This window comes from Cryptomeria japonica, chromosome 4, assembly GCF_030272615.1.
Source record: "Cryptomeria japonica chromosome 4, Sugi_1.0, whole genome shotgun sequence".
Taxonomy (NCBI): Eukaryota; Viridiplantae; Streptophyta; class Pinopsida; order Cupressales; family Cupressaceae; genus Cryptomeria; species Cryptomeria japonica.
In genome coordinates, this window is record NC_081408.1 from 244,453,410 (window position 1) to 244,597,588 (window position 144,179).

General features: G+C 36.9%; 5 protein-coding genes across 9 annotated transcripts; 2 read left to right on the forward strand and 3 right to left on the reverse strand.

Annotated features, from left to right (window-relative positions):
* The first annotated feature begins 9,625 nt into the window (after window positions 1–9,625).
* Window positions 9,626–11,812, forward strand: LOC131065488 (LRR receptor-like serine/threonine-protein kinase FLS2). The gene has a single exon (XM_057999986.2). The coding sequence runs from the start codon at window positions 9,626–9,628 to the stop codon at window positions 11,810–11,812; it is 2,187 nt and encodes a 728-aa protein (XP_057855969.2).
* Window positions 11,813–12,118: 306 nt separating this feature from the next.
* On the forward strand, window positions 12,119–12,977 carry LOC131065487 (putative leucine-rich repeat receptor-like serine/threonine-protein kinase At2g24130). The gene is made up of 2 exons (XM_057999985.2): window positions 12,119–12,416; window positions 12,526–12,977. The coding sequence occupies exons 1-2, from the start codon at window positions 12,119–12,121 to the stop codon at window positions 12,975–12,977; spliced, it is 750 nt and encodes a 249-aa protein (XP_057855968.2).
* Window positions 12,978–33,950: 20,973 nt separating this feature from the next.
* LOC131065462 (uncharacterized) lies at window positions 33,951–48,736 on the reverse strand. 2 transcript variants are annotated; one of them, XR_009111409.2, is made up of 2 exons: window positions 48,628–48,712; window positions 33,951–34,133 (listed from the first exon to the last, which is right to left on the reverse strand). XR_009111409.2 is itself a non-coding variant. In XM_057999962.2 (2 exons), exons 1-2 carry the CDS (start codon window positions 48,722–48,724, stop codon window positions 46,024–46,026), a joined length of 303 nt encoding a protein of 100 aa, XP_057855945.1. In that variant the 5' UTR covers window positions 48,725–48,736; the 3' UTR covers window positions 45,746–46,023. The 2 variants fall into 2 exon arrangements, 1 of the variants encoding a protein (XP_057855945.1); XM_057999962.2 differs by lacking the exon at window positions 33,951–34,133 and adding an exon at window positions 45,746–46,229 and having other exon boundaries at window positions 48,628–48,736.
* A 5,993-nt stretch (window positions 48,737–54,729) lies between these two features.
* LOC131065525 (sirohydrochlorin ferrochelatase, chloroplastic) lies at window positions 54,730–107,180 on the reverse strand. 4 transcript variants are annotated; one of them, XM_059219761.1, is made up of 7 exons: window positions 107,163–107,180; window positions 106,658–106,762; window positions 106,344–106,552; window positions 106,185–106,246; window positions 105,331–105,441; window positions 105,002–105,094; window positions 57,089–57,355 (listed from the first exon to the last, which is right to left on the reverse strand). In XM_059219761.1, the coding sequence occupies exons 2-7, from the start codon at window positions 106,747–106,749 to the stop codon at window positions 57,248–57,250; spliced, it is 675 nt and encodes a 224-aa protein (XP_059075744.1). In that variant the 5' UTR covers window positions 106,750–106,762; window positions 107,163–107,180; the 3' UTR covers window positions 57,089–57,247. The 4 variants fall into 4 exon arrangements, with proteins under 4 accessions (XP_057856028.1, XP_059075744.1, XP_057856024.1 ...); XM_058000041.2 differs by lacking the exon at window positions 107,163–107,180 and adding an exon at window positions 106,866–107,035 and having other exon boundaries at window positions 106,641–106,762; XM_058000044.2 differs by lacking the exon at window positions 107,163–107,180 and adding an exon at window positions 106,866–107,014.
* LOC131065524 (uncharacterized) lies at window positions 94,286–97,349 on the reverse strand. The gene is made up of 2 exons (XM_058000040.2): window positions 95,027–97,349; window positions 94,286–94,926 (listed from the first exon to the last, which is right to left on the reverse strand). The coding sequence occupies exon 1, from the start codon at window positions 96,707–96,709 to the stop codon at window positions 95,417–95,419; it is 1,293 nt and encodes a 430-aa protein (XP_057856023.2). The 5' UTR covers window positions 96,710–97,349; the 3' UTR covers window positions 94,286–94,926; window positions 95,027–95,416.
* Window positions 107,181–144,179: the final 36,999 nt, after the last annotated feature.

Below are 144,179 nucleotides of genomic sequence, written 5' to 3' on the forward strand. Positions count from 1 at the left end.
ACAACCGATCAAACTTAAAACTTGTTAATGTATACACACATTCCTTAAACTTAGACAATAATATAGGGCTGTCTATGATAGTTATAATAGTAACTATATTTGTATTATGTAGGCAACTACAAATAGCAGTGAGAACCTGTTTGGTAGATCGCCCAATGTTGTTGTGAAGAAGCAATCAATATCTGTAAGATGTGATCCTCTTGAAGCCCAAATCGAGTCCTTTTAAAAATCGCCCCTATTATGAAATTCTCAAAAAATGACTATTGAATGGCAGCCTTAACTTACACTTTCACACCTCAAGAATCTTCAGCTACACCTTGTAAGTTGAGCGCTCCAGCTAGGGGAAGGAAATGATGCAAGTGTGAACCAAAATGAACCAAATCGTGGCTCTTCTTAGCTGTGGTAGGTCTGAAACCAAGTCTAAAAAAACTTAGGGATAGGGTTGGGTAGATGCAATCAACTCCTTGTGATAAATTAATGAAGTCCTCTAGCATTCAAAAAATGTCTCCATTTGACTCCTCCAAAATATCGAACCTTAGCAAGTTGGCCTTTGGCTACAAATTAGGCACTAATGAGATGACTAAAGTATCACCTCCACAAATGCAACCCTTCAAGAGATCTTTCACTCCCTCGGTTATGTTATCAATGGGATTTATCATTCTCAATGACTGAAATGATCTGCATAAACCCTGGGCTCCACAAACTCAATCAACACAAATATCAATTCATGGCTGCTTAGAAGCTTGGCAAGATCCTCTTTTATACTTTTTTTTAGTCCATCTCCAAAAGCTTCTAGAAATAATATTAAAATTATTTCACTTAAGTGACTTTATGATATAGTATTAATTTAAGTCACTTTATTAAATTAATTAAATATAAAGTCATGTTTTAATTTTTATTTATTTGATAACTTTATAAATAATTAACTTGATACTTTTAATTAAAATAATTAATTAATCTATCTTTAAGAAATATAATCAATTGGGACAACTTAATTAATTAATTAAATTAATTATTCCTCCACAAAAAATGTGGACATTACAATTAAATATTAAACCACAAAACTCAATAATATTAAATCAACAATAATTAAACAATAATAAATAAATAAATAATAAATCCAATAAATCAAAAGCTCAGATAATAAATATTCAAATAAGCATTAAACCATAAAATAATAATAATATTAAATCATCAATTAAATATAAATCCATGAAATAAATATTAATAAATAATAAATTCCCAATAATAATAATAATCACACATTAATATTGAATATTAATGCCATCCATTAATTTAATTTTAATAAAGTATATGAATCAATTAATAAATAATCACAACTCACAAGGCAACCCAACTTATGGTTGAACAACATACCACATGACGCTAACCAGACGACTCACGCCAAGACACTAAACTGACAAGGGTATCAACTTAAGCTTAGTGTAGAAGGAACTCATGTCACCTCCGGTCAACTTGCCATTGGGATAAAGACACACTCAAACCTATGAGACCAGGTGGAGTCGATGTCTAGTACTTGCAATCTTGCTTCCACCAATACCCACAAGACAACATATACAATCGCATATATCATAAAATAAATCAGACAAGTGAAAGAGACTTGCGACATTATATCATGCTCATAACAAGTGGTACGACATCGTCTCTATCACAAATACATCTAAGCAGGACAATCATGGCAATCATAACATCATCTCATCCCATATAATCATGAAGTGGGGTTAGTACCAACTAGATACCATCATGTTATCTTAAGCAATATAAATCACACATACAGAAAGAGAGCATATAGACCACAAAATATAAGTCCATTCATCATAATAATCCAAGATATATCATCATCCACATAAATCATCATATATCAAATGTCCATATAAAATGTCTAGCATCATTAATAAGCATCCAAGATATAAATTGAAGTCATAAGTATCAATCAAAACATCATCAAAGGGTCTAAGCAAGTCTAAGAAGTATATATATAAGAAGTAAAAATTTACAATAAATAGAAGTTCATATCAATCATCATTGGCCACCATCAACCCTCATAGTCTTCTATAATTCGAGGACATGAACATGGCCTAGGAACTTTTCCACTCAACCATGAAGAGCCTAGCTACCTGGAAACAATGGTAGGGTGGAAACTTTGGTGCAATTTGATACATCTATATGCATATCTAAATATATGATGATGCAATACCTTATTATCAAGACATGGCTGAGAAACATATTAAGAAATTTCACTAGGATAATTCATCTATTTTAATGAGTAAGGCTTTGGCCAAAGAATTCAAAATTAATCGTTTGATTTTCCCAAAAAGAGGATCATCCTTCTCTGTTTAACTATATTTGACACCCTTTGCTAGAATTCATAGCCCAAACACACATAAGGAGAAGAAACTATAGACTATAAAGTAGGTAATCATAGATATGCCTAATAAGTTTATCTATCTCTTAACGTGCATATGAACACCATTATGAATCTAATGCATTATTCTCCTAATCCTTGAAATGATAATGCAAGTGAACAATATTTTCAATGTAAATTGAATCTATATGACTCTTGGAGCTTAACAATCATGAGTACTCATATGTTGATCTTATAATGTAAATGCAACAGCCTTCATATCCAAATGAGCAAGTATATTTATAATAGAATAAAAAGAGATTTTGGCCATAAACAAGATTATGCAGATATTTAATAAAAAAGTATATATATATATATATATAATTGAGTGTACAAATATATGTGTATACATTTTTACAGAATTTTTGTTAATGATAAGTAAAACAAGAATAAGTCAACATCATGGTTCAAGTAGTCTATAAAATGTCAAAACTATTGACCATATTACAATGCTTTAATGGTAATATTGACCATATCTTAAATCAAGTCAACCAAAACCAAACTCTCTACAAAGAATACTCTACATAGTATAGGATCTTTTAAATAGCATATCAAATGAAAGTTGCAATTTTTCTCGTAATACATACCTATACAAGAGATCGACAATCTTTGTCAATGATGTTTGATCAGATTCCTCTCATTACCTGGTATAAGAATATTTATTTCTGTAATGATACCCCTTTTATAGTCCTCCTATGCTTATCGAATCACCTTTGAACTCAAAAGTCGTGATGAACTCATGCAAGTCTAGTAAAAACAATCTGTCTAATAAACAAAATGCGTTGTTGTTATGTTTTTAGTTGTGTGTGTTTTTTAAATGAAACGGCCTCCTTTTCTTATGCATTTAACCTCAATAAGTAATGTTTTTCAGTTTGAATTTTGCCAATTGGCAATATGTTCAGTTGAGTGGGAAAATATTTCCCATGGCTTACTATTTAGAAGTAAGTTTTTAGCAGAAAAATAAGCTGCCTTATGCAAGTCATTACTATTCCCAACCAATATTAGTAACATACACTTATGATAATTTGTTTTTACCAAGACTAAGTTGCAATTCGGACTCATTGGTTCGTTGTCAATCATGCCTATATTAGTATATCTATATTTTAAAAATATACGTAAATTATGTCGAGAGATATCTTATAATAGAAGGGAATCTGACGATTCCAATAGTATTAGTAGTATACAAGAGTTTCAAAAATATGGATAATAATAGAGTTGATTGTTGCCTTTTAAATATTATGGCACTCTTCCACTGTCATTTGAATGTAACAGTTTCATATAGTTGGAGACAAGTGGCGAGGATTCTATTTTATTTGGAGTAATAAAATAACACCTCCACAAAAACCAAAAGATGGCATATTTCATGCATTTACCCGTCATTTGCATGTCAAATTGTTTCAAAATTGAATTTTTGTTTATGAACATTTTGATGTCATTGTCGATGCCTCTCAGCATAATAACGACTATTATGGAATCTTCAATAGCATATGAAGGTGGCTAAATACATACGCCAACTTCAATGCATATAAATCAGTGTCATTTTGGTGCTAAAGGATAATACAATGTTTTAGTTTGAAAGCACATCACTTATGTCATAACGTGAAATTTTGTTTGAAAACAAATCAGCCTCTAAAGTTTAAATTGAGGGTTGGTAAAATATATAAAGCATTGACATGCTTATATATAAATATGGCTCTATGAAAGAAAAGATATTATATCAATATCTCTATTTTTCTTCAAGTATGTACAAGAACGAAACATTAACATATTAGCGAAAACTAAGTTTTCATTTTTCTTATCATATCGTTTAACATGTGGCCGATATTAGTCACTCTATTATGTGAATTTGTTTCACGGTTGATGATTTATTGTGTCTAGTGATGAATTGTTTCATGTGTTGTATGGGCTAGCAATAAATTTTTGAGCTTTCATATGCTTGGACTGGTCACCAAACTCCTCTCTCTATTAATTTTGTGACCCTTGTCAAACTTAATTTATTGTTGAAATTGTTGACATTTTATGATTTAATGTTGCACTTAATCATTCCCCTACTTGGGTTTTCTCTTTTCAAATCTTATGGTGGCTATTTTGAATGTTTTATACTACTATCCATGTTATGTGTTATGTGGTGTTTCTATCATGTTCATTAGGAACCTCTCATAGTATGTACAAGGGAGAACATTAGGAAGAATGTACCATATGTGATTGTTGATTACTTAGAATTATAGTAAATAGAAGAATTAAGGATGTCTTCCTTGATACTATGTGATTGAAATTTCTTGACTTTTATGAAATTATTCAGAGATGTGTGACTGAGAAAATATGAATTGCATAGTATTCCATTAGTGAAAATCATAACAAATCGAAAGTACCTTGTTTATAGTGAATTTTAATTTATGGCTTGTATGATATTGGTTAAACATAGATGCCTATGAGGGATTATGAATTAAGTGTAATTGGACTATCTTATTGTGTTTTTTGTATTCTTGCATAAGCTTTCGTTGATGATAGTATAATCATGTGTATTCTTTGTGTTTGATCCTAATTGATAATGGATGTAGTCCACTTGCAATTCTTCACGTGGCACTCATGGAGTGATTTGGAGAGGTTCTTAATGCCCCATTAATCCTTCTTTTTTTGTTGCTTGAGGGTATACTTCGTGTCAATTTAGTATGGATTCCCTAACTACATGTATGATTGTGTTGCCCCATTTTTGGCATGCCTAATATTTGAACTTCAAATCGGTCTCAATGTTAAGTGAAGATCCAATAGGTGTTTATGCTTAAGCAGTGAGCATGTGACTCAATGTCATTGCTAGTCAGAATTTGAAAAATGCATGTGTTTTTAAAATTACCAAGAATTGAGGGAAATAATTTGATAGGCAGGTTCTAAGCATCATTTTGTGTCATATAGCTAATTTTCGCCTGAACCCAGTTCATAGTTTATCATATATTAAACTTTCAAATTTTGGTGTCCCTCGCCCAAAAATGATTAAAATTTCTCATTTTAGGTTTTGTCATGAGGAATAAATAATGATGTTGACCCATTTCCCTACTATCAACCCGTTTTTCAAATTTCGGAACCTAACTCCCTACCGTTTGGAAGATATGATCGTCTTTTCTAAGTTTGGGCATTAAAGTTAAAATATTAAAATTATTTTTCAAAAATCATTTAATATTTTAATTTGTTTTAATATTGTGGTCATTTGAGGGAAAAAGTTGTCTAAAAACGTCTTTATTTTCATGTTCCCTTTATTCTCCTTTGTAGTCAATGGTTTCTGAAGGTCAAGATCATAGTCTTTGAAAGAAATGGTTAAGGATGCTCCGTTTTCGAGCATTTTTAACTAATATTCATAACCTCAAAAAGAAAAAGGTTAAGAATTCTCCAAAATGGACTATCTCTAACCTTATTTCCTAACCTTGTGTGGACCCACTTTGCATAAAAAGGTTAGAAATGCTCTGTTTTGGAGCATTCTTAACCTTTTTCATAAGAGTTAAAAAGAAAATGCACAAATGAAATGCAGGCTCCTAGATTTTTGTAAGCGAAGACAATATGATCAATAATGTCAATCTGCAATGCAAGTTTTTCTACCTTCCATTCCATCCATACAAAGTCAAGAGCTTATGAACAGGTTATGAGCATTCATCAATGCATTAAAGATAAAGTGTTTTCGCCAGATGTTGTAGTTGTAGCTGCTATGGAGACATGACTGCAAATCGTAGAGGCAAGACTATGCTATTAGAACTTCTCTGATAGACATGAAAGCAAATCGTGGGAGCCTCAGAAAGAGATTTCATCTCACGGATGCAATAATTGCAGAACACACATAATGTATTTGTTGAATAGACTTTAGAAACTTTCAAGTGATTGCAGTTGGCAGGTGTAATGAAAGCCTCAGCAACCTTTGGCCGCATCATCCCAACCTATACAAAATGAGAACTTTGGAACATGACATTGGCATTCGTCACAGCATAAAGGATAGTAAAATTTTATCATATCTTTTACTTCTTTTAGTATCTAAGGAATGACATTGTTTAGAAATAAATTAATAGGGCTATTACTATGTCACAATAGGACATTTTCTCCTAAGTCAATCTACAAAATTGTGTGTAAAAAAATGTTGACAACATTCTTTAGTCATGTACACACTCCAAGAAATGCTCATGCAAATCTAGATTCCTTTTAGTTGCTTCAATTGAAAGTGTAATGTACATGATATATAAATATAGCTCTCAAATCATATATGCCTAAAATGAATGCATTGAATATTCTTAAATTTAAGGACATAAAAATATATCACATAAATTTGTGTTTAGTTGATGCTAGGTAATCGTTGATCAATATTTAAATTTTAAATTTCAAATTTGGAATGACAAATATACGCAAGCAAGGATCTCCCCATGAGCAAACTTATCTTGGAACATGAAAATGACAAATCAATGTGCAACATGTGTGCATAGGTGTAATAAATAAGGAAGTAGGGTGAATGTATAGGGATATGTAAGTAGACTCACTGAGATAAATAATAAGTACATGGGACTACATATGATTGATAGATGCATGGCATAAGATATGAGATTGACTTTACACAAAATTATATCAAATCTCAATACATAAAGATGCTCTCCTCAAAATAAACATCAAATGAGAAAAAACAATATGTCAATTTCGTCTTTATAATTGCATATTGTAATAAAATACTTTAGTTCCTTTCATTTTTTAGATTTTTTATTTTTTACATAAAACTAAATTTAATTGTATAGATTTTTTCAAATGTTGCGTTCAACAAGACTTGATTTCTAATGGATTTATTTATAACCATTCAACTTCAACTTGATCATATAGGGGAGAGGACCCAGTAGTTGAGCACCCTAACTTCACACTTCTCAAAATCTTATGTGAAAATTTCAAATCACTCCCAATTTTTTTACGCGGCTTGGCAAGTCCCCTGCTTATAACTAAGGTTTCAGACCACACCATCAAATATGATGTCATATCATTATGCTTTTTTCAAAGTGTCCAAAAGAGCACAAAAAAAAAGTGAGACCAATACTCGTGCAAGTGAGACTGATACTTGTGTGCTGATGTGACATCACATAATTTGTTGCTTTTTAGTGCTTAGGGATACATTTCATTCAAATATGGGTAGTCCTTATTTGAATGACAACTTTAAAGTTGCAACTGTTAGTTCAATGTGTCAAAAATATTGGACATTAAACCAACAAGCGTGAGCATTAAATCAACAAATGCTATCACAATCATTCAAACACCCTCAACTATTAAATCTTTTCTCCTAATCTTTATGATGAAACTTAGTAGCTTCGGTAAGATAAATGATTGAATGAGAGTCTTCATTTATCTCTCATTCAATTATCTACCTTATAGATATAACTACAATATAAGTATAGACCTCATGATTGAATAAATGAACTTGTTATAATCATCTTATATGCATAATCGATAATATTACTCATGTTGTGATCAGACCAAAATTATAACTACCATAGCTATCATATGATAGCATCGATTGATGCTATCATATAATAACTATAATAGTTATCATTCTAAAACACATGTTAATACCGAATCATTTAATTCATTGATTATGTTTGATTTATCCCGATCACTTATCGGGTAACTATACGTTGCCCCGATTATTAATAACTATCAGCATAAACATGTTAATTGGCGTGACCAATAGTTATCGGTGTAACACGCGATAAACAAAAAAGACGTGACTGATGGTTATCAGCACAACACATGGTAATGTGTTTACATTAAACTGAAGTGGTGTCTATGCACCGATCAAGTCTTGATCGGGCATGTCTAAAAGACATGTCCGATCAAAACATGCCTTGATCGGTGAAGCATAGACTATAAGTATATGCAAATGAAGTGCTGAAGTGACATCGAAATTATTAATGGTATCTTCAGCAACCTGTGACATAAGAAACAGAAAATATCAGCAAAAAAATAATAATATATATAATTTCTAACTTGAACATAAATTTGAATATCATTTACACTTTATTACCAACGCAATCAAATTTAGACGACCAAATTCAAAAAGAAAACTACTGACTAATAAACATTATAATTGCTAATTATTCGCCCATAACAGTAAAACCGACCTATCCAACAATGTAAAAAGTTTGACCGCATTGTCCACAACGTGGGGTTGTTTCTGTGCTTGCAAATTTTTGTGTGAAAAGAATTATTTTTGCTCTAATAACGGAATTCCTTTCCATATCCTTGGAATTTGCAGGCTCTGAAGTTACAAATTGAAATGTCTTACAGAAGTACACATCTTCCGTTTTTGTGGGGACTGCAATTTTCTAGAAGCCGAGAAAAACTTTTAATTTTTTGTGGAACACAATATACTCGTGTCTTGGAAATAGACGAAGTCAAGATTGACTAGTATTAGAATTGGTGAAAGAAGTGACAGATGAAGATGAGGTGCACCTCTTTCTGTCAATTCTTGGGGTCTTCAAGTGTGCCTCTTTCTGTCAATTCTTGGTCTTAGTATTTCTGAATTTTTTTCAGTCTTGAATGAAGGTTTTTAATAATGTTTATGAAATTAAATAGTTTATTCTGTTTATTTTTGAAATCAAAGTATTTGTCATTATTGTAATTTTTTCTAGCGTATTTCAGAAGTTTGAATAAATAAATAAAAATTATCAATTCACAAATCAAAACAAATCTATGAAACCATCAAAAGATTGAACACACAGCACAAATCTATGAAACCATCAAAAGATTGAACACACAGCTAAGTAGAAAGATTGAAACAAATAAATCTTGATTAAACAATCTACAATTTTGTTATCCTTTCTTCTTCAAATAAATCAATCAAATCGATCCGATCCATCAAAGAAGGCACAATACACTTACTTGGAAGAACCTTGCCATGACTTATCATTGTTGAACATGACTTGGCAGCTTTCAAATAAGAATTCGGTAAGCCTGCTGACTACACACAAGCTTCGAAAGATTTACATATCTCACCTAGATTTTTTGTCAGTTGTATACCATTTTCCCAACTTTTCTTCAACGTACGAGAACACTCATTACCTTCCTGACCAGCCTAGACTTTGCTGTGACTTTTCACCCTTGGCAGCTTATAAAGAAGACTTAGGTGACCCTCCAGACAACACAGAGGCTTAGAGAGTTTGTTTGTTTGTCAGATTAAAAAAGATGAAAATGAAGACTGCTTTAGTTTGTTTCCTTCTCTTGTTTTTCTCTGCCACCTCCCAGCCATCTTCTCATTCTGATGAAGAAGCTCTTATGTCTTTTAAGAGTTCCCTCTCCCTCGACCCCCACAATTCTTTGTTCGATTGGTCTCCTCATCATTCCTTCTGCAATTTGACTGGCGTTATCTGCTCTTCTCATCATCAGCGTGTGGTTTCTTTGAATCTTACTGGTATGTCTTTACTTGGTCCAATCTCTCCTTTCATTGGCAATCTTTCTTTTCTTAGAGTACTCGATCTCAGGACTAACAGCTTCCAAGGCCAGATTCCCCCTCAGCTGGGGAGGCTTTATCGCCTTACAATACTTGGTATGGGTAGAAATGAATTGGAAGGTTCCATTCCATCCACTTTAGGAGATTGTAGTTCTTTGCAAAATCTTTCTCTGGCTTATAACAATCTGATGGGTAGCATCCCCTCCCAGCTTGGCCTTCTTCTGAATTTAAAGACCCTTTTCTTAGGGAAGAATCAATTGTCAGGTGCAATCCCATCTTTTTTAGGAAACATGTCCTCTTTAATTGACTTGGAGTTGGGAAAGAACAAATTTCATGGTGGTATTCCTGTTGAATTGGGTATGCTTTCCCAACTTAGTGTGCTTTATCTTCAAGATAACAACTTGACGGGCACAATCCCATCTTTCTTAGGAAACATGTCCTCTTTAACTGACTTGGACTTGTTTCAGAACAAACTCCATGGCAATATCCCTATTGAACTAGGTATGCTTACTCAGCTCAAAATAATTAATCTTGGGTTCAACAAATTGATAGGAGAAATTCCCATTGCCCTTTTCAACTGCACCCTTCTCCAAAATTTGGCATTGTCTAACAACCAATTAACTGGCCACATTTCTTCAGAGTTTGCCAAACTATCAAAGTTGCAACAACTACTATTGTGGGGAAACCAACTCAGTGGAAAAATTCCAATCTCCCTCTCTAATTGCACTCAACTTCAAAAACTAGAATTAGCCATGAACCAATTCAGTGGCAATGTGCCCCTAGAGTTTGGTAATTTGCACCAACTTCGAGAGCTTCATTTAGCCAGTAATCATCTTGTGAGTGGAAGAAAGGATTTGTCTATTCTAATGGCCTTAACTAATTGCTCATCTATGAATACTCTAGATTTGTCTCTAAATAATCTTGCTGGTGTTTTGCCCTCTTCTCTTGGCCAATTATCAAGCCAACTTTCTCTTTTAAAATTATTCTCAAACAACATCGAGGGAAACATACCAAGCAGCATTAGCAACCTAACAATGTTGGCATACTTAGACTTATCTTACAATCTTTTCAATGGAACTATTCCATCTTCACTTGGTCAATTTTCACATCTTGAAAGACTGTATCTTCAAGGAAACAATTTACATGGAAGTATTCCAAAATTGTTAGGGCAAGCAAAAAGTCTTGGGAAGTTAGAATTGAGTGAAAACATGCTTTCAAGTATAATTCCAAATAGTCTGGGTGATCTCCCACAATTAAGACGTCTTTATCTACATCACAATCAACTATCGGGGAGAATACCTAGTAGTTTAGGGGGATGCCAAACTTTGGAGTTGATAGACTTGTCTCACAACAAACTAAGAGGAAATATTCCCCCAGAGTTCTTGAGTCTTAAAAATCTCCAATTTTATTTCAACATTTCTAGCAATTTATTACAAGGTTCTCTTTTGGAGATGAGCAAGATGGCAATGGTCCAAGCAATAGATGTGTATGTCAACAACTTCTCAGGTGAAATTCCAATTGCACTATCAAGTTGCACAAATTTACAATATTTGAATCTTTCATGGAATTCATTCAATGGTACAATTCCAACAGCATTAGCAAATCTCAAAAACCTTGTGGACATTGATCTCTCTAGCAATAATTTGTCAGGTGTAATTCCAATGGCTTTCCAAGAGATGAAAACACTTCAACATATCAATCTTTCTTCAAATAGGTTAATAAGAGAGGTTCCAAAGGGAGGAGCCTTTGCAACACTTAATCAGTCAGCAATTGTAGGAAATCTTGGCCTTTGTGGCACATGGATAAAATTGTCACCATGCTCCAAAGATAAATTTTCATCTATCACTAAGAAGGCGATAATTCCTATTGTGGTTGGAATTACAATTTTCATCATGTCTTTGCTATTGTTTGCAATTTCCTATAGATAAAGAAATAGAAAGATACCCACTCTAAATGTGTGGCCCCCACAAATCTCATATGAAGAGCTTGTAGGTGCAACTAATGGATTCAATGAGGACAATCTTATAGGAATTGGTACTTTTGGATCCATTTACAAAGGGATTCTAAACAATGGTATAAATATTGTTGTTAAAGTTCTCAATTTGAAAGATGAAAATACTCTCCAAACTTTTAATAGAGAATGTAATGTGCTAAAAAGAGTTAGGCATCGCAATGTGATCAAAATCATTTCAGTTTGTTCCAACCTTGATTTTAAAGCATTGATTCTTCCATTCATGTCAAATGGAAGTTTGAGGAGATGGCTATATCCTGGAAGAGGAGATGAATGCCAATTAATTTTGGCTGACCGATTAAGAATAGCAAAAGAGATAGCACAAGGAATGGAATATCTACATCATCGTTGCTTTGTTCAAGTCATTCATTGTGACTTAAAGCCTGATAATGTATTGCTCGGGGATGATATGACTCCATATATATCAGACTTTGGCATTACTAAACTCTTGTTTGGGGCTTCAATGAACTCCTTGACTTCTACAAATGCACTAATGGGATCTACTGGCTATATTGCACCAGGTATAAATTTTGCATTATTCCAATATAATTTTTTATTTTTCATTTATTTTTAAATTGTATAAATATTTTATATGGTTTGAGAAATACTAATTGATGTATCATACTATAGAGTATGGAGTGGGTGGAAAGATTTCAACAAAAGGAGATTTATACAGCTATGGAATTCTACTTTTAGAGTTGTTGACCAGAAAGAGACCTACAGATGGCTTATTTATAGAAGGAACAAATCTACCAAAATGGGTAGATATGAACTTTCCAAATAATATCATAGAAGTTGTGGACACCAACCTACTTAGAGATGTTAAAGAATCAGAATCATCAATGATATTGTCATGCCTTACTCAATTTATGCAAGTAGGGTTGGCTTGCACAAGGGAGCTACCACAACAACGACCAAATATGATGGAGATAGTCAAAAGATTAGAAAAGATAAGAGTGGCATTTATTGGTGCACAATCATTGCAATTGCCCATAGATATTTTGTCTTTACTTGAGAGTACAAGTGATCTAAAAAACACTAGTTCTAAGAGGGATGAAAATTGGTCTACATCTACATTTTAGGACTAGACAATCAACTTGATAGCAACTACTTATTAAATTTTGGCTTGTTTATAATATTTTCATGTAAAAGAGATATTTTAAACTCACTATAAATAGATTTACAATATTGTGAGGTTATGAATTTAAGAAAGGTGTAGTACTTGAAAAAATCAAAATATTTAGAATGGCATGTAATTTTTGGTCATTTATAAGTCAAATAGTTATTATTTGACTATATGTTTAAAGAAATAGAAATAAATCCAAATAAAAAGAGTGATTTTTTTATACTTGGTGGTGTCTTCAATTTTTTTACAAAGGATTTATCTAACATTCTATTTGACAAGTGACATTACATGATGATATATTTATGTGATTATCCATGTGATTCTAATGATCATGGTTAGTACTCTTCATTGCATGTTGCACTAGCATGATTTTTTCTTGCAATGGTCAGAAGATCTTTTATGATTACCATGCTTAAATTCTATGCTTTTATGCTAACCTTGTTTGTGTTTATCCTAACAATGTGTAACTTATGTTAATAATGTATTCATCTTATTCTAATATGCTCTATAATTATTCTACATTTTCTCAATGCTTATCATCATGTTGTTACACATTTGTTTTTGCTATGAAATCCTTTATCTAGCATTCATGGCTACTTTCACTTGCTTTGTAGCCCTCATTGGAGGCAATGCTAGGGGGATAACATCAATTTCTACCATTTTATGTGCTTTTGCCATCATATCTTGCTATCTTCTTGTGTTGTCACATGAGAATATCCTTACATTCAAATATGGTTACTAAGTTTTCTAAGGTTTAAATCATTTTACATATATTGTATACTCTCATCCAAATTAATTGCATTATTTTAAGGCAATAAATTGGAGGGTAGGGTAGTCAAGGTTAATAATAGTCATTTTTATAGTGACTACCTCATGATTGATTCTATGCCATTTTCCAATGGTATCACATACTTTTTCTACTCTAAAACAATACCTATTTATGTTGTAGCCCCTGGGAAATATCTTTGTTCCATCCAAATTAGAATCTCTCTCCATTTTATTTTTTCGTTTTCTTTTTTTTCATAAACAACACATTTTCCTTAAATACCTATTGTTGGGAATATTGTCATTGAAGTCAAGAACACTCGTATGATATGTTGTCATTGATGTCAAAGATAATCAGTTAAGATTGTTAGAAGGTAATCACTGAAGTAATAGGTGTGCTCCATGCAAACACTCGAAGCTGTTATAGAAAATAAATAGAGAAATATTATGTTAGAAAACAACTCAAAATCAAGCAAACCAACAAAGACAGAAATCATGGTATCAATGCATTTCTTTTGAGAGACATTTTTAATAATGAGATTGATGATACTTTGGTTGAAGTAGATTAAATACACATCATTTAACTACATAAAAGATATAGTTATGTCTATATGTTGAACCTCATACATGTTTATCATACCAAGACAAAGTTCAAAGAACATTAAGGAGAGGCAATTATGGTAGCAACTATGGTAGAATTCATATTTATGAAGGCGGTAAGTATAATAGTCAACTTTCTAGACAGTTACAGTTATTTTGTGAACAAGTTATAAGTCTGAAGTATGCAGCGATTGCCAAGGGCTCAAGATTAACAAAGACGACAGTGGTTTTATGACCTGAAAATTCAAGTGACTATTGAATGTCAGGATAAACAAAGATATATCATATACATGGCATATATATGAAAATGAATATGCAGATATAAGGGATATCTTGCAGAAATAAAGAAAAATATTTGTGTGAAAGATAAAGCAGAATTTGTGGAGAAAGAGTATGTCTGTTAAGGAAGGTAATAGGAAAATTCATGAAGCATATGTGAGCAAATTTGTTGTAATTATTATAACAGTTTTATGAAGAACATAATTGTATATTTGAAAAGGAGACTTAGAGCTCTTGTGAAGACATTTTAAAGAAAAGCACAATAGTGTAAGTTGTGAAGAACAAGACCATTCATCATCCGTTGAGATAGCAAGATTGTTAAGATTGAAAATCAGATTTAAGTGAAGTGGGTTGGTGCTCACGATTTGAAGTGGGAGTTGGTGCTTCCAGTGGGTTGGTACTCACAAAATCAGATTTGAGAGTTGGTGTCTCTAGTGGCTTGGTGCTCACAAACAAACTTAGGGGTTGGTGTCTCTAGTAAGTTGGTGCCTACGAACATTGTAAAAGAAGATATTCATATAAAAGCATTGATTTGCCATGATTTTCTCCCATAAGAGTTTCCACGTATATATCTCGTGTTCTACTTGTGTTCATATTAGTTAGATCACATATGAATGTTGGTATGCAATGAATATGTTAATGAGATAAGTTATATACTTGTGATTGAAGTTAAAAAAGTTTAAATTGGTAAAATTTGTTAATATACTTGTTAAATCCCCCACTCTCAGTATATTATTGTTCTCTTCACTTATAAGATGATATTCATTGAATTTTTGTATTTTATTGCAAGCTTTAAGGCTTAGCACTCATTATATGGAAGCATGTACTGAAAAGCAACATCTTTATCCTTATTCATATAATTTTCAAGAATGTATGTATATTCAATTTTAAGGTGACTAAATTTGGTTTTAATTTTACATTCATTCTTATGGTAGTTCTCATGCAAGTCAAAGTGGGGACAAAATGTAGTGATTATTGGTGTGAACAAGGTGCTTTACCTAGCTAGTTCAACTAGTAGGTCATATTCACGCACATCTTTCTGGAAGTCTTAGTTGTCATGCGATCTTATCTTATCTTTGTTAAACTTTTTTGAATATTGTCATTGTTGTCATTGATGTCAAACCTAGTTCCCTGGTTGGACCGGAAGAGGCTTGTTGAGCAATAATAGAAGATAGGTATGTATGTGATATGTTGTAGTGAAGTATATATGATCTACTAGAGTCATTTCTGGAAGATTCTCTTCTCTGGAATCGTGTGTTTTGCTTATCATGGTTTGTATCTAGTTCTGGAATTAGCTGTGTGAATTCTGGTATCAGTTATATCAGTCATATTAATTGTATTTGTTTTTTATTAAAAAAATAGCGTTAACTAGGGCACTGACCCTTAACATTGTTAGAGACTATCAAAAAGACAAAACAAACCAAGGGAGCAAGCCCCTTTACAACAAATAGATCAAAAAACAAACTAGACCCAATTCAAGGAGGGGAAGAGACACCCAAGTCTTGAGAGGGAGAGGTTAGGACAAGGGGGGAAGACCTCCCCTTCCGCCTTCTACGAACCACAGTCCAAGAGATACAATCATTAGGACCAAGAGAGAGATCGGGTGGAAGTGATTCAGTAGAGTTGTGATCAGAAGTAGCAGCAGAGTGTTGTTGTAGAACCGCAACAGGAAGCTGAAAAATAATAGCAGATTGCAAGGTAGGTTGTCGAAGCAAAGCAGCACCAGAAGCAGGCTCAACAATAGTAGAACAAAGTTGTTGAATAGCAGTGAGAGGATCAGTGGAAGGTTCAACAGTAGTGAGAGGATCAGTAGAAGGTTCAACAACAGTGAGAAGCTCTTCATCATAGGAGGAAACATCATCCTCATGAGAGGAACAAGTAGTATCCAACGCATTGACATTCAGTTGTATCAGTTGTATTTGTTGTGTTGTTGAACATTCATGGAAATCTGTGGCATCTATATCTTAGAGTTGGGCGTTGTTGTGCTTATGGATTTGTATCTATGGATCCAATAGACCCTTGCGTTGTTCCAGAAATCAAGGTATATGTTTCAGTAAGTAAAATGTGTAAAGGAATCATGTAAAGGATCAAGTGAAGGCCAAATTTGTTATCATGTTTTTTGGTCGAGGCTTTATTAGATAACGTGTTGATCTGAGCATTGTGTAATTGTGTAAATCATTATGCTTGGCCGACATATTATCTTGGTATATGTGCTTACCGGTATATATATATAGAAGCTGTGTGAAATGAAGTAACAAGGGTGTGAAGGGTATGAGATTGAAGAAAGCAAAGTGTGTGCGGTATAGAAGAGTAAGAGGTGTGTGAGTGACGGAGTTGTGGACAACAGACTAGTTGTAGTAAGAGAAGAAGTGTATGAGCGAAGGAGTGTATAGCAAAGTTAGAGTGGACAGAATTGCGGTAATCCTTTACCGGATCTACTGCAAGTAGTTGGCTCGGTAGAGCAGTGTAGTAATCCCTTACCGAACTTGTTGTAGGTGATTGTAGACAATGGTATAGTGATCCCTTACCAAATCAATTGTGAATTATGTGAGTTGTTATTTCAGCTTAACTTGCAACTGAATTCATGCATTAGGAGATGCAATTTTTCCTAGTTCACTTACTTTCTATTGCAGTGAGCATTCCGATAGTGAGCCGCTTTTGTAGCTGGCAGTGAGCCACTTTTGTATATGTCAGTGATCCATCCGGTAGTGAGCCACCCCATTTTGTGAATACCATATAACTAGTTATATTATCTTGAGAGCTAACCCTCTTCGTGGTTTTTCTCATTTGATTTTTCCACATATAAAATCTAATGTTCATTTTGTGGTTGTGTTATTTGCTTATTTTGTATTTTTTGTTGATGAAATTGTTAAAGTTAAGTGACAAAAGTTTTATAAGTTTGGAAATAATGATTCACCCCCCCTCTCAGTATTTCGGTCCTTTCAACCAATTCAACAATCTTGTCATTACTTTTTGTGTCTCATGTCATAGGATTAATACACTTGTCATAGTCTTATTTAATCCTATCTCTCACCTTGTCTCTATAAAGCAAGACATTATGTGCATTGTTGTATCCATAATCAAGCAAACCATTCCCTTGTTGTATTTGCTTGTAGAAGGTTATTTTTGTTTTGTAGATGATCCTAGGGTGTGTGATCTCCCTATTAGCTCCTACATTGTATCATAGCTCTTGATCTGTAAACTCCATATCAAATATAATAGTGATTTAAGCATGAGATTTTTTGGATGCATTTTGACAAAAAATGGATCTCACCATTGAGTCTATAAGGCCAAAAAAACCTTTATTTTCATATATAACACTTTGATTCTGGAGATTGGAAAAATTTTGCCCATTTTTAGCAAAGGTTTATAGATTTGAAAAAAAAATCATACATCATATGAAATATGTACAATCATACAAATTTATAATGTATATCTTGATCATATAGGTTTACAAGCATCATCCAACAATCAATAGGTGCAAAAGGTATATTCGAGTGCATATTCTTCATTTGATAAAATATTATATTGTCTATACAGACAACACATTAAGCCTACATCACCTACGAACTACTTTGTCAACAATTTTTTAAATTATTTTTATTATTTTGCACTTGTTTAGGTGACCTCGATTATCTCTCAGTTACTGACTTAGGTCCTCTAAGTAGTCCTTAGTGCTAAACCCCAACCCAGATAACCGACAACACGACCCTTAGTAGCCACCTTCGCCCATTCAACCCGCTCCAACACTCCACTATGCCCCTCATCATGTAACCAACAAGCACCCAAGCTCAAGGGAGGCTATTTTTTTTTTCTTTTTAGAAACTTTTTTTTTTAATCAAGTTCTGCCTAGGGGGCAGTACCCATTATATTTCCTTCAAAAAAACCTTACAAAGGGTGAAGGAGATGAACTCCTTTGGCTACATCCCACATGGATCAATTATACAAATACTTAATCTCATTGCCCATAGCCACCAACCTATCCCCTACTCCATCAGGAAAGAGATCAACATTTTTCTGGAGGAAAGCTTCCAACCTTTCCATGTTATTCTCCTTAACAATGTCTGCCTTGAAAATGGACCAGGCCTTCTGCATCTTCTTCTTCTTCCCTTCCGCCTGCAAGCCAAAATACCCCAGCATACAACCATCTGCCGGGCTAGAGACTATCTCGTCCAAGGCTCCCATTACGTCAAGATATATACCTTCCTCCACTGTCCTGCACAGGATACCATTGGCTGAGATGGGGTGGCCCAGCACCTGAATAATTCGCTGAAACAGATCTTCCATCAGATGACCATCGTGAACATGACACCCAACCCAATAGTCAGGGCCCAAAATGTCTACCACCGTGTCTTTCTCCTGCTCGTTGGCCTTTTTAAACAAACGCTCCACCTGTTCCTCGAGCGTTTCCTCCAACCCAACGATCTTGCTGCATTTGCAGACAATTCCTAGATGATTCACCATTCTTCCGAGTGTAGTTCTTTTTAGAAACTTTACCAACACTAGACTATAACTTTTGGTCCAAGAGTTAGATTTTTGCAATCAATATATTGTTGGAAAGATGCTTCTATGTGGTGTGAGTCTCAAGCTCTATTTCTTCTAATGATACATTTTTTGTTGTTTGAAGTCAAATATCCCATTTGGACCTCTATGCTCATAATTTTGTGTCAACTTATCCACTTTTTGTGATTCTTGCGACATTGAAAAGGTATTGAGGATCTTCTTCACTTTATTTGTGCACTTTTTCCAAAGTTAACCTTATGTATCTTTTACTCAATTTTTTGCAGTATATTGTCTAACTGTCTCTCTTAGTGCATATTTCCCTCATAGTAGAATCAAGTCCGTTTGAGCTCATTAGGAATTCATCACAATTATCACACATGAAAAGTCAAAATGCAAAGGTTGCTCATATCCAAGAGTTTGCCGTCTACTTTAGGTGATCATCAACCTGAATGCACTAGGCATGAGATATTTTCTCACAAGAACAAATGTGATGAGGCCATGTGCTTGATTGCATTGCATGTTTCTAATTTGTTATTCCACAATAAGGAGTGCACTATACCAAAGCAAGTATGGAATAAGTACAAAGATTTTTTGGTACAATTAGTGAATTTTGTGCTTCATAAATAGAGGAAGAATTGACATCTCTTTCTCTTGATACATTTCCTACCATTGAGGATAATTTGGTGAAGTTTAAATCTTTTAGATCTCAATTGCCTAGTTGTTGGAAAGATAAATAAGGAATGTATATTCTTGATTTTGTCTAAGTTAGAAGGGTCGCTAGGAGCCTTTTCTTCTACCTTTTATTCCATCATGGATACCTAAGTTGAATCATTTATCATGCCTTTTTTTGAGATATTTTGTGAACTTTTGACTAGATAGCAAGCTAAGCTAATCCAATTATATGGGTAAAAACACAAACCTATGTTACACTTCTACAAAGGAAGTGGCCAACACAGCTAAAATTATTTAACTTCAACCACATAAAAGTGACATTTCTAAATTGAATTTCAAAACAATGAAACCGATGAAATCTTGAAATATTAATGACATTTATGTTTGTTAATTTTAAAAAAAGGTTCAAATATAGATTTTTTATTGCTGAAAAATTAGGGGTTGTAGTCGGTGTCACAAAAAAAAATGAAAAACATACATATTTTTTCCTAATTTTAATTTTCCAAATTGATGACATATATATGCAATAATAAAAAAAATTTAAAAAAATCGATGTATGTTTTTCTCGTAATAAAATTTTTAAGTCCAACATAGCTGAATTTGGTAGTTTTCATTTGACGTCATCTTTTGTCTATTAAATTTATCATTATCAAAAAAAAAATTAAACCCTTTTGGAAAACATTCTCTCATTTAGTGAAAAATATATTTTGTAAAAAAATTTAATATTTTAATTTTTTTTTTAATTTCAAATCAGCCTCTTCTCGAACTTAAAAAACCTACTTGCAATGTTTAAAAAATAAAAAATATTAAAATTAATCAAAACATTAAAAAAAAAAAAAAAGTCCATATTCCTAATTTAAGCTCTACAAAAGGGTATTTTTTCAATTTTTGTAAAAATATTATACAGCAAAAGTGGAAAGTTTTAGAAATGCAAAAAAAATGGTGATTTGGTTGCCACATCACATGACGCATAGACATGTTCAATTGAAATAGGTTCGGGCGAACTAATTCCAACCGAACTTATTGTGTAGAAAATAGACTATATCAGTCAAACTTATTTAGTTGGCCTCAAGTGTAACACAACAGTGCGCTTTAGCCCATATGCACTTCCCAGATTGTGGGCATCATTAGCACAAACACCTAAATAAAAAGGAAAGAAGATACCCAAAACTAAGATCAAATCTAGTGAGCCTCCCACCTCTTCCAAAAGGGATAAATTTAAGGAGAGACGTATATGTGCACATTGCAAAAGCCAAGAGCATGATGAACACAATTATTATAAAAAATAATTAGAAGAATTGAAGCACCCCCTTCAAGAGCATAATATTGCATTGCCTTCAATATCCTCTAGTTCACCTTATTCTTCTAAACCATCATCACCCACAAAGCTAGGGGCATTAGGATTTGCTAATGGAGTTGAAAAGATTAAAGGTAAATCAATTTTTGCATTTGCAAACTCTAAGTCTAGTAGATGGATTCTTAACTATGAAGCTTATCATCAAATGGATTCTCGACTGGATCTATTCTCATAATTAGTGAAAGATTATGAAAATAATACAGGCTGAAATATAATAAAAAACACAATATATTCATAACTGAAAATATAACAATCAATATTGTGAAAACTGAAAGATATATTGAAAACTTGAACTCATGAACCTAAACTACATTACAATAGCATTGTTTTATACACCTTGATCTCCTGCATCAATCAAAGCAGAAAAACAATAAAACAAAACTTAAAAACCAAAAAACAGTAACAAGACTGTTTTTAAAAACTAAAATTAAAACTTGTCTACGTAGCAGTTTTATGAACTGTTGTTTCACACTAAAGCATGAAGAATAAATAAAAATCTAAAGTTGGTTTTGCATTCTCATCTCCAGCTCAGCAATCATATCTTCAATCTCCCCTGAATGATGAATGGAGGTGAGAACTAAGTGATTTCTGAATGCAACAAAAGTCGATACTAGAAGAGCTTTGGTGAAGATATCAGCAACTTGTTCAGATGAAGGACAAAACTGCAACTCCACTTGTCCATCTTGAACCAAGTCGCGAATGTAATAATGACGGATCTCTATGTGTTTCGTTCTAGCATGAAATACAGGATTCTTTGTCATGGCAATAGTGCTGTTGTTATCCCAATAGATGGTGGTTGGATGCTCAGGAACAAAATATAGATCTGTCAATATCCTTCTTATCCATACCGCTTGAGAACTTGCCAATGAAGTTGCCATGTATTCCACTTCTGCTGAAGAAAGAGTCATTGTTGCTTGTTTCTTACTACTCCAAGATACAACTCCAGAGCCAATTGAATACACATAACCAGATGTTGATTTCCTATCATCCACTGAGCCGGCCCAATCTGAATTTTTATAACCAACTAGTTCAAACTTGTCAGTGGGAAAATACTGAATGCCAAATTATGTGTGCCATTCACATACCTCAAAATTCTTTTAGCGACCCACCAATGTGACTCATGTGGATCCTGCATGAATCGAGAGACGACGCTCACAACATACATAATATCAGGTCTCGTGGTTGTGAGGTACATGAGGCTACCAACTAAACTCCTATACTGAGTTGCATCAACCTTGGGACTAGTATCTTCTTTGGTTAGTTTTTCACCAAGGACTATGGGGGTTGCAAATTCTTTGCATGCCACCATGTTAAACTTCTTCAATAAATCAGTTATATACTTGGATTGAGAAATAAATATACCTTCTGATGTTTGTTGTACTTCCACACCAAGAAAATAGTGCATAAGTCCCAGATCTGACATTTCAAACTCTTGTTTCATTTCTACTTGAAACTTCTCCATGAGAGCTTTGTTATTACCTGTATAAATCAAATCATCAACATAGAGACAAACTATGAGAATATCATTACCAATACGTTGGACATACAAGGTAGGCTCTGAGTGGCTTTTGTTGAATCCTTTCTTCATGAAATAACAAATTCTAGCATACCAGGCACGAGGAGCTTGCTTCAACCCATAAAAGGATTTCTTCAACTTGTAGACTAAGTGTTATTTTTCTGGAACTTCATAACCCATAGGTTGTTCTACATAAACTTCCTCATCTATGTAACCATTAAGGAATGTTGATTTCACATCCATCTGAAATATTGGCCACTTGTATTGTGTTGCAATAGCCAATATAATCTTGACTGTGTCAAGTCGAGCCACAGGAGGAAAAGTTTCTGCATAATCCACTCCAGGAGTTTGTGCAAACCCTTTGGCAACTAGTCTTGCGTTATGGCGTTCTATTGAACCATTTGCATGATATTTGACTTTGTAAATCCATTTCACACCAATCACCTGCTTACCTTTGGGAAGTGGAACTAATTCCCAAGTATTATTCTTATGAATGGAATTCATTTTATCATTCATAGCATTAACCCATACGGGTTCTTTCACTGCTCCTTCATACATAGAGGGTTCAACTTTAATTGTACTAAACAAAGCAAAATTAGCAACTGGATTTATATTGGTACTCCTCTGATAAACATCAACTAAACTTCGTACCTTTCGTGGAACAGATGTCAAAGGTGACGGTGGAGGTGAATCTTCACCTGAGTTTGTGCTACTTGAAGAACTAGGTGAGCTTGGAGGACTGGAACTAGAGCTTGAACTTCCACTTGAGCTTGTGGGGAGAGGAGGAGGAACATTGTTATCTTCCATGTTGATGTTTATTGATGGATTTTTCTGCACATCATCTTTCCACTGCCATACTCCCCCTTCATCAAAAATCACATCCCGGCTAACTATCCATTGCTTTGTCTCGGGATTATACATTCTATAGCCTTTAGTTGCAGTAGAGTAGCCCACAAAGATACATAGTTGGGATTTGGCATCCAACTTCTGTTTTTGATCTGGAATATGCACATATGCCAAGCATCCAAAGATGAGAAGATGAGCCACTGAAGGCTTGTGACCACTCCGGGCTTCCTTTGGAGTCAAATTTTGAACTGCTTTTGTGGGACTAAGGTTGAGAATATATACTATAGTAGCAACTGCTTCTCCCCAAAAACTATTTGGAAGATTTTTTGTCTGCAACATGCTTCGTGTCATTTCCATAATGGTACAGTTCTTTCTTTCAGCAATACCATTTTGCTGAGGTGTATATGCAGGAGTAAGTTGTCTCTGGATGTCATTCTTAGCACAAAAATCAGCAAACTCATTAGAAGTAAACTCTCCCCCTCTATCCATTCTAAGTATCTTGACAGGATACCCGCTTTGTTTTTTAGCCAGTGCTTTAAAATTCTTGAACATGCAAAGGCTTCAGATTTTTGCTTCAAAAAATAAACCCAAGTGTGGTGAGAGTAATCATCAATGAATGTCAAAAAATAAAGGTTCTTACCCAATGATGTCTCTTGCATATCACCACAGATGTCAGTATGCACAAGCTCTAGAGGAGATTTGGCTCTCCAAGATTTGCCCACTGGAAAAATGTCTCAGTGATGCTTGCCAAGTGCACACCCTAAACAAACTTCTTATTTTGCCTTGGAGGAAGACCTCTCACCATATTCTTCTTATTCAACAAAGCTAGCCCTTGAAAATTCAGATGACCATATCATTGATGCCATAACCATAAGTCATCTATGGTTGATTTTAGTGCATGCAACTTACTAGAAACCAATTTGAGAGGAAATAATCTATTCTCTACCATATAAATATTTTCTACAAGATGATGATTATTAGATTTATCAAAAATCTTGCAACAGCTATTTGCAAATACAACTTTATAGTTCTTTTTTAGAAGTTGTCCTATACTCAAAAGACTATGTTGTAATTCAAGCACAAAGAAAGTATTATGGATATTTGTAGTGTCTCCTTGCTTAGTCTTGACTACAAAGGTACCTTTTCCCATTACATCAACCTCCTTATCATCTCCAAATTTAACTTTACTCTGCATTGAATCATCTAATTAGACAAAGAAATCAGATTTACTTGTCGTGATTTGACCAACCGTTGTCCAAGAACCAAACATCCTCTTGGGGTTCTTTTGCCAAATTGCATGCAAAGAATGTAGAATTCTTTGTGTCAGAAGACTCTTCTGCATAACTAGCTCTTGACTTATTCAAGTTAGATTTCTTCTTCCTGCACTCAGATTCATAGTGCCCATATCTTTCACAATATCTGCACTGTATACTCCTATCAACATAACTTCATCCTCTTCCTCTGTTATTTCCTCTTCCTCTTCCTCTACCTTTTCCTCTGTAATTACCAGAAGATTCACCTTGAAATTTAGCAGTATGAGAGGGAGGAGATTTGGATTTTTCCTTAATATTAATAGAAGATTGGAAAGCTTCAACAAAACTTTCCATAGAACGTTGCATGCACTCTTCATGAGACTGCAAAGAACCAATTAGTTCTGCAACTTTGAAAGTAGTTAGATCTTTACTTTCTTCAATAGCAATTACTACTGGATCAAATTTAAGAGGAAGAGACCTCATAAAAAAATCTACAATTTTCTTATCTGATATAGTTTCACCTTGAGTCCTAAGATGATTCACAATGCCTTGAGTCCTTGTAATAAATTCATGAATAGACTCAGATTCTTTCATCCTCAAATTCTCAAATTCTCTTCGGAAAGTTTGAAGTCTTACCAATTTGATTTTATCTGTACCTTGGTATGCAGTTTGTAGAGCCTCCCATGCATCCTTTGATTTTGTCAGACTGACAATTCAAGGAAAAATTGAGACATCCAAGACAGATTGAATGGTGAAAAGAGCTTTGTTATCCTTCTTTTTATCTTCTTTCAGCTGATTTTTCTGTTGTGGTGTCCATGTATTGAATGTATTCTAATCAACAAGTTTTGTGTATCCACCTTCCACAAATTCCCAAAGATCTTGGGATAAAAGTAGGGTCTTCATCTTGATACTCTGATAATCATACTTTTCTCCAGTAAACAATGGAAGCTGAAATGCTAAATCTTTTACATTAGCCATCTGGAAATAACTGTTGTTCTAACCTGCAACCTACATAATCAAAACTCTTGCAACCTGGTCTGATACCAAATGAAGATTATGAAAATAATACAGGCTGAAAGATAATAAAAAACATAATATATTCATAAATGAAAATAGAACAATCAGTATTGTGAAACTGAAAGATATATTGAAAACTTGAATTCATGAACCTAAACTACATTACAATAGCATTGTTTTATACATTTTGATCTCCTGCATCGATCAAAGTAGATAAACAATAAAACAAAACTTAAAAACCAAAAAACAGTAACAAGACTGTTTTTAAAAACTAAAATTAAAACTTGTCTACGTAGCACTTTTATGAAATGTTGTTTCACACTAAAGCATAAAGCATAAATAAAAAATAAATAAAAATCTAAAGCTGGTTTTGCGTTCTCATCTCTAGCTCAACAATCATATCTTCAATTAGGACTTATAGGTACATCTAAAATTATGATGGTTGCAATATAATTGTAATGCCCCGCCAGGAAACCCCGAAGGGATAAAGCTAAAACACACAAATGCAGTGCAAATATTTTTTTTTAAAATAAGACACGACCTAAAGATACAATGAGTTATCTAAAGCTCATATAACACAGCGGAAGACTAAACAAAACCTAAGGAGTTCCCAACGCGATTACGTAACTTACCATCTAACTCAACTCACAACATCTGACCTAGACAAACAGGTTAACTTAATTTCGTGTTGTTACTTTAAACAAGGATATAATTTGTTCAGTAATTTAAAATTATAGATAATAGGACACGTTCATCCATTATGGTTGAAGATGAGTCTAACATGAAGAAATTTACCCATTAAAGTTAAAACATAGATAACATATGAATTCATCCATTAAGGTTAAAATATGGTTAACTTGATGAGTTCATCCAAAATACAACTAATATGATGAAGTTCATTTATTAAGATTAAAATGTAAATAACCAAATGAGGTTCATCCATTAGAATTACAATATAGGTAACATGACGAGTTTATCCAATAATTTTTAACCATCCATTATATTCAATTTTACATTAAACATATGTCGTGCATCTTGTTCCAAAACACACTATAATTTCATCATAACTAATGAGAACTTTTCATGCATACTTATTTTTATTAACAATAATAGAATTCATTCTGCTAATCAAACTACGCTCTTTCATGAACCACTTTACTACATTAAGAGATGACTACATACATGCATTTACAATAAATCTCATCTAATCCACTTATACATTCTATCAAAAAACCTTCCATACATGCTAACACTAAAAAACATGAAACATAAGAACAAAAGCATCACATAACACCAAATTGATATCGGAGTTCACCCCTAAAGGGCTACATCTTCGGGTTTGCTCAACTGCAAGACCCCTCTGATCATTTAAATAAATTAAGAGTACATAAGTTCCACATCATTTACATTCCCACCATCAAGGCGAATCATACCAATAAACAACCGACCACATCGGTCCATAATTACATAAATGATCCCCACATAGAAACGGATCCAACTGAATATATTAAAACTAATACAAGGTCCATTGTCTGATGATACTCTAACTAGAGACCTGACCAACTATGGTCAACCACAAATCAACACTCAATACCCGCATAAGGAAAAGACTAGTTATAACACCATCACAAGACAACAACCAAACTAGAGACCAAAGACATAACCAAGTACCCCAAATCAACCAAACGACAGGGTCCAAACAAACATATCAAGGCCTTGCCATTACTTTAAACAAAAGCGAATACAGAAATTAAACTGGCATAGGCAATAACCGGTTGAGACAATCCTTTCCCATATTGATTTAAACATTAAAGGTCGATCAATTTTTCTAAATAATCTAAGTTGATTTCAGTTATCTACCTCATCTAGGTACAGGTCATTCTTGGTTTTCTAACTCACTAAGTTCATATGCATCAAGACATAACATAAATACATCATTACGAGTTTTTAAACCAAGTTCACATGAATGTAAAGCATTAATCATCTAAATATGATATTTAATCTTTAGATAAACATCATTGTCATACTGGTTTGGAACAATAATCTAGTCTCATCTCTAGCAACACAAATTTACACTTTCCAAAAATGGAAATATACATTAAAAGAAAATATCGAAATGGATAAACGTTTCCCAATGAAATATAATTCTCTTGCATATATTTAAAGCAAATACACCATCTGAAAATATTAATTAGCATATATATATACCTAACTTAATAAAATTAACGACTGAACAATAATTGTTATTCATTGAAAATATATGCTAAAAGGGCTCCAACAATTAATATATTAATATATAAATTATCTAAATTAACATATATTTAAAATATACATTAATCAATAATTAATAATTAATATATAATAATAAAATATATTAATTAAAATTTAATATATTTATATTTTTTTTAAAACTAAAAATAAATTAAAAAAAAAAAGAAGAAGAAGGGCGACCAACCCTAGGGAAGCCGCGGGCCCACCTCCCATCCACGGGAGTGGGGCGATCGTGCCCTAGTCGTCAAGCCTGCGGCCACCACGCTGGACACAGAACCTCGGCCTCCACACAGTGGAGTTGGGGTCTCTGCGGCCACCGTGGTGGTCGCAGACCCTTCGGTCTCCACCTTGTGGAGTAGGGGTTTCTGCGGCCACTTACGTGGACGCAGTCCCTTTGCCTCCACAAGGTGGACGCAGGGGACTCTGCGGCCATCGTGGTGGGCGTAGAGATTTCGACTGTGGATTTGCAGAGAGGCAAAAAGGTAGGGGCGAGGGTTGAGCTTTGGCTCCCCCCCTCCAAAACCCAAAATTTCTGCCTTTAACAAAATTAAATTTCGATTTTAAATTTAATTTAATAAAATAAAACAAATTTCAAAAACATAAACCTCAGAGATGATTAAAAAAAAACACAGTCTCACACGGAGACTATATTATTATTTTTTTTTAAAGTCACAGGTTATTGAATACTCAAAATTTGATGAATAACCAGACCCACAAGCAATTTTCATCAAACAAAGCCCATATCTAGGCAAAATGAAACATTTCTCGCCCATGAATTAACCAACTTTGCAAGAACACAAGCTATTATGCATGGTTTTGAAACCCCAATCCCAAATTCAATCCAGAAATTAATCTGGGAGATCTTTCCACAACAAACACATATATTTCAAAACCAAACTGTAAATTCTTTTGCAACTAAGGGACCATTAAGAATCCTACCTCATTAAGCAATCCTGGATGAGATTTGTCACAGAACCCAACCTCCAAGCTCTCGATCAATTCTTCTCTTCGAGAAATATTTTTCTAAAAAATTCCTCCAGAGCTTTTTCCAAAATGTCTCTCCGAGAATTATTTTTCCAAAAATCATCCCCCCAAAATATTTCCAAACCTAGGGTTAAATAGAAGAATCCCTTGACCTAATCCCTTTATTTAGAATTTAAACAACTTTTGAATAAAAAGAATAAAATAAAATAAAATAAAAGAAAAATCATTCTTTTTCAACTATTCCATTAATCTAAAATTGTTTTTCTACTAAAAAAAATCAACATGCTTCTCTCCCTCATTTAATTTAATTTTCTAAATATTAACAAGCTAATATTTGTATTTCACAATATTAATGAGGGTAAAATATTTTTAATTAAATTAAATTCTCAAAATCAATCTTTCACACTATATAAAATATATATGAATAAAACTTACTTTTCTAATCAAAATTGATTTTTTTAAATAATTAAAATTATCCTTTCTATTCCAAAAAGCAAAAGAGACTAAATTATTTCTATTTCGAATAAATTTAAATCTTCCCTTTCAAAATGCATAAACTGAATAACTTTTTTATTTAAAATTAACCATTAAATTAAACTTGCTACAAACATGAATAGAGCAATTGTTTTTATTAATGATTAGTTATATGAAAGAAACTTATTTACTTTAGTTTCTTAATTACTAATGCGTAAATGAACACATTAAATCAAAATAACTACTTAGGATTAAATACTCAGTTTAACCACACGCCAAGCACGCAACCCAAGAAAGACAACCAAATACCCGACCCACAAACCCAAATGAAAAGGGAACTGACGGACCACAGGCGACGCTCACTTGAGCATGACTAGGGTAAACTGAGGGTTTTACGACCACCTAACCCAAATTCTAAGGACGAAAGAGGTATGCTCAACCCTACAAATCCAAGTGAAGACGAACCTCGCACCTAGGCGGTACTGTACCTGCAATCTCTTGCAACCAAGAGTCACACAAGCATATATATATATATATGAATAACAAGAATCAGGAGGCCAATTAAACTTACATAAGAATCAATGCGAAAGCACATTAACAGGTACACACAATAATTATAATATATGAATACAACATTACCTCATGGTAATTCAACCATTCAAGAATGCCACATAAAAAGTCAACCAAGGTCAAAACCGGTTTTACAAAACTGACTAGGGTAGGGGCACTACATTCTCCCCCCTAGGCTCTGACTTACTCTCAGAAGTCGTAAGGCTAAGCGGAAATCATGCAACACGTATTAGCCCTGAAACTCATTTAACAATTATTAATTTGCACATATAAATATTTTCTCAACAATTGAAACATTATTGCTAAATCCTCTACGGATGTCATTATCCATTGGCAAGATATATCTAAAACCATACACTTCTTAAAATATTCTAGGAATTATCCACAATCATAGCAAAGAAACAAGAATTGTCTTCCTTTCATTACACCAAATTAAAGCATTAAAGAGGTAAGAAACAATTACTATACTCATCTATCAAACATGACAAGAAAACATGCCATCATGATCAATTTCTTTTACCAATACATCTTTTTCATTAAACTTTATCGCATAGAACTAGCTTCAAAATTCAATTTCTACAACCAAGTTAACTTTAAATAAATAAGAGCAACATAAATAACTCAATTGTTTACACTTGCCAAGCATATTAAAAAAAACATTTTCAAAGACTATGTCCCATAACATAGTGACAAGTCAGCACAATTTACTCCATGATTACTCATGATAATCATCCACATAACTAGAATTGTACAACTCAAAAGGCCACATGTGAGCATGTCTAATGCTCGGTCAAAGATAACATGCACGATCAGCATCTCTATGCCTGATCTCAGAATAATAATATGATTGTATATATCCAATATCTCACTCAAGGGCTTGATGGTGCTAGGGCACACCATAGCGCTGCTACCTTCCATACAAGACCCTCGTGAACATCCCTTGTTTCATAAGGTGGTTAGCCTCCAAGAGATAGTCACCACACTTAGGTAGGTAGTGGATCTTAGCTACATCACAGCCTCACATACCCCCATCCTCAAGGTTCCTTACGTCTACTTCCTCATACACACTCATCCAAGACCGCCTCCTACATTCTTGGAGAGAAATTCATAGTACAACACAAGACCAGCATACAAAAACAATAAGGATAAACTAGTTTAGCCACCAAAGTATAGATGAATACTGATAATAAATCACCAATTCCAACAGTAAGGCAAGAAAATAATCTAGAATTTGCAACACCAAATCAAGTATGTAAAAGATCACAAGATCGTGGCTAAACCTTCAAAGTCAAAATAAATAAATTGTTGGTCCCCAAAGAAATAAATAAGAATATTACAATTGCACATAACATCACTATGTGACTAGAATCTAGCCACCAACGAGGAAGGAAGGAACAATCGTCTAGCTATCGCAGTAGCTCATCATGTGGTGTGGTCTAGTCACACATCCGCATGGCATGGCAGTGTGCACCTCAACATCACCCTGCATCACGTCGTCACGCGGCATGGCTCTACCCTAAACCTGTCAGTAGGTCGCATGGCAATGTCTACTACATCCTGCATCGTGTCTCAGCACGGCATGGCAATACTCCAAGCAGAAAGGGCACGCAATGGACATATCCCGCATGACAGTGTACCTCGCGGAAAAGGGCACGCGCATGTCACACCCCGCATAGCGACATACCTCTCGGGATACTCGTCGTAAGCCAGAGGTATACATGGCTAAGGTCCACCCACATGTCTACCAACGCTGGACAATTGGCAGCTCATGTGAAAAATAACATACCTTTCATGAAGACAAGGCAAAATATCCTCCAATAAAACCATCATTCTACTCAAGAACTGACATCAATATGCTCAAATAAAGGATAGGAATAGGCTAGCACACATGAATCTTATAAATCGGTTCATCACAGGGGAAAGTATTGAGTACACCTATAATATAATTTCATTACATAACTATATTTTTCCTCGAAATAGAGAAGCTAAAGTCGCTTCATGTCGACATTACTCGTACGATGTTCCATACTATTCAAAGAATGGTGACTTCTAATACTACCCCTTCACATACTGACTTATCAACAACCCATGGGTTGGCACTCAGTAAGGAAACAAATAAGCAACATCACATAAACAGTATGGTTTCCCATACTCATAAGCAAACATATCTTCCAGGGTTGATTACTTCACCATCCCATGGGCACACATAGCAAGCACGGGTTTCTTACAATACACAAGGAATAGCACCATTACTGGTTTAGTCCCATTTACGGGGAGTACTTTTCAATATGCTATCATCTACTCAAGAAAGGTTTTACCTATGCTTTCCACATGAATCACTGAATAAAGTTTACCCTAGATACCAGCATTCGTATTCACATTACTAACTATGCAATTTTCTTTCTGAAGCATAAGACTTTCATCTTTCCATAAGAAGCCCAAAAGCAAACATACAATTTCATATGCGTAATAAAAAAAAATCTTTTTAAATCAATGCATTCTTAGTATCATTTCTAAAAATCTTATGGTTTAGGAAAAGAAAAGGGAAAGAGAGTTTGATAATCAAACTATTTCCTACAAAGGCACAAGATTAACAAGATCACACTACAAGCTGAAACTTCTCACTATAAGTCTATCATTTTAATTGCACCGTTTTCATTTCACTATCGTTTTAGGAGGATGCCAAACAGCCTAACGTGACATTTCAAGTCATTATGGTTGCAACAAAATGTTTTAGTTTTTCGAACAAGAAATCCAGATAGACAATCCTTCAATAATACAAGACCTCTTGAGAACACTCACTACTTTAATGCAATACAACCGCATATCATAATTTGCAACCTATAATTGAAATTTCAAGGTACAGTAAGAAGATAAGTGAGGAGCTATCAACTAAATAATACATATTAATGCATTCACATCAAACAAATCTTTCATTTTGCACTTTCTAGTCAAGCTAAGCCATTTTTATATATCCAAAAGCAAGTTCAATTTAGCAATGTTAAAATAGGTCCTCAATCAAATCGGTATAATGAAACACATAAAACAAACTTTCATGGAACACATTAATACACTCTTAGCCACTATAACATGTTCCCTTTTTATACCTCTTTTACCCACAAGGCAGTTTCACATAATTCAACTATTTGCATCTTAATGCACATTACTTAAGATAGAATTTAATTATATTACTCCTATGAAACACATGGAGAATTCTTTAATGTAAACATACAATTTTTCTCAATATCCAATATGAACTTTCAAACCAAAGCCCTTTTATGATCTAAAAACACATAAGCGTTATAAGGCTCACACAAGGGCTCAAGAAATCGCAACCTTTCTCTTGCAATAAGAAAACTCACATAAGAGATAAATACACAAATAACAAAAACATTTAATTTCTAGAGAGAGAGAGGAGGAAGGATGATAATCATTCATTTTACTACAAAATAAGCATTCAATATTTACCATACTAGTCCTTCAAGTGGACAACACTAAACTAGATCATACTCTTAAACATGCACATTTCGTACTTTTAGATTCAAGACAACACTAACCAACCCAAATGGATTAGTCAAAAGACTACAACAATCAATAAGAAAGGTACATACGACTCTCCTGCAACCAAGAGTCACACAAGCATATATATATATATATATATATTTCATGAAGATGTTAGCTCAAGATTAATAACAAGAATCAGGAGGCCAATTAAACTTACATAAGAATCGATGCGAAAGCACATTAACAGGTACACACAATAATTATAATATTTGAATACAACATTACCTCATGGTAATTCAACCATTCAAGAATGCCACATAAAAAGTCAACCAAGGTCAAAACCAGTTTTACAAAGCTGAGTAGGGTAGGGGCACTACAATAATCATATGAGTGTTTGTGGGAAAGTAACTATTGACATGGGCGAAGGATGTTTCACAAATCTCCTTTTCATCCCAAAATTGTCCCCCAGTCTCATTTCTATCTATTAGATTTGTCATGACCCTGTCACAGAGAAGACAATCTAAATCAAAAAATGTCTTATGAAATAAGAATTCAGAATTTTCTAAAGTAAACTACGGACTCCCTTCTAAATGTACATCGTTTCCATTATCCACATACATGGTCTCTATGTTCAATTATATGGAAGGTGGTGTTTATTAAGGCACGAATATTCCTAAGTACTAGGATTAATGAAGAGGCACATTAGCAATCAAAGTGAGGAAGACTATTCTCATGGAGATGTCACATTTAGAGGAGACGTGACTCTAGAAGGGACACATCCCTTCCATCCCAAGTGAAGGGATAATCATGTGTTGCAAATCAAAACTCCGGGGATCATCACAGAAGAAGAGAAAAGGATATCCGTGGAAGGAAAAAAGGAAAAAGACTAAGATCGGTGGTGATGTCAGTAAGTGAATACATCTTGGTGCTATAAGCGGTATACTGAGTCAATAACAGATTATATAATAGGAAGAACTCTTAAAGTAGTAAACATTAAGAAGAATATATTTATGATTCCATTTTTGTTAATATTGTCAATATCTAAGAAGGGACTGAATTGTTTCCAAAGAGGGGCAATCTAAATACAGCCATTAGAATGATTCCCAAGATAGGGTAAGGATCAGCATCCCATAAACTTTGAGGGTATGGTCCCAAGATACAGTAAGGGCCTACATCTATAAATTTTGAGCGAGCCTATTGTGTTTTGGTATCTAAGCGCTTTGGCAACATAATCATCTCCTTCTTCCTTAGGACTGGGTAGTAACAAGTGTTGAACATTGCATTAGAAATTATGGATTATGAATAATAGAATTAATTATTAATTATGATAAATTGGTAACTTATTTAGTAATGATTGATAAATTATTGAAACTATGGCAGCTTCAAATAAGAGAATTACATAGTAACTAAGTTATATCATAATATAGAGGGTTAAGATTTATAATATGAAGGAATAGTAGTAATAAGCATAATAACATTTGGTAATGAATTCAATGTTGTATGACAATTGTTGATAACATGACAGCTTCCAAGTAGGGGACATTACAATTGGTATCAGAGCCTAATCATGCCATCTTGCAAGACAAAACTACGTAATCGTCATACAATTAGGGTTAATTATAAATAAGCCAGCATTGCTCTTATAAGTGTATGCTTCCTACCTTGTGAATAGTTGTGATTCCTAAACTTAAACTTCATACCTTGCATATATTCACACCTTACATGTATTTACGCTTCATTGGCTTCATGCCTTACATACCTTAATGTGCATATTCAATGTCTTACGTGCATTTATGATTCATGTTGTGCATCTATTCAGTGGGTATACATTTTCAAGCTTTATATAAGTTCACATGTTTCAAATGTATTGGTATGCCTTGAATGCATTTGAGTATGCTCATATATTTGTACATATGCTCTATGCCCTATGTGTATACTTTATGTTTTACGTGCAAGCTTCTTGCCTTAAGTGTATTCACATGCCTTATGTGTATTTCTCTTAAATGTATGTTTCATGTATATATACCTCAAAATTTGTGGATATTCATGTGTTTGTTGTGTCTTTAGCATGATTGCTCCATTGTATGTTCTATGCATGTACTTTTCTCATGTGTGCTTGTATTGTATGTATGCTTATGTGATTGCTCCATGTTTGTCATATTTTCAGCATGTTTATGTCACACACCTTCCTAATGTATGCTTCACATTATCATTGATGTGTTTTCAACTTGTCTATTACATACGCATTTTATGTATGCCTTTCTCAAAAGCTTCATATCTTAAGCATATTTACTTCATGACTGATGTGTTTGCATAGTGTTTCCTCCATCTGCATTCTTTGAGTGTCTTTCTTATATATGCTTGTACCTTATGTGAATTTGTGTATTACTACATATTTTTGCATGTATTCATATGTATGATTTGTGCTTTGCATAGCCTTATGTGCATTACTTCATGCCTTATGTATTCTCATGTGTGTTGTTTCTTGCCTTACACTTGTCCATTATTTCATGCCTTATGTGTACGCTTCATGTCTTATGGTGTTTATGTGTCATCTGTATATTTTGTGTTGCATGTATTCACATGTATACTTCATGCCTTAAGTGAATTCATGTGTATGCTTCATGCTTTATGCATTGCATTTATTCATGTGTACACTTCATGCTTTACCTATATTCATACCTTATGAGTATTCTCCACATTTTACGTAGATGTTTCTAGCCTTATGTGCTTCATCTTTACACCTTATGCATATTCATGTGTACGACTCATGTCTTATGTATTCATGTGTATGTTTCATACTCGATTCATGCATAAAGTGTTTACTTTGTATGTATTTCATATGTATGCTTTGTGCCTCTATATGACGTGTACATAACTTATTTGTATTTATGGGGATTGCTTAATGCATTACTTATGTTTATGCTCCAAGACTTGCATGTATTCATGTAATTGCTTTATGCTTTCCATGTGTTTGTGGCCATGCTTTGTATCTTATACAATTATTTCATGTATTTTCAGCATGAATGCTTTTTGTCTTGAATGGATACTTTGTATCTTACATGTTTCAACGTGATTACTTCATGTATGTGTGTGCCTTCCTTGAATATGTTTAATTAGTATGCCTTATGAGGACTTATAAATGTTTAAGGATTATACTCTAAATGGTGTGCTTGTTTTTAATCACCCTAGGCCTATCCTTTACAAACATAAGTCTCTACTCATAATAACAGGGGAAGAACAACATAGGGACTATTGAAACCTAGAGGAAGGAAGAATGTCTGAGAGAAAAATTTCTCAAACCATACAGTGATAGTATATAAGAACTTGATGAGTACATGAATTGTCATTAAAGAGGAAAAGAAATATGGTAGCCATCCAATATATTCATGATACATTTAATCTCAATCTAACACCTAAGTCTATCGATTCGTCAATATCCAACCATAGCAATCTATATGCATACAAACTATATGGCAAAAAAGGAATGATGCCAAATTTTCGCAATTAAGAAATTGAAACCTTATTTATTACTCACCTAGATGGTAACTACGGTGCTAGTGACATTCACATTACCCACTAAATTTTTTCATTGACTAATCAGTCTCCAATATTGAGGGTTCAAGATACATACTCTAATTATTGATGTCAAGTATGGTTATTATTATTATCTTTTCACGTTCTCATCTAGATCAAACATCTTTCACAATTCTCTAATTAATACAACTGTTATACGTTTTGTGAAATTCATCTCACTAATTGTTTTACCTATTGACTAATTCACCCACAAAGCAAGAAATTTAGACATATTTGTATGTAATGATAGAGTAAAATTGTCAATTGGGGTTTCCTCAAAATCACTTATGCAATCATAAGTGATAATCAATAATCCTTGTACCAAAAGCTCTTCTATTCTCTAAACAGTACTTATCATTTCACAAGTTGCTTATCACACACTATCATATTCAAAAATTTGTACAAAGCCTGACTGAGCATAGTCATTCATCATGATATCAAACTTCTTTACAAATGTTATAGTAATTTATCCTCTCTCAAACAATTGTGTTGGGGGTACATCTATCATACAAACAATAAGATGCAACGAACAAATTCCTAAAGGTCTCCATTCTATAAGGCATAGTCAACATGATCATCCCACAATAAAGTTCATAGATGTGTGTCATGCTTCTAATCATCATCTTAATATATAAAAAGCTCATCCCTTGCTTTGTCTTGAAGAGATATCCATAGGACTAACCAAAGTTGTTCTTAAGATCATAATTGATGAGAGAGAAAACTTGTCTTAAGATTAAATCTTCAAGGGTTAGTTAAGGATTCTCACATTGAGAAGATTCAGTCAAAACGATCATTGCTTGAAGACAAGCAATTGTGAGAAGGGCGGACTATCATGACCCTTCCACAGAGAAGACAATCTAAATCAGAAAATCATCTTATGAAATAAGACTTCACGATTTTCTAAAGTCAAATGCAAACTCCCTTATAAATGTACGTTGTTTCCCTTATCCAAATACACGTTGGTCTCTATGTTCGATTATGTTGAAGATGGTGTTTACTAAGGCATGATTATTCCTAACTACTAGGATCAATGAAGAGGCACATTAGCAATCAAAGTGAGAAAGACTATTCTCGTGGAGACACCACACTTAGAGGAGAAGTGACTCTAGAAGAAACACATCCCTTCCATCGCAAGTGAAGGGATATACATATGTCGCAAATTGGAACTCCAGGGATCATCACAGAAGAAGAGAAAAGGATACACGTGGGAGGAAAAAAGGTAAAGGCTTGAGATCGGTGGCGATGTCAATAAGTGAATACATCTTGATGCTATAAACGATATGTTGAATCGATATTTATTACAGCATTGAAAACTCTTTCTAATACTGTTTTGCAGTAAATTTATAATTATTTCTAAAATATAAATGAAAGAATGTATATAATGTCTTAAGTAATTAACCAGTCAAATAACAAAATCAATAATCGATTATATAACAGAAAGAACTCTTAAAGTAGTAAACATTAAGAATAATATATATATGATTCCAATCTTGTTACTAATGTCAATATCTAAGAAGAAGGGACTGAATTGTTTTCAGAGAGGGGCAGTCTAAATCCAGCCACTAAGATGATTCCCAAGATAGGGTAAGGATCAATGTCCTGTAAAATTTGAGGGCATGGTCCCAAGATAGGGTAAGGACATGCATTCGTAAACTTTGAGGGATCCTATTGTGTTTTGGTATCTAAGCACTTTGGCAACATAATCATCTCCTTCTTCATTAGGACTGGGTAGTAACAAGGGTTGAACATTGCATTAGAAATTATGGATTATGATCAACGAAATAAATTATTAAGTATGATAAATTCGTAATTTGTTCAGTAATGATTGATAAATCATTGAAACTATGGCAACTTCAAATGGGGGACATTACATAGTAACCAAGTTAGCCCATAATATAGAGGGTTAAGATTTATAATATGCAGGAATAGTAGTAATAAGAATGATAACATTTGGTAATGCAATTAATGTTGTATGACAATTGTTGATAACATGACAACTTCCAAATAGGGGACATTACAAGATTACACATGGTAGGACAAGGAACACTATTGACTTTACACCAAATTTTGTAATTATTTGAGATTTGCAATGTAGAGAAATTGTTGCAATTGGCAAGGTTGATAATTTCTCTCATGTCTACACCTCTCACTTTGTTCCCAATGATTTCTCCTCTATGGTTAACACTCCTACATCTAGTGTGGATAGCTAATCAAAGGCTTCGAATGTCCATTTGAACCTTGGAGTACTTAAATCTAGTGTTGATCTATCATCTCCTTCACCTCTTGCTTCCTCAAATTTCAATGTTTTCATGGCTTCCAATACTTCAATTCTATAAGATGATCATTACCTTTCAAATTCAAGTTTGTGGGATGAGTACTTGATAAGTATATTAGATTTATTTTGTGATTCTTATATTTCATATTTGGAAGACACATTTGAGGGGTTACCTCTCTTTTTTTATGACAATTACAACACAGCTATTGTCACACCATTATTATCTTTGAAGATTGTTCAAGAGTTTTCACATAGTCTTGATTTGTCATCTTCTTCAATTGAGATTGTGCCCAATTTTGTTTTGGCATACTCTAGCATGGAGGTACTTAATTAGTTCTTAGAGACACATCATAAAGCTACTTCTCTCATCTCTCACCTTGCCTATATAAAACAAGGTTATATGTACATTTGTGTATCCATGTGGGTAAGTGCACCAAGATGGTGAACAGAAAAGTGGCCACATGCCAAAAAAAACAAAAATTTTCATAACCCGTGCGGGTTCTAAAATTTCAAAAACGTGTTAGGCTTGGTAACACCAATCCTAGAGAAAAAACAATTAAAAAAACTAAAAGTTCCTCAAAACCCGTACGGGTTTTGAGGAACATTTTTTTAAAATAAAAAAATTTAAAGTTTCTCAAAACCCGTACGGGTTTTGAGAAACATATTTCTTTTGTTTAGGCCATGGGTTTTGGCCATTTTCAACGCCAAAACCCGTGGAACAACAGCAAGGAGAAGCCAAAAAAAGCATCGAACCTGCACGAGTTTGCAACAATTTTTTATTTTCCCATCATCAAAAGCAATTTTCAACAATGGCACCCCGTCGAACAGGTAAGATTTGATTTGTTTGATTATTTTTCTTTGCATTTTAATTAAATTAGGGTTTTTTAATTGATTTAAGTTTTGTTTTTATTAATTTAATGTCAGATTCTTCAAGCAATCCCCAAAAATGAAATAGACAACAAAGACCTCCTCCTCCACAAGTAACACAAGAAAACCCTATTAACATTGCACAAGAGCAACAAGAAAACCCTCAAAACCCTAAAAATGATGCTCCTCAACAACCACCACCACCCCGAAACCCTCCACGTCCTCCATTAGATCATGTAGATGCCACACAAGAGGATCTCATCAATCGCCTTACACAAAATAGTGCCCAAATTTCTATATTGGTGAATAGGTTGAGGACCTCTAAGCTTGAGCACCACTCAACCCTTGCCAGAACACTAGAAACAATGGCTAATAGTGCAAATGAGGTATCTAGGGAGGTTACGAAATGGGGTTCATGGAGGGATAGATGTCGAACATTTTATGCGGATGGGTTGTCATATGATCAAGTGAAGAAAAAGGGCATAGTTAAAGCTGACATATGTGCTCTTTTCACCGATCCTATTACCAGTAACAACCTAGAACTAAATACGACTCGGTTTCCTATACATTGGTGTGTTCATGCTAGGTTAAAAGATACTTTTTGGGATAGGTGGTATATGGTCTTTGACCAACCACCTTGTAATAATTGGGAGGTGCCTCTATATTTTTTTAGAAAGTTGTATTGTGAGTTTATCCTCGGCGAGAAGCCGAATTACTTTGACGTCTGATAATTTCAGCGTAGAGGGAGAGGCTCTGTGTAGGATAGACTTGGGGCCCATAGGGTGTTAGATCCACAACATAGGAGGCGTACAACTCCTAAACCCATGGTTCATGTCACTGTCCCTATATCCTTGAAGGAGTCTATGGAATTACAGACTCTTCAGGCAGCTGCATCATTGACTGATGTCATTGTTCAGCATGGGACACAGCTGGTCGGAGCAAAGGATGTACCAGCACCTGCAGCACCTCCTTCATCAATGACACCTCCTTCATCAGCAGCACCTCCTTCCTCAGTGGCACCTCCTTCATCAGCAGCACCTCATGCATCATTTGGCACGAGCCAACCAATTCAGCATATGTGTCCCACCTGTCAGGGTGTATGTTCTGGTGTAGACACTGACGCGGACAAACATCTCATTCGTGTACATGTTGTGGGAGTAGATGTCATGCTTCCACTGCAGAGGATGTGGCCCTCACCGACGAACTGCTCAATATGTTGTACCCTCTCTATTAGACACAGGTGCGTTTAATTTTGTTTATGACATGTTATCAATTAAGTGACTAAATCTTATAAAAAGAAACGAATTTTTATTCTTAGAACAATTTAAAGTGACATATAAATAAAATGCATTGCAGGGTGCAACAAGTGGTGGGAGTACACCACATACTGTTTAGTCGACTCCACGGTCACGAGTAGTTTCGCCACCAGAGGTAAAGATTTGTAAATTTGTTAAAAATATAATAATACATTGGATTCAAAATATATTTTGTTAATTATATGTATCATTACTTGATATTTTGTAGGGCTTATCAGTGGTTGAGATGTCCCAACTTGATGATATCACACTTTCAGCCATTGACTTTGGCCAAGATAGTTATGCGATACCATTTAGATTTATATATTTTTTACTTAAGTGATATATTAAATACATACTCTTTTCCCTTATGTTAATTTTTTTCCATTAGTTTACCCCACCTGCCTCGAGGACATCTCGTGTGAGAAAGCCATCCTCTAGCACTCCGAGGCAAAAAAAGACATCCTCTCGGACACCCAAACGACAGAAGGTAATTCACTACAATTTAAATTCAATTGTTGAAATGTATTATGATTAAACATGTATATGTAGATATTGATAAATGCACTTAATTTATTTGTTCTATATACAGAAACATATGGGGTTTACGGAATTAATGAATGCACCTGATGTCGATGAGGTTTAGCAGAGGGAAGAGGTGATATCTTCATATTCACTTTGGATTGCATCCTTGCTTGTTCAAAATAACTAAACCTTTTATGTCTATATCATATGTTACTATTTTTCATACAGGAAATGGTAGTAGTTGCATCAGATTCGACTAGACCTCCTAAGGTTACAGGAGAACTATACGAGGCTTCGGTGTGCATTTTTTCTACATATGTTAAAAATATTTGTTTTATCTAGTTTGTCAACAACTTTGGGTTATTAACTTGTATGATTGTCTTTAAACTATTATAGGCCCTTGCAAACTTCCTACTGTTATTCTACCATTCCATTTCAGTAGAAGTCCTACACGTATATTATGGGATCCAACACGACCAAGGAAAAAGGTATGTCTGTCTTAGATCAACTCCTTTTCACCAAGTGCACAACGGAGTTGAAACCGTCTAGTTAACTCCTTTTGGATCACTTACCATGGATATAGGAAATGGTCGTAACTAATTCATCTATGACTTTGCCTTCTACGACCACAACACATCCATCTGAGGCTCCGGTATGCTTTAGTTTTTTACTCTATTCATTTTTAGTTATTATGTGTTATTTGACATATATGTCATTAACATGTATTAATGTTGTTTTACCAGTTACAACCTCTTGCAGAACATCCCACGGATCCTTAGCCTCACCGAATTGCAGAAGACAGAGATGAGGTAATCAACATTTCAACTTCAAACAATTTAGAGTTCAGTATTTAGTTATTTTGATGTTATATTGAGAAAATATATCTGATTAGACATTTGAATTGTCCTTGTGTAGCCACCTGCAGAGCCACATACTACTTTGAAGAGGCTCAATTTTGATGATCCACCACAATCATAGATAGGGATAGAGACATATAGTTATAGTTGTGGTCATTAAAGGGCCAATTTTTTATATATTCGACATTTGTATATGTATATATCGACTTTGATAGACATGACACATGGCACATGCCACATTTTTGTAACTATTATTGATTTGGCATCTATGCCATTTTTTGATATATGTACATGATTATTGTTCATTTTGATATATATGAAACTTGATATTCGATCCAATTTGTTCATTGATATATATGAAACATGATATTCCTGAAACTTAGTTATTTGCTATTGAAATGTGATCAAATTTGTTAGTTGTGTATATGTCTTGAAATGTGATCCAATTTGTTCATTACTTGTAACTCATATGGCGTATACTTTTAAACTATCTATTGCTCATATTGTGCATACCCAAGTACTAATACCGGTAATGTTGATAATCTATATTTTGATTGAGTGAATTTGCTTTGAGTCCTTCGTGCATGAAGAGATTGGAGTGAAGTTATTATTTCATAAACTCGTGCTTATGGAGTGAAGTTCATCATTTCAAGAACCAATTAAGACATTTCATGCTTAAGTTCATCATTTCATCACCTATAAAAGAAGAGTTGAAGCACTTATGGACAATCTGTTTGAACCTATGGGGTCATGTTGTCGCTGCCTAAAAAATCCTATCCCAGTTTCGGGCAACTCAATTCCGTTTTCTTGTGGTGAGATTTTTTCTGTCGCATCAAAAACCATCAAAAGTTGTCAGTGAGAGGTGGCAAAATAGTGCATCTTCCGTTCTGCTTGTTGTGGGAAGGAACCGTCAACGCGAGCGCGTCCGGGTGGCCAGGTTTACGCTAGGTGTACCCTTGTCTCGCTCCCCAAGGCATCTGATCGTTACGAGCCACCTCGTAGTGACATTTTCCTTTGAGCGCTCAAAGCAGAAAAACTGGTCAAACTTTGACGTAGCCTAACTCGGAGACCGTGGCACTTATGGACGATCCGTTTGAACCTATGGGGTTGTGTTGTCGCTGCCTAAAAAATCCTATCTCGGTTTTGGGCAACTCGATTCCGTTTTTTTGTGGTGATATTTTTTCTGTCCCATCAAAAATCGTCAAAAGTTGTCAGTGAGAGGTGGCAAAATAGTGCATCTTTCGTTTTGCTTGTCATGGGAACGAACCGTCAGCGCGAGCGCGTCCGGGTGGTCGGGTTTACGCTAGGTGTGCCCTTGTCTCTCTCCCCAAGGCGTCCGATCGTTATGAGCCACCTCGTAGTGACGTTTTTCCTTGAGCGCTCAAAGCGGAAAAAAGGGTCAAACTTTGACATAGCGTAACTCAGAGACCGTGGCACTTATGGACGATCCGTTTGAACCTATGGGGTCGTGTAGTCGCTACCTAAAAATTCCTATCTCGGTTTTAGGCAACTCGATTCCGTTTTCTTGTGGTGAGATTTTTTCTGCCGCTTCAAAAACCATCAAAAGTTGTCAATGAGAGGTGACAAAATAGTGCATCTTTCGTTCTACTTGTCGTGGGAACGAACCGTCAGCACGAGCATGTCTGGGTGGTCGGGTTTACTCTAGGTGTGCCCTTGTCTCGCTCCCCAAGGCGTCTGATTGTTACGAGCCACCTCGTAGTGACGTTTTCCCTAGAGCGCTCAAAGCGCAAAAAACGATCAAAATTTGACGTAGCCTAACTCGGAGACCGTGGCACTTATCGACGATCCATTTGAACCTATGGGGTCGTGTTATTGCTGCCTACAAAATCCTATCTCAATTTTGGGCAACTCGATTTTGTTTTCTTGTGGTGAGATTTTTTCTGTCGCATCAAAAACCGTCAGTGAGAGGTGGCAAAATAGTGCATCTTTCGTTCTGCTTGTCATGGGAACGAACCGTCAGCGCGAGCGCGTCCAGGTGGCCGGGTTTACGCTAGGTGTGCCCTTGTCTCACTCCCCAAGACGTCCAATCGTTACGAGCCACCTCGTAGCGACATTTTCCCTTGAGCGCTCAAAGCGGAAAAAACAGTCAAACTTTGACGTAGCCTAACTCGGAGACCGTGGCACTTATGGACGATTTGTTTGAACCTATGGGGTCGTGTTGTCACTGCCTACCAAAATCTTATCTCGGATTCGGACTATTCCTACTAGCCCTTCAAATCGGTTAATTCAATAATAACTCAAAACTTTCCCAAAACACTTGGAAAAAAAAATTGCATATTCATATTCAAAATTTGCAAATCAGCCCCATGGACACTTTCATATATAAAATTTGGCATCTTATATAAACTATCAAGCTCATTGTTGTTTATATTTACAAGATTTTGCATCTAAATATGCAAATTACAACTCCTCATTTTTTTATACAAAACTTAGCATCTAGATATGCACATTACAACTCATTGTTGTTTTTTAATACAAAATTTAGCATCTAGATATGCACATTACAACTCATTGATGTTTTTATAAACAAAATTTGGCATCTACATATGCACATTATAGCTCATATGCATATTACAACTCATATGCATATAGAGCACATCCAAAAAAGCGAAGTTACAACATTTCGCAAAAGATATATACAAAATTGTCAAAATTATTCTACCATATTGTAGAATTATTCTTCTAGATGGCCCAAAATCAATCAAGTGAACCTTTTGGATCAGCTCTAACCCTTAGTGTCTCAAGTATTGCCTCGTGGTCTGATTCACGAACTTTCCACAAATCCTTGTTAAGAGGTCTACCACGATATTTAATCAAATGAATATTTGTTGCAACAAGAAGGTTTGAGTAATGAAGAATATGTCTATGTGTCTCAAAGTCCTCAAACAACCAGGCATTAGAATTTTTGATAGGGTACCTTCATTTTATAGAAGAATAATGCCAAAATCAATACAATGACTGCTAAATAAATGAGTTTAAGAGGTCTCAATACAACTCGACACAACAACGTGGTACCTTCTCAGCCATGTCCCTGACACAACAACAGATTCTATTGGGTACTCAATACCCTCTCCATCAACCACTATAGAAGTCAATTTCTTTTTGGCCTCAATACAACGACACAAAAAGTAATTTGTTCCTTCTTCGTTGTTCTCATCCGCAATAACTGCATATACATGACCTGCATTTAATAGAAGGATATAAGTTAATACTAATAAATTAAGCTTAAAATTGTAGCAAATTACAACCCTTTACTTGGTTCAACTATGTTTGATACATGGTCAAAATCCACTGATGCTTCAATCCAGTTCATTTGTAGTGCTCTAGGAAGTTGATATGTATCTAGGGTTTGCAAAGGTCTACAAGACCATTGGTCAACCCACTCTTTTGATTCACATTCATCCCACAAAAAATGCATACACGAAGTGCAAAAGCATGCAATATATCTAGTATAAATAACTAGTGATGTTGCATTTGAACTTCTAAATAAATGCATGTCACTTGATCCAGTAACTGTACAACAATCTAGATAGTTTTCAATGTTAGATTCACTTATTAACCAAAAATATCTAGAAACCATAGACTTATTTGCATTACCTGGTCCCATCGTAAAGCTACACCATTGCACAATTGTTTTTGCATCTATTAACATTGCACCACCTTCATACTTCAATTCCTCTCTGGTAAGAGCTCTTTTCACACATGCTCCCGCACCATCATGCTCTCCCTTTCCATGCCCTGCCTCAATGAAATTCCAAAAATGTTGCACACCACTTGTCACATGCATCCTAGTCAACCAGTAGAACATCCTTGCATTCTTGAATTGTGCGGTGTAATTGTCCGACCATATTAAGTGTTGGTTGTATCTTATATCTCTTTCCCTTAAACTATCATAGAAGACTATAAAGCATCCTTGCACAAACTCTGAGGAATGTGTACGATCATCACTGATATAGAAGTGATATTCTCTTATAACCCTTCTGTCCTCCTCGGTGCTATCATGTGCATGCATGAATGCTATGAGTACAAAAATTGTAACTTGTGTAGAGTGGTAATACATAGATTGTACTTCATTTTGCGGCTTTAGTGTATAATTCTCAACAAAATCAACGACAAAGACAATAGTGTCGAGGGGGAAAGTGTCCTTACACAACTTGAATCGCTCATCTAACCATCTAGCTTTATGTGTGTGACCTATGTACTCATATACTAGTTTCTCTTGAAACATTTTCATAAAATCGGCTACGCATATATCCCTTTTCACTAACTCACGCCTCTTTAATTCTTTTCCATCTTTAACACCATATGTTACTGACTTATATTTTCCAATAGAAACTAGTTCCTTACCAATTTCATGTGTGCTATCCAGATGTAGGCATCTATGCAACTGTTGCAAACCACCACATGTAGGACAAGAACCTCTCAAACACATCATCTTATAATAAATGCACCCATCATCTCGTCTACATCGTACACTTGAAATAAATTCTCTCAGTGACTTAGGAGGTGCTTGTAGACCACATTCCTGCAAAACATCGTTAGTGTGCAAAGTACAACAGATATAGCGATAAATATCATAATACATGGAAAATTCAACATGGACCCTACAACATGTAGTACGTGCATGATTAATCTTAACATAAAATGGTTTGAGTTGTATCTAAATGGTGTTTTGGATGTGGCTCACGATTACTAATTCCAATTCGCCTTCTAACAACATCTTCTTTGGTTGGGTGAAACCCTTGTGTTGTCATGCCAAAATCTCTCAATTAACGTTCTTAGTGCATCAACAACAACCTTGTCCTTGCGTGGGAGTCTACCGGAGAATACCCAAAAAGAATTATTGTTAGGATCCTCAATTTTCTCTTGCCTCTCTAAGGCATAGTGTAATGTGGTTCTACTTATCCTTAATGACTTGCTTGTTTTGCTTATTAAACGAGATTTTTTCATTTCCTTTCCCATTATGGTTGATGTGAGAACATGACGAGTAACATTAGCATCTTTAGCACGTGATTTTGAACCAATGGCTTGGTATGCATCAAAAAGATTTCTCACAATGGTTCTTTCACTATTATTTTCGAATGTTCTTAACCCCAAAATTTTCATTGTCTCTCTAAATTTCAGATTTTTAATCATTTCAACAACTAATTAGCATCTTCCACTTTGATTTAAGTTTTCAAAATAGTTATTCCAAATTCTTCTAACCGTTCTTCTACATGTTCTTTCAAAAAATTTATCATGCATTGGCTTCACAATATTTTCATCAATATCTATTAGGAACTTTGGTTTTCTACGAATTATTCTAAGAGGTGTTAAGATTGGTTCATGCTCTTCGTTTTCATTAGGTGTATTATGTTCATTGATCACATCAAATTCAAATGGTAAATCTTCTTCAACTTCATTAACATGTGCATTCACCGAATCATTTTCAAATGGCCTATGTTCATTGCATTCATTAGGTGCATTCATCATATGTATTTGAATTGGTGTATGTTGATCATTTTGATTTGGTGCATTAATCATATCAATTTCAATTGTTGAATGTTCATCACTTTCATTAGGTGCATTAGATGGCGTACCTTCACGTAATCTCTTCATACGCTCCCTTTGTCTTTCCTTTGTTTCCTCTCTTTGTTCATTTGTTCCTCTCTTATTCTTTCCCATTGTCCTACACATAACATCATGATGACAATCCACAATCAAATAGCAAAAAAAACAACAAATGATCATCATTTTGTTATAATCTAAAGTAACAATAATAAAATAACTTCAAAAAAAACCAAAATACAAGACAAATAAATCATAATCAAAGCAAAAAAAGAACAAATGATCATGATTTTGTTATTATCTAAAGTAACAATTATAAAATAACTTAAAAATCAATCATTCCAAAGCAAAAGTGACAAAAGAATATGAAAACCTGACTGTTACTGTCCCAGAAAATCATGTGCAAAAGCAGTGGGGCCTTCAAACAACTTGCAATGCTATTTTTTAGGCCGTTGGGACTAAAATATATAAAGATTTTCCCATAACCTGTACGGGTTATGGAAACCTTATATGTCAATGTTCACAATTTCTCATAACCCGTACGAGTTATGTAGAACTAGAAGTTTTGGCCTTAGTTCTACCCGTACGGGCTATGTAGAACTAGGAAAAGGAGAGGAGGAGAGGGAGAGAGGGAGAGAAGGAGAGGGGGGGAGAGGGAGATTGGGGAAAGGAGAGGGGGAGAGGGAGAGAAAGCGAGATTGGGAAAAGGAGAGGAGGAGATGAAGAGAGGGAGGGAGAGGGAGGGAAAAGGAGAGGGAGATAGGGAGAGAGGAAGGGAGACGGAGAGGGAGAGAGAGGGAGATTGGGAAAAGGAGAGGGAGAGAAGGAGAGTGGGAGGGAGAGAGGGAGATTGGGGAAAGGAGAGGGGGAGAGGGAGAGAGAGGGAGATTGGGAAAAGGAGAGGGGGAGAGGGAGAGGGGGAGAGGGAGAGAGAGGGAGATTGGGAAAAGGAGAGAAGGAGAGGGGGAGGGAGAGATTGGGAAAAGGAGAAGGGGAGGGAGAGGGAGAGAGAGGGAGATTGGGAAAAGGAGAGGTGGAGAGGGAGAGATGGAGAGGGGTAGGGGGAGGGAGAGAGCAAGATTGGGGAAAGGAGAGGGAGAGGGAGAGAGCGAGATTGGGAAAAGGAGAAGGGGAGAGGGAGAGGGAGAGGGAGAGAAGGAGAGGGGGAGGGAGAGAGGGAGATTGGGGAAAGGAGAGGGGGAGAGGGAGAGAGAGGGAGGGAAGGAGGGGGGGAGGGAGAGAGGGAGATTGGGGAAGGAAGAGGGAGAGAGGGAGAGAGGGAGAGTGAGATTAGGAAAAGGAGAGGGGGTGGGAGAGAGGGAGATTGGAGAAAGGAGAGGGGGAGAGGGAGAGAGGGAGAGAGGGAAGGAGAGAGGGAGATTGGGGAAAGGAGAGGGGGAGAGGGAGAGAGGGAGAGAAGGAGAGGGGGCGGGAGAGATGGAGATGGAGAGAGCGAGACTGGGAAAAGGAGAGGGGGAGGGAGAGGGAGAGAGAGGGAGATTGGGAAAAGGAGAGATTGGGGAAATGAGAGGGGGAGAGGGAGAGGGGGAGATTGGGGAAAGGAGAGGGGGAGAGGGAGAGGGGGAGAGGGAGAGGGGGAGGGAGAGAGGGAGATTGGGGAAAGGAGAGGGGGGGAGGGAGAGAGAGGGAGATTGGGAAAAGCGAGAGGGGGAGGGAGAGAGGGAGAGGGAGACAATGAGATTGTGAAAAGGAGAGGGGGAGGGAGAGGGAGAGAGAGGGAGATTGGGAAAAGGGGAGATTGGGGAAAGGAGAGCGGGAGAGGGAGAGAGAGAGATTGGGAAAAGGAGAGGGGGAGAGGGAGAGGGAGAGAGAGGGAGATTGGGGAAAGGAGAGAGGGAGAGAAAGCAAGATTGGGAAAAGGAGAGGGGGAGATGAAGAGAGGGAGGGAGAGGGGGATAGGGAGAGAGGAAGGGAGAGGGAGAGGGAGAGAGGGAGATTGGGAAAAGGAGAGGGAGAGAGGGAGATAAGGAGAGGGGGAGGGAGAGAGGGAGATTGGGGAAAGGAGAGGGAGAGAGGGAGAGAAGGAGAGGCGGAGGGAGAGAGGGAGATTGGGGAAAGGAGAGGGGGAGAGGGAGAGAGAAGGAGATTGGGAAAAGGAGAGGGGGAGAGGGAGAGAAGGAGAGGGAGAGGGAGAGAGGGAGAGGGAGAGAGAGAGATTGGGAAAAGGAGAGGGGGAGGGAGAGGGGGAGAGAGGGAGATTGGGAAAAGGAGAGATTGGGGAAAGGAGAGGGAGAGAGGGGGAGAGGGAGAGGAGAGGAGGAGGGAGAGAGGGAGATTGGGGAAAGGAGAGGGGGAGAGGGAGAGGGAGAGAGAGGGAGATTGGGGAAAGGAGAGTGGGAGAGGGAGAGAAAACAAGATTGGGAAAAGGAGAGGGGGAGATGAAGAGAGGGAGGGAGAGGGAGGGAGAGAAGGAGAGGGGAAGGGGGAGAGGAAGGGAGAGGGAGAGGGAGAGAGAGGGAGATTGGGAAAAGGAGAGGGAGAGAGGGAGAGAAGGAGAGGGGGAGGGAGAGAGGGAGATTGGGGAAAGGAGAGGGGGAGAGGGAGAGAGAGGGAGATTGGGAAAAGGAGAGAGGGAGAGGGAGAGAGGGAGAGAAGGAGAGGGGGAGGGAGAGAGGGAGATCGAGGAAAGGAGAGGGGGAGAGGGAGAGAGAGGGAGATTGGGAAAAGGAGAGGGAGAGAGGGAGAGAAGGAGAGGGGGAGGGAGAGAGCGAGATTGGGAAAAGGAGAGGGGGAGGGAGAGGGAGAGAGAGAGAGAGGGACATTGGGAAAAAGAGAGATTTGATAAAGGAGAGAGAGAGAGAGAGAGAGAGAGAGAGAGAGAGAGAGAGATTGGGAAAAAGAGAGGGAGAGAGGGAGAGAAGGAGAGGGGGAGGGAGAGAGAGGGAGATTGGGAAAAGGAGATGGAGAGAGGGAGAGAGGGAGGGAGAGGGAGGGAGAGGGAGAGAGGGAGATTGGGAAAAGGAGAGGGGGAGAGAGAGAGGGAGAGAGAGGGAGATTGGGAAAAGGAGAGGGAGAGAGGGAGAGAAGGAGAGGGGGAGGGAGAGAGGGAGATTGGGGAAAGGAGAGGGGGAGAGGGAGAGAGAGGGAGATTGGGAAAAGGAGAGGGGGAGAGGGAGAGAGGAAGGGAGAGGGAGGGTAGAGATGGGGAGAATAGGTAGGAGAGAGAGAGAGAGAGAGAGAGAGAGAGAGAGAGAGAGAGAGAGAGAGATTTAAGATAACGAGAGAGAGAGAGAGAGATTTAAGATAATGAAAGGGGGAGGGAGAGGGAGGGGGAGAGAAAGAGAGAGAAGGGGGAGAGGATGAGAATAGGATAGGATAATGTGTGTGTGTGTGTGTGTGTGTGTGTGTGTGTGTGTGTGTGTGTGTGAGAGAGAGAGAGAGAGAGAGAGGAGGAGAGGGTGAGAGACATGAGGTAGGAATCAAAAAATAGAGAAGTGTGAGGGGGAGAGAGATGAGATAGAACTCAAGGAAGATAATTAGGGCTCAAAATAGACAAAGACAATGATGGGGGCAATAAGACAAGAGAGAGAGAGAGGAAAAGAAGAGGTACATGCATGTATACAAACATATATACATATATCTATATAAATATATGTATATATAACTATAGATATGCATATATACATACATAAACACACATTATCTAGGTATGTCTAAAACATGTGTAGTAAATGCTAAGTTTACAAGCGTACATTATTATGTCTTCATAACCTGTACGAGTTTTGTGAAACCAAAAAAAATGTTTTTAGTTCTTCATAACCCGTACGGGTTTTGTGAAACAAAAAAATATATTTCTAGTTCTTCATAACCCGTATGGGTTATGAAGAACTATGAATAGTACTTTTGGTTCTTCAAAACCCGTGCGGGTTTTGGCTTGGTAAGAGGGTTGGAAAACAACCCTAAGGCTTGCAAGCCCATTTTCCCCCCTTTTTTATTCCTTTACACGTTTTTCATCCTCCACCATGATTTCTTGACTTCATCGTCATCAGGTTTACAAATGATGAAGTGGGTATCTCTAAAATTACCACCATAATCTCACACATCTTAGTTTTCTGACCATATAAGTTTTTTAATTTTTTAAAAACATTAGCATAGTAAACTTTAATTTTCTTTATCAGTGCCTTGACAATCCTCACAGACATATGTCTACCATTTTTTTAATAATTTTTGATATACTTGACCAAATTCAAAATATATTATATATTATTGTTCTACACTAGATTCTATACACTTTAAAAAAAAAATTGCATTTTTGATTTTTTTGATGCAAGTTATGCCTAGCGCACGAATAGGTACCAAATTTTCAGGATGCGGTCACTTCCAAAAATCATAAAAAAAAAAGTGGCCACTTATACCCCCTTTTTGTTCACCATCTTGGTGCACTTACCCATGTCAAGAAAGCTATTATCTTGATATACTCTCTTGTGGAAAGTTATTTCTATTTTGCAAGTTATCTTGGCATGTGCGAGCTCACTATCAAATATTACAACAATGAAAATTTCATACCTTGTATTTTTTCTCTTTATATCAAGCTCACTTTGACCCAATAACTTTATGCAATGATAAATATACAAGGGACAATTTTTAGCACATAGCTTGAGCTTCACCTAGCCCCATCTACATGTATTCATGTGGCCTTACCAAGCCTTGTGCAATTTGTGAAAATGAACCCAAAACATTTAAAATTCAAATTCAACATTCTTAGGCTACCCTAATTCTTCAAATTAGTTATTATGCATCAACTTGAAACATGAAAGGTTACACTTACCACCTTTTGAGTTGAATGTAAGAACTAAATGTAATCTATTTAAATCTTATAGCATCTAAACATCTTGAATCTTTAGTATTAAGCCTTCAAAGAGAAAAAAATTGAGCATCTATTCTAGAACTATATGACAACATTTGAGCATTGTGCATGATTATTTGTTATTTTCATTTTTTTCTAGAAGTCATTGCATTGTTATCCTATGGTTATGCCTAAAGGAGAATTAAACCTTGCCTATCAAGCTCTGAAATAGTGCTCCTAAACACTCCTTATTTGCAAATATAGATTTTACAAATGTAGTGAATAAGATCTAAATAGCAAAAAGAAACAATTCAAATGGACATATTCAAATCCATGCACCACGTACTAATTGATTCTACACGTAAAAACTAACCCAAAATGACATAATAATTTTTTAGATTCTCAAGCATTCATCTACTTACCCATATTTTCTAAAATCCTAACAAATCAAGTACAAACACCTTGTACTATACTTTTCATCAATTGAATTGTAAAATTCAAATTCAGCATTTTTAGGCTAGCCTAATCCTTCAAATTAGTCATTATGCATCAACCTAAAGAATGGAGTTTACACTTACACCTTTTGAGTTGTATTTAAGAACTAAATGTAATCTATTTAAATGTCTAGATCTAGCATATAAACATCTTGAATCTTTAGTATTTAGCCTTCAAAGAGCGAAAATTGAGCATCTATTCTAGAACTATATGACTACATTTAAGCATTGTGCATGATTATTTGTTATTTTCATTTTTTCTAGAAGTCATTACATTGTTATCCTATGTTGTTGACTAAAGGAGTATTAAACTTTGCCTCACAAGCTCCAAAATAGTGTCCCTAAACACTCCTTATTTGCAAATATAGATTTTGCAAATGTAATGGACAAGACTTAAATAGCAAAAAGCAACATAGTTCAAATGGACATAAATTCAAATCTACACGTGAAAACTAACCCAAAATGACAATAGATTTTTTTATTCTTAAACATTCATCTACTTAACCATATTTTCTAAAATCCTAACAAATCAATTACAAACACCTTGTACTATACTTTTCATCAATTGAATTCCACCTAAATACAATTTATTTATTTTAATCCCACATTTCTTTCAGTGTATTGCTCCAAATTACTTTATCCTGGCATAATTATTTGATTATCATTGTTCAATTATTGGTGAGATGTAATTTTATTCTCTTAAAAAATAATAATTAAAAATCAAAATAAGAGAAATCATGGGACAATGGCAGAAGCAAATTGATAGCTTTTATTCTTGAATTAAGGTAATAAAAAGGCAAATCACACACATTTGCAACCATTAAAGCAAGATGCAAAAGTACAGTCATCCATTTATAATACTTTCATGACCTGCTCATACAATATAAGCACTGTTCCACGTCAAGGTGATGTCCCCAACATATTGGGGACTTGCAGGGGCATCCCCTTTTGCAGGACTAGACAGCCTGCTTCATTTGGTGCACTAGAAAAATGAGGAAAAAAAGTTAAAATCTCCTAAACACTTTAAAATATTGTCATTGCAAATGCAGCACATTGTATTTACTTTTTAAAAATTTAAATGCTTTTAATTTAGATTATTTTAATAGTGATCCCCCTGCGGTCACCTTGCCATGCCCAAAATTTCGAAAAATTTACGCCATCCCTGGATGCCCCTACCCCAGGAACTCAGAGAAACGTTGCATATAATGTTTAATACTTTATTGACCCCATCTGATTATAATGCATAAACAAATTTCAATTTTGACCTAACATCAGGCATTGGTGTTTATTAATCATTTACTGCAAAAGTACTACATAAGTCAAATATCAACCCAGCACATATTTGAATAACCACAAAATGTTCTCAGATGAATCAAACAGAAAAACGTGTGATCTTGGTGTGCTTGACTAATTTTTCTTTCTCGCTGCAAATCCTTCCAGCTGTGTAATGTCCCCATTTTGAAATAGGATTTAATAATAAATACTAACAATAAAATTAAAATATAAAAGAACAAAAATAAAATTAGAAATAAAATATAAAGAATAAAATTAAAATAATTAAAATTTAGATAAGTTTAATGAATGGTCAAAAGGCATGAAATGAAAAGTTGTGACTCCCTCAAACATGAGGTATAAAAGGGAGAAGAGAACTTGATTTGAAGGGGACCTTTTAAATCAACAATCAGAAGTGCAGATCTGATTTGAATGTGTTGATCTGATCTGAATAAGTGCAGATCTGATTTGAATAATAAGACAACAATAATGAGAGATGAGTTGATGACTCTTTAAATGGATGGTGAACATAGGAATTAAGGAAGGATTAATGGAAGAAGAAAAGAATGAGAGGAAAATAAGGAAGTGACTCATTCAAAGGGGAGACGTGTTGAAGGGTTGTGACTCTTTCAAAGGATGGTAATTGTGAAAGGTTCTGACTATTGCAAAGGGCAGACATGGTGAAGAGGTGTGACTCTTCCTCACATTGGGAGATATAATAAGGGGAAGGTTTCATTTGAGGAGGGCATCCAAGGGAGATCAATTTGGAGAATAATTTATTATTCTCAAAGGCAACAATGAAAAATGGTGACTCAAATCTTATTAAAGGTTATGACCCTTTCACCTAGAAAGTATAAAGGGGAGATCACTCCTAGCAAAGCTCAATACATCATCACTCATCAATGCATCAAGAATCAAGCAATATATGAAAATCAAGCAATATATGAGTCAGCAAAGGTCAAATCAAACAATCTATCAATTAGCAAAGATCAATCCAAAAAAGTGGATAAAAAAGCAATCAAAACATCATCAATCATAAATTCACATCATGAAATCAGAAATCAATCATCAAATGTGTTTTAAGGAGTCAATCAATCTATCAAGATTCAAATCAATCAATTCATCATTCAAACATCACTCTATCAAATCAACATTCATAGAATCAATCATTCAACAACAATCCCTCAATCAAGGAAAGCAATTGAATTAGTATTGGTGCTCGTAAAGTGCAGATCAATCCATAATATATCAGCAATCAGGCCATAGATCAGATTAGAATTATATATGTTTAAATATGTATACCTGATGAATACAGCAATATGCTAATATAATATATATGCATTTAACACTCTGTATATTAGGCATGAGTAGCAATATGATTTCCAAATAAGCAACAAGCGATCAAGGCAAGGTGAGTGAGGAAATACAAGGGGAAACAGTTATGAGGTCCTCTCCTAAGCACACCACCTCATGGTGGTGACAGGTAGTCCCATGAGGCCAACAGGGTGCAAGGAGTGCCCCGCCCTTGGGCTTAGAAGGGAAGGATGTTCTGGACACCCTATTGTAGTTACCCCAAACATCTACCATGGTTGACCATTAGATTAAGTTACTCCAATCATAAAGAGGAGAATAAGGGTGACAATAAGAGGGGAAAGGCTATGGGATGCCTCACTAGGCACACCCCCTCATATGGATGGCAAAGGGCCACATGATGGCCAAGAGGGATGGTATCATGGTATATCCGCTCTTGGGCGTAGGGTAGAGGATCATTTATGGCACACTAACATGTCTCCTTATCCTAACTCTCTCCTATGGTTGAATTCCCTTAATGAATTAGATATGTCATATGACTAAAATACAATTTGAATGAGCTTGGAATTGTGATTTTAGGGCAAAAACTAGGGCATTTACAAAAGGGAGGATTACAAACTGTAACTATTGTACGATTGAATCAATTTATAAAGTACAATCACCATCAGAAAATGTTTAACCACTTTGAAGCTTGTCAAAAGTGAATAGCAAGATTTCAGAATTAGCAATAAATATGTTGGTTCAAGCGTCAATTTTCTTGTGTAATTTCTACGCTGACCGTTGTTGGCATTGTCCACTTCCGGAACACATTTCACACTCACTTGAATCCCCAGCAACTTGACTTAAACAATACTTGATTCGATCTTCAACCACATTCTGCAAAGAAGTAACTTAATGAGAACTAGTGACTGAGTAAAATAAGCATAAGTATACAAAGTCACAAAGAACTACGCGTAGCCTCAAAGAATTTGAAGCAGCAAACACATATAATCCTCAATTACATTATTTTTAATTCCTCCAAAGTTTTAAATTCTACATGCAGATATTCTTGGCTTACATGGTGAAGCATAATTACAAGGTAATGATATCTAAGGCCTTCACTAACGACCTCAAGGTTGTATCCTTACATGCATCTGCATAATCTGTGAATTATTTCTATTATTCTATCCAATTTAAAAAAATGGAAAAAGTTCTAACTTGTAATATACCGCATTTCAATAACAGAGGCCTAAATGTTTGATAGATCTCATTTAGGGTAAAGGTGCCAGTGTTAAATGTAATTAACGGGCATAATTAATTGGAACATTTAACCCAAAAAACTTGTTTCAACCTTGTTTAGATTTTTTAATGTTACAGAATATGTCTGGAGATATGATAAATGTGGCTTATCGGCAGAAGTGCTTATTCTAAATGGTGCAGCAATGACCAGCCCTGTTTGTTTATGTTTTGTTGGGAGAATGGAATTGGAGAAACATTATGAATCTACATGAGATTTTAATAAATTTCTAGGGTGCAACTGACAAGTGATTGCAAGTTTGATGCAGAAACAAGCATTAATGGGTGCACCCAATAATAAATATAACTCCCTCAATAAAAGTTGCTCATTGAAAATTAAGCTTCCAAAGAGTAGGGTGTGGTTTTTTTTTATTCATTACTAGCAGAGTTGATCTTTCAACTTACAAGTCAAAAGTGAGGATGCCTTGATATGGTTTAGTTTTTGATGGTCCATGGATCATGTCAATCATGAGCACACACTAGAAAGCATGGCATGAAGAATAGTGGATGTGGATGCCAATTGCACAGATGTTAACCTGGCAATAGTGATGTGATAAGGCCAGTGGTGGATGACATGGCAGATGTCTTCCAACCTGGAATGATTAGTTCAGATGTAATTTTAACAGCTAAACATGACTACAGGAAGGGCAACCATTATGTGGATTAAACCTACTTTGAAATGATCTAGAACGATGTGTCATGTGACTTGCCAAACTGAAAAGATTCTTGGAAAATTGGAGAGTCAAAGAACACTAAAGAAGATATCAGAGAAAGAGGGGGCATCATACGATAAGGAAGGACAAATGTGTAAGAATAATTTAGTGGGGACTGAACCATACTACATACCATTAAGTTACAAGACCTTGAGCTAACCGGTTAAAATATACATCACTAGCAAATACCTACAGACAATGCACGAACTGAGGGAATGAGATACTGCCATTGGGTTCCTAGATGGACAACTACAACCATGACAAAGATTTTGTCCACAAAAGAAAGGAACAAGACTGTCCCTTATCTCTAGCATGACCTAAGATGGGATACGTTTAGATTTGGGAAAGACACTGAAGCAATAGAAGACAGAAATTGGACTGCAATGCTATTCTTTAGAAGGTTGAAGTTCAGCGAGCTATGAGGCTTTCTCTCCATGTGTGTATTATAACTCTGGGTTGTGTGTACATGACGATATTTTGTGTTGGGTGAGTTTCTGATTTAGTGACCTATCAAGTAGGGTGCATATTCGTTGTTGTGTGTATTCTAATTGTCGAAACCTAGTTCAGACTCTAGGGAGATGGTAAATGGTAGTCATTTCTTATTTGTAATTTTGTAGAAATGTAATATGGTCTTCAAGTTGATATTTCCTTGGTAGCATTCTCTACCTTCAACTGATAGCTCCTGGATGATTTTTTATTATTATTATAATGTTGCCCCTACAAATTTAGTATGACTAGATAGTATAGACCTAAAGGCATCATATTCAAACAGAAGTTACCTTCTAGCGTTGAGCCTAGCATAGAACTGATGTTAAGAGAGTGTCAGATGGAGAGGTCCCACAGTCTCTCTGATTTTGCTTCTAGTAGGGTGTCTGTTATAGATGCTTGTAAGAGCGAGGTCATGCAACGAAGCTCAGATTGAATCTTGCAGTATTAAAGAATTTTAAGTCTCTTGATTTCATGGACAAACCAAGTGTGCAAAGGCAAAATATTTAGTATAATAATCGGTTTTGTAATTACTTTTTTTAGTAAAATAATTGGTAGTGTAATTACTTTTGTTCTCATAATCATAAATAAATTGTTAGTATAATAATTGGTAGTGTAATTACTTTTGTTCCCAAGAGATTGTTGGCAGTTGCTGACAGTTGGTAGTCTTAACCAACCACCAGGTTACTATATATACTTTGATTGTTGTATCAGGAAACATTCATGATTGTATACACATTACACTTTGATAATAATAAACAAATCTTTCTATCACGTTATTGTGTTGATTACTATTATCTAGTGTTATTGTATGGTATGGTTTTGTATCTTGTTTACTTTGTGTATGGGGAGGAAGAAGAGAGGGATACAAGTAGACATCGTACCCTAGCAATTAATGCCCCTGTGACCAAACAAGGAAAGAAAATGTATTGCAAACACTCGAGAGGAGAGAAAGATCAATGAGAAGATCTCTCTGGATCAAGGAACAAAGTGACAGACGGCAGTGATTACGGAGAATAGTTGAGTCCCAGAGTCCAACAACTATCGAGCACTATATATACTTTGATTGTTGTATCGGGAAACATTTATGATTACACACATTATACTTTGGTAATAAAGAACACCTTTTTTTGCCATGTTATGGTGTTGATTACTGTTATCTGGAATTATTGTATGGTATGATTTTGTATCTTGTTTACTTTGTGTAATCAATTAAGTTCCTTTCGGGAGTAAACATTTTGGCATCGTTGTCAATTCGAACTTGGAGATCTAAGTGACTAAGAATGACGATAGACAGGATAGCAGAGTAATGGGTCAACCAATTGAACGACCAGATTCAATTAAGGAAGAGGAAGACCCAAGGCAAGACAAGTTGACACAGAATTTGGTATACTTGTGAGAAGCATCCATCAGCCAGTACGTTTGATGGGAAGTTCGTGAAAACGAGGTCCCTAGGAGCAATGTATAGGACAGCCTGACAGTGAATGGCGTCGTCGATCATCTCCTTTTTAGATTGACAAGGTTGTTGGCACATAACCTCATTGCTCTCGAAGACTAGCGCGAGGACAAAAACCAAAAGCAGCATCAGCAACAGATACTACAACAGTATGAGGAGAGAAACCATAGGGAGGAAGACAAGAGGGATAAGTGCAGACGTCGTACTCCTAGCAATTAATGCCCCTATGACCAAACATGGAAAGAAACACTTGAGAGGAGAGAGAGGGATCAATGAGAAGATCTCTTTGGATCATGGAACAAAGTGATAGATGGCAGCGATTATGGAGAATAGTTGTTGAGGAGTCCCAGAGTCCAACAAAGAGTAAGAGCAAAGCGTTAGCCGAAGCTATAGCTAGGAGAGGCAGAGACCATGTACGTAGAGTGAGTGGGCGGAAGTTACTAGGAACCTACCACTCCCGTACAAAGTAAACGAGGATCTTGCTGACCAAGCAAATAATCAATTTGTACACTCAATGTCGGACGAAGGGACTGACTCCACGGAGAGTAGCCCATCTGTACGGTCTATACGTGACAAAAAAGACAACGAAGGTAGGGACTTCCAGAGTGAGGCTGCTGAAATTTTTGAACACAATTTGCACCGCATTGAGAGCCTATCCATAAGAGAAGAACTAAGAATAGGGGAGCCTGAACCAAAGACCTTAGGGAGGAGGGAATCCAAAAATGAGGAAGGTAGCCAAGGTATCGAGGACGCTGACAGTAGACATGTAGAGGGCTCCCGCATGGCCGAGAGCATAGTTGAACAACTCAGCAACTTAAAAAATTGCTTAAATTTAATAGAAGTGCATTTTTTTTGCAAAATTCAATGAGGAGATGCATCCAATGAGTATACAAAAGAAAAAATCTGAGTCTAGATCTATTTTATTGATTTAAAAGAAAATTGGGTACAAAATGGCATCCCCTTGTGGAATGTTGATGGCTGATAGACTGAAACAAAATGGAATAGAAAATTATTCTTGTAAAACTAAAAGTAAATACTACAAAAAATTTACATCTTCCTCTTCCTAGCTCTAGTGAAAACCAAGGGAGAGATAGAACTAGAGGATCTAGTCCTAGGAGTTTGATGTAGCTTCTCCACCTCGCCAAAATTAGGTTGAGGGTAGCACCCCTCACGGGGGTCTGAGGGTGAGAGAGGGGTAGAGAGATAGATCTAGATCTTGGGGGAGAGAGGAGAGAGTGAGATAGAGAGTGGAAGAGAGAGGGGATAGAGGAAAAGTGATAGGGAGATAGATACGTCTAAAATTTGGGGTAGATAAAGTGAGTTAGATAGAGAGAGCAAGAGAATGTTGATAGGAGCCTACTGAAAACTGAAATTTGACTGTCTGAAAATTTAAAAGATCTAAAACCTAGAATTTGCATTATAACTCCTAGAGATTTGAAACCACTCTCAAACATCCTGTCAATATATACATGAAATATAACTTAAAATATAAAAAAGGAATAAAACATATACTTAAATGTTATATTAATTGTATACTTAAATGTTATATTAATTGTATGTATTTTGATGAAGAAAATGAGATTGACTTAAAAAAAATTTAGATAATTTTTTTACGTGTTTGGGCCTCTCTTTTTTATGCAGCTGAGTTTTTGCTGAAAACTCACCAAGTTTTTCCCAAAACTCTGCGAGTTAATGGCATAAATACTCGACGACCAAAAAAAACACGCTTCAAAACTCCCCGAGTATTCCATCTATCGAAAGTGCAAGCGAAGCACTATAACATGGGCGAGAGCGAAACAATCCTATTATATGGTACATACTGACATAGAATGATGGTCCCCCGATGAGTCTAAGTGTGGAAATGCATAAGCTCCCTAAGTTCATAGGGAACGGATCAGAGGATCCAATATGACACTATAAGACATATGAGACCATATGGTTGGCTAGCAATCAAGAGGATAAAGATCATTGGCTAAGGTCATTCCCTGCCACATTGCGGGGAATAGCCATTGATTGGTTCACAGACTTGGATGACAAACATACACGATCCTGAGAACAATTGAAGAAGGCATTCCAAGAGGAGTTTAAATTGTTGAGGGATAATGAAATTGTGGTGAAAATTTACAACACTAAGCAAGGGAAAAATGAAAATGTACGAGCTTACAATCGTAGACTCGAGGAGCTATTGGGTAAAATGGAGAACTAGCCAACCGATGGGCTGAACAAACGGTGGTTCATCGAGGGGTTGATCCCCTTGCTGAGGAAGAAAATGAAGGTGGTACCCCCATCGTTGTACACCGATGCCTACAATCGAGCAATGGACATTGAAAGTGAAAACAAAACATCATGAGTAAAGAGGAAAGGCAGTGATGATGATAGTATAGAGGAGAGTAGCAGCAGCAATGAAACTAAAACAGTACAAGCCCTCCGATAGGATACGCTGAGAATGATGAAGGAATTGGAGGCCGAAAAGGAAAGCTCAAAGGAGAGTAAGGAAATGTGGTGTGCTAACTATAAAGTAGGTCAAACAAAAACCACTTGTCCAAAAAAATTATTTTGCGGCATCTACCAATAATTGGGACATTCCATTAAGGAATACCCGTACAACTTACAAATGAGGAGCACACAAGTGCTCTTTGCCCAAGCGGAACAAGCAACCCAATGATCACACCACCAAAACCACCTACCAATCCTAATGCATCACTTGGCAGGTACCATAATAATAGGCAAGGGAATAATGACAAATTGCTACAATAATAACAGTACCCACGAAGAAGAATACAATAAGACGCGAAGAGAAGCATGATCCAGTGCCAAAAATGTAATGAATGGGGTCACTTTGTGCAAGACTGTTAGACGGTCAAAATAACAACACATGTTTTCTATGCAAATGGTATGGACCTGGAAATCACGAAGAGGTCGACTACTCGAAGTAGAAGGGGGTAAATATGATGGCCATGGAAGAGCCAAAGGAGGAAGGATTGGCGATCACCAAGCCACAAACAAAGAAAGCAATATATCTAGATCCCCGTACGAAGAAAGAAAGACTTCAGGTAGCCAAAGCTGACGTAGAACAGGCAATGGCAAATGAAAGCAGAGTCTCAAACGAAGCCGCCAATACTCCATTACAGTCAGAGTCAGAGAAAAACATTGTAAGATAGGTGCTGCAAACCACAATACCCGTAAAGGTAATTGACCTTCTACAAACCATGCCACAACTAAAAATGGCGATTACAAATATAATTAGTGTCGGTGATGACAACTACAGTCATCGGAAACAGTACAAGCCACGAGAGAAACTGATGAAGAAACTGCCATATGAAGGGGATAGGGTGAGTGACTAAATGTTGTTGACGATGAGCATTGGTAGGAAAACACTGTCATGGAGATGGAAATTAAGGGAATGAAATTAAAAAACACCATCATCGATGGAGGCTCGAGAGTCAATGTACTACAAGAGGAAACTTGGAAGAGCCTTGGAAAACCTACACTCTGGCCGCCAACCTTCAACTTGGTGGGTGCCAACCAACATGGCATTAAGCCATTGGTGAATTTGATGGCACAGAAGGTAACAATTGGCACATAGTCCTTCCTGGATTTTGTTGTCATCCCATTACAAAAAAAGGCATACGAGGCTCTCCTCGAGAGAGGGTGGTTAATCACTACCATGATAGATCACAACTAGAAGCGGAACACATTCTCAATTGAGAGTAAGGGAAGGAAGTACATCATCAACCTAAGGAATCAGGCGGTGAGTGAAGAACTATCCTCTTCTGACTCAGAGTCTGAAGACAAAGAGTGGAGTATCAAGGAAGGAAAGAAGAGGATGGAACCAAATGATGAAAGGAACTGGAGCTGGAAGATTGCTCGAAGGATGAAACAAGTTCTCTGAGCGGGCTATTTCACTGATAGATGGAGGATTACGAAGTCTTCCACCCAGAGTACGACATGCTACAAATCGTGGAGATCGAAGAAATCAGTGAAGGTACAGAGAGTGCTACCTTCCATCCGGAGTATGAAGAATATAAGGAGTGGCATGAGTGGATGAAACGCCTACCCATTGTATTGAAAGGGATAAAGTAATGAAGTATGAAGAGTTGAATGTGTACAAGGTAAACTTGGGTGATGAGGGCAAGCCGAAGGTGATTCTCATCAATGACGATTGGAACTTGGTACTAAAGGCAATGACATTCAAAATATTCATGGAGTACAAGGACACCTTCGTGTGGACATACAAGGACCTTAAGGGGATACCACCGAAACTATGCATACACAGAATTCCCCTCGAACTAGGTGCACAACCCGTATAAAACCAGCCCTACCGGATGAATAAAAACTACGTTGCCAAGGTACACAAGGAGATTGAAAAAATGTTGGAAGCCAACATAATATTTAAGGTGGAAACAAGTGAATGGGTCTCCTCAATTGTTATATCTCTGAAAAAGGAAGCAAACCAAATACTAATCTGTGTGGACTTCAAGTGTCTCAATCCAGTAACAATCAAAAACCCGTTCCCAATCCCATTCACTGACACCATATTGGAGGAAGTAGCAAGCCATGAGATGTACTCCTTCATGGACGGATTCTCCAGATAAAATTAAATAAGCATTTTATCGAGGAAGATAAACTCAAGAGTACCTTCATGGTGGACGACAGGATGTATGCATACAACAAGATGTCGTTCAGCTTGTGCAACGCCCCCGTCACCTTTTAGCGTATCATTCTACATATCTTTGACAAGATGTCCATGGAGAATTTCAAAGCATTTCGAGATAATTGGCCAATATACAACGGGCAGGAGACTCATCTCACTGCACTTCGAGAATGCATGGAAAGGTGTTGAAGGGCACATTTGGCATTGAACCTGAAAAAGTGTAGATTCATGGTACCCCAAGGGAAGCTACTTGGCCACATAGTTTGTAAGGCAGGACTAAAGAAAGACCCAAACAAAGTAGGGGTCACTGTACAGATAGAGGCATTGGAAAATGTAACAAGAGCCAAATCCTTTCTGGGTCACATTGGTTACTCTTGTGACGTACTCACACATCGCCCCATTGCAAATGGGAACCCCCACTTTTTTCTGCTTTCTAGGATAGTGGTAGAGTCTTTTTCTATTAGCCTTTGCGTTGAAGAAGTGTAATTGGTCAAGAGATAATCAAGTCCAAGTCTCCCTCTCTAGAATAAGTGAGGTCAGTCAGTTGTCAAGGCTTAGGAAACGAATGATCATCTTTTGCTTGCAAAACTAGAGATGAAATGCTAAATTTGGCTAATGTATGAAAATTTCCTTTGATCGCTTGGATCAGCAACCAAGGCATTGACAGCACTTCCTTTGCCCAGCCAGGGCATAATCCCTTCCACTTCTCCCAGCACTGCCAGTGGGTTCCCAAACCCAATCACTCCCATTTCCATTCCTCACCTTCGCCATCACCATTTCACCCTTCCATTCTTTCCATCTCTCTCCCTCTTCATCTCACAGCCCTTCCATCTTCTCTACTTTCCACTTCCACCCCTCTATGCCTTCACCACATCCCTCACATCTCCCTTTCCACTTCCATTTATTTCCATTCACCCTCACCTTTCCTTCCACCCTTCCATCCCATTCACTTCCTTCCCTCTAACCTCTATCCACCTACCTTCCTACCTACCATCCTACCTTCCCACTCCCCTTCCTACCTTTACCTTTACCTCCACTACTACTTCCATCTCCCTTACCTTCCATCTCCTTCCACTTCCTCTATCCCCTCCCTTCCTACATCCCTTATCCCTCCATCTTCTTTCATCACTTACCCTTCTACCTCACCCTCACCTTCACCTACCTTCACCTATACCTTCACCTACACTTACACCTACCTACATCTACCTTTGCCTACATCCTAACCTCATCTCATATTCTTTACCCCCTAACATAACCCCCACTAACCTCTTACTCCCTTATCCTAATCATTCACTATCTTATTCCCCTACCCACTTCCTACCCTTATCCTATCCTAACCACCGTGAACCCCTTGCTATCCTCTCATAAACCGGTCCCATCCTAGTTTACATCCTACCCCCTACACCCAGCCCCTGACTATTTCCTTATAACTCCTCATCACCCGTCACCTCCCTTATCACCTTCCCCAAACTCCCTTTTCCTAATTCCTAAGTCCTAACCCACCGCAGCTCCTAACCTTCTACCCCTTACCGCCTTCCTTACCTCTTTATTCCCTTTCCTAACCCCTTATGTCTCCCTTTTCCCAACATCCTCTACTTCCCTTTCACCCGTGGCCTTTCTTTACCACATTTCTTCATCCCTCCTGGCCAAGCATGCTTGGGCCCCACCGAAACTTTGGAGAGAAGAAAAGTTTTAAGGCATTTAGAAACCAAAAAAAGAGCATCCACCTCACCATTATGACACATGCTCAAGCCCCTTAAATCCACGATGAAACATAAGGCAATAGGTAGCAGTATTGAATAAGGAAGCTGGCCTTTGAAGTAAAAGATGTGTCACTTAAACAAAACCATTTGGGATTTCAATTCCAAATCAGATCATAGAGAGAGCAGATTGCAAATTCCAGTTACAGCAGTAAAGGGAAGGTCCAAACAATTATTCACAGTATGATGCAAATCAAGACAGATGCAAATACTAGCAGTAGAGGTGAATGTGAAGCAAGGCACTCTGGTTTTTCTACTCCATATTACATGAATCTCCTCAAATTTCCATCATTCTATACACAGCCTCTCCAAAATCTGAAAATGCATTCAGAAGTGAATCAGAGAAGCAGGTTACAGCAAAGATACAAATAAATCATGGCAGATTCTGAGACAAGGATATCAAGTTGCAGAACAAATTAGATTCAATAACAGAGCAGCAGATGTGAATTTTTGCCAGGTTTCAATAAAAGGAGGGGTTTATGAAGAAGTTTCTTAGTAATGATTTTGGGTAGACAATGATGGTCATGAATGTTGTTAAGCTATGAACTAACATTTCTCTTGTCTCAGTTACTTGTATCTTATTTTTATTCTCAAGTTTTGATTCGGGATGTTCTCTTTTGTGTGATACAATGAATACAAGATAATGACAAACTAAGAATGGGAACTCCTCAACACAAGGGAAAAGATCTACATACTCAAGAGGAATTGATTGGTGAATAAAAGAGGAAGGCTATTGCCACATACGGGATTTTCTCAATAAGACAACATGAAGGAAGGACCTCACTAACTTAGTGATACAATCACAACAAGGATTAATCAACAATGCACTAAGGAAGTTGGGATTCACAAGCAAAGAGAGGTTTGTTAAAAACAAAGGTGAAAGATGCCACTTTGTGCAAATAAAGCACAGAACACCGATTTGCCTGAGTGTAATAAGGTGAGCAATATTGGATCAAATAGACTTGCTTCTGCAAATGAAACCCAAAGTACCACCAGCATATAGTGCAAATAAGAGAAGAGCTGATTGTGTTTGCAAAAACAAGTGTGACAATAAAAATTCGGATAAGTGTTGGATCATTTCCTTTGCTCCTTGTAAAGTCTGAAATGACTTCCTTTGCCCTTGGAAAAGTCCGAAACGACTTCCTTTGCCCATGAAAAAGTCCAAAATGACTTCCATTGCTACCCAAAAAGTCCGATTGCACTTCTAGTGGCAAGTCCGAAATTGTCCTTTGATCTATAAATCGCGAACTACTTCCTTTGCCAAGCAATGATTTTGATCTTTTCAATCACCGATCTGGCCTAGAATACATATTTTTTTGACTTTTTAGAGGTCTAATTTGGGCACAAAGAGTTGTTTTGAAGGTAAATTGATAATGGTAAATGGAAGAGCATGAGAAAATGGAGCTAGAGACTTAAACATTTCTTGTGCCTCACCACAAATGCAACCTTTCCTTTGACATGAAAGATTGACATGAGGATTGAAATCAAAGATCGAGTTAAAGAAGGTTGGTAACAAGAAGCTGGAGATAACAATTTGAAATGACTTCCTTTGCTAGTGAAAAAGTCCGATGGCACTTCCTTTGCCATTTAAAAAGTCCAATGGCACTTCCTTTGCCATTTAAAAAGTCTGATGGCACTTCCATTGACCCCCAAAAAGTACAAATTTTTCCTTTGTTGGGCAAAAAGTACAAATTTCCTCTTGTAAACAGCAATAAAAATGAACATTATCTATTCATCTTCAGCATCAGCGAACCCTGTCTACCATCAACATCAGCAAAGAAAGCTTTCTGGACAGCAAGTTCAACCTCAACATCAGCAATCAGGACTTGGAGGACAATAGCACAATAAAATCAGGTGTGAAGTGTATGATTGCAAGGGAATACAAAGGAAGCATAAGGATGAAGGAGAAACAACAAATACATGTTCTACACACTCAAGGCAAGAAATTTTCTACATTCCAAGGCGAGTCAACACCATCACAACTTTCAAGGAGGACAAATGCAAGACATTCAAGGAGGAGGATGCAAGAAATTTCATAGGATAACAAGAGGAATCTAAGCTCAAAACAAAGGATTTCACAACTACACCAAGGAATTCAAGTCAAAGACTATCAATAAGGGAAGATCAATCATCATCACATTGAGAAAACTGAATAATGTTGAGTATCAAGAGATATTACTCAATACTCATTCATGATGATGAATCAAGTCTACAAGTGCAAGTCGAGATGGCATCCTTGTCATCACTCAACCAATCAAAAGGTTCCATGTCAGTATGTCTGGATACAATGCACCTGACTCATCATATGGAGGCACAAACTTTTAGCTACCTACCCTCATATTTCATTGGTTCACATTCAATATTGAACCTAAATGTAATTTTCTCATTGGCTGAAAAGGAGTTGTTCTAACAAACCCTAATTAGGGTTTCCATTTTGTAATCTCGGCCATTGATTGTGAATCAATTTGAGCCACTCATTGTAAAGAGTTGTCTATAAAAGGCTCGAATCTTCTCATTTGTAAAGGTTAATAGCAGAGTTAACAAGAATAGCAATTTAATGGTTAAATAGTTCAAGAATAGTTTAGTAGCAGATAGCAGCTAGAGTAGAATAGGACGAGAAGGCAGAAATTGTTGTCAAAGTTGTAAATAAACTTCTTTTTCATTGAAGTTATGGTACAATGTGTTGTTTTTTATACAATAGCATGACTTCTTGTTGGATCATCACGTTAGCTAATGATAATTAGATGAATGAAAGAACTTTGTGCATAATCAATGGTGAAATTCATATATCCATACCACTAGCGATTTGTTGATTGTAAGTTTGCCTTGTGTGGTCAATTGGAATCCTTAAATGAACTTAACTTCAATTACTATTCACACTTTGATATGCATCGCCTTGATGGTATCCTTGTTGTTGATAGTAATTTAAACATCATTTTGCTTTCCTTAGAAGATTGCACTAAGCTTTGTGGAGTTGTTGCTTTGCATGTCAAAGCAAGGCATAGTGGAGTTTCACCAAAGGTTGTCTATTGCTCTTGAATTCTTAGGATTAGATTAGACTCCTCAAACCTTATGTCTTTTGCCCTTTTTATTTCCAAGCAAATAGTTAGAATCTAAGTTCCAGCAACATCCAAACATTCAACATTCAAGTATTCAATGTAAGTCCCCTTGGATTACCAGCAATCACATCAACCAATTGAGCTATCCACACATCATGACTTGACTATAGAAACCTTGGAGTCATCTTGGTTGATCACATCATTTAGTATCCAATAAGATTTTGATCAAGAGAGGATAGAATACATTTGGTATTTTATTCTATGTTCGATTGTGCTATAAAACACATCAACAGTTACTATTGATGGTTTATAAAGAACTTTGCTCAGATTTCATACCTATTGGACATGCTGACCAGGAAAGGACAACCGTTCACATGGGGAAATCGGATGTTGGTCTCTGTGATTTATAAGTCCTATGGTGTCGAGGAGGAAGACTGGGAAGAGAGGCTTATGGGAATAATGTATAACATTTAAGGTGACGATAGGACACACTCCGTTCCAACTAATGTACAGGCAAGAGGCAGTGGTTCTAGTCAAGTACGTGGTTCCAAGTTTGAGGATTGTTGTTGAGAACCGACTCGATGACACAAAGAGTTTGAAGGAGCGCCTCTTAAATTTGAACAAGTTGGATGAGCAACGAGTAATGGCACAGTGGTCAACGGAAGTCATGTAATGCTGGCAAAAGTTATGGCATGATAAGCACCTTCGTAGAATGAACTTTCAGTCGGGATAGTTAGTTCTAAAGTATAATGGTCGTAAAGGAATCAAGCCCAAAAAGTTCAAAGTCCGTTGGCTAAGACCCTATAAAGTGAGGAAAGTTGAACAGAATGGAGCAATCAAACTTGCAACACTCAATGATAAGACAATCAAAGACCCGGTAAATGAATCAAAGTTGAAAGCGTACCAAGGGAGAAGGGAAACTATTGCAGTAAACATCTTGGGTTATGCTATATGAGGAAAAGCCTGCAAACTGTACGAAGAAGCAACTTGACAAGGAGTTTGTACACAAGGAGCACCTAGTTGTACAGGAAAGACCATATGTGAGCACAAGCGAGCCATACACAGGTGTTCATGGCATTTGTGGAATCGGGAGGGTCGTTTGGAGGTGGAAGTCAAAGATCCGGCGAAGGAAGAACTAGTGGAAGAGAGTCGTGCAGAAGCAAGGATGAGAACAAGGTCAAACTATATAGAGAACCCTACATGGAAAAAAGAAGCGAGGTCATACGCTAAGGTGAAGCAAAGCCGTATGGAAGCATAGGGCTTAATTTCAATATGTTACGAACAAGTTACAGAAACTCTAGCGGTTATCATAACGACCAACCGACAATGAATAAAAGCCGAAAAATTCATTTAGCATCCATTTCAAGCATGGCAACAAGTAACAATAAGGGGAAAAAGACTCGACCTCAAGTGCAAAAGGACGACAGAGTTCCCGTTGAGACTCACATTTGAGAGCCTGAGAAGTATTGAGTGTTGCACATGGTGACAGGAGACACCTGAAGATAATACCGTCAAGGATTCACTGAGGAAGGCCAAGGTTGACAAGGCAATTCAGATGCCTGTATTCAACGTAAGGGATTTTGAGCCAATGTTGAAGGCTATGGTAGTAGACTATGATCTCCATTGGAAAAAGTCTACCATAACCTTCCACAAATGTAAAGTTATTATATTGTTTTGGCCGAATGAGTTCACCAAGGTGTTTGGTATCCCCTTGAAAGGTGTCAAGGTAGCCAAACCCTCAATAAAGATGACCACCAAAGAGAAAAATAGTTTGGTGAAATTGGTGTGTCGAAGTGACATAACACAAAAAAAAATGGGAGAGCGTTTGGAATAGTAGCAACAAAGGGGTTAAAAAGACCATAGCGATGGCCGAATGGAGGTGCCTCATGAATTTGATAAAAAGTTGTCTCACAAGAGCCAGCAGAGCCTCAAATATTGCCATATGGATGATATATGTGATGAATGGGATAATGAACAAGAGGGTTTACAACTGGCCGGCGGTGTTGTCGGACAGGATTCAGGAGTTTTTTAGCCTTGAGCATAAGGCATTTTATATGTCCCACCATGCCATTGGTCTTTTCCTCAAGGCACTCAAAACCTAGGTTCCCATAGATAAATGGGGCCACTTCCAACCCCTCAGCCAAGTGGACCCATCCAAGCCAACCATGTTTTACTGGATGCATTTGGACACGCTCACAGTTGGGAGTAAACACAAGCTACGAGAAAGAAACGGTGGCAGGAGTTGCAAGAAAATATCAAGCAGAGTGTGGAGGGTGACAAGAGTCCGAAGGAGACTATGGAGGTCTCATCCTCTAAGAGCAAGTGCGGAGGACAACATCATGAAAGGTGACCCATGAAAGTGATGAGGACAGCATGGAGGAAGTGGAGGAGGTGGTGAGGATCGCTAGCACAGAGGCTCAGCCAACAAAGAATGTATCGGAGGAAAACCCATTGCCAACTCCGCTAGCCATGGGAGTAAGAGAGACTCTCATAATAGTTTCGAGAGCAATGGCCGAGAGAATAGTACCACTTCCGTCAAGGGCTGCAATGAGTGGCAGTGTCACATTTGCGCCAGCGATACTATCCCCTACGGCACACTTAATGGCTCCAAACACGTCACTTCGGATTGCTATGCCACACAAAAAACAAGAAGCCACATGGAGTACAAGAAGCCACACCAGTGGCTATTGTGGCGAAATGGAAGACAATGTTGGCTGTCAAAACTACTACTACCGAACCTACCAGTGACGTCGTACCTGCCACTGTCGTCGTGCTTGCCAATACCGCCAATGCTATCACATCAGTCAGTGATACCGCACCTATTGTAGAACCTGACAATGCTCCCATGAGGTTAGTTGAAGAGGTGGCAGCTTCTATAAGGATGGAAACTATGGGAGTTGACAATTGGTTGAGCAAATTTGATGTGGCACCCACTGCCCCTCCACCACTATCACCGAGTCCTATGGAGGACACCAAATTTCAACCTAGAGAGGTAGGAGAAGCCACAAAGCCTGGTAAGGAGGAAGAGACTCAGATGGAGAAGAAAACGAGGCCTACCAAGGAGGAGATAGTGGATATTGAGGAATCGAAGCAACACGGAGAGCAAAGTGAGCATGACATTCTAAAATCTAGGGCAGCAAGGGAGATGATGCTCAAGAAGGAAAGGTCAAAGGGGTCTAGTAGAGAGGAAGCCTAGGAAAGACACATCTAGGTTTCATCCTCGAGATGCTTTAGGACCGGTGCGGAGGTATCTCGCGGAGTTGGAGGAGTTCTCCTCAAGGATCCATGAGGTGGTTGAACTGGTACACCAATTGGACATGGATCTAGCACCACCTGAGGTAGAGAGGATCCTAACCTTTATGCAAACCAACTGCGAGTAGGAGTTCTTCCACTGTCTTACATCTAGAGGGTGGCCTGCCACAAAGACTCCTGAGATGTTGGAAGCATGGCAACCAGCACAACCGACCTCAGTTGAGGGATAAGGTGGCATACTTTCTACCTTACACGGTATGGAGATTTCCTTTTAGGAGGTATTCTACCGAATGTAGCGGGCAACTCACACATTGGAGGAGGTCGAGGCAGGTAGAGTGGTTGCACTACAAGAAGCAGCAACTACTTGGGAGAGCTAGCAGTATACATACGCACCTCCCAAGAGCATTTAGCCCAACAGACACAGCTCACTACCCCAAAGAGGGAGCAAAGGATGGTTATGAAAGCCACATTGCCAAAAAAGGAGGGTCACTTGGAGGAGCAGAGGGTGGCCATGGAGAAGGATGGCAAACTAAGGGAAATGGATGACCACATGGATGGCCTAACTCAATAGTTGGAACGTAAGGAGCAAGATCTCAAGCAAGCAGTGTACCTAGTGAAGGGGTTGCCGGAGTGAGACTTAGTAGCAAAACGCGAATTGTAGTTTCATGCAGAGCAGGTGCAACACCTCCAGCAGCAGCTCGTAGCATCTAGAGTCGCACGGATTACAATGTCCTCAACTGATCTAAGGACGTCCTCCCACCCTCCCTCATCATAGATTTTTATGTACATATCCCCATTTTGTTTTGTCATCTAGAAGACGACTTCTTTTTGGGGGGGGGCTGATGTAGGCAGCAATTATGCCATAATCCAAAATAAATTTTTAGTATAATAATTGGCAGTGTATTTACTTTTGTTTTTGAGAGGTTGGTGGTAGTTGCTGATAGTTAGCAGTCTTAACCAACCGCCAAACACTATATATACTTTGATTGTTGTATTGGAAAACATTCATGATTGTACACACATTACACTTTGATAATAAAGAACACATCTTTCTGCCATGTTATTGTGTTGATTATTGTTATCTTGTATTATTGTATGGTATAATTCTATATCTTGTTTACTCTGCGTAATCGATTAAGTTCCTTTCAAGAGTAATCAAATATTCTTGATTGTTGTAGTTGAAGGACTCGTTAAAAATTTAATAGATTGCCGATCAAGGAGAGAGTATTTTTAATATTTGATCGCTGTAGCATATAGGGTTCCAATATTAAAGAAAATTGTGAAGTCTTATGAATAAGACAATTTTCTGATGATAGTAAATATTAATTTCTTATTTAAACTTCTTTTTCCTGACTTCCTAATATATACACAGACCATTTGATCAGAACTGACTTATGTTCCAGATCAGGACTTCATTTACATATCTACTTCTTTCCCCCATATCCTCTTCTCTCTCTTCTTTATACATTTATATATACTTGTGCCACTTCACAAAGTGAGATATCCCTTAGAAAGGAGACAGCTGTTTTCAAGTAGTTGCAACCTTTCTTCAAACCCCATTGCTACCCTTGAAAACTTTAGTCTCTGCATTTTAAAACATATAATTCATGCTCTTTAATTACTTCCCTTAATTTTCCATCACTCCCTGTTATCAATCGCTCCACATTAGTTATTTATACACTGTCACTTCGGCACTTAATAAGTTATTTTTGTGGTCAACAAAAGGGTGGTCATCCCAATGTAATGTTATTTAATTTTTCTAACAGCATCGATTCTACAATGAGGGTCGACCTAAACAAAATGGTGATATCTTAAAGGGTTGGCCTCATTATTTAATTTCTCCCATAATTATTTAGATGTAATATCCATGCTGCAATAACTTGAGTTGGTCATCCTTTGTATTGGTATTTTACCCTTGGCCAGCTCCTAGCAATTTCCCAGGTTTAAAGACTGCAATCTGTATTTATCAAGGCATTGATAATTTACAAGGCTGAAATTTATGTTAGATTGGCAGGGGCATGAAACTCTTACAGCAGCTGCAAGTGTTTTCTGAGATGATTTGATTTCCTATTGAGGTATTTTGTATTTGAACTTGTCAAATACAATGTTCTATAAATGATGTATGTAACAAAAAAAAGAAATGAGTTAATTTTGGATTTTGTAATCAGTATCCTTGATTTAAATGATATGATAATGGTTACAGCAGTGGTTATTATATTGCAAAATCATTATTGTCAAATGTGACAAACTTTTTCAAACAAACAACAAAAATAATTCCAAGGGTGTTGCTACAATTTGGACTTGGTGGCAAGGACTTTGCCCCCTCAAACCCCCCTGTATTGCAACCCAGAACGTGCTAGGGGTGCTGCCCCTTGACCTAGTTGGGGCATTGCCCCCAAACCCCAAGAAGAGCACTACCCCTTACCCCATTGGGGGTGTTGCCTCCAAACCCCCATGAGGATCACTACCCCTCAACCTCACTAGGAGCGTTGCCCCCAAACCCCCACAAGGAGCGCTGCCCCTCGACCCCACTTGAAGCATTGCCCCTAGACCCCCATAAGGAGTGCTTCCTCTCAACTCCATCGAGGTCTCCACTCCTGACCTATACTAGTTATTGAGATCTCCTGTCACATAAGAAACTTGATTACAATGAAAGGGTCTAAGAGTGGAGATAACTTAGAAAATTATCTTTATGACTATCATAATATCATCGATCAATGATGAAGTATCATATTATCAAACATTCAAATCTCATTATTATTATAAAATATTATATTATATAATATATTCTAAGTTATCGGTTCTGGTACAGGTGCAGATATGGGTATTAGAACCTGGTATGATGGTATGACAAAAAAAAATTCCTTGGGTACGGGTATGGGAGTATATATACATACATTAATGACTCTGACAACATGGCTGGCAAAAAGTTGCAGAAAAAATCAACAACCAAAAATTTCTAATAAACAAGAGGATGCACACAAGCGGAAGTAGTAAACAACTCCATCCTATGGCCAACATCAGCAGAAACAAACTACATCAACAAGCTGTATGACTGAACTCAGCAACAACAGACATACAATTAGCCATATGGCTACTGGATGTACAGTAAACTTGGACTTGCCATTGATTACCGGACATACAGCCAGTTTTCCATTTAGAACAGAGATATCAGGAGTAGAATTTTCCAATTGAACATCTATTGAACAAGTACATATTTCGAGGATAATCAAGTTTTGTTGGAAGTATGAGCTTGTATGGTTGTCATTGATGTCAAACCTGGTTATCCGGACGGATTCTGGTCCAGATATGCTCCTAGTTGTTGCAGTTGTGTTTTGTGTTGCAAATTTAGTTTGGTATTTTGGTGTTGGTTGTGGTACTTCAATTCAAATAGTTATTTATGTTCTCTGGCAGTGTGTCTATTAGACGTCCAAAAAGTCTTCAATGGCCTACGGATATGTTGCAGATTGTGTTGTGGTTTAGTGGACTTGATTTTATGGCTTGTGTAGTATTAGCAATATGCTTCTCTGATGGATTCTTTGTTCCGCAAAAGAGATTTGTTGTTTTATGTTTGGAATATCCAGTTGTGTTATGGTTCAGTGTGTCCATTTGGATTATCTTGATTGGATCATATTCCTTTGGTCCAAATATGCATTGGAGGATGTATTAAGGGGTTGTTATGGGTTTCACCATGGCATGTGGAGATCCGTGTGAGATATTTTGCCTCGGAAGATGTTCTTTGGCCGACAGATTACTATGTCTACAAGTTATGTTTGGTAACGACATTGGAGGATGTGTTAGCGTGTTCAAATCGTTGGATTCATCTTGGAAGAATGTATTGTGATGTATTTGGGTTCTCTCTTTGTCTTGGAGTTGACAGCTTTGAGTATTTTAAATTTTTGGTCTAGATGGCTTATTTTGTGTAATAATGTTTATGATTTTCTTGGCCAACCCTAAATTAAGTTTTCAATGATCAATCTCATATTTAAAGAGTATGGTTGAAGAAATTGTTATGATGGATTGTGTGTGAATTGATGAGAAGAATATGTGAATAATGTGCAAGCAGATTTGAGATTGCAAAAGTGCAAAAGTCAGAGCTTTGAAGGTGAGATATTCAGTGAGACAGTGGTGGTTATCAGAGATGTTTGCCATGATGTTGGTCGCTTGATCCAGTTGTTCAAGGACAATTTCATGTTCAGGAGATCCTTCTCAGTTTTAGTTCTACTATTTCCTTTGTTGTTGATTGATAATGAATCCTTCGATAACAGATTATATCTTGCCCTGAAGCAGTGAGCCTTAGTTGTGCAAGTCCTTGTATCCTGCCCTAAGGCAATGTGCCTTAGCCTTGCAAATCCATCAGGCATTGTTTCTCCTTGGCAATGACCCTAAAACATTGTAATTATTCATATTCATATTGTGAGTTAGATTCACACCGTGGTTTTTCCCAGTTTGGGTTTTCCACGTAAATGTGGTATCCATGTGTTGATGGTTGATGTTCATGTGTTGATGATTGATATTTTGCCGCTATGTTATTTGATGATGTTTATAATTAATTTGTTTTAAATTTTCAGACTTATTCACCCCCCCTCAGTCCTACCATGTGTTTAAGAATTGGTATCAAAGCGTTGGTTCCTCTTTGGAAAGCTTAACCGCTTGAGGTAGATCTGGAATGGCGCAAGAACTTCATCTTAAAGCACTGATGTTTGATGGAACAAATTTTCCTTATTGGAAGGACAAAATGGAACCTTGGAAACTTTGCAAAATGGAATCTAGGATATTATCCAAACTAGTCATACACCTCCTCCGAATGAACCTACAACTCCAGATGAACTTATGGCTCAAGCGACAAATGCAAAAGCTAGAACAGTACTTACCAGTTGTTTGAGTGACGCGGTATTTGGGAAGCTTAGAGGATTAAACGAAGCTAAGGAGAATTGGAACAAGTTGTGTTATGCATATGAAGGTGATCCTAAGACAAAGCAAGCTAGGTTGATGAATTTGAAACAGAAATATGAATGTTTGAGAGTGACAAATGATAAAGAGTTGGGAACTACATACACAAAGTGAATGATATTGCTAAGGCTATCCGATTTGTTGGTAGAACTTTAGAAGAAGGTGATACAATAAGAAAGATCCTATACACTGACTAAACCCGCCAAACCGAAGAACTAGGTGATTGAAGAATGTCATGATCTAAATAACTATTTGATTCATCAACTCATCAAAAGATTATCTACGTTTGAAATTGAAGAGATAAATGATATAAAAACCTACAAAAAAGAAACTGCATTTAATGTTTCAAAAAAATCAAAAGATGAATCGGAAATAAGTGAAAACTTGGATGAGATTTAAGCAAGCTTTGCAAGAAGATTGAAAAGAGGAACTAGAAAGTACAAAAGTTAGTTACCCTTGAAATGCTTTAATTGTGGTAGAATTGGTCATTATGCTTCTAAATGTATATATAAGGAATAGTACACAAAATCTGATAATAATGAAAAGAAAAGTAGATATAGAAGACATGATTTTAAGAAAAGGACAGATGATAGAGATAAAGGGAAAAGGAGTTTTGTTCCATGGAGACACATTCATTTGAAGATGAAGATGGTGAGGACTCAAATGAAGAATCTTTATTCTTGACTATAAAAGAGAAAAACTAGGATAGGTCCAGAAAACAAGAAGATGTTGAAGATAACAGAAAGATAGAAAGAGAGAAGACTGCATTGCATGATAAGATTGAACTGAGAGTGTGGATCATTGATTTTGGATGTTCAAATCACATGACTAGAGACAAAGATAAGTTCATTAATCTCAAGAAATATGATGGTGGATCAGTGAAATTCGCAAGAGAAGAAGCTATACCTATTTGCCGAATTGGGAGTATCTAGATTGATGGAAAGCATAAAACTGATGATGTTTATTATGTTTAAGGTTTGAAACATAGTCTGCTGAGTGCTAGTTAGATGTGCAATAAAGGTTATGAAGTTTTATTCAGTAAGACCGGATGTGTGATTAGAAAAGGAAAACTAGAAGAATGATAACAGAAGGTATTAGAACAAATGGAAATGTTTATTTCATAAAGGTCAAAGAGTGGAAGTGGATGTATTCTGATATGGAGCAACGAATATTGGTTATGGCAAAAAAAAGAATGGGACATCTCAACTTTGATAACATGATAAAGATCAGTAATACTAAAGCAGTGAGAGATTTACCAAAGACTATCAAACGTACTGATACTATGTGCAGGGAATGTCAATTAGGAAGAGAGGTTTCAAAAACAAGGAGTATTCCACTTCAAGACCCTTGGAGATGACTTATATAGATCTTTGCAGGCCTACAAGGACAAAAGGACTTATTGGAGAAAGGTATTTCATGTTACTTATTGATGATCATTCTAGGATGACATGAGTTACATTTTTTAAAGAAGAACATGAAGCTTTTGAAAGATTTAAAGTATTCAAATCAATGATAGAAAATCAAGTTGATGCTAAAATGAAGTGTTTAAGATTTGATAGAGGCAGAGAATTTACTTCAAATGAATTTGACATTTTTTGTGAGAAATATGGTATTAGAAGATACTTTTTTGCTCCAAGAACCCCTCAACGGAATGGTACAATAGAAAGGAAAAATAAGATTGTTATTGAGACGGCTAGAACTATGATGAAAGATGCTAACCTGACTAATGTATATTGGAAAGAAGTTGTGCATACTGCTGTTTACATTCTTAATAGGGTACAAATAAGAGTAAATCATACTAAGACACCTTATGAGCTATGAAACGGAAGACCTCCTATTGTAAAGCATTTCAAAATCTTTGGGAGTAAGTGTTATATTAGAAGACATGAAGATGATCTTGGAAAGTTTGATACCAAAGAAGATGAAGAAATATTCTTGGGATATGCTACAAACAACAAAGCCTACCAGTGTTAGAATAAGAGATTGAACAAAATAGTGGAAAGCACAAATATGAAAGTATGTGAAGCATGGGATCAGACTACCCCTAAACCTATACTGGAGACTAATTTGATATTAGTCTTGTTGCAAATGAAAAGACAAATCAAGAAGACAACAATGAGAAAGAGACAGATGAAATTGAAAACGAAGAAGAAGAATCTAAGCAAGTGATTAAGACCCCAACAAAATATGTACAAAAGAACTTCTCAGAAGATTAGATAATTGGAGACAAAAACAAAGAAGTTCAAACAAGAAGAAGTGTTACAAAGGCAAATGAGCAAGCAAACTACAGTTTTCTTCGCTAGTGGAACCTAAATCATATGAAGAAGGAAACAAAGAAGAAAGTTGGGTAAAAGCTATGGAAGAACTAAATCAGATACCAAAGAATCAAACTTGAGAGTTGGCACCCAGAATAGTGGACAATAATGTGATAGGAACTAAGTGGGTGTTTCGGAACAAGCTAAATGAACAAAGAAAAGTTACAAGGAACAAAGCGAGATTGGTATGTAAAGGCTATCCACAAGTTGAAGGTATTGATTTTGAAGAAACTTTTGCTCCAATAGCTAGGATGAAAGCTATAAGAATGTTTCTTTTTTTTTTGGCTTATAGGAACTTCAAGGTATATCAAATGGATGTTAAGTCAGCATTTCCAAATGGAGAACTGGAAGAAGAGGTATATATTGAGCAACCAGATGGATTCAAATTGTCAAAAGATCTGGATGTTGTTTACAATTTAAAGAAGGCATTATATGCACTCAAACAAGCACCCAAAGCTTGGTATGCTAGATTGGACAGATATTTGTTACAGCAAAACTTCACAAAAGGTACCGTAGACAGCAATCTTTATTTTAAGGTTGAAGGTAACAAGTTGTTGATCGTTGTTGTCTATGTTGATGATATTATATTTGGAGGAAGCAATGGTCTATGTAAAGCATTTGTTGAAGAGATGCAAAAGAAATTTGAAATGTCAATAATTGGTGAGATGTAATTTTTCTTGGTCTACAAGCTACTCAGTTGGAAGATGGAATCTTTATTTCTCATACTAAATATGTCAATGTCATGTCCCCGTATCAAGTTGATGTAATAATAATATTTATTTATTTATATACATTTGATTTATAATGATATTTGATGTACACACACATATATATATGATTTATCAATAGTTGTTTATTTATTTAATAATTAAAAGGAATAATTGTATCTAATTAGATCGACATCTAAACTAATGCTAAACATGCACTAACTTAAGAGACATGATATTAACTAAGTAGAGATTCTTTCTATGTTATGAAAAGCCAGCAAATATGAATACTTACGATTGCTATGAGGAGACATTTTGAGAAAGACTTGTCTCTAACTCTCAAAGAGACACAACTGCACACATGGGAAAATACATATAAATATTGTCTCATACAAGAAGTAAGGGGGTACGAAAAAGAGGAAGAGAATCAGACTGGAAGTCTAAACCAAACTGGAGATCCATTCACAGAGAATTTTCTGATATCTTCTGCTTTGGACAGGGGCTGGTATGTTATTCTGTCCTGAGAGATAATACTTCGTTTTCTTTATGATTATATTAAGAAATTAAGTTACTGAATTAGTGTTTCATGACTGCTTATAACAGTAGTAAGATAGTCATTAAATATGACTAAAATCTTTAAGTATTAGAGAATCTGGGCTGCATTAGAGATGGTATCTGTTGTCACAAAAGTTTGCACCCTTGCTGAGCTATCAACTCAGCAACCTTGTGAAACATGGAAACAACCCCGAAGTGTGGGACCTTGCCCAAGGGGGTTGAAACTCCAGAGAAGGCCGGATTAGTTCTCAATCCAAGTGCAGATGTTGAACCAACTCAACCCTCCAAATTTTACTTCTAAACCTATCCTAACAGCTTGCAAAGGAAAAGGGAAGAGAGAAATGCTTAAAATGAAAGGAGGTGATGCACCAAGATAAGAGATGTTTCTCTCCCCACCCAAAATGGCACAAAGAATCAACTGAAATACCCAGGAGATGCACAAACTTTAGTTGCATGAATGACCTCAGCTCATGTATGGAGGTGATGTGAGCTTTTCACACATCGCCCCATTGCTAATGGGGACCCCCTCTTTCCTGCTTTGTGCGTTGTTAGGTTAGGGTTTTTGGCTGCTTAGTGGGCAATTTTGTGTTTCTCGTGCCCGAGTCTCGGAGTTCTGGTCATGCCAAGTGTCGTTTAGGGGTTTGAGGTTATAGGATCAAGTGCGTGAAAATTGAGATTTCCAGATGATCCTAGTTTTTTCTAAGTGTAGACCCTTTTGGAGCGTTAACGTGTTTTTAAATGTCCTCATCGGTGATCTCAAGTGCTAAGGTGTTAGACCTTTTGGAGATGTTTTCTCTCTCCTAGAGAATTATTCAGGTCGATTTCGCACTTTGTCTCGATAGTTTTCCTTGTGTTACGCTCCAATTTCTAATGAATTTGCCTAAGTCCAGTTGAGTTTTATTGAGTTTTGAAGTTTCTAAGTGATTCTGAGTGGAAAAATCATCATTTTCCAGAGTAAAATCCATATTTTTAAGGGTTAAAAGGTCAAAATTCCACACTAGAGGTGTTTTTCCCCTCATATTCCTGACTACCCATGGTTTTCCCCTCACAAAATCCAGACTGGACATGGATTTCACATGAAATCCATACTTGATCCATTTTTCCACCATTGTGAATCCATACTAGGGTCGTTTTTCCCCTCGAAGCATTAAAATTTGACTAACTACCCACGATTTTCCACCAGGGAGGTATGGATAGGTTGATGATGATGTTTGCATTCATTCCACACCTGGGTTGATTTTCCACCAGGTCTTTGTGACAAGTTTTTTGAGGATTTTGTCTGGATTTTCATCCAGACTCGACGATTTTCCACTGAGAATGCACTTTATGATTTTGAGTCCAGATTTTCATCCAGTTTGAGGTCATTTTTCCACCAAAGGGGTATTTTTGGGTGATGACTTAATTTTAAGTGGAATTTTTCATTCCACACTCATATTGATTTTCCCCTAGCCCCATTTTGTGCACATTTGATGATTTTTTGAGTCCGGATTTTCATCTAGACTGGGATCGATTTTCCCTTAAGGGGATATTTGGCGATTTTTAAAGTGATTTTGTGAGGATTTTTTTATCATTACTAGGATCGATTTTCCCCAATTGGCCCATTTTTTATTTAAATTGAAATATTTTAATAAATGAGCCTCATTTTAATTGATTTTTAATAAAAGGCAGTGATTATTTAAAAGATGAAAGCAATTAATAAATGATTTACAATGAGCATTTAATGTTTTCAACCTTCTAGAAGAAAATTAGTTTCACCCAAGCAGGTATAAGAACAGGTGTTTTATCCCACATTGCTTGTGTGGTGAAATTTGGTGATGAAAGTAAGTTTAAAAGGAGTCCAGCATTATTTTATTATTAAGTTTGCCAGGTGGACTCCATGCAAGGGCGATTTTCTTCATAGTTGGCGATTTTGGAGAAGTGTTGAAGTGAAGTGTTAGATTGAAGACTGATTCCTTCCTCCATTGCAGCTAGCTGCACAATCTACTCCACTGCTGCCATTGAAGCTTATTGACTCCATTGTTTCAGATTTTTCGATTTTTGGGGGAAGATAGAGATTTTTCTATTTGGCAACTTAGATCATTTTAGAGGGCTCCTACCTCTAAGTTGACAATTTTCCTTGGGGCTGCTATTTTTACTGTTGTTATCAGACTGGTTTGCTGCCATTGAGACCCCCCATGCCACGATTTTGGTGAAGTTCGCCATTTTTGGTGAAAATCGCGATTTTGGTGTAAGGAGATTTTTTGTTGTTTGGGGTTTCATCCCCAAACAAAGGTGATTTTCCTTGATACCACCATCATTGCTTGCTGTTCTCAGACCTCCATTGTTGGCAGATTGGTGTACATTGAAGATCTTCAGATTTGTGGAGGATGGCGCCATAGCTGGAAAGTTCGATTTTTATTTGGCAAATGTTTGGGGCATATTTTGGTGGATTCCTTGCATGCTTGATATCGTCATTTTTCAGACTTAACTTTTATTGCCCAGCCAGCTGCAACCTTAGCGATTTGTATTTGGAGACATTTTGGAGGCACTTTGGGATCATTTTCAGACCATTGGAAGGCTGTCTCAGGTCTACAACTATGTTATTGGCTGCTTGTCCTCAGAAATTTATCTTTTACCACCCATACCTATGTTCCCAAAGATTGATTATTTTCATCATCAAGACTGATTTTTATCAAAGTTTGTGCATATTTTTGAAAGATTGCAACATGTTTTGAGAGGTTAATTCATTTAGTTGCAGGTTGTCTTCAGATTTGTGACCTCCATTGTTGACTACGGAAGGTATCTTCAGACATAATTTTTTGTGAAAACACAACCTTTCACACCTTTCCCTAATCACTCTTATTCCGGTATACTCCTTTGCACTATGATTTGCACGAAATTTCTAAGTATAAGGTGTTGATTTCATGAGGGTTTCGTACCCTAGTCTTGTCACATTTTGTATTTAAATTGTTAAGATCTACCTAGAGTGTGGACTATTTTTCTGACTTCATGCTCTAATTAGCCTAAATCATTAGGAAGTAGGGAATTCTATTAAGAATATTGTATTTTTTCCTAAGTTCTAACTTCAAGCTTCGTACAGGTGCGATGTCAAAGTCCGGATTTAAAGAAAGAAGAGAACAACAAAAGATATTGGAGACTTGATTCTATCCAGAATCCAAGATGTCATTCAGATGGAAGGAGATTACGGATACAAACATGCATTTCTTGAGCCTGAACCTGATGCGACATCGGATGTTCAGAGTCGGAAATCAAATTCCTTCCCCAGCGTATGTAAACATTATGAAGAGTGGTATTTTTCAAGCCATTGGATTTCTACAGTCCATACAATGCAGTGAGCTCATCCTAGAGTGTGCACGATGTTATGATCCTCGCTCGCGAATGATCAAGACTCCTAAGGGCATTGTCATTGCCTACCTTGCCGAGGATGCAATTGCTGAGGTGTTTGGAATTCCACGCGGAGCGGACATGAAGGATGCAACTAAGGAAGAATATGAAGAGCGGTACACGAAGAAGATGGATGCATGTAAGAGTATGATAAACAAAGAGTGGATGATCGAGCCTAGGCTTCATCATTCCAAGGCTCCCAAGACACTCATGTGCACAGACTTCAAAGAGGAATATAGTGACTTAGTATTCCTTCTCAACAGAGTGATGGGGACGCCGCAGGGTGAAATATTTGATGGATGGATGTTTTACTTCATCCAGGATTGTCTTCGAGGGACATTGATAAATTGGTCTAGAATCATTAGAGACAATCCAGACTTTTAGTTGAGGAATGTAGAGCGGTCCAAGTCATTCGCCATGACTTCCTACTTGGTATATCTGCTTGCACGGTTTGTTTCATACAAAGGATTGATATGCAGAGGTGAAGTCGGGAATGGGCAAGGACAATTCAGGAATCATGAGTGCTACCCGCAGCTGAACATGTATAGAATTGAAGACTATAAAAGAGTGAATGATGTATTCACAATATACATCACGCGGATGCTGCAAGGCGGAATCCACTGAAGATTGTCCAAGGAGGCAACAGAGCTAATAGAGAAATATGGATCGTGGTATATTCAGTTTCCCACTTTCACGTACCTTAGGATTCATGGGTTTCAATCCGAACCCTACAGGCTTCCTAGGTATTCTTCCGACAGAATGATTTTGTTGGAAGTGGTGAGACAGCTTCTAGAGTTTGATGTCATTCAGAGAGAGAAGCATAGGACAGGCATAACATTCCCTATTTCAGTTGGGAAGATGTTGGAGGTTTTCCAGTCTGCCTTAGCCGCCAGCACTGCGAATGAAGAGCTTGCATTCTATCGATTTGCAACCTTCAAGAAAAGAGAAAGATTCGATCCCGACAAGAAAGTTGGAAGGATCAGGGGAGAGAAGTTCATCCACAAGGTAGACATAGAAGATTATTGGGCCAACCTGATGGACGAGCATGCAGTGAAGAGACGAATGTGGTCCAGAATGTCAATGGAATTCATGAGGAAGTGTAGACTTTTCCTCATTCCTGATCAGGTGTTAGATGACAGGGATCATACGCATCCACAGTATGAGAATGAAATGAAGAAGGCAATCTTATTGCCTAATTGGTCAGAATCAGAAGAGATTAATCAGAATGTACTGATGAGAGGTCTTGAGTTTCTCCCGTACATGGGTAAATATTCAGTTGAATAAGTTAGTTGATATGGGTGTTTCCTTCACTTATGAAAAGATGAAGCCGGAAGAGTCTACTTCTGAAGATGATCAGAGGACTATCAGTGATGTCAGGATTCATGCAGACGAAGAGAGTCAAGCTCCTAAGAGAAGGAAAAACACGCTAGGAGGAGTCAAGGCCAGAGGGAAGAAGATTGAGGAGGTGAAGAAGAAGAAACAAAAGATTATCATTCCTCCACCTATCATTCCTTCACCACCTCTCAGTGTCTCATCAATTAAAGAAATTGAAATAACAGAACAGAATAAGGAAACCCAACAATGTTCCAACACAGTGATAGTACCAGAGAATATTCGGGAGTTACATGCCACAGGGGCATCTGCTCCACCAAATGAGAAAGATGATCAGTCGGGATCCCCTACAGTCCTTTTGGAGGTTAGTTTGGGAAATGAGATATATGATTTGACCAAGAGCAATCCTGATGATGATGATGATGATGTTATCTCGGCATTGAGAGGACTTGATCAAGATATGTGTCTCGATGATGGTATGGAGATGGCCGCTATTCCTGATTGGCTGATGAGAAGTATGGAAAAGAGTAAGAAAATGATAGAGGTACAGCCTGTTGATAACATTGATGATTACCTAACTAGGAGCAATAAGGAGAAAGAACCCAAGAGAGCTGAGATTTTGTTGCACATAGCTAGAGATGAGACAGGAATGCGGATTGCACAGGTCGTTGTTCCTATTGGAGGTGTGACAGCGGACATTGCTACTCCTATGGATTTCTAGATTACTTCAGTTGCCCTTGGTCGTACATCAAGAGAGCAAGAGTTTCAGGAGGTTGGTGATAACCTTAAGGCGATCAGCACAAGGTTAGATAGAGAAATTGAAGAGGAAGAGAAGTACAGAGAAGAGAATATTAGACTTAGAGAGTATATTGCAGGGATAAGGCGTGAGAATCCTACCCTTATTTCCCCTATTGTGGTTGATCATGGAATACATTCACACTATGAGACAGCAAGAGATACACTCTCGGAGGTGGAAAACCAGATTGAGAGTGCAAGAAAACAGGCAGATGATTTCCTTACTCAGTTTGTCCAGGCATATGATAGGACAACAGGGCTCGTGTTTAGAATCCAGTATTTGGAGGGAGTTTGGGAAGAATTCCGACCTATTCAGGAGAAGACTATTCCACGCCTCAAAGCTTTGAAGAAGATTCCTAACTCCACTTTGATCAACGAAAGCATTGTGCACAGTGGAGACAAATACGATTTCCATGGTTGGTATTGTTCATTGGCCATGAAGAGATCAACTTATGAGAACGCCCAATTGAGTTGTATGGAGATGGAAGGATTGATTCAGGACATTCAAATGAAGATCCTTGCCTCAAATGAGGAATTATTGGGTGTCGATGTTAATGATGCTAGTGGTTTACACTTAGCCAAATTGAGAGACAAGATGAAACTTATGTATTTTTATCAGTTGGACTCTTTGAAGAAGAGTCAAATAGATGATTTGGTCTCTTTGTTGATTCATGTTCATAGTTCGCAAAAGCTCATGCCAGATTGGTAGAACACTTTGGACGCTTGCTCGGATTCATTGGACGTGATTGATTTGCAGCAGGATACCTTGCCTAGCATTTCCATAGAGAAGTTAGATTCGGTATTGGCTAGATTCTTGGAGTATGCTAAGAGAGAGAGATGCAGGGAGGAATCTTCTAGAAGATTCCCTATTTGATGACTAGGTATCTTTTTATTGGGCCATATGTTGGTGGCACCATTTTTTATGCAAACCCTAATTAGGGCAATTCTAGGGTTTTGTTGGCATGATCTTGGCCGTTGATCTCGTATCAATCTTGGCCATCCATTTTTGTAAGAGACTCTATATATACCTCCTTGTCTCTCATTTGTAAGAGAAAGTTTTTGTAGAATTGTTGGTATATGCTGCAGCTGTTTGAATCTAAATCATTGTTCAATTGTTGGTGATTTTGCTCTTCAAATGTTGTCTTTGCATTCATGGTTCTCAATTCCTCCAAGTTAGATTAAAATTTTAGATTAGAATTTGTTTTCATGTTTATTAGATTGAGTGAAAGACTTGTTGAATATATTTGTGTGGAATCCTTAATCCATACCACTGGCCTCTTGCCGCTGGTAAGTGCGCCTTGTGTGGTTGACTAGAGATTTGAGTAAGCTTAACTTCAACTATTATGCGTCCCTTGACAAGCATCAACTTGGATGGTGTCAACGTTTGATGGTGATAGTCTGAAAATCCTTGAGTATAACTTAGACGATTGCACTAAGCTTGTGTCAATACCTGTTTGTGAGACCTCACCTAGTTTGATTCCACTAAATTTGTTCATCATTTTCTACATTCCTAGGCCTAGAATAGACTTCCTGAACCCTATTCCTTTTGCCCATTTTTTTAGTAAGAATTAAGCCTGGAACTACATTGCTAAATCTTACGTTGTCAGCACACCTATTCCGTATATTCCATAATCGAAGAAGATAATCCTAACATTTGCATAAGTCCCCAAGTGAACACAGCAATTCACATCGACCATTGAGTTACCCACTCGTCAAGACCTGACATGTAGAAACCTTGGAATCATTTTAGTTGACCTTACCCTTAGCATCTGAGGTGATTTTGTTCAAGAGAGGGTAAATTACTTTGGTATTTTATTCTAAAATGTTATGTGCATAAAACACACATCAACAGGAGGTTAGAACTTGTTGAATGTCAAGAGGGGAGAAGGTTTCCCACAAGTCACACCCAGAAACAGGTTAACACAACATATATGTGAAAGAAAGCCACAAACATACACTTACAATGAAGGTAAGAACACATACACAACATGCATAAGTTGAAGTAAGGCAGGAATGATGATTTCAATTCATTATAAGGCCAATGGCCAAACTTACAGTTGCAAAAATGCAAGATAAATACAAGTCTTCAAGAGAAGTGAAAGAGCATAGAATAGCTCAAGCCAACAGGGAGAGAACCCTTTACAATGAGGCTTAATAGCCTTTACATAGAAAATTGGTCACAGAGGAGAGACTATTGGTCAAGGAAGAGAAGCCTTACCCTTGTGTGTGCAGAGGAATGTCAGTCAAGTAAGTGCAGGGAAGTGCATGCACCTGACATGGTGTACATGCAAGCAACCCGACCATACCTTGATAAGGCAATCCCAAAAAGAAAAGTACTTCTAGAAGGTGGATTGCCTGACATTCCAAAGTCAGAGCATGTAGGCATGACATGAAGGTCAACAAGTAACCATAAATAAGCATGTCCTTGTACTCCACCTGATGGAAATCCTACAAAAATCATTAAATGCTCCCCTGTAGCTCCACAAAAGAAAGTGTACAAGTCGCAAGAGTTGGTGGAGCATTAAGAGCTTTGAGTGTTGATCGCGCCATCCGGAAGTGTTGCAAGCCATCGGAAGTCGAAAATTGGAAACTTCGAGGTCACGGGATTCGAAAGTCCCAAGGTCAAGGAAAGACAAAGGCTTGGGAACTTGGGAACTTTGGGGGTCCGAAGTTACGGAGTTCTGGGGAAGGGAAGACTTAGGAACTGAGGAACTTCGGAGTTCCGGTTATGGAGTTCCGGGGAAGGGAAGACTTAGGAACTTGGGAACTTCGGGGTTCTGGAGTTACGGAGTTCCAGGGAAGAGACGACTTGGGAACTTGGGAACTTTGGGGTTCCGGAGTTACAAGGAATGGAAGACTTAGGAACTTTGGAACTTCGGGAATCTGAAATTACGGGGTTCCAAGGAATGGAAGACTTAGGAACTTGGGAACTTCGAGGTTCCAGAGTTACGGAGTTCCGAGGAAGAGAAGACTTGGGAACTTGGGAAGTTCCGGAGTTACGGAGTTCCAAGGAATGGAAGACTTAGGAACTTGAGAGCTTCGGGGTTTCGGAGTTACGGAGTTCCGGGGAAGAGAAGACTTGGGAACCTTCCTTCTGACAAGACAACACTTAAACACTTCACGCCTCCATTGGTTTTCTCCTTGATCAACTGAGGCAGCGCTGGTCCATGGAACATATCTCTGATCGGTTCTCATTGATGGACCAAGGGTGTCATAAAATGACAACAATATCATTGCGCCTTAGACAAGCAAGTCTCCCATCCAAGACTACTGTACTATGAGCAACCTAGTTATTTAATATGACAATTAATGTAGCATGATAAGTAGTAATGTATGTTTCCCTTTGGGAATTGACAACCTACAAATAGGGGACATTACAGTTAAAGAGATGTTAAAGAAGTTTACTATGGAGAATTGTAAACCAGTTACTACCCCTTTAACTGTTGGTTGTAAATTAAGCAAAGATGATACATCTCTAGATGTTGATCAGAAAAAGTACAGATCTATGATTGGAGGACTATTATATCTAACTTCCTCTAAAACGGATATTATGCAAGCTGTATGTTTAGTTGCAAAATTTTAGGCTGATTCGAAGCAATCACATGAACAAGCAGTGAAGAGGATATTCAAGTACTTGAAAGGGACTCAAGATTTTCGTCTTTGGTACAAGAAGCATGGAGATTTCATGTCGAAAGCATTGATGACAAAAAAAGTACTAGTGGTGGTGTATTCGTTTTGGAAGATAGATTGGTTTCATGGTTAAGTAAAAAACAAGACTCAGTATCATTATCTACTATAGAAGCAGAATACATTTTGGCAGCATCATCTTGTTGTACTCAAGTTATGTGGATGAAGCAGACTCTTAAAGATATCAAACTGGTATATGATGAAGCTATTCCTATTATGTGTGATAATACCAATGCTATAGGAAATTCAAAGAATCTGGTAATGCATTCAAGAACTAAACATATCTCAATCAGATATCATTTCATAAGAGAGAAAGTTGCAAAAAAGGAAGTCAAACTGGAATACATTTATACAAAAGAACAAATAACAAAGATTTTCACTAAGGCATTGGCGAAAGATACTTTTGAGTATCTCCAGAAGAAACTAGGGATAATTTCCCCGCCTTTCTCTAACTAGATGCATTATAGTGGTACATCTTTCCAAGGGGAGATTTCAATGCTTATCCTTTATCTCCTGGATTGATGTTGTTTAGCTCTCAGGGGGAGCAGTGGTATGTGTTGGTCAATACGTCATGCAAATCTCACAACTACTCTCTCCCCCTTTGTCATTGATGTCAAAGGGGGAGAGAGTTGTTGTGAGATTTGTGGAGAGAGTTGTGAGATTTGTTCGAATATTCAAGTGTTGTCATCAATGACAAATGGGGAGATTGTTGGAAGTATGAACTTGTATGGTTGTCATTGATATTTGACCTAGTTATGTGGATGGATTCTGATCCAAATATGCTCCTAGTTATTGCAGTTGTGTTTTGTGTTGCAGATTTAGTTTGGTATTCTAGTGTTGGTTGTGGTATTTTGATTTGGGTAGTTATTTTTGTTCTCTGGTGGTAAGTGTGTCTATCAAATTGGTCCAGAAACTCTTCGGTGACCTCCGGATATGTTGCGAATTGCGTTGTGGTTTAGTGGATGTGATTTTATGGCTCATGTAGTATTATCCATATGCTTCTATGGTGGATTCTTTGTTACGCAAGACAGCTTTGTTGTTTATGTTCGGAATATCCAGTTGTGTTATGGTTCGGTGTGTCCGTTTGGTTTATCTTGATTGGATCATATTCCTTTGGTCCGGATATGCATTGAAGGATGTATTAAGGAGTTGTTATGGGCCTCACCATGGCGTGTGAAGATCCGCATGAGATATTAGGCATCGGACGATGTTCTTTGGCCGACTGATTGCTATGTCTACACGTTATGTTTGGTAACGACTTTGGAGGATGTGTTATCATGTGCAGATCATTGGATTCGTCTTGGAAGAATGTATTCATTGTATTGTAATGTATTTGGGTTCGCTCTTTCTCTTGGAGTGGACCGCTTTGAGCATTTTTGGTCCAGGTGGCTTATTTTGTGTAATAATGTTTATTTTGTTCTTGGCCGACCCTAAATTAAGTTTTCAATGATCTATCTCATATTTAAGGAGTATGGTTGGAGAATTTGTTATGATGGATTGAGTTTTAATTGATGAGAAGAGTATGTGAATGATGTGCAAGCAGATTTGAGATTGCAGAAGTGCAAAAGTCAGAGCTTTGAAGGTGATATATTCAATGAGATATTCAATGAGACAGTGGTGCTTATCAGAGATGTTTGCCATGATGTTGGTCGCTTGATCCAATTGTTCAAAGACAATTTCATGTTCAGGAGATCCTTCTCAGTTTTAGTTCTACTATTTCCTGTTGATGTAATACCTAGGTCGGATCCCTTCTAGGACTGACCTAGGACGTGTATGTGACTAATTGGCCCTTGGCCTTAGTCACGCCTTATATGCAATAAACACAATGTAACTTGTCACGTGTGGGACTGACCCTATATTGGGCGCCAAACTTAAGATATTATATTGTAATTAAATTGCTCTCCTTGAAGGCTGACCTAGGGTGTATTGGAAGGCTAAGGCACATATATATTCAAAGCATCCATCATGCATAACATACATTACATTACACAGCGATCTTACACCAGCAGTGATCAGCGAATATCAATCAAGGTCAGCAAACTTCATTCCAAGGGCAGCAAACTAATTCCAAGGGACAGCGAATCCATTCAGAGGCAACAAACACTCTGTTATCAGCGAATAGTGTTTATGATCTGTCTTTCTTGATCAACGAATAAGTACATTGTACTGTTGTGCCCTAGTTTGGTTTCATCTGTGCATATACTACTGTTCTAAATGCTTCCAAGTGTTGAAGCAAATTTGTAAAGACACCTACTGATTATTGCATAATAAGATCTGAGATTATTGCTGGGTTTTTCACCTCCAAGAGGGAGGTTTTCCCAAGGTATTTTTGGTGTTCCTTGTGTTCATTATTTTGATGCTCTGTTATTGCTATCAGTATCTATATCTAACAGTCTGATCTAAAATTAACATTTCCTTCGTTGCTGATTGACAGTGAGTCCTTCAACAGCAGATTATATCTTGCCCTAAAGCAGTGAATCTCAGCTGTGCAAGTCCTTGTATCTAACCCTAAGGCAATGTGCCTTAACCTTGCAAGTCCATCAGGTGTTGCTTCTCCTTAGCAGTGAGCCTAAAACATTGTAATTATTCATATTCATATTGTGAGTTAAATTCTCACCATGGTTTTTCCCAGTTTGGGTTTTCCACGTAAATTTGGTGTTCATGTGTTGATGATTGATATGTTGCTGCTATGTTATTTGATATTGTTTATAGTTAATCTGTTTTGAAGTTTCAGACTGATTTGCCCCCCTCTCTGTCATGTCGTATGTTCAACAGTTTCTTATGTGACAAACCTTCATGACGCATGCCATTTTCACAATTTTATCACTTAAGGGTGAAATTATATCAGCCGTACCCAGCCATATTGTACCCACTAGAAAAAAAATTGTCATATTCCCCTACCAAAACCCCTTACCCATACCCACCCCCATAATGAAACCAGCAACTTAGGAATAGTGAGATGAAACGCACTAAGCAGTTTTATAAGGCAGTTCTGTAATCTAAATTCCATCAAAAGAGAATAAAAGGAGGCATTTCAGAACAGGATATGGGCATCACTAAATATATGATAGTAACAATCTCGATTCCTTTTCAGTTCAGAATTATCATTCATCTTAAATGCCATTTCTATCTTCTTCAAAAACAGGTTTCAAGAAGTAAGGTTCTAGTCATAGTTGAAAAACTCGGACTCGGCAATGACTCGGCAAGCCCAAATTTTTTTAAAAACTCGGGACTCACCAAAACTCGGCAATACTCGGTAACTTTATCGAACATTTGAAAATACATTTTTTTAAAATATGTTATTCAAAAACACACATTTACACCAAATTTGTATAACATATATTGATTTCCATGATATATAAATCAAAGTCTGAGTTAAATACATAGCATAAACCTAAAACAAGTGCAACTTGTGAATAAGAGTTCAATACATATCAATGTATCATAGTGACATAGAGTTATAGACCACAAAACAACAACCTCTGAAATTTTGATTACATATCAAGTTCAAGTTTTGGTATCAATGAAAATGAGAAATCATAAATTGCGCCTAGTACGACTAAAACTCAAAACAGATTGTTGTTGTTGGGGGGGTGGTGTTGAAGTAATGGCAACATCCTCAATAGGTGCCTCAATAGGTGCCTCTGCTGCATGATCAACCTCGCACTCCTCCTCGTCACGTGCTGCCACTTCCGCATCCCATTCCTCTCCCGCCCTCTCCAACTCATCTAGCTGCTCATTAGTAAGGAATGGATCCAAATCATTATCAACATCATCAGGAGCAACAACCCATTCTGCTAAATATGGATCAATGTCATCAGAGTCAAGTGCCTCATGTGAATCTTGCCCTTTCACCTTCTTCTCATGCAATCAAAGGTTGTACCGCACACAGACAAGATCATTCAAGCGTTGTTGAGTCAACCTATTGCGCTTTTTTGTGTGGATGGCCTCAAAAACACTCCAGTTGCGCTCACAACCAAAAGCACTACAAGGCTGCGATAATATGCGGATGGCAAGCTTTTGAAGATTAGGCGTTGTGGCACCATAATCTTCCCACCACAAATCTGCAAGGATAAAAAATGTCATTTATAACCTGCAAAGATTTTAATAATCTTAAAGAGAGAAGTAAATGGCAAAATAAAATTAAACATATGTTTTTTTTACCTGGTTGTAGGGTGTCTCTCCTATGTTTGCAATCAGGTGAAGAAAACAATGGCCCTGTGGCCTTCTTATAGCTCTGCAACTCATCAAGTATCAGGTCTCGAAGGTTCTCATCATCAACTAATCTCCGAAAGCATGTGTCGAGGCCAAATTTAACCTCTGCATCTACTCTGAAACTCGGGGAGTAGAAAAACTTGGGATTCAAGTAGTAGGCAGCAGCATGAATATGTTGGTGGAGTTGATGGTTCAACCTCCGATCAATTATGCACCATATGGGTTCATACTTGGTCTTGTTTGACCCATACAAGTGTTGAATCGCCTCTTTGGCCTTATCCATGGCCTCATATAGATACCCCATGGAGTTATGATCCCCATCAACCATTTGTAGCACCCTCACCAACGGTTCCGACACCTAGATATAAAAAAATTTAACAAAATCAGCATATTGTAATTTAGAAAATTAAATAATAAATCATCAATTAAAGTTGCAAAACTTACATTGATGATCTCGTCCACCATCTTGGCAAAATTAGAATTAAAAATGGCAACCACAACCTTCTCTGCTTCAGGCTTCGTAGCATAAGGACTCCCCAACCATCTTTCACTCACGAACATCCGCTTCAAGTTGGGCAATGCAGCTAGTATGCTTTGCAAGGTGAGGAAATTGGTAGCAAAGTGTGTGACCCCCGATCGCACAACATCCTTACCATCAGTGTGCTCTCTCGTAAGATTCAGGACCCATGTGTGATTGTAGATGTATTTGGTGATATTCCTTCCATCTTCAACCACTTTCTTCACCCAACTTAGTTTCCCTATGTCTTCAAGGAGCAAGTCAAGACAATGGGCAGCACAAGGGCTCCAAAATAATGTCGGATGCCTAGCCATTAGAAGTTTGCCGACTGCCACATATGCAGCTGCATTATCAGTCACAACCTGGATGACATTCTGCACTCCCACATCCATCACCACCTCATCCAACATGTTGCACAAGGTCTCTGCATTCTTCACTTCATTAGAGGCATCAATTGATTTTAAAAATACTAACTGTCCCCCTAAAGCAACTAGAAAGTTAATGAGTGTCCTATTCCTACCATCCGTCCACCCATCAGAAAGAATGGTGCAGCCATTCTTTTCCCAAATACTCCTTTGCTCTTCCACTAATGCATGAATGTTTTGGACCTCATCCTGCAATAACGGCCCACTCATCTCATAACAACTTGGGGACTTGAACCCCTTACTTGCAACAGTCAATGCGGTGATCAAATGGTCCCAATATGGACTAGAAACAACATTGAACAGAATATCATTGTAGATCCAAAATCTAGCACATGCCACCTTTGTCTGTCGGTGAGCCTCTTTATTCCATGCAGTGCCTTGCAATCCAGGTTGTGCACCAGGAGTGTTACGTGGAACAAAGTAGTTTTCCATATGGCTGCCCACACTTCCCGTTCCTCGTATCCATGGCCCAAAGGAAGAACTTGATGCCCCCACATCTGTATCAGTATGTGACCCTATAGAACTCAAATCTGCCCTTGGGGTTGCCATTGCCTCTGCTGTTCTCTTTTTTGTTGCCTTCCTTTGATCATATGCTTTGTAGTACCCCTTCTCGATCGGACTTATTAGACTGATTTTGTGTTGCAGTTTCCTATTCAATTGGCACTTTATTGCTCGACATTTTGCAGACATATTTGATATTATTTCATGTTTATCTGGATATTGGATGCATGAGTTATTTTCAGTATTTCAGTATTGGTGATTTCTAGTATTTCATGGATTATTGCTTGTACTGACATCTTACTTTATCTAGGCGATGTGTCATATATATGTTGCGTGTTTGCTATTGTATTGGATGCAAGGGGACGATTTTCCTTCACTCGTTTCGATGAGACAGGGAACGTCGCGATTCTCCTTCATCGGTGTGCGTGCCGTGTATTCTATATTTGTATGCATGTATGTGTGCTTCGATGATGCAGGATATTGCAGGTACAAGTACCGGGTAGGTACGGGGTATCGTCTCCACCTGGCTTCACAGGTCTGAGCGTGCCTTATATGTCCGATGGGAGTGGAGGAGATAGCTTTTGACCCTAGTCCTTACCTCAGTCTATTATTGTGAGTGCCGTCAGTCGGTCGTTCATCCCTTTTGTTCGAAATTCGAGTCTTTTTGCTTTTCCTCGATTTGCGTGCCATAGTGGTTCGGTTATTTATTTAAAGTATAAGTTGTCATAATTTGTTGGCTTGAGCGATTTATTCCTTATTATGCCGTATGTCTTGAATCAAGCTTAATTGATTGGTTTATTAGATTTTAACTTTTAGTTGCTTATTTTGGCAAAGTAATCGTGTTTAGTTCCAACGGAAGAAGTAGAATAAATTAGTTAAATTGCTTTTAATATATGCAAATAAAGCTAACTCATTGTTTTCCTATTTAGTAGAAAAGTTGATTTAATTGCTATATGAAAAATGTAATTTTCAAAAAGGGAATTTTCATTTATTTGTTTTGAGGGATATGAAAAAAAGAAAAGAAAAAGAAAGTCAATTGTGGGATTTTAATGTTTTTTTTAAATAAAAATATTGCAACCTAGAAAATTAGGTTAAAGATTGTCTTACTAATTTACCTTGGAGGAGATTTTGGGGGGTTATGCTTGTTTGGAGGAGGAAAAAGAAATGCTGGAAAAATTGCTTGAAGGGTGGATTTGGGTTTTGAGCTAGCTGGGAATCCTGCTGAAGCATACCATTCCTTCTTGGAAATCTTAGAGGTTGGTTGAATCCTTGTTTATTTCAACAAAAAAATCCTTGTTTTCCTTCCAATTCTCTGTTATTTGTTTAAAAGCTTGATTTATGAATTTTGGTTGTTGAGTGTTTGCTTGTCATGGGTTTGTGGAAGAAGGATTCTATCAATTTGTTATCAAATTCAAACTTAAGCTCTCTCCATGTAGTTTCTTAACTTAATTTATGTTGTTTCATCTTTGCTTGTGCAAGAAATTTCTTGGTTTATTTTGCTGTTTGTAATTGGAAATATTGTTGGGTTTTTGTAGTGTTATGCTGGCAAAATTTTGCCAAGCATTCATAAAATACCTCTCCCTGGTAATTTCCAGTTTAAAATGATGATTATGAGTTAATTTTTTTCTTGTTCATGCTTGTTGGGAGCAAAGAAATTCAATTGGAGGTTAGGGATTAATTCTATTCCCATTTAATTTGAATTTTAAAGTAAACTGGGCTGATTTGGATGAAATTTTATTGCCCCTGTTTTGTCTCAGAAGATTTTTATTTGCTGGTAAAATTGGCATTACCAGTGATTTTTATAATTTATCTTTTGTTTGTATGTTTGAAAAAAAAAAATGATGTAGCTGGGAAATTAATTGTTAATTTTGTTTTAACAGAGGTTTCCACCTCTGTCTCTGTTAATAGTTTTTGTTTTTATGGTCTCAAGCGTTTTTATTTAAAAACGAGATTTAAATTGTTTATTAAAACAAAAAAATTAATTAAATTTGAAATCCAAATCATTGGGGGCGGTGGCGGGGAGCTGGGCTCAACCCAGCCACGCACCCCCCCCTTTTCCCTGCAGCTCGCTGCATTTCCCCAGCTTGGGGGCTAGCAGCAGCGCTGCTTTCCCCAAGTCTGAGGATGCAGCTCGCTGCATTCCCCAGCTTGGGAAAAGCAGCGCATGCTGCCGTGGGTGCTATGGGCCCCACGTGGTATGTTTGAAGTTTGTTTTTTTTTTTTTTTTATATTTTTTTTTAGTTTTAAAAAAAGAAAATATTATTATAATTGGTTAGTGGTTAAAATAAAATCCTTAGTGTTATTTTGTGTTTAATATTACGTGATGACATATTGTTATTTAAACAAAAATAATAATATGTTATCATTTAATATTAAATAATAATATTAAGTTAATTGTTAGTTTATAATGTTATTAAGATTAATTAATTATTCCTCGGCTTAGTGATTAGAATTTAATTGCTTTATATTTTGAAAATAAATATAATAATATGGAGGTTAGCATTAACGTTGGAATAAAGGGGAAGTTGGATTAAATTTAATATTAGTGTTTGTTATCCAAGTATTGAAAAATAATCGTATGATGATTGTATTCGACGAATAGTTGTTATTTTGGAATTATTTTATATTAGCCGATATATACATTTGTTTAATTTGATTTAAATGTTGACTGCTTAAAGAAAGATTGCTTGTGTAGGATCTGGTGTTTTTAATAATTGCAGTCTAGTTGTTTTAATGTCGTCGCATTATGTTGTCGATGTTTACCCTTGGTCAGGTGTCCATGTTTAAACCTTGAGGAAGTGAGCTATTATGTGTTATGTCTCTTATGGTCAACTCTGGGTTTGTGACTGTGAGTCCTCCACCTGTGTTATGTCTGGATAATTTATGGTTGTCAGCCCCTCCATAGAATTCTCATTGAGAGTCTTATCCAGTTAGTGACCTAGTAGAGAGAGTGGCTTTCGGGCGGGGGCCGCACCCAAAGTGGATGGCAGGATAACCCCTCGAAAGTCAACTATTAAGTGATAACCTAATAATTTGATTAGGGGGTGGGTAGTTATTAATTTAATTAAGATAATGTACCCCGTACACGGTTGAGTGCTTGTATAGGCTCAAGGTGTTTGGGAAGGCCTGGAATGGCAAACCTACCACCTTGTCTTCACGAAAGGATGGTAGGGTCCGCATGATGCTTAGATGGAGCCGGGGGTTCGGGAGAGGTTACCAGGATAACCCATGATGGGGGCCGAGACCTATGGAGACCTACCTAGGGTAACCATGTTAAGCCATGTGATGACACTCTCTCTCTAGGGTCGCTAGTGTTTTGTGAGTCTAGTCACTTGTGTACTGCGGAGTCATGTGTACTGTTGTACTTTTCTTGCTTGCTTGAGGGTCTTTTGCTATCTCCTAGCACGGTGGGGTGGTTCCATTATGGGATCACATGGTCGGGTGGTAGTGCCACTTCCCATCGGATATCTTGTTCCTACCTTCACGGGAGGATTGGCTTCGCCGGTGCATCTTGGTTCTTGCTTCGTGTAGCACTTATGTTCTTGATTTTGTACCTTGGGGGCCCGTGTGGTCATTGTATCAACAATTTGTAACCTTTGTATTTTATTGTTCTATGGAAGCCATGTAATTTATGGAATATTGTAATTTAAGTTCATGGGATATATATTGTTTCAATTATCTTCCTATTATGTATAAATGAATCATTGGAAGTTTATATGCTGTAATTCTTTAAGCCTATCTTTTGGAGATCAATTTATGATTATGAGTTATTTAATCGTTATTGGCTTTCTCCAATTTTAGATGGATGATTGGATTAATATTGTGATGTGGTTTTTATTAGAAGTAATCTTCGTTGGTAACCCTTTAGGATGTAAATGTTAGTCTTCCGCTTATGTTAATTTTTGTGCAAGTTATGATTAACTCATTTAATCTTTGTAAAAAAAAAAATTTTGCGCCTTTTAGTTGCCTTGTTGTGTTGCTATCCTTTGGGGTTCCTGGCGGGGCATTACATGCTTCAAGCGTTGCTATTGCATCCCTTGTAGCCTCTTCAAGACATTTAGCACATCGTCTGATATCTCGGCATTCAATCTTTGCAAGGTGATATTTGAGTCGATTAATGCCACCTTTCATAAGCTTAGTGCAGTGGATACAAATGACTTCTCCACGTGTTGGACCTCGTGTCACATGTTTCCAACAGGGGTCTCTCTTCCTACCACCACCTCTACCCTCAGAAGCCATTTTCTTTCAAAAAAATAGGAAGATAACCTAGCAAAAGAGAGAGACGACATTTAGGGAAAATAAAAAATTTAATCATAAACTTATCACACAATGAAGATCTAAATATTGACTGTTAACTGTTTAATTATAAAATTTATTTTTGATCATAAATTATTGACTGTTAACTGTTTAATTTACAATCACAGAATCAATATTAACTGTTTGATTATAATTTATATTCTGTATTTTATTATAATTTATAATCTGTATTTATTAAATACAAAATCACAGATTATAAATTATAATTTTCACAAAAATAAATCTGCTGTTGAGTTTTAATCGCCATGTTTTATTTTATTTTTTCAACCTAAAAGAAGCCTCTTGTGCCTATATTTAAAAATTAAAACTACGTTCTAACTTCTGAGACTAAATTTTCTAAGTTAATAATTATTATTTGGTTAATAATTTTATAACAAATTGGGATTTTATGTTGCAAATTACTTTCTCAATATATTATTTGATGAATATAATATGCCATTCAATATTAAAATTTAAAATCGTATGGATGGTTTTAACTTTTTATTTCAACACTTAAGAAATGTAAGTGCTTATTCCGTTAACTGTGCATAAAGTAAATTACTAAATAACTGTTAATTTTTTATTGAAATATGCTTGCTATTTGCTAAAAACCTAAATCGAAGACTCAAAAGAGTGAAGACTCAAAACCTTACTTGATCAATGAGGACCAAAAACTATGAAATCGTATACTATCGTGCAGGTTTATTTCGCGTCCAAAAAAGCCGGAAACATCGTCGCGCGGCCGGAAGGAATAATCGCACACAGTCGCACAGGTTTATTTCACGTCCAAAAATGCCGGAAACATTGTCGCGCAGGGGGAGGGAATGATTAAAATCTTTTAGGTTTTTTTGTTTAAGTGAAAAAAAAAATTTAAACTGTCGTTTTTATCCCCGAAATGCACGATTTTCAGGCGAGTATTGGCAGTTAAAATCGCGGCGAGTCAGGGCAAAACTCATTCGCGAGTTTTGAAGTGAGTCACTCGCGGCCAATTTCGACCCACGAGTACTCGCGAGTTTTTAAAAAACTCGCAAAGTTTTTCAAGTATGGTTCCAGTAATACCAAATTCTACATAAAGTTACTAATTTTATCGGTTTTAGCGAAGGGCTTTGAGATAATTGGATTCTCTTAGTGATCAACTTGCCCAACCTAGAAATCTGCTACTCATGCAATTGTTCAAACCCAAATATCACATTTAGTTGAAAAAGTGTTTGCACTCCAACATAAACTCGCATACATTATTATTATTACCTTAAACATACATTATTTGTCATGACCCATTCCCAGCAATAAATGAAACAACAAATCAAACTATGAAATTGTCTTACGCCAGTAAGACTTCACAATTTCATGATCCTAGGGCACTCTACACTCAGTCGTAATCAGCAATCCTAATATTAATAAAGGCAGCGAAACATCGTAGGAATGAAGGCATCGATAATCAAATAGTGATAATGATAATTACAGTTCGTGCCTTAAAAATTGTTACACCTTGAATAATATCTGATTGTCCCTCCTAATGGCAGCAATTCCCCCAAGCAGCAATAAATATTAAGAATAGTAAGGTGCGATTTGACTAATGATAAGAAGCGTTTCAAAGTGTTAAATCAGCAATTCATAAGACAGTTTTTAGTTATGAAAGGGAACAGTCATACAAGGAAGAGTCACTCCTCTTCCAAGAAGTTGTAACCGCATAAGGAGACATGATTGTTCACCATCGATGGAAGGTACAAGTATCCATTACAAGCATCCATCAAGGGGGCATTGAAGAAGCAATCATCAGGCAGTAGATCTGAAAACAATCTGCAGAACTGAGAAAACATATATTGACCAGCAGAATTTATAATTATTTAACAGTGTGGTATGAAATATAATGCATAATGATTGGTCTGTTATTTTACTCAAAGATGAAAAACTCTTAATCAGCAATAAATATTTTGGCCCAAAATTTTTTAAAAATCAGGAATCGGGAAAAAATCGGCAAATTTATTGAACATTTGAAAATATATAATTTGTTAAAATATTCAAAAAAAAACACACATACATTAAATTTATAGAACATATTAACATATTACTGGTTTCCATCATATAGAAACCATAGTTTGACTCAAATACATAGTTAGCAATACATCAGCCGATTATAAAGCAATCATTTTAGAAATGTGTGATTGGTGTAATAAGATATGAACACAAATTCCATCCAAGAAAACCTTAAATTCTCTTCTGTTTGGGTAAATTATAGTTCTCCTAAATCCATTGTTTTAGAGATTGAGAGTCAAGGTTTTTTGGAGGAAGGAATTGAGGCCAAGTTGAAGAGGTATGCCTCTTTACATGTGCAATAGATGGTTAAACCGTAGTAGTTAATAGAACATTGGTGCATCTCTCAAGGAAGTAAACTAGAATGCATCAGGGAACATGCCAATGAAAATTTTGCATTTATATTCAGCAGTCACTTACAATAGAGATGCACATATATCGAAGACCTATATTGGCTAAATATCTCCTAATCCTTTCATGTTCTTTTGGGACAGCCAAAAGAGAATTAAAATCATTGATCCCATCGAATATCCACAAACTCATTACCAGGTAGAAAATTAAATCATTGATCCCGTTGAATATACACAAACTCCTGTCGATAGATAATGATCCCTCGAATCCACACTCAATCCACAAATTCCGTCGGCCATCATGCTAGAGAAAACGAAATTGCCGAAATCCTTTTCGTTAAAAAATAAAAACAAACTCGGTTTTTAGGGTTGTGTAAAAAAACAGCATTGCTTTTTTATTCACGATTTTTTGTTCCATTTGCACGCAATTTTATTGTGATTTATTCTATTTAAACATTGCAATTTTTCCAAAAAATACTTCGCAATTTTTTGGAAGATTTAATCGTTTGTAAATTTGTAATATAGACTCCCGATAAATTGTGATTTTGCCGATTTTTGGAGGATTTTTTCATCTATAATTTTACTGATCTTTCATTTAATAAGATGTAGAATAATGTATAAATAACATATGAATATTGTTATATCCCTTTCTATGTTTATTATTGTTCTAACTATGATTCTGCATAATAGACTGGTTATTAAGATTCCCCTAAATTTCTCATCCAATCAATCATCTCATTTTGGAGGTGAGACATAGTAGATATGAAGGATTGCAAGTAGCTAGGAAGCCACGCTGGTAGAGACACCCCAAGTGAGGCTGGGAGACAAGAATGGAGGTTGCTACTCCGTACTCCTGGACTGGGTGGAACAGCTCGAGGCGCCTTGTATGGTCAACCAACTGGTACTCCCTAATGATGATGAGTTGGTCGAATGGAATTTCAAGAGGGAAATCAATATGTATGTCGCAGCAGTAAATCTGAACTATAATTGTACAATATTGGTGTTATGTGTTTATTTATTTTGTGAAACAAACCTGTTTGCAGGCCCTATATTAGAATACTGAGATACAACTTCCATTTCCAAGCATTATTTAAATTCTAATTGAAGAATTTTGGGCAGATTTGGTCAAGTCCCAGGAGGGGACATTATTCATTTCTGATAACTAATGTAGTTGTCAACAATATGATGAATTATAGAGTAAAACTGAGTCACGAGAGTGGTTTGATAGATTCCATACAAAAATCAAGAAAACGGAAAAACATTCCCTAGAGAATGATGCGAAAAAATTAGGCTATAAAGAGCAAGTTTATTCTATACCAACTCACCAGAAACAAAGAACAATCTAAAAAGGAAAAACGACAAAGTAAGAGAATATTGCACCTCTAGGATATAAATCTTGAGACCATGAAGCCGAATGTAAACATGACAAAACTGTTCCAAAGGGGCATGTGTGCATCTGGATATGTATAACAAACAATTAAAAGGAACTGAAGCTACAATCTTCATTTATGGTTGAACTTGAGACACATAAAAGGTGCAATTTTCAGGATGACCAGCTTCACAGCAGTTAGTGAAGATGCAAGAAGGGGCAGTCTTTAGCACAACTTTCATAAATGGTATTCAGTTCTAGTAGAAATGTTAATCAGATGAACACAGAGACATAAAAAAAATAAGAAATGGTGACTCATATTGTCAAAACACCAAGCTAAGGAAGGGGATGCAAAATAACACTTCTGCTTACAAAGCAAAAGAGAAAAATTCTGAAAATTGCATATGCTATAATTATTAAATCATTGCTTACCACCATTAGTTCATGCAGACCAAGTGGTGCTGTGACAATGTATGGGATACCGGGATGCTCCTTTGCTGCCTCTGCAGCCAAAGCTGGGATATCCTGCAAGGATGGTATACCCTTTAATTACATCTTCCATTTCTAGGCTTTTTGCATTAACTCCCGATTATAGTGATATCTCTTTTTTGGATTGGACACAGACTAATGAGTAAATACCCTGCAGAGGTAGTGAATTTTTCACCAATGGATGTGCTTATTCCATGGAAAACATAACCTCTAGAATAGTTGTAAAGAGAAAACAAAATTATTTGTAAAGAGAAACAAAAGTGAAGTCACACCTGTTTCCAGTGGCGTCCAGGAGATAGAAAGTAAGGGCTTACAATAACTCTGGCAGCACCTTGATTCACACATGAGTCAAATGCTTCTTTTATTGTTGGCTTTGCTATCTCCTGAAAGCATTTACAACATTAATAACTGCATTTAAATTTTCAAATCAATTGGATATAAACCAAACGTGTAGGTCAAAATCAAAATGTGAACAAGCTCCTTTGGAATATACCAGATATGCCAGTCCAAATGCCCATAAAATAACTCCTGTGTATTAACAGCTCAAGTCTTACAAAATCGAATGACTTGTGCAGAACTAAATACTTAAAAAGCATAACCTAAAGTCACATTTTCAGGATTGAGCTTAAACCCTAAAGTGCAGGGTTTCCAATTTAGGATTTTTTTTTTTAGGATACAATTGATTGTCCACAGAAATTGATATAAATGTAGCACATTTAAGATTTGTTATCTTCTCAAACGAGAGTAACCCTCGGAACACTGGCTATTCTCTATATCAGTAGGAGCAGAATAGAAATGGTTTTATCTTTGTTTTACAGTTTCCAGATTCCAGTTCGGGTGCATGGCTCTGTTTCACTTCAGATTCCTTCGAGTCATATTACCATTCATAGATTTTCCAGCCAACAAATAATTCTCCTTAAAAGCCAAAAAAGATGTCAAAAGAATAATGTCGGGCATTTCTCAAAAAGCAACTGTGTCGATTTATTCAAAACATTAATAACCTCCTACGTGAAATAGGAAGATTTTGCATGACAAGCCCAAAATACACATTTGGGATTGCAATATCATTTGCATCGCAATTCTACATACAATTATTTTCTGATAAAAGAGGAATATGGATCTTTACCATATGAGCAGGTTCCACGATTGGGTGAACCGTTTTCTCCTTATACATGTCCACAAATGCAACTGCCATTCATTAACACCAATCTAAGCCTACAGTAAGCAACCATTGTATCATATATATAAATCACAGAATGGAAAAATAAATAAAAAATTAACTCACGAAGCATTGAATTGGACTCTTGGCGCCTGGAACCATGGTCAACTATGATAACTGCATCCTGCTCTCTAAAACCAAATTGCTCCTTTGCAATTGCAGATAAATTCTTACTTTCCATCCGATTAGAATAAATAGGGCTAATTACTATGTGGACATGTCCTGACCTGAAATGGGTAGATGGAGAAAATGTGTGTCCAACCAGAGGGAATCCCCTGTAAACTTGGGCATGTTAATTCACATTCCTCTTTTTGCCTAACAGAAATGCACGCTTATTTGAAAAGTTACAAGAGATGAATTTACCGAGTTGGAGCACGAACAATATTAGCTGACATAATCCTGTGCTGGAAGCTATTATAACGTTTCGTTTGCCATTTCGTCCCCTGGAATGTGGGCTTGAGAATATAAACATTCTCCACTATCATCTGAATTTAGATCATCAGTTTTATTGGGGTTAGCGGGTTTCAAAAGTATTCGTTCAAATTTCTGATGTATTAAAGATAAAAGACTAGTTTAGCAAATCCTTACGTGTTCAATTGTTAAAATGCGGAAGATGTCATTTTAACCGCAAAAACTACTATCTCCACACAAAATGGATATATTTTTGTTGGATTTTTTTTAAGTTTTAATAACATTGTGAAGGTCGATTATGGGGATTGAAATGGTGAAAACTGTATAAAATCTGTTTAGTTCTGCAAATTCTAACAGCATTTTTGTGTGGAGGTTAGTTATGTAAAGACATTGAAACTTTTTGGCAACAAGTTGGTACGCAAGTGAATGTTATAAAATAAAATAATAATTTTCAAAAGAAAGAAACAAATTAACCTTCTCTTTGAAGGCAACCTTTTGGAAGTAGTGGAGGAATAAAGTATCTTGAGCTTGATTTCCACAACAAATTCAATTGATAAACTTGCATAGCAAAAAGAATTCAAGGAGGGTGGAAAGCGTTATACTCTTTGCAAAATAAATGTAGAAATGAAGAGCTATGAGATTAGAAGACCAAAAGAACACCTTTTGGCTTGCTTGTTACTTTGGTGATTCTTTACACCCATGTGAAATTTGGGGCAGCAAAAATGGAGGTAGATAGAAAGAATCCAAAAGCATCCAATCATTGGTAGTCTCAAAATTAAAACTATTGTTTTGTATGAAATCTTAGTGGTTGGAATTGTTCTTTTGGAAGCATCGATGATGGTTCTATTGCTAAGTTACCTAAAGGAGGTTTAAAGTATGGGATACCACTCTTGGCCTAGGTTAACTATAGAGAAAGAGCTAACAAGAAGAAAGACACATGGATAAAATAGAATGACAAATAGATGAAGAAGTGGGATGTCAATATGCATGATTGTCTGAATATTAATGAGGAAATAAAAAAAATTCATGAGAGGAAATTTTAGGAATGTCATATGGACAAAACAAACAGGACATAAAAAAATTTACTATATCTAGGAGTTTAACTCTACATGGGACCATGAGGAAAAATCTTATATAGGAACATATATTAAATAGAAAACAAAAATGTTGATAATTCAATTAAGGACTAGTTCACATCATTTTAGATGTAAGATGGGCACGTGGATGATACCTAAAGAAGAGTTGGAAAAGAGAATATGTCAATTTTGCAACAAGGGGGTAGTGGAGATAGAATGGCACTTTGTCATGGAATGCTCGGCATACAAAGACATATGTATCAGGTATGAAGACACCTTGAAAATTGTATCTAAGCACTGTGTTTGAGAAGGCAAAGTTGGCCAAACGTGTTAACTTCCTTATTGAAATTCATTGGAAAAGGTTGGTTCTTGTGAGGAGTTTGAAAACTTTATAAGGTTGTTGTATTGAGGGGTTGTGTTAATCTTGGTTCCCATAGTTTGATTTGGCCTTGTAGACGTTATTAAAAAACGTTCATTCATTCCCTAAATTCCTCATTTAAACACATTTGATAAGTTTTTTTATATTTGTGAATGAATAGATCTATATATTTGTACAAGTGCTTGAATAAAATTTTATTTAAGTTATTTAGATATATACATAAATAACAATTAATTTAAATTAGTTTAATGATAGATTATATATAGATATAAGAAAGAAAAATTTGTAAGTATAGAAAGTAAGTGCAATAAATGAAAGTGTTAAGTTTTGTATTGGAAGAAGATGAATAATTTTGTTAATACTCTATATATCTCAAGATTAGAAATGGAATGTGGCATTATGTAATTTGTTCTAGTTTCTAAACTATCAATCTACACTATAAAGGGTAAAATCTACACTCACACAGAAAACCCTACAACTAGATGAATCATCTAGTAGTCTGGTCACTTTTTATTCTTGGTGTGTCTAATTTGCATTCACTTCTTTTATCCAAAGTGAAAGTGTTCAAGAATACCTTAGAAAATTGTTATAATATTGTAAGGATGCATGTTCACCTAGGTCAACCCAAAATACAAGTCTTAGTTGTACAAACACTACTAAGATGGTTGTAGAATCTAGAGTTGTTTTAGAGCATCAAATCCAAGTGTTTCCTTAAATACAAATTTAATATACAAATAATGTTGGGAAGATGATGAGATTCCTTGGATATGAAATGAATACAATTGAATACCTTTCTAATACAATAATATAACAATAAATTGAGAAAATATGCCTTAAGTCAACCCTTGGCAAGAAAGGAATGGGTGGGAGTTGATCAAATTATGAATTTGAATTATAAAATTTTGAAGGTCAAATACCCAACCATGCGGTCAACCCCATGCATTGCATGAATTTTCCCCAAAGTGAAATAATGTTGTTTTTCCATGAAATAACCCATTCAAATTGGAAGGGAGATAGAAAAATAAAGGAAATTATGCGTATTTGGTTACAATGAACATTAATAAAGATCATTTATATAACTCATTTAAAAGGATAATAATCATTATATTTATTTAAATAATAGTAAAACATTTGTGAAAAGGTGTGGTGATCTGAAAAACACCCCCTAGGGCTTATAAAAAGCATTCATGTGAGACTTGGAAAGGGACATGGAGATCACTCAAAAATAAATTTGTTTGGTGGACTACGAGCATTGGAGAAGGGGGCAAACTTATAAAAAGCATTCATGTGAGACTTTGAAAGGGACATTGAGATCACTCAAAAAAGAAATTTGTTTGGTGGACAACGGGCATTGAAGAAGGGGGCACACATAGTGTGTCCAACTCAAGGTACAAAGTACACTTGAGGTTGTATTGGTCACAATTATGATGTGTAAGCATGGTGCAAGTAGGCACATGTTAGGTTTTACACAAATTCTTCAAAATTTGCCATAAATACGAGGGTTAAGACCATTGTAATCTTCTTAGGGTGAGAATGATCTTTTCAAGTGCTTTGATAGATAAGTATTAAACTTACTATTACTCAAATATGTTTTGAATTATAAATAAATGAGATATAGAGTTGATTAAATTAAATCTTTAAAGATTTTATTCATTTCCTTTTGATAATATTCATAGTATTGGAAGTAACTTTATGTATTAATGATGACATTTTGATGAACAACCGTCTTTATAATTTTTTCTAAATTATAGATATACTTTATGATCTTTAAACTCAAATAATAATTATTATTATTATATTCACATATAAAATGAACTCTAATATATATATTATCTATTTAATTTTATACCATGCATCGTAACATTACAGTTCCCATGGAAATGGTCAAATTGAGTGAATAGAAAAATGTATAGTGATATGTGTATAAGTAAGTATGAAATTGAGGCAATATTTAGGTGAATGTATCAAAATATGTGTGGGTATAGATAAGGTATGAATAAATGTATTGGGATAAGCATAAGTGGATAAGTAAATAAGATGCAAGAAGGGACCTACCTTTGCACAAGACTGCACTATTTGTGAATGTGTAAATGCATCAAGACACTCTCCTCAAAATGGGAACAAAGTGAAATGGAAATGACATGGGTGTGCAAATTTCACTATTAAAGGTTTCCCCCAATTTGAGGTGCACTTGAATCCTAAAATTATCATGCATCTCCAAAATATGTAAGAATCACAAATATTCATATAAAATATTTAGACAAAAAAAGGTACAAAGGAGTCTATGTAAAATAATGGACCCTTTAATATGTCATGATGTAGTTTTGGTTTTATATTGTACTCTTTGTAGGAACTTGTAAACACAAAGGAACAATATATAATGAGTAGCTTTAGTAGCGTAAGTAGGAACAACTACAAAATCATTTTGAATGTCAATAATCATAAGATAAATAGGAGAAATGACACCTATGTGGAAAGTGGAAATGATCTTCCTCACTTGGTAGTTGATGGGTGCTAAGCATGTCACATACTAAAGATGAGTATAATTTGTAAGTACTCATAATATCCATGAAATTCAACATGAGATGTTACCAATGGAATACCCCCCCTCCTAAAATCGATTACATCTATGGGATAAAATGAATTGTAGGTGAGGGAAAAAATACATGAAATTTTTATGTTAGATAAGCATATAAAGTAATAATTATAAAGAAATGTATCATGTGAAAATCATGTAAAATAGGTTGAATAAAAATTATAGTAAGCTCATCAATTAGAGTTGATATCAAGGAATTGAATTTACTCTAACGTGGATATGTAAAAAATAGTGATGTGACCTTTGGTAGCCAAGAACACACACAAGGTGTATAAAACACTAGAAAAGGTATATACCCTTGGTGCTACAGTATGAGGTTTTAATAATTAGAAGTTAAATGAAAATATAACATATAAATCTCCTCAAATTCTGATGTAAGAAAGTAGTTTTAACATTATCTCAATCTCAAAATCATAAGATACAACAATTTATAAAAATAAGATTTAATAGAAGACACATTAGCAACAAGAGATAAAATTTTACTAAAGCCAGTACTATCTTTCTAAGAGTACCCTTGGTCACCAATTTGGCCTTATACAATTCAAACTTATCATTTACATCAAATTTTTGCAACCAATGGGCTTTCTTCCCTCATGTAAAATAATAAGATCCTAGGTGTCATGATTTTTTAAGGTCATCATCTCCTTTGTGTGACATTCATCCAAGACTCACTATACTCCAAAGAAAAAGCCTTCCTAAAAGAGATAGGTTCATCATCAATACTCAAAAAAAAATACACAACAAAATATTGGCAAGATATGCATGCAACTAGATTTTGTTCTCTTGTAGGTCTCCTCAAGGTAGTGCAAACACCTAAAATTGACCACTTTTGGTCAATTTACACTTATGTCGTCTAATTCCCACTTATCTAAATTAATTAAATAATATCCCATTTTTTAATTAACATTATCCATTTTCTTTTAATTTTCCTAAGTCCTAACCTAAGGTAAATAATTACCTTTAATTATTTACCCTCATATTTAGTCCCCCTTATTCAAACAATTAAATAAATAAATCCTATTTATTTAGTTAACCTCCTCACATTCACATCCTCAATCACTTGTTATTATCTCCCAATCTTCACTTAACCCTCCCACTAGTAATTTGCACATTCCCTAATCCTAATTTAGTGGAGTTGACCCACTTCGAATCACTACACAATCTCCTCCCATCACATAGACACATGGACCCCTTACATAAGCACATGTGCTTGTCCCCTCAAGTACCCTATCCATCTTGTCAATCTTGCATCTCTCTCTCAACTCACCTTATGGAACCACTTGGCACCATCCCATGAGGAGAGAGGACCAATCCATCCTCTACCATAGATATTCATTCTCCAATCTCAACCATCCATCTTTTATCATCCTCAACCTATATCTCCAACCTTTAACAATTTTTATCTCTCACTCCTTTTTCATTTGAGCATTGTTATGCTACCAAAATTTTATTAGAGCACACATCCATTGATCATAATGGTAGAATGAACTTAGTGGGAGACTTAACATAGTTTGATTTCGTTAAATTATATGCTTGTTTGACATATTTTGCCTAATCTTGATTATTGCATTGTTTTGCATTTTTGAGTTGTTTTTAATGCTAAATCAATTCCTTTGAAATTCACATTTCACTGCACATAGGTAGGAGTATTGGTATGTGGTTTCTTCTATTTTCTTCTCTTACACATGATCATTTAAAATCTCATTTGAACCTTCTTCTTCTCCATCCTTTGATTTATCAAATTGGTCTTCCACATGTGCATCTTCTTTATTTTTTATTTATATTCTATATTTTTCCAGATACTACTATCCTTGAGAAATGAGCTGTGTGAGATGATGATAAGCGGATTCACACTTAACCTTGAATTCATGCAACAACTTCTCTCGGTCATCTACTCTATATTTCTCGTATTATTCTCTCAGTTTCTCAGCTTGACTGCTCAATGAACTAATCAACATTTTGCATTTATCTGCATTGGGGGTATCCAGATCTAGTTGATACTCTAGCATTGCAGTGTGGAGTGATGCCAACACATTCTCAACAATCTTATCCTTTTTCCAAAAATCATGTTTTGCAGATGAAAGAAACGCCTCTCTAATTTCAAGCTTCTCAACTGAATCAATATTAGAAAAATTAACATATTGTATAGATGAAGTGAGAGGTTGAATAACTAAGGGTACATAAAATAGCTTCTTCTAGGTATCTTTAGTAGTATCGTAGCTAGTACCAACTATTGTCACTAATCCAAGTACACACTCACTAGACCCTTTAACTGGATTAACTACCTTATCAACCAATGAAACCTTGGTCTTAGATTCATTCATTTTAGGCTCAACAGACACTTGCTCAACATGACCTTTATCAACAAAATCTTCAATTTCCTTGCATTTAGTAGACTCAAAATTAATCGGAGGAACCTCATAAATTCTAGGAATATCCATAACATTGTCCATAGCATTACCCCTAGCAAATGAATCATCAACTAGGTTATCATTAGTATTGTCAATATGGATATTAACAAGATTAATTGACACATTTTCAAGCATGCCGATAGAAGTACTGGAGTCAATAGGAGGGAGCAAACCAAGATTATTAGCATATGTCATTATAGTCTCCATGATTTCACCTTTAAGTTTTTCTTTAGCATTAGCTTCTCCTAACATGAGACTACCTAAACTCTTCTTGGTTCTTAATTCGGTTTTGCATGCTTCAATGAGAGTAGCCTTGTTATTTTGGGAAAGTGTGGAACCAAATAACTCAAAGACTTGGTCCTTAATGGATTATTCTTCTTCCCTAGAAATTTGTCTGATTCTAATCAATTTATCATATAGCTCTTTTGGAATATCATTCCTAAACTAATTAGCTGTTGACACAATATAACAAAAATACTTTAATTATGCTATTTTGATCCTCAAAATTTGCTTTAGAATAAAGATGGCCTACCTCATTTGGACTTTTACCCTAAGGCAGAGCTTCACACAGGCTCTCTGCATCGAGTGGAATCTTGACTTTCTTTCCTTTATACTTTCGAACATGTATCTGGTATTTCTCTGCATCTTCATGTTCTTCAAATTCAAGAACTATTGTCTTTCTTTTGGTTTATGCTAGTTTCTTTGGGGAACTAGAAGAGAGAAGCTCCTTCTGAGCAACCTTAGATGCTCTAGATGCATTGGCAAGCCTTTTGAAACATCTAAATTCAATATTATCTTCCTTAATCAACTTAGCCTTATCCAAGGACTCCTGAATAACTTTCTTCACAACCTTTTCATGATCCTTCTTGGTGTTTTCCATGTGGACCTTCAAGGACTTTTCATCTATTGTCACCAAGAATTCTTGAGACTCATCAACCAAACTCTATAATAGGACTTGTGCTACACCTTCAAGCATATCCTGAGTAGCTTCATATCCAAACGGAGGGATCCAAACCTTTCTTAGCACAACAACCTCCATGAAGCATTTATTAGCTATGAGTACAAATATAATGTCATTCTTGTATTTGACAATTACCTCCTTTGGGATCCTATCCCTTCTCTGCATTTTCACCTGAAGGACGGTGAAGAAGGATGCAAATGCTCCCTCTCTAGCATTATCATTGACGAACCTTTTTAACCTATCTGCAATCTGATGAGCCACAGGGGTATTCAGAGACCAGAAAACCCTACCTCATTTGAGTAACTCTTATAGAAAGTAAAATAGAATACACAGTGCTACGGTTCTAAATTTGAAATAATGCTTCTTCTTCCTTCATTGTGCAAGATTCTCTAGGAACTGTTGACATAAGATCTCATAGAGATCAAAAAATTTGTTCAATTATGCCATTTGTGTATTGCCATATTGATCATCATGGCCGAAATAGAATTTTCCCTATTAGTGAAACAAACCTTGTTTTCAATCATCATTGATAAATACTTAATCTCCAGATTTTGGATGGAATCAATTGCCAGAGAACATTTGTTGAATGTCACACCAGTTAGTTCCATGACTTATTTGTTCTTGGTGGATTTCAAAGTTGGAATGCTTCTAGAATCACTCAAACCCATAATGACTTTCATTACATCTTTCGTAATGAGGCGAGTTTGCTCCAACCAAAGGAATTCATCATGAAACTTGCTCATGGCTATCCTAATCCATCTTTCATCATATGTCTAGAAAATCATTCCATGTGTCATGTTTACTCTCAGCTAGGTTAGCAAATTCAGGTCTTACTTGGCAATGCTCATTGATCATCTTCTTAGTCCACAATTCTAACGTTTTCTTGTGATGATTGAATTCTTCTAGCTTCACATGGATGAAGGACCAAATGTCCTCTACTAAAACTACACCAATGGGAATATTTGAGAAAGCTCCATCCATATCAGTTTCCATTGCCTTGTATAGAGTCTTCTTGAATACAGGGTGAGGCTCAGATGCAACATCAACTACAGTCAGGGTAGCCATGATCGTTGATTTAATAGATTGATAGCTTTGAATAAATTCACCAGAGAAACACTAGGTACTCTAATTTCCTGAACAATACTCTTAACGCTTCTTTAAATTGTATTGAAATAAATTTTATCGAAGTGTTGTCCTTATATTCCTTCATGTAATGTTTTGCATTAAATGTGTGTGATCCATCTTCCACTTTCTCAAGTTTCACAACATCATACCGAATCTTGTGATGAGTTATGACTATGATAGCCAGACTTCTTCATATTTTTCTCTGTCAGTAGTACGGCCTCACATTCTTTGGCGGGGGATAAGGATATGTCTTTTTTATTTCTCCCCTGGGCCAAAGCCATAGATTCTTTAGTTTCTGAATGAAGGGCTTGCGATGAAGCTAGGCGCTGATGTGTCTACAATCTCTTTCTTTCTCCAAATCTTCTTCATCTCTGCTTTCACATCCTCCACATTGATCTTCTTTGCCAATTTGATTGGATTTTGATCTCATTTCTTATGCACTCTCTTGCCATATGTTCGAATTTGTTGTAGTTGTAGTGCCTTATGTTCGCCAGATTTTGTCTTGACCTTTCACTGGTTAGCTTTGTGTCCAAAAATATTGCATGTATAACATCTTCCTCTAAAATGATTATATGTACTTTGATTTATAATCAAATTTCTACTTTGATTAGTGTATGTGAGAATTAGTGTAGTCAGTATATCAAATTGAAACTAGAAACTAACATACCAATGAAACTTTTGAGTATAAAGACTAACTAAGCTTATACTAATTTAAACAAGTTAATCCCCAAGATGTCAAGATGTGTCTCATTGTTCTCTATCTCACGGGATTCTTCAAGTCAATGGTTGCTCTCAAATCGTTGAGCAACTGACTTTTGGAATGACAACTCCAAGAATGAGTGATAGTGAATGATAATGATTTGTATGCAATGCATTCTAGATCTATATGGATTATTATGAGATAACTAAGATATGATATTATGCTATGATAAAGATGATGATATGATAAAGAAACTAATTATCTATGCTAACATGATTCATGAGTAAAATTCTATGTTAATGTGCTCCTAAATGATTAAAATGCTATTATCAAAGAGAGACTAAAATATTTGTTAAAATTTAGACTATAATGTAGATGCATGAAAACTTGGATGATGAAAAATGAGAGAAATGAGGCCTATTTATAGAAGAAATGCGCAATTGGATGGTTAAGATTGAGTAATCTTAACAAGGGCTAGGATTGAATGATCTTCAATCCATGTTTATAATTTTCACCAATGAAATGGTGACAATTGTCAACATGAGATGGCTTGAGAGGAGAGAGAAGAGGCATTAAATGCCTGAGAAGACATGAGGGTCACCCTAGGAGGTTTGGTTAGGGTTGAGTTATTGGATAATCCTTTTACTTGAAGGATAAACTCTCATGCAAGGGTTCATAGGATAACTTAGGTCAAAGCAATGAGTGCTTGAAGAGACCCATGGGCTAGATAAGGGTTAAGTTAGATAGAAAGTCTCTAACCAAGGGTTGAAGTTGAGTCAACCATTAATGGTTATGAAGACATAAAGCCTTTATTGGTTCATGAAGACTTTGAGAGTTTTTGAGAAGTGACCCTTTTCTTAAGGAATGTGTAAATGTTTAAGGGGCATGATGGTTTAGAAGAATCTAGAAGGGGTTTAGACATGCAAGTGGATTTGTTAGGAGAATGCAAGTGGGAGGATATTTTTGGATTTAAGTTTGAAATAAAATGATTTATTTCAAAAAGGTGGATGACAACTTGCTTTGGAAAGATATTTAAATAAATTTGATTTATTTAAATAGGATAATAAAGACTTTAATTAAATGTAAATTTAATTAAAATAGGAAATGGGGATTTTAATTAAATAAAGGTAATTTATTTAATTTAAGGCTAGACAGTGGCTAGATGAATTAAATTAAATAAATTGAATAATTTATTTAATCAATAGAGGACTGTGGGGGGAATTAATTAAATATGATTTAATTAATAAAGGAATTGATTTTAATGGATTAAATAAACATTTAATATTTATTTAATTAGATGGTCAGATTTATACGTCTACATTTTGCACCTCTTTGAAGTGATGTGTGTGCGCACATTAGTTCAAAGAAAAATCGCTCAATATATAAAAAAAATGATTTTTCCCCAGATGTTGATTTGATGTACTGATAATGTAATGATGCTCCCTTAGGAGATGAATTGGGGATTTTTTAATTTTTGAGAATTTTTTCGTCAATTTTTTATTTTTTCAATTTTTGGATTATGTTGATGACGTTGATGATGTGAAATTGTTGGATGTTCATAGATTGATTCATCTCTCGAAAAAAAAATTGATATTGGTTAGACAGTGGCTAGATGAATTAAATTAAATAAATTGAATAATTTATTTAATCAATAGAGGACTGTGGGGGGTCCAAGGGGTTGAGCTTAACTGGTTAAAACACTAGGTTCTCACTGTGGAGACCCAAGTTCAATTCCCAATAGGGACATCTGAAGTGGAATTCTAAGTTGTGACTCTTGGCCTTCCATAGGATGGGGAAGGTCTTGGGGTCAATCTAATCAAACATAATAATAATAATAATTCAAAGATATGTAATGGGGATGGGCCCCCCTACTGTGTCCCCACTGGTTCATAGCTCCAGTCAAAAGCTATTCAGGCTTCGGCCAATTATCGATCAAAAATTTAAAAAAAAATAGAGGACTGTGGGGGGAATTAATTAAATATTATTTAATTAATAAAGGAATTGATTTTAATGGATTAAATAAACATTAAATATTTATTTGATTAGATGGTCAGATTTATACGTCTACATTTTGCCCCTCTTTGAAGTGATGTGTGTGCGCACATTAGTTCAAAGAAAAATCGCTCGATATATTAAAAAAATGATTTTTCCCCAGATGTTGATTTGATGTACTGATAATGTAATGATGCTCCCTCAGGAGATGAATTGGGGATTTTTTTATTTTTGAGAATTTTTTCATCAATTTTTATTTTTTCAATTTTTGGATTATGTTGATGACGTTGATGATGTGAAATTGTTAGATGTTCATAGATTGATTCATCTCTCAAAAAAAAAAAATGATATTGGTTAGGTGAATATTCATGAAAAAAATGGAAAATACATTCCCACTTATTTACCCTCCCTTTTACCCCCTTAAAAAGGTAAAAAGTGAAAAAGAAGATTCATTTGTACACTTGTCTTCTTGTGATTGGTGATTTTGAGCTTTGACGAGAAGATGTCGATTTTGTACCACACTCATCGATTCGAGCACGTCAAGCAATACCAACAACATGCCACATATGGACCACTGGTAAAAGACCGAAATCCACACGTTTTTGTACGATTTTGTTAATTTTTGTCACGTTTTTCATGTTTTGAGTGCAGAATTTCACGTTTTAGCGCTTAGGTTTGAACTCTTAGCGCATACGCAATGATATTTAGCATATAACAAACTAGGGTTTTAGTTTAGCACATTGGCTTGATAGGATAGCACATCACCTTGATAGTTTAGCGCATAGAGTCAAAATAGCATATACGGAAAGGATATTAGCACATTCCCCTTTTTTGTTAGGGCATGATGGTATTTTAATGCATTTGGGCCATACTTTAAGGCTTTGGATTAAAATTTTAGCGCATAGTTTGGTTTTAGCACGTCCGTCGTAGTTTTTAGCACATTTGATTAAAATATTAGCGCTTATGGGGCAATATAGCACTTTTGAGGTGGTTTTAGCGCATCCAAGTTGTAAGATGTGAAATTTGCTTTATTGGGGTGATTTTTGATTTGGATGAAATTGGATATGATTGGTGTAGATTTGTTTGATGTTGATATGGGGTTGATTGCTTAAATTTCCTGTTATGAGTCACAAGATGGGATTTTATTCTTGATTGCTTGATATGGGTCTGATATGAGTTACGATATGGTTCTTTGATATGATTCCTAATATGGGTCATGATATGGTTCTCTGATATGATTCTTGATATGATTGTTCTAGAGATTGATCAGATTGGATTGATGTGTGCTCTTTAATCGTAATTGATTCTCGACATGATGCTAATCTTGAGGATTGATAGTTGGATTCTAATATTAATTTTTTGATGCGATTGATATTTTCTTGATTGATCAGATAAACTTGTTTTGATATTTTTTATTTGATTGATGACTGATGGTGGATTTTGGTAATGGGTCTATGGGATCTTGATATGGTGCTTGTTGATTTTGATATGGTATTAGATTCTGATACGATATTGTTTTGATTTTGTGATGGAGATGATCTTGATTGATAGATTTGATTTGATAAATGTAATTGGATCAATGATTTGTTTAACTTGATATGGTTTCAATATGCAGGCAAGATTAGGTGTCCTTTAGTCTCGGGAGCGATCCTTGAAGACATGGAGACTGATCCCGCAGTTGTCACAGGCAGATAGAGATATTATCAAGAGATGTGGATTATCATCTCTATTGGATATACCTCAGTATACAATTAATAAGGGTCTACTGACAATTTGGCAGAGAGGTGGCATAGCGACACCAACATCTTCCATCTGGTGACAGGGGAGATGATGATGACACCTGAGGATGTGTATAGGATCTTGCAGATTCCTGTTGTTGGTGACCTTATTCCATATGAGCATACTGAGGAGGGTGGTATTGAGGCTTTGCGACGGGTATTCCAAGATGAGCAAATTAGTGTATGAGATCCCATGGTAGGAGATAGCAAATAGTTATGCACCACTGCCTTCTATTCTTGTAGGTTTTATTGGAGGAGTCTTGTGTCCCAACCGTAGGTCAAAGGGACTGGCAGTGGGATGGGGATTAGTGCTAGAGTACAGGATGATAGAGGGTAGGATATTTGCTTGGGGATCATGCATGCTAGCTCATTTGTATAGAGAGCTCCATCAGGTGGTGTACCTTGAGTACACGAGCTTATCAGCAGGGGTTACATTGCTACATGTATGGGCTTGGGAACATATAACAGTTACGCGGTCGCTAGCAGACATTGACAGACTAGGCAGCTGCCCTTATGTTTTTTCATACATAGATGTTGTTGTCTAGCGTAACCTGGGAAAACTACAGTATTGGCGTCGAGTATTAATTGATTTTGATATAGTCATCTGGAGGCCGTATATGGATTTTGAAGCCTAGCCCAAGGACGCATGAGAGATGCTATATGCTTTTGCATCACAGTATTTGATTGGTCGGACACCCTTCATCATTGAGAGGTTCTTACACAGTCGGGTATACCAACAGTATGGCCGATAGAAGGGTATGCCACAGGGAGCTTGCTTATATGCTAGTCGCTAGTAGGATGTTGCAGAGTGGGGTCCTACCATCTCTTTTGGTGCAGCAGTTACATAGTATCTAAGTCTGGGTGTACAGACTTGGGATTATGTCATTGCGGTTATTGATGTTGGTATGATAGCAGAGTTTTCACATTTTTGGATATCCCACGCAATGCCATGGTTGTCCGATCGAGCTGAGAAAGTGCTAACCTTTGATTATGAGGATGAGGATAGACCACATGGCAGTGGAGGGCAAAGACACAAAGATGATGATGTTGGAGATGAGGAGGAGGAGGAGGAGAGCGGCGATGGTGGTGGTGGTGGTGGTGTGAGGGTTAGCAGAGAGGCAAGGAGAGCAGTTTAGAGGAGGAGATAAAAGATCCTCCCTCCACCAGTTACACAGACAGGGGTAGTAGGTACCTCTTCTCAGGCTCCTAGTTAGATTTGAGTGCCCATGCAGTAGTAAGATGCACAAATAAAGGCATTACAGGTCTTTGTTCAATGGTTATAGGAATAGGTGACACAATAGCAGAGCTAGATTGTAGCACAACAGAGACAGATTGCCCAACTATAGACACAGAGGGATACTACACTTGAGCAATGAGGTCAAGTAGAGGCCTTGGTTGATAGCTTAGATAGAGCAGCAACAAGAGTCCCTCTTAGAGATACTTTGAGAAAGATCCAGTACTCGACCAAAGAGGTCAAGTACTACAAGCGATTATATGAGGATCTGGTCCCTAGAGAGTGGAGAGCACCAAGCTTTGTAATTGTGGCTGCTACGAGATCAGGATAGAGTCACACCAGGACTGATAGTAGGGGTGTGACGGGGCCATTACAACGAGACCCACCTGACAGAGATCCTAGGGCAAGGACATCTGGTGGTGATACTGGTGTTGCGAGACCTTTCACATCTGGAGGTAGTCATACCCGATTGTACCATTTGTGATATAGATCATTCTTTTTTATGCATCTCATATACAAACACGATATCATTTGTATACTTGACTTTGATTTGAGATTTATATAAGAGGAGACAATGATTTTTCTTGGTTCCACATGTGATGCTTATACATGATGATGTGTGTTTTATATGATAATGCTTATGGATGTCATGATTTCTATTTATATTCCTACATATGTCTATATGTGATGATTCTTGTTCATGAATGCATATGATGTTGTGACTAATTTGATGATGATCGTACATGGTCTTTTTAATATATGTATGATGATGCATGATCTGATGTATATATTGATGATGATTTTTAGATGTTTTATGTGCACGTCTAAAGGATTTTTACGGTTATGGATGCAAATGGTGCTTAATGTGGTGTGTGCTTTCTATTTAATAAGTGATTTTATGATGATGTGATCTATATGTTTTGAAGGTGATATATCCTTTTATGATGAGTTTATGATGTATTTATGATGATGCACGATGTGATGTATTTTCCTATGGATGAATGCTTATGTGTTTTGATGTGATGAATGGATGTATGATGACGTTATGATGCAAATGCCCCTAATGTTATGGATAAATTATGTTTGTGTACTAATGTGATGATGGATGTGCATTTATGTGAATGAATGCATATGTGGCTAAAATGATCATGGATAAGTGTTTATGAATGATAAATGCAATCTATATGGTATGGAATGAAATGCAATGTTATTAATGATACGATATGTTAAATGCAATGATTTGAAATGATATGCAATGAATGTAATGTTTAAAATGATATGCAACTAAATGCAAAGATAAAAACGATATGCAACTAAATGCCGAGATAATGATATGCAATCTATATTAATGCAACTAAGTACAATTTTTGAGCAATTAAATGCATTAATGATAATGCATGTAACTAAATGTACTAAGGATAATGATCGTTGCAAGTCTAATTGTGCCACGTTGTCATTCCATTAGTCAATTGTTTGTTCCTTTTTATCATCATTGAGATTTTAAAATGTTGAAAGTTAATACAAACATCGATGGTATAATTGAACCATGATGACCTGAGTATAACTTACATGAATTTGGCAAATGCATCCATTATGGCCAACATTTCCTTATCATAAATGCTAAAACTACGCTTCGGTCCTCTGAGCTTCCTGCTCTCAAATGCAATAGGGTTCTTATCCTACATAAGCACTGCTCCAATTCCCTCACCAGATGCATCACATTGGAGCTCAAATGGTTTATTAAAGTCTGGTAAAACTAGGACTGGGCATGATGTCATTAATTGTTTGAATTTATCAAAACACTTCGACGCCTCAGGTATCTATATAAATGCACCCTTCTTCGTCAAATTTGTCAAGGGTGTTGCATGACATGAATACCCATTAACAAATATACGGTAGAACCCACACAAACCAAGAAACCCTCTCAATTATCTCAGGTTCTCTAGAGTAGGCCACTTAATGATGACACAAATCTTTTGAGGATCTATATGTACACCCTCTACACTGATAATGTGACCCAAATACAGTAATTTTGTCATATCCAAATCACATTTTGATTCGTTAGCATACAATGAATCCTTATCTAGACTGCCCAACAGTATGTCCAAGTGTACCAAATACCCATCCCATGATTTACTATATACTAAGATATCATCTAAGAAAACCAATACATACCACCTCAACTGTGCCTGAAATAACCTATTCATCGTGGACTAAAGTACTAGGTGCATTGGTTAGCCCAAATGGCACAACCACAAACTCAAAGTGTCCACAGTGGCATCTGAATGCAGTCTTTTCTATATCTTACTCTTTGACCTAGATTTGGTGATAGCCCAATCTCAAATCAATCTTTGAGAAGTAATAGCCATGAATCAGCTCATGAATCTGTGGGATAGGGTATCTATTTTTTATGGTCCTCTTATTTAGGACCCTGCAATCAATGAACATACATAAGGTACCATCTTTTTTCTTCACTAATACAACTGATGAGGCAAATGGCGACTTACTTGGCCTAATGTGTCCCATAACGAGCAACTCCTTAATTTTTTTTTCTATCTCATCTTTCTGTTGCTTTGGGTGTCGGTAAGGGGTAATCATCATGGGTTTTGCACCCTCCTCCAACTCTATAATGTGCTCGATGCCCCTATTTGGAGGTCTACCAGGTGGAATGTCACTTAATACCTTCTCGTTCTTAACTCTCAACTCTTGTATATCTGGATAGTATACTAGTTTCTGTTGCTCCCCCTGTGATGGCATCAACATACACTCTACTGCCCATTCAACCATGTCATGGCACATAAGTATCTCCATCCTCCTAGATGATATCATCTTGAATTTGTTGTCTTTGATGGATTTCAACACATGGGTTCTCCCATCAACCGTGAACCTCACCTCCATCTCTCGAAGGTTGAGAGTGAAGATTCCTATGTCATGAAGCCATCTCATTCCCAATACTACATCTATATCTCCCATAGTCACAACATAAAAATCTGCCTTAAAATCATAATTATTTTTACACCTAGGGAGTCCTAAAATCATCCTATCACACTTAAGAGTGTAACCATTTGCCACTCTCACCCTTATGCCTTCAAATTATTTAGTTTGTATGCCACACCTCTCCACCAATCTAGCATCAATGAAATTGTGTGTAGCTCCTTTGTCCAACAAAGTGATAACCTTTTGTCTAGCCAACACCCCATGCATCCTAAAAGATCCCTCATGCTGAATGCTTGTGAGGCGTGCCTCCTTAAACTTAACATCCTCTTCATGTGCATCCATTTTTTCCAAATTTTTAGGCTCAGATTCAACCTTCTCTGCATCAGATTCTTCTTAATCAGTGTTCTGGTCAGAATTTTCAGATTCAAAATCCTCATAAAAAGCCCACATAGTATGGTTAGCCTTGCCCTTAGGCCTCAAAGGACAATCATGGTTAGCATCGTAAGGACCCTTGCAGTAGAAACACAACTTTCTTTTGTAAATCATTAAGAGTTTCCCTGTCAAACGGAGATACTGATTTCCCTTTTTGATTACCCTTAGAATCTGATTTCCTATGTTTCTTAGGGAAAAACTTGTTGTCCCTAGTTGAAGAAGATCCCTTAGATGTGAAGTTACATTATGGTGTTGCGAGTTCCATAATCCTAGCTTTCCTCATGGCTTTCTTCAGTCTTGGTGGGTCAAATGCCTTCACCCAACCTCTTAAAGGTTCCAAAAGGCCCTTAATAAACAGTACAACTAGTCTCTGCTTGGAAATATTCGAAACCATGACTGATAGCCGCTAAAAATCTCCAATATAACTCTCTAGGCTCCCAACTTGTTTAAGCTGAGCAAGTTCCCTAAAGAACTCCAGATCTTTCTTATGAAATCATTCAACCAAACGATCAACAAACTCCTAATATGTAATGATGAGGTTATGTTGCAGGGTGACCATTCCATTATGCCACCAATCATTGGCCACTCCATCAAGATGCAATGTAGCAAATTTGATTGCATCTCCTTCTGTCATAGGCTGTAAATGAAAATAGGTGTCCAAATTATGTATCCATGACCATGTTGTGACCTTTCCACTTCCATAAAATAGGGGTAGGGTCAATTTACTAGTAGCATATTATAGATCCCTATTTTGATTTCATGGCCATCTATCCTGCCTAGCTCTAGCATGCTCCCTCTTCTGAGTCAAGAACCTATCAAAGTTTAAATTTTCTCTTACATCAGGGGGTAGTAAGCTCCACTCATCATGCACTGTCATGATATTGTCCACAATCATAGTGCATCATCTTCCCCTATGCCTCCTTCTTTTGGCTCATTCCTCAGGAAAGTAGGCCTAGTAGGTTGATCAATCATATGTTTAGGAGTTCTATGGGCCTTGGGAGTTCTAACCACATTCCTATTATCTTCCTACTCATGATTCTGCCTTATAGGATTAGCCAACTATTGTATAGCCACAGTGAGTTGTTGCAATGTCTCTTCTATACGTTATTGCCCATCCTATAATCCTCTCATGGTTTCCCTTATTTCTCTAGCCTCATCACGTGGTGGACTATTCTCTCTTTTATCACCCATGGTATCTTTTCAGATGTCTAAATTATGATATCTTTGTAGTAATGCCCTTTTGCGTGTATAATACCTATGAGGACCAACTTCTTGGGGCTACATGCAAAGCCTTTAACCCTCTAGGATGGTAGGATCAAGGCTTTGATACCACTGTGAAGATCCCTTTGTCCTCTGTGTCGGTTACTGTTGTTTTGTTTGTTGTTGAAGGTTTGTTTGGTTTTGAATTTTTTGATTTTTATTCTTTTTTGAGAATTTTTAGATACAATGAATGTGGAATATAGACAAATGCTCAAATACATCAAACTTCAACTAGATGCATATATAATTACATTAAATTCATAGATATAGTATAAAACTAACTTTTGAAACCCTTTGAACTAATTGGAATAAAAAAACAATTACAATGGAATAATAGGAACCTGAAATGCCGATTCGAACTATTGCATAAACTTTCTTACACTCCCAAAGGCTACATTTGATTTCCTATTGTAGACACCTAAAATTGTCCAGTCTAATTAAATAAATATTTTATTTATTTAATTACTTTAGCCAAATTCTTCTATTAATTAAATAAATCTTTATTTATGTAATTAATTCATTTATCCTCTTCTAGCTTTATCTCTCATTTAAATAAATACTTTTATTTATTTAAATTATCATTTTCCTAAATTAAATAAATATTTTATTTATTTAATTGATCCCACTTCCTCTATTAATTAAATGAATCTTTATTTATTTAATTAATTCATTAGCCTTTTCTACCCATGACACATGTCATTCATCTCTTAATTCATACACTACCTACCCCCTTTCATTATTTTATTATTTTCTTTACCTACCCTCTCATCATAGCCGACCTCTTTTACACCTCTCAATCTTATCCCTCCATTTCTTATGGTGTCTTCTATACAAGGAGATGCTTCCTTCATTATTAAACCCTAACTAACTACCCAACTACTTGACTACACTACGCTTTTCATATGCGATCCTACTTGCAACCACATTCTGTTCTTTGTTGAGCTCTTGTGCACACAAAATCTGAGAGCAAATATATCAAGCAAGATCAATGGAGATAGGAAGAATGGAGATTCAAACCCTATTGGACATGTGATGGTATAATCTTTGTGATTTCATTTGATTTGCGTTGTCTTAGGTAATCTTCATATGTTATGGTGGATCTTTGTTGTTGTTAGGCTAGGGTTTTTGTGGTTGAATTCATTTAGTCTTCCAATATTGTTATTGTTATATCCATTTCACCGTAAACATTTTGGCACGCCTGGTGGGACTCTTGTCCCTTTTGCATTTAACATCCTTGTTGCAGATATTGTATTTTGAAGTTGCAGATCTGACATTTTCGACGGCATTTTGGTATTTTCGCGTCTGCGAACTTTCAGATCGCGTTTATGGTTTTCTGCCACGTTTGCGACATCTTGGATCGCGTCTACATCCTCGATAGTATTTTATTTTTTGCAGATTCCGAAAACTGCGTCTGTGTTCTTTAGTCGCGTCTGTGTCTAGAAGACGCGTCTGTGTTTTGAAACCGCATCTGTGTTTCACAAAAGCGCGTTTGCGTCAGAGAACCGCGTCTGTGTTTGGGGTAACCACGTTTGTGTACACTTATTTGCATTTCTAATTTTGATTGATTCAAGTTTTTAGTCATTCGGTTTTATTTTTAGATCTGGTTTATTTTGAGCTAACATTTGCAGATCTAGCTAATGAAATTGGTGCAACTTGCCTTGAAAGCAAAATCGTTTTGTCGAAGGCCCCTATTTTCACAAAGTCTTTTGGATCTAAAATTTACCTAACTTGTGTGCTTGCAGGAAGGGGTGATTATTTCAAACAATCCAAACTACTAATAAATCTTTGTTGCAGGTTCTTGGCAAGGGTTTTTGGATTCTTATTGTGTGTCTTGTTTTCATAGACTAGCAAACACTTCAATTGGTGCACTAAAATTGAATCATTGTTTTTTGTTTCTTGAGCAATAGGCTCTTTTTGTTTAATCTTTAGAGGGTCTGTCTTCCCATGTGGTCATTAGGACTACTAGTGAGAAGAGAACAACCCAAGTGGTAGCGAGGAAAACCCACCTCTTCTGAACCACTATAAATAACTATATTCATGGTGAAAACTATGAATAACGTGTGCTGATTAGTTCATACCGACACTATGTCTCCCCATAAACCCGTTTGATCAAATTTATTGATCAGTTGTAGGGCATAACCCCTACCGACTGGGAGCCTTCTGTATTTACAGAGCTGAAAGTGTCACATGTATGGCCACATGAGCGGATGCCCTTACTAGCACCTTTTTGTTTTAGAAGCCAAAATCCTTCTAGTTGTTGGGGCAGGAGGTCGGACCTCTGGTAGCGGCCCACACACATACGGTTCTTAGTAGAGATACAAAGTTCACCACAGGGGAGTTTTCATGGGGACTGATGCTTGGCTGACCCGAGAAGTGAGTGTCGAGGGTGGAGCAAGTGAGGTCAAGCATCTAAGTATCCACTCTAAATAGCGTAGCCTCGGGCGTAAAACCCCATGTGGGATCAACAACTATTGTCTTGGCTAGCCATAAGAATTGTGCTTGACTTATTTTGAACAATCAAACATTCAAGACCAAACAGCAAAACATTGTGTCTTTTGTGTCTTCAAGTGTATGCAAAACAATTTTACATCGAACAACACACTTTCTTTGAGTCATTTTTGTCTAGACACTTGCAAACATTGAGTCCTCATCAACACTGTGTCATCTTTTCATGAAAAAATAGTCAAACATTCAGATTTGGTCACAACAAAGCAACTTCACAGATTGGAAAAAATTGCACAAATTTTGTAGAAACGCATCTGTGTTTGACATAATAAAGTCTGTGTCGTATAATCGCGTCTGTGAAGGGCAGAAACGCATCTGTGTTCTCAGAATCAACTTTGCATTTACAAAATCTCAGACTCGCGTCTGTATTTAATAGAACCACGTCTGTGTCAGGAAATTGCATCTGTGCAGTATACAGGCACGTCTGTGTTTAGAATTGAAAAACTTTTACAGTCCAGCAAACGAACACAGTCAGTTTCAGAATTCTTGAGCTTCCTAGGTTATTTCTCTAGGGTTTCATCTGGAATTCAACCTGTCTTTGGGTCTCACACAGTCCATCATTGCTTACACCTTGAATTACATTTACATTTGTCTAAACTTGAGTCAAAAGGTCACTTGCTTGTCCTCATCTTGCTTTGTCAACACACTACATACAACAACATTTTGCTAAGTGGTCCCTCATCAAGGTCTATCACCTTTGGGTCTCATTTGGTCTTACTTAGAGTCAAGGTCAATTTACCTCATCAAGAGAAACTATCCTCTCTTTGGAAGCCACACCTACTCTACTACATACATACTTGGTCTCACATTTTGGACATTGCAAGTACACCTCAGATTCATTTACATTCCATCCAACTCTTGGTCTTCCATACTCTTTTCATTTTCATCTAGTCTCCCACATCTTGGTCAATACCTAGTTCATGGTTGAAACCCATTCCCAAAAATCTAGGAGAGAAGCTAAAGAGGCTCAAGAGTCCGCAAACATGAGTGCCTATGAGTATGACAATGATGTCTTTTTCAATTCTGATCATACTACATTACCTGACATGGATGCCTATAGAAACATTCCAAATGTTGAGAACATGGACACTACAAACAACAATGATACACACAATGACAATATGGACAACATTTCAATACATTCAGCAGAAGTGGAAGACTCCATTATGGATCCCCATTTCAATAAATTGGTTGAGGAAATAATGAGGAGGGATAGACAATACTTCCTACAAGTGATGGCACAAAGTGGAGCTAAGATACCTCATGATTTTGACATGTCTCAAATAATGGAAAATCGACCTTTGCAACAAACTCACTCCAACATGGATCAAAGGAGGCCTAATAGTGGAGGCAATAGAGGACCACATATGGTGCCTGAATCACCATCATCTTTGTTTCAAAAACCGGAGGTCCCATACACACATGGTCAAGCATATGACACTCACCTTCGCAGACCATTATGGAAGTCTTATGCAGAAAAATATGCTCAATCACATATCAATGCTAAGGATCAACCACCAAAGTAATTGGATATTCAAAGGCATGCTCAAAATTTGGACACAAGGAAACCCCATGTCAAATTTGGGGACAACACACTAGAACAAACTCATGACATGCCTGTAGAGTATGGTATACATGGACAAAGTAGATATTTCGTTCCTCAACATGAATCTATACCGAGTGGTCCATATACGCAGCATCATTATAGACCTCCTCCATATGAACATGTGTATGATCAATATCATCCATATATGCAACACGCTCCTCCTCCAATTGGTGCCTCAAGCATGGGGTATGGTCCAAGAAGTCGATCTCCACCTAAGAGCAATTTGGAGCAACAAATCAAGGACTTACAAAAGAAAATGGAGGACATAAATACACCAAAGCCAATATACACAATGAGAGACATATGTCCTTATCCATTTGACAAAATCATTCCAATGCCTCCATTTCCTATACACTTTGTGACGCCTAAGTTTGATAAGTATAGAGGAAAAGGAGATCCTAAGGCACACATAAAATAGTTTTTCATAGCTTGCATTGAGGTAGCTTCAGAAGAGACATATTTGATGAGATTATTCCCACAAAGCCTAGGTGATCAAGCTATGGAATGGTTCTCCTAACTTCCACCTGGAATTAAGTCATGGGGTGACTTAGCAGAGGCATTTATCCAACATTTCTCATACAACATAGAGACAGACATATCAATCACTACTTTGTGCAACACCAAGCAAAAAGATGGAGAGTCTTTTGCATCATTTTTACAAAGATGGAGAAATCTAGCCAGCAGATGCTCTTGTGAAATTCCACAAAAACAAATGGTAGAGATGTTCACCCAAAATGTTAACAAAGACATTGGCTATGATCTAAGGAAAGCTTGTTTGACCACCTTCAAGGACGTCATTGAAAAAGGATTAGCAATAGAGAAGGTCCTAATTGAACAAGGAGTCATTAAGATATTCAAGGAAAACAAAGAGGACTTTAAAGGAAAAGATAAGCCAAGATTTTGGAATAAAAACAAGAACACATTCAATGATGGTGTTGTTGATGCCAATACAGTGCAACCCAAATTCATTTTTTCGGGATCAAGTTCTACAAACAATCAAGTGAACACTCAAACAACTTCTAGATCACGAAGGAAGTATACTCCATTGGGAGAACCACTTGAGTTAGTCTTCAAGAAGCTAGTGGCAAACAAAGTAATCACAATTCCATATTTTCCTCCATATGAGCCAAAGGTTAAACCAAATTGGTGGAATGATGATGAGTATTGCGAATTCCATAAGAGCAAGGGTCATAAGATAGGAAATTGCCATCGACTGAAGAACATCATAAAAGATCTCATTGATAGAGGTGACATTGAGATTGAAGGGCATTCATCCAACCAAGAACATGAAATGTTCCCAAAACATGACAAGGGAAAAGCTGCAGCCACAGATGACCAGACCAACTATACCAGAGCATCTTATAAGTATGATTCAACTATCAATCACATCTTGATGGATAATTATGTCTCTACCATTATCATCAAGGACAAAAACCCTGAGAATTCTACCTAGAGACCCAAGATTGTCCTAAAAGGAATTGGATCTTCTTCTGAACTTACCTCTGAATGTCATGTTACAACTCGTCGAGGTAAATTCACTTTGCAAGGTGCTCCAGCTAAAAACACCGCTTCTTCATCAACCAAGCCTGAGTATAACCTTGTAGAACAATTAGGAAAAACACATGCGCTCATCTCCATCCTTGAGCTCTTACGCATATCCCCCACATATAAAGCCATTCTTGATAAAACTTTGAGAGACACTGCCGTCCCTACTGATCTGAACATGGACTAGTTTCAAGCCATGGTGGGAAACCTTTCCATTCCACACTCTCTTACATTCACAGAAGCTGATGACGCCTCCGTAAGTCAGCCACATAATGCACCATTACACATTAAAACCTTCAACATCAAAACAAGGTGAACTTAAGGGCAAATTCTAGGACAAAGGCATGGGTGAATACACTTTGAATCAGACCATGTACTTACAACAAGTCATGAATTCACCAAAAGAATATGGACGACCACATCCTACTAAGTGGGTATCTATCATTACACTTGAATGGGATCCTACAATCTTCCAAAAATGGGGTGAACTGGAAGAGGAAGACTTATACAAAATGCTTTACAAAGACCTTGTAAATGATACACAAGATCACATCAGTTTACCATGTGAAAAGTATGGCAAAGGGTTCAAGATTCTACAAAAATTTGGGTATGATGGCAAAAGTCCTCTTGGGTTAAGAAAGGAAGGCATCATTGAACCTTTACAACCTGAATTGACATTCAAAAAGGAACGCTCCAAAGGACTTGGTTTTGTGACTCAAAAGACAGAAGAAGCATTACAAATCAAAGATGCCAAAATTCAAAAAGAGAATCATTATTCCATAGACTCCAATGAATGGGAATGGGGTTCAGACCAATCCTCTAGTGACTATGAGCTCATCAATACATTCAGAGAGCCAGATGAACCCACAGAAGAAGAGGAATTTTATGAAAAATTCAAAGTTGGTCAAGAAACAACTCCAGAGGAACCCATATAGTCTTTGTCTCTAGGTTCTAGGTCGAAATCACATAGAATGAGAACACCTGTCCTAGAATGCGCTACTAGTGATGATAATTTGGATTCGTTCATGATCGAGACTGATGAGGAGAGTGCCAACGATGACCTCAATAATTACCTCGACATACCTTAATATAACTGCATCTTCACTCTTAGCCCCGCTAACTTCAAAGACATTAAAGGCCTTCCCCTCATTCATCACCAACTCATTGACTGGGATCATGAAGGACCTGTATAGCTTGACACATTCCAAAATGATGAAGCTTTTATTGACTATCTTGGCATATGAGATGATCTTCCCCCTGGGGACCATAAAGCGGGATACACTATAGAACTCAATAGCATGGCATATTTTAGTGAGGGTGTCGAGCCTTCTAGTCGCAAAAATATAAAATAAAAACAAACCAAGGGTCTTATGGCGAAAACCACACTGTGGCGCTGTCTGATCCCAAAAAAGTAAAAAGAAAGGACGTATCTGAGGGCAAAAACCTCTCTGAGGCACCCGAAGATGGAAGGCTCGACATTCTCCCTGCATCATATGAGGAAAAGTCATCCATGTTGGTAGAGGAGACTATCAAAACAAATATTGGTACGGAAGAGGTTCCACACAACATATTCTTGGCCCAATCTTTGACGGAGTCAGAAAGGTCAAAATTCATAAGTTTCTTCAAAGAACGACAAATCAACTTTGCATGGTCATACGCTGATATGCCTAGATTGGATCCGGATTTGGTAATGCATCATTTGATAGTTAAATCGGGGGCAAAACCAGTGAAACAGAAATTAAGAAAGATGCATCCACAAGTGGCATTACTAGTCAAAGCAGAACTTGAGAAATTATTGGATGTCGGATTCATACGCCCAATTGATTATCCTGAATGGATCTCCAACTTAGTGCCTGTCAATAAACCAGATCAAAGTATCAGAATATGTACAGATTTTAGAGACGTCAACAAAGCTTGTCCTAAGGATGATTTTCCATTACCAAATATTGACTTTATTGTTGATCTCATAGCAGGTCATGCGATGTTATCTTTGATGGATGGATTCTCTAGTTATAATCAAAGAAAGATCGCGTCTGAGGATCAACACAAAACGACATTTACTTGTCCTTGGGGAACCTTCTACTGGAATGTCATGCCCTTCGGGCTAAAAAATGCAGGCACTACATATCAAAGAGCCATGACTGCTATCTTTCATGACCTCATGCACGTTACTATGAAAGATTATGTTGATGACCTCTCGGGCAAATCAATAGACAGAGATACACATTTGGACATACTTTCAGTCATCTTTGATCGGTTGGAAAAATATAAAGTAAGATTAAACCCCAAGAAATGTATCTTTGGAGTAACCTCTGGGAAGCTCCTAGGATTCATTGTCTCAAAGAGAGGAATCGAAGCAGATCCAGCAAAAGTCAAGGCCATCCTAGAGATGCAACCACCATGAAACATCAGTCAACTTCGGTCTTTACAAGGGAGACTTCAGTCCATACGAAGATTCATAGCACAACTTGCAGATAAATGTAATCCCTTTCAGTACTTGCTACATAAAAACATCAAATTCAAATGGGATGATAACTGTCAACAGACTTTCCAGATACTCAAAGATTATCTTCTGAATCCGCCAGTTTTGATGCCATCAATTCCAGATCAGCCTTTATTACTATACATATCAGCTACTTCAACAACACTGGGGGCACTCTTAGCACAACAAGTTGTTGAGGGCAAAGAAAAGGTAGTATATTACATCAGTCGCACATTGGTGGGATATGAGCTAAACTACACACCAATTGAGCGTGCATGTCTCGCCATGGTCTTTGCTTCACAAAAATTATGACATTACATGCTAACTCATAAGACTAAGTTGGTTGAAAGGATCGATTCGTTGAAATACCTTCTCAATAAAGCAACACTTACTGGGCAACTAGCCAAATGGGTGATGCTCCTGAGTGAATTCGACATCGAGTATGTGGACAGAAAAGCAATAAAAGGACAAGCTATCACAAATTAGTTAGTGGATGCTCCCATGATAGATGATGTTCCTCTAATTTCAGAATTTCTAGATGAATCCATTTTAACAGTGTCACATGCAAAACCATGACAACTATACTTTGATGGCTCACACACACAGCATGGGGCAAGAGCTGGCATCCTCTTTATAACTCCTCAAGGGGATTCCATACCAAAATCATACCGCTTATCATTTCCTTGCACTAATAACATAGTGGAATACGAGGCATTAACAACTGGATTACGAATAGCAGTTCAGTGGAAGATCCAGGAACTTCGTGTTTTTGGGGATTCTCAACTTGTAATCCATCAAGCAACTGATGATTACCAAACAAAGGATGAGAAATTAATGCCTTACAAAAGAATGGTGGATGACCTAAAACAACATTTCACAAAGATAGACTTTGAGCAGATACCAAGAGAGAAGAATCGAGCTGCAGATGCCATGGCTACAATTGCTTCACTGATCGATCTACCTTCGAATGAGACCCGCTATGAGTTCTTGGTGGATAACCTTTTGGTTCCTTCATATGAAATCACTCCTAATGAGACAATATGTGTCATCGGTCCTGAGTCCCAGTTATATGGTTCCATTTTTACATACCTTCATGACAATACCCTACCTCCTGATCTATCCAATAACCAACGTCGCACTTTCATTCGCCAATCTTCTCGGTACATCATTTTAGCCGATATCCTATACTGTCGAGGTCTAGATGGTACTCTTCTTAGATGTTTGGAAAGCGACAAAGCTCAGATTGCGTTACGTGAAGTACATGAAGGGATATGTGGTCCACATTCTAGTGGTCCTACCTTAGCCAAGAAACTCATCAGGACTGGATATTACTGGCCCAGTATGGAAAAAGACTCATATCAGTTTGTCAGAAAATGTAAGCAATGCCAACTTCATGGAGACCTCATCCGTGCGCCAGCACAAGAACTTCAACCGATTGTGACTCCTTGGCCTTTTTGTCAGTGGGGACTTGATCTCATAGGCAAGATTCACCCTCCATCCTCCAACGGTCATAAATTCATTATCACTACCACAGAGTATTTCACAAAATGGATCAAAGTCGTGCCTCTCATGCAAGTCACTTGAGAACAATTGCTACGTTCATTCTCAACTATATCATTTGTCGATACGATATTCCTATTTCCATTATCACCGATAACGAGCGCCCCTTCAAAAATCAGGATGTTCGTGAACTCTGTGACCATTTCCATATTACCCATCGTTTCTCCACACCATATTACCCCCAAGGTAATGGTCAAGCTGAGGCGTCTAATAAAACAATCCTTAAAATCTTAAAAAAGACAGTCGACGATGCTGGTCGTAATTGGCATATCCAACTTAATCCCGCACTTTGGGCCTACCGCACAAGTGTCTGCACACCTATAGGAGCTACACCCTATTCACTTGTCTACAACGCTGAAGCTATTTTGCCTATTAAGGTCAAGCTACCCTCTTTACGAGTCTCTTTGCAAAACATTATCAGTGATGAAGAATACAAGGTCTCTCGCTTACAAGAACTTGAACTATTGGATGAACGAAGACAAACTGCTTTTAATCATCTCAAGGCTTATCAACAATGAATGAGTCGCAGCTACAATCACAAAGTCAAGCCTCACACATTTGAGGTAGGTGATTTGGTTCTTAGAGAAAACCCCAAAAATCAGCAAGACAGAGAGAAGAAGGGCAAGTTCGAACCAAACTGGCTTGGTCCTTACATCATTATAGCAGCATATGGATCTGGTGCATATCAACTCTCAACCAGAGAGAGCGAACCTTTGGAGGATCATATCAACAACATGCACCTTCGCAGGTTCTACACATAGCTCTTTGGAATATCCTAATTCAAAAATACAAAAAAAAAAAAAAAATTCAAAAATTTCAAAAATACAAAAAAATCATAAAGCAAAAAAATCGTTACTTGGTGAAAACCTGGCAAATAGGTGCCTTGTGACACAAAAAACATTGAAAAAATCGAAAAAAGTAAAGAGAAATAATTTCGTCCAATGGTGAAAACCACTTCGGTGGCGCCCTGGGCAAGTACCATGGTGAAAATCGGGCCACCGGCGCCATGCGTAGAGACATTGCTCCTCCCTCCTTCAGGATTCACTTTCATCCTTCACTTTGTACATACTCCCAGCCTATTCGTTCATAATAAACATACCCATTCCCATCATGGCTTGTTATTGATCTACCCAAGATTGGTTAGCCATTCATAATAAACATTCCTTTTCACCCCTTTCCATTCATAATAAATCAAACTCCTATCTGTGGCTAAGGCAAATCCTACGTCTAGTGATGGGTGTGGAACTGAGAACATCACATGTTTTGAGGAGTATAGTTTCTTCCACTTTTCTTCAGTTTATTTGCGCACAATCCGCAATAAAACAACACTTGCATCGCCAATCTGCAATCAAGTTCTGTCTTCTCCGCAATAAAGTATCAGTTTCATGGATTCAGTCAGTTTCAGATGAGACACAGCAACAACAATGGGCTTCAACAAATCAAATCTTTCAACAGACTCAGAAAACATTATGGTTCAGTGTGATCTATCCTTTTTATAAGTAAACATTGTGAGCACAATCAAATAAGACCCATACAAGTGACAAGAGACACTAAACTTGAGGACTACAGTGAATGTTGGTGTCGAGTCTTGGTTTTCTTTTGATTTTTATCTTTTTTGGTGACATGTCTTTTAGCTTTTCCAGGATGTCTTTGACTAGAGATTCTATCTCCAGGATGTCTTTGACTAGAAAGGCGAGGATGGGGTATCGTCACCTATTTTTCTTTGCTGTCTATGGATTGTCTCTTAGTAATGCTATGACTTGTCCAAGGATATGAGGACACTATGAGTCTAGTATGAACTGGGGCATTCCTTGTTTGTGACTGTCTTATCTCCATGCAAATAGGTACAGTGACTTTCTGGGTCAAACATATGCCTTGATTGTCATAACCTACTTGCCATAATAAAGCTCAATGATGATAATGCACAAGAAGCTCTTTCACTTTCATATCTTCTATCTTCCATCCCCGTTTCTTGATTGACTTCCATCATCCTTCTTGAGTCCACATAGCCCGCTATCACATGACTGAGTATAATGACACACTAAAAATAACTGCATTTCATGTAGTTGCACCTGCATTACCACATATTAAACATTTCATACATACATATAGATATCACAATTACATCACATCCTGCACACAACACATGTTAGCACATTTTACATTCTCATCATTTAAATAGTATCTGCATTATCATATTCATCTGCATTTCATACATTCACATTTGCATATGCATAACATATAAAACATAAAAGAACAAAAATATGGCATTTCATCATGTACATATTTGCATCCATATCATAATCCATCACATAGAAACAGACACCATGAAACATCTCATCACATAGGTACACATGCATATAGCTACCGCAAAGATGAATCATCTCATATATATAAATCAAAAGTGTCATGATACAATGATGTCAAAATCATATGGCTACAATCACCCGTAGGTGTCTACATCATAATACAAAATGGTACAATACTGATACATAGGGAGCCCTCTACGGCTATGATGAACTCCCTCCCTCGGAGCCGCCTGACCTCGACAGAATCTGAGCCCTGGAAGGACCCGCCTCAAGATCATCTCTCCTGTCCCCTCTATCTGGTGGTGGTGGAGGACCCATAACCCCACCGCTGGACGCCTGTTGCCTTTGGCTCCCTCCCGTAGCTGTCGCTGTCCGTGATGGTTTGCGGAAGCTCCTCGCCCACTGATCTGGTGGTACTGCACCATAGTATAGATCCCGCCAGTAGCCTATCTCCTCTCCTGCCCGCAAGACATAGGCATATCCAGCCCCTGTGTCCTCTATCGCCTGCCTCCTAGCCCTTAGTGTTGTCTCAGCCTCTGTGTAGCACTAAATGGCCTAGTCCCGCTCCTACTCTGTATCTCTGAGCTGTCTCCTCAGTCGATCCCTCTCCCTCTCCAGCTCCTGGATCTCATCTGCCTGTCCCTGGCAGATCTCTCTCAGCTCAACCAGCTCATCCTCCTCCGCCTCGACCCCTTGTGCCTCTGCCTGTGGCTCCCCCTGTACGAGTGCCTATCCCTATGCCTGTGCCTGTACTAGTGGCTGTACCTGTACCTGCCTCTATCCCTGTCCCTGCACCTATTTGGGACCCTGTGCTGCTGGCACCTGTAGCGGCAATCCACCACAACCCCTCATAATCCGAGTATGTCTGTCCTCTCCACCCTCCCTCCGCGGCACCACCCTCCTCTCTCCAACTACACCCCACCTCCTCCATCGACCTCTCCCTCCATCATCTCCATCATCGTCACCATCCCCACCACCATCTCCATCTAGCGGCTCTCCTGGATCTGTCAGGCGTGGGAATGGATGCTCGACCCAATACACTGTGTACTCTACATCCATGTCGACATCCTTGATCTCTGGCCACATGTCCCAGGGTAAGGGCATCATCTCCACTAGTTGTGTAGCAACTTGATCATATGATAGCAATGGCCCAAAGTGCACCTGATCCCTGACCGTACGCACGTACATACCAAAACCCTGTGGCATCCGCTGAATCTTGCCAAATTGCCTGCCCACCCTGTCAACCAGTTGCCTCTCCAGTACATAGGGCATCTGCCCAATCAGATACCTGCTCTGAAAGGTGTAGGGTAGCTCTACTACATCATCCTCCCACTGCTCGCATCCCAGGTATGGCCTCCATATAACCATATCAATCTCATCTATAGCCCGCCGCCAGTACTCCAACCAACCAATCCGTGGCTGTGAGGTGATCATATCGTACAAATGCACAAAACTGCATCCATGGCCCTTGCCCCTGAAGTGTATCAGCCATGTCACTAGAAGATGCTCATATGCTCACACCTGTAGCAATGTCACTCCGCAGCCCAATCCCACTGATCCGTGGTACACAAACTAATGCAGCTCATAATATAAATGTGCCAGCACGCATGGTCCCCAGGCATATCTAGTGTGCTGAGTAACTAGTGTCTCCAGTGCACCTCCCCAGCCCACAGCCAACCCTCGTGTCGCTCTGTCCGGACACAAGAACCCACTAATCACTCCTCCCAGTACCGCTGGTAGCACTAACCATGTCGTTTCCATGGTATCCCAAGCAACATGTCCAGCCCTCATCTCCAATGTCGGATCCTGGAACACTTGTCTCAGGGCATCCCTATCTCCGTCTCGATCATAAGGAATCAGCTCCCCATTGATCAGTATCTATAGAATCCTGTATACATCCTCCAGGGTGATTGTCATCTCACCCATCGGTAAATGGAACGTGCAAGTCTCAAAGTGCCATCTCTTCGCCAGTGCAGTCAGCAATCCCATGTTCGCCCAAAACTCAGGCACATACAGAATATGTCTCAATCCCATAGCCTCAATCGCAGCTCGGTCCTCGAATGTCAACTCAGGTCGCAACCTCTGAGTCAATGGGAATCTCTCTCGTGACTCTAACATAGGCAGATACTCCTGCAGTCAATCAAATCAATCATGTCAGTCATAGTGGCATTCCCTGTTCATCACAAAATGCAACTTTTTTATCTAAGTGCATATGGTACTCTATCCTAGTGACACTCACTGTTCATCACAAAGTGTTGCTTCTATCCTAGTGACACTCACTGTTCATCACAAAGTGTTGCTTTTATCCTAGTGGTACTCCCTGTTCATCATAAAGTACTACGTGTTTGGCACTCCCTGTTCATCACAAAGTGCTGCTCACATTTGCACTCCCCGTTCATCACAAAGTGCTGCTCGCATTTGGTACTCCTTGTTCATCACAAAGTACTATGTCTTGGTACTCACTGTTCATCACAAAGTGCCTTGATCTATCCTATCTTAGGGCCTTTGCTTGCGTGGATCCTGTTGAGTAGTTTCCTAATTGGCAATGTATGTTCTATCACAGAATTGCCAATCCTAGCCCTATTTGTTATCCTAGTCCTCCCTAGAGGACCTGTTTGAGTGTATCCTCTCAACAACTTATCCAATTGACAGTGTATGTTCATCACAGAACTGTCGATTTGACCTAGAAGACACAAATTCACATTTTTAGACACAAACGTGCTTTCATGACATAAACGCGCTTATAGACTGCATAGACGTGCCTGCTCTGCACAGACGTGCCTATGCTTTGCACAGACGTGCCTCCCTTACACAGACATGCTTGAATTTCACAGACGTGCCTGCATGACATAGATGCGACTGCATTCTGCACAGACGCTTTTCCTAACATAGACGTGCCTGGCACCAACGCAGACGCGTCTGGATGTTTTTGACATTTTTTGGACCCTATCCTAGAGCACATTTATTAGCTTATCTAGCATGCATTAATGACAACATTAATACAACAAAGTACAAGGAGGTTTTATGGTACTTACCGGCTCTGCTGCCTCTGTTGGCCTCTGAAATCGGCGAACGCGATCGAATCTGTGAATCATTGCCTTCGCTGCTGACTGCTGCTGCTCTATCTCACTCTGCACTCTGATCTCTTGAAGGTGTAGATGACAATGAGGATGTTTTCCCCTCATGGTCTATTTTATAGACTACCCTAGCCCTCGTTTCCCGAGTCAGTCTTCATTATCTCGTGACTCTGTCACTTTATCTGGTCAGTCCATTCTAGCCAGTCTTTCTTATCGAGAGATTGTCTGCGATCTTTCCAGACATTTTCATCCAATCTCTCGAGGGGGCATATCATTCCCATCTTGGGGAAACTCTGTATCAGTTCATCTTATCTTCTTTGAAACAACGCGACAAGCTGCATTGTCTCAAAGAGGGGCAAAATGTAGACACCTAAAATTGTCCAGTCTAATTAAATAAATATTTTATTTATTTAATTACTTTAGCCAAATTCTTCTATTAATTAAATAAATCTTTATTTATTTAATTAATTCATTTATCCTCTTCTAGCTTTATCTCTCATTTAAATAAATACTTTTATTTATTTAAATTATCATTTTCCTAAATTAAATAAATATTTTATTTATTTAATTGATCCCACTTCCTCTATTAATTAAATGAATATTTATTTATTTAATTAATTAATTCATTAACCTTTTCTACCCATGACACATGCCATTCATCTCTTAATTCATACACTACCTACCCCCTTTCATTATTTTATTATTTTCTTTACCTACCCTCTAATCATAGCCGACCTCTTTTACACCTCTCAATCTTATCCCTCCATTTCTTATGGTGTCTTCTATATAAGGAGATCCTTCCTTCATTATTAAACCCTAACTAACTACCCAACTACTTGACTACACTGCGCTTTTCATATGCGATCCTACTTGCAACCACATTCTGTTCTTTGTTGAGCTCTTGTGCACACAAAATCTGAGAGCAAATATATCAAGCAAGATCAATGGAGATAGGAAGAATGGAGATTCAAACCCTATTGGACATGTGATGGTATAATCTTTGTGATTTCATTTGATTTGCATTGTCTTAGGTAATCTTCATATGTTATGGTGGATCTTTGTTGTTGTTAGGCTAGGGTTTTTGTGGTTGAATTCATTTAGTCTTCCAATATTGTTATTGTTGTATCCATTTCACCGTAAACACCTATAGTAAGTCGCTGCCCCCATAATTATTTCATAATTTTTGAATGCCTCCTTATACAAAATCGCCCAATCCCTAGATGGTACAGATAGGTAAGTAGTACGATTGGGCTGAGAGGGAATTGTATAGCCTATAGTAACTGCAAATGATTGCAAATATTCATATTTTGATTCAGCTATTTTTTCAATACCTTCTCCATCTTTCAATCGTTGAAAACTTGAAGAAATATCTTGAAATTTGAGCACAATTAGAACCCCTGAGTGAAGCCCTCCTGAAAACCAATTTCAATGGGTATTCCACCACTTCAATTGGCTGCACATTGAAGATTTTCCCGCTCTCCAATGGTTGTTGAAATCCTGGAACCCTTGTTCTTTTCTCTCAAACAAGTTGATAGAAAATAGATGCAACAACAATGACTCAAACTTCTCATTTCAAGCTTATATATTCTCCAAGGAGGAGTTTGAACCTCTTCCAAAAAACACCTTTTAACATTAAAATGTAATAATGTTTCATTGGCATCATTAATGAAATAAAATTTGGGTTATGTTCTCACAAATAATTAATAAATTTGCTCCCCTCCTCATGATGACTAGACCCTTAAAATATAAAGTTTGCCTTATTTAATGATTTATTATTAATTTGGTCACATATACATTAATATCTCTCAAAATACTTAATAATTTGCTATACCATTTGAAACGTAAGTCCACCCTGCTATTCCCCATGTGACCATATGCTCCTGCTAAAAATAGAAAGGGTCCTTCTCGAACATCCCAAGACTTACTATAAATAGTAAGTATAGCAAATGAAGTCCAAATTTACTATAAATAGTAAGTTTAGCTGTATGCCAAGAAGTGTGGAATCCTGCAAATGAGAAACAATTCAAGCACACCAATGAAATATTATATTAGAGGTTAGAATCATAAACAAGTTAGTGAAACAAAATCTCTAAATCCGTCTCATTGTTCTCTATCTCCAAGGATCCTTCAAATCAAGGTGGCTCTCAGCTTGGAAGAGCACTTGATCTCTAGGATGACTACCTAAAGAACGAGGGATATGCGATAAAAGATCTAAATGTAAATGCAACTAAGATCTTAGCATGTGAATGGATATTGAAACTAAAAAATGATATGGTGCAAGATGATGAGATTGATATGAAGCTAAACTAACGTAAAAATGATATTAAGATGAAGCTAATATGATATGCTATCCTAACATGATGATTCTATGATAATACTAAGATATGATAAAGAAACTAACATGCTATGAAAATGTGATTGTTATCTAAAATGCTTAAGCTTATGAGAGAGGCAAATGCAAATTCTTGATAACCTAGATGCATAAAAACTTGGATATGTAAAATGGAGGAAATGGAGCTCTATTTAGAGAAGAATTAGTCAAATGGATGGCCAAGATTGAATTGTCTTGAGAAGGGTTAGGATTGAAAGTTATCAATCCATGTGGGGCTTTACATCAAATCTCAAGTTGACCAATGCCACCATGAGGATGGTTGAGAGGATGTTAAGTAAGGATTGGATGCTTATTAAGCTTGGGGGATTAACCTTAAGAGGATGAGCCATTGGATAAAACTATTATCCAAGGAGAAGGTTATTGTCCAAGAGTTAAACTCTTGTGCAAAGTTGAAAGATGGTCAAAGGGACAAACCATCATGGGTTATCATGATGAAGAGATGATGTCTTGTAAGAACAGTGAAGGCTCTTTGAAGACTTTTAGCTTGTGTGAAGGGAGAAACCTTCAAGGTTTTGCAATAACCTTTAATGGTTTGGAAGACTTTGGAGACAAATTTGTAAGAGCCTTACAAATTTGGGGAACTCAACAAGTTAAGTTGTTGAAAAGGATAAAGCCTTTAATGCATTTAGAAGACTTTCTTCCAAATTTGGAGAAGTGACTTCCCCAAACTTAGGGATGTGACATGATTAGAAGAATTAAGGCTAGTTAAGTGGGATTATAGGGATCCTAGAAGGATGCTTAGGATGCAAGTAGATATTGTAGGAGGATGCAAGTGGGAGATATTAGGATTTTAATTAAAATAAAAAAAATTATTTCAATCAAAGTGAATGCAACTTGCATTTGTGGGAAAGTGCAAGTGGGGGGAGGGGGGGGGGTTATAAAAAAAATTGATTTATTTATATACAAGAAATGATTTTAATTAAATGTAAATTCAATTAAAATATGGAAAGAAAATTTAATTAAATAAATATAATTTATTCAATTAATGGAAAAAGGGGGATTTAATCAAATGTTGTATTTAATTAATGGTTAGATAAAAGAAAAGGGGATATTAATTAAACCTTAGTTTAACTAATAGGTGAATAAAAAATAATTAAACAAAAAAAATTCATTTAATTAGATGCACAAGTTTTA

Bases quoted from the DNA above. Each gene is read 5' to 3' on its own strand.
- LOC131065488 (XM_057999986.2), top strand. From the start codon at position 9,626: ATGAAGACTGCTTTAGTTTGTTTCCTTCTCTTGTTTTTCTCTGCCACC.
- LOC131065487 (XM_057999985.2), top strand. From the start codon at position 12,119: ATGTCAAATGGAAGTTTGAGGAGATGGCTATATCCTGGAAGAGGAGAT. The intron at 12,417-12,525 runs GTATAAATTTTG...ATCATACTATAG, and splicing joins TACTGGCTATATTGCACCAG to AGTATGGAGTGGGTGGAAAG.
- LOC131065462 (XM_057999962.2), bottom strand. From the start codon at position 48,724: ATGTGTAGGACAATGGGAAAGAATAAGAGAGGAACAAATGAACAAAGA. The intron at 46,230-48,627 runs GTACGCCATCTA...TATTAAATGCAG, and splicing joins TATGAAGAGATTACGTGAAG to GTCATGTATATGCAGTTATT.
- LOC131065524 (XM_058000040.2), bottom strand. From the start codon at position 96,709: ATGTCTGCAAAATGTCGAGCAATAAAGTGCCAATTGAATAGGAAACTG.
- LOC131065525 (XM_058000041.2), bottom strand. From the start codon at position 106,762: ATGATAGTGGAGAATGTTTATATTCTCAAGCCCACATTCCAGGGGACG. The intron at 106,553-106,640 runs GTAAATTCATCT...CCAAGTTTACAG, and splicing joins ATTGTTCGTGCTCCAACTCG to GGGATTCCCTCTGGTTGGAC. The intron at 105,442-106,184 runs GTAAAGATCCAT...AAATGCTTTCAG, and splicing joins TCGTGGAACCTGCTCATATG to GAGATAGCAAAGCCAACAAT.